Here is a 139,215-nt window from a genome sequence, read left to right as displayed (position 1 = left end):
CCCCCCGCCATTGCATGCATGACCACCTGGCAGCCTTCACATCCACCTGCTCGGTTGCAGATTGTCTCTGTCCCCCTCTAGAACATGGGATCCGGGCAGGGAGCCATGTTTGGTCTGCTGCTGTAACCCTAGTTTCTCTAATGGTGCCTGGAATGCTCCATACACATTTGTTGAATTGCATTGAATTCTCTTTGACAAACCCAGCCTGCCTGTAGGAAAGAAAGTAGAGGATCCCTGTGAGCCTCCTCCGCTCCTCCAAACACGCACACACACACACACACACACTCCGCCTACCCACAGTCTTCCATGCTGGAGGCAAAGCAGAGTGTGGTCCTGGCCTGCGGTTTGGAACAAAAAACAGTCAGAATGCTGGGGGTGTGATGCCGATCAAAGGCCTCTTCTTGTTTGTAAACCTTCACCCTCTGCCCAGGATACAGGAGGTTAGGGGATGGCCCCGAACCCAGAGTTTGTCAAAGCTCCAAGCCGGGAGGGCCTGGGCCTGCTCCCTTCCCCATAGTGAGGAGGGGCCCTGCAAGGCCAAGCTGCTGGACTCCCCGCTCCAGGGGACATGAAGGGGCTGACCAATCCCAACTCCAGTCTGAGGGCTCTCTGCTGGGACCTGCTTCAAAACCAATATTGCTCTTGGAGCTGCAGAGGCCTCGAACAAAATGTCACACTGAGCAATGCTGACAGTGGTACCGGGGTCGGGGTGGGGGAGGGGACTCAGAGTCCCTTCCGCGGAGGGATCGCTGAGATTTGCTGCCAATACTCGCTCACGCTCTCTCCCATTCCCTACTTTATTTTTCTTCATAGCACTGAGCACTTGTGACACGCTGCATATTTTACTCATTTGTCTTATCGCCGAGCTGCTAAAATAAGAGCTCTGTGAGAGCAAAACTGTTGTCTGATTTGATCACGGCTGTATCCCAGCACCCAGAATGATGCCTGGTACATAGCAGGTGCTCAATTAATCCTCGCTGAATGAACAATATTCATGATTTTGCTTGATGTTTATAACAATAAAGTGTAATGCTATAAAGCATGTTTTATCCTTCAATATTTACTGCTCCTCTACCATGTTCCAGGCACTGGGAATGTGGCAGGGGATGACTGGGACTCTCTTGTTCTCCTGGCGAACACCTTAGAGAGGTGATGCAACCTCACGAGGTGAAGTGTTTCAGTGTCAAGCATCTGCTGCTGCTTAAGAAACTACCCCCCAAACTTAGTGACCTCAAACAACAACTAGTCATATATGACAATACGTCACGACTTTGTGGGCAGAAATTGGAGTGGGGCTGGGCTGGGTGATTCTTCCGTTCTCTGTGGCATCGGGGAAGTCAGCAGATGAGTTCACCTGGAGGGTCTAAGATGGCCTCACTCACGTGTCTTGTGCCTCGGTAGTGGTGATGGCCGGAAGTCTGGGCTCAGCTGTCAACCACAGCAGCTACTCGTGTCCTCTCCAGCATGGCAGCCTCAGGGAGGTAGCCCAGGGCTCCAAGGGAGAGTGTTCTAGAAACGAGGGAGAAGCTGCATGATCTTTCTATGACCATGCCCTGGAAGCCACATATGGTCACTTCTGCTGCAAGCTGTTGGTCAAAGTAGTCAGAAGCTCACCCAGGTTCAATGGGAGGGAGCAGAGAACCCACTACTCAATGGAAAGGGTGTCACAAGATCTGTGGCTATGTTTTATAACCACCGCCGACACACATATGGGCTGGCATTTTAACTGCCCGCCCCAGTAGACTGGGTGCCACATGGGGGAAGGATGCTGCCTGCCACATCTTGTGTTGGATCCCCAGTGCCTGGTACAGATTTGCACTCAATAAATATTTGTCAAATGAATGAATCGGTGATTCCAAAATCCACATTCCTTCTGTGGCTGTGGGCTTAGTAGAACTTGGGTATTAATGATACCACTTGGGGCAGTGAGCACCAGGAATCCTGGCAGCCTGCCCTTCCAGTCAGAGGTTGCCAAATGTTGGGATTTGTACATCAATTCAATTCAACCCAATTAATATTTATTTTCCACCCACTCCGTGCCAGGCAGGGGAGAAAACAGCTGTGTCTGAGCACACATGGCCCATGCCCACAGGGAGCTCAAAGCCATGCTTCCCTTCTCTTCACTTGAGTTGACTTGAAGTCTGCTGGAAGGACCTCTGGGCAGGGAACTGGCAGTAATTCAGACCCTGACCGTGGGTGGTATTGGGCTGGACACTGTGACCCTCAGTTTATTGATCTGTTAAGTAGGACGGTGTATCAGATTGGATGATTCTGAAAAAGCTCTTCCAGCTAGTGGCAGTCATGGAAATCTGCTGCTCTGATCCCCCTTCAAACTGGGACTCACTGCCCAGCCATTAGCTCTTTTAGGGATTGCCTCTGTTTTCAAGTCAAGGTTGTGCTTTTCTCAAGGAAGCCCTCAGCCCAGAGGCTGGTTGAGCAAGATGGCGGTACAAGTGCCAACCGCCCAGTGCAGGGCTCCTCCAACAGTGGGCTTTGCTCGGAGCTCTCCATTGTGCTGGCAGAGACTTTGTGGGGTTTGCATGCTGCCTGTTGGCTCCCTCAATCCAACCTTGCTACTCCCCATTCCTTTTCCTTCTCACAGGTGTTATTCCCAATAAACCTTTGCACTCCTAACTTCCTGTTTCCTAGAGAACCCACACCGTGATATGGTTCTACATATGAACTCTGTCTTACTTAATCTTTTTTTTTCAAGTAGTACAGACATATAGTATAAAATTCCAAAGGTTAAAAAAGGCTATGTTGCAGTTCCCCAGGATTTGGAGATTAGAGTGCAGGCATTAGTGCATGTCTTTGGGATCCACATGCATGGCAGGGAAGGGAAGGAAATAAGATTGGACAGCGGGAGAAGCTGAGCTGTGATGCAGCCTCACCAAAGGCCTTGGCCAGTCGCATGGGTGCTTTTTAGGGTGATGGCCCCTCAAAGTTGTCTCATGTTGGGGTGAGCAGGCTGGGCATGCCTATCCCTGTTTCAGTCAGTTACGGGATGCAGGCCACCCTGGGAAGCAAACATGACCTTGGCTAAATTGGCATGCTTTGTTAAGGCAATTCCCAAATGGGCTGATAGCCAAGGATTGGCTGCTGGGAGCATTCCCAGCATTGGAGCCTTTCATTCCTAGGGCCAGAGCATCACAGCATCCATAACTGTGTGCTGTGGAAATAAGTCTCCCGCGGGCTCATGCCCCCAGCATAGCAACTTCAGTTGCAGATAACTGAACACGTAAACATATAGAGCTCAACAATCAGGTTTTATACTGTCTCATAAATGAAGTACAGAGGTAATTCCATGCTTTCATTAAGGATCCTAGCTCCCATCTTTCAGCTTTGCCACCCTCAGCACGTACCTTTGATTTTCAAGGTTGCCTGGTGTTCTCGTTTTCTATTACTGTATTACAAATTGCCTCACTTGAAACAACATCAATTTTGTTACTTCTCATAATTCTGTGGTTGGCTGGGCTCAGTCGGGTGGTTCTTTTGCTCCACAAGATATAGCTGAGGTCACTTAGGTGGCTACATTTAGCTGGGAACTTGGCTGGAGCTGGGATGTCCGAAATGGCTTTTCATCGTCCAGGGCCCCTCTCTGTGGAGTCTTTCATCATTCGGTAGTCTAGCCCAAGCTTCTTTATGGTATGACACTGGCTGCCAAGAGGGAGCATTTAAAGAAGACAAGCCATAACGTGCTCTTAAGCCTTTGTCTGCATTGCATTTGCTGATGTTCTGTTGGCTAAAGCAAGTCACATGGCCAAGCTCCGAGTCACTGTTGGAGGGACCACACAAGGCTGTGAGTCCCAGGAGACATGGGTCATTGGCACCACCAGTATAACAAGTCTCTCACACGTCATGATCCAACACGGCTGCTGCAGTGCAAGCCATTATGTCCACGTGCCAGGAGCCAGGAAGGAGGAAGGGAGGAAGAACAAAAGACTATGCTCCTTAAAAGACACAGTTATAAATGTCCCACACAACATTTGTTAACTTCTTATTGGCCAGATCTTAATAACATGGATACACTTACCTGCAAGAAAGCCTGAGAAAGTTTTTTAAAAGCTGGTCTTGTATACCGGGGGAGTGTTACTTAGGACCAAGGGAAGCCGCTTATGGGTAATCCTTGCTACACCCCCTCCCACTGCCCCTGCTAGGAGGCAAGCACTGTAACAAATTTATTATTTATCTTTCTGCATTGTTAAGTAAGTATGGGTGTAATTTCTTTCCTTCATTTACACACTGGCCAGGGTGAAGTTTTATGGGAATTTCTATACAGATGCTCCTCAGCTTATGATGGGGTTGCATTCTGACAAACTCCTTGGAAGTTGAAAATATTGTAAGTCCAAAATGCATTTAATGCCCTGATAAACCTGTCCTAAAGTTGAAAAATCCTAAGTCGGACCATTGTAAATTGGGAACCATCTATACAAAGTTGTTAGCACAGTGCTTGGAACACAATTTTATAAATGGTAGGCATTGTCCCTCAAGAAACGGTAGTTATTGTTTATACTAACACTAGTACAATAAAGTTATAAGGTCCTTGGGTCACAGTTCTAGTTTGCCTCAGGTGCCAATGGTCAGACCAGCCCAGCTCACGTGGCCTCTCACCAACAACTCCCATTGACCTGGGGTTTTCCTAACTCAGCCCGCAGGTGGGCATGGTGGCAGGCATAGGGCCAGCAGCACAGGCTCTGCAGTCAGAAGACGCACCTCCGAGCTTCAGTCTTTTCCTCTGTAATGAAGAGAAGTGGTTGTAAAAATGAAATGAGAGAAGCTGGGGACACGCTGAGTACAGTGCCTGGGCACGGGAAGTGTCAGTTGATGGTACCAAGGGTCCAGGTCATCTTGATGAAAGGGCCTGACCTGTCTCTCTGACCATCTTTACAAGGAAGGTAAAGGGAAGGGACCCAAGATTTCTCCTTAGCTGGCGTGTGTCATTTTGGGCCATGTGTCAGGTTCCTTCACTCAACAAACAGAATAACTGCTTGCTCTTCTAATGACTCCAACAAGGGAGAAAGCTCAGTATGCAGGTGGGGGTAGGGGAGTAAGTGGTGTGTGTCATTGGATTCCAGCTCTATCATGTACCAGCTGTGCAGCCTTGGACAAATGTCTTAATCTCTCTGAGTCTCGATCTCCCCATTTGTCCAATGGACATACCTATAGGGATGAAGATAAACATCAGTCAAACCAGCCACTGATTGTGGATGTTCTTTAAGCATTCCGTGCACGGTCTACTTCCTTCCCAGTGTAAAGGGGGAAGAAACAAAGACAGGGAATTCGTGGGTCAAGCCTTGGAGCCACTTTTCCTCCTGTAGGGTTCTAAGGTCCAAGTCATCCAGCTGAAGACCTCGTATCATGCAGACTGTCCTTATGATAAAAAGCCATAATCCAGGTAAGAAAAGTAATAGTGACAGTAATAGTTATCGATTGCTGTGTAACAAATTGCTCCAAACTTCATGGCATAAAGCCACCATTTGTTATGCTCACAGATGATGTGGGTCAGAAATTTGGGGATGGCTTCTCTGCTCCATCACATCTGAGGCCTCAGCTGGAAGACACAGAGGCTGGGGGCTGAAATCATCTGATGGTTCATGCACCCACAGGCCAGTTAGCTGCTGCTGGCTGTTGGTTGGGAGTCTTGGTTTCTCTCCATGTGGCCCTCTCCGTGTGGTCTCTCTTCCTGATTTAGTCTGAACTTCAAATATGGTGGCTGGGTTTCAAGGACAAGGATCCCAAGAGTGACCGAATCAGGCAGAAGCTGGTTCTTATGAGTTAGCCTTGGAAGACACATAGCTTTCCTTCCATCATGTCCTGTTGGTTGGAGCATCACAAACCCCCACCCACATGTGAGAGGTGGGAACACAGATCCCCAACTCTCGGTGGGAGAAAGTACAAATAATAATAATCGCTGTCAACTACTGAACCCTACTTTATGCAAGTACAGTGCTTGCTATACCCTTGCTTATTAATTCTCATAATATCCCTATAAATTATAGGCATACCTTGGACATATGTTTGGTTCTAGACCACCCCAATAAAGTGAATATTGTGATAAAGAGAGTCACACAAATTTTTTGGTTTCTCAGTGCCTTTAAAGTTATGTTTACGCTATGCTGTATTCTATTAAGTGTGCAATAGCATTATGTCTAAAACAGTACATATATTAATTAAAAAATACTTTATTGCTAAAAAATGCTAATGATCATCTGAGCCTTCAGGGACTTGTCATCTTTTTGCTGCTGGAGGTCTTGCTTCAATGTTGGTGGCTGCAGACTGATCGGGGTGGTGGTTGCTGAAGGTTGGGGTGGCTGGGGCGGTTTCTTAAAATAAGACAACAATGAAGTTGGCTGCATCGATTCACTCTTCCTTTCACTAAAGATTTCTCTATAGCATGCAATACTGTCTGATAGCATTTTACCCACATAAAAACCTCTTTCGAAATTGGAGTCAGTCCTCTCAAATTCTGCTGCTGCTTTATCAACTAAGTTGATATAACGTTAAAATCCTTTGTTATCATTTCAACAGTGTCTACAGCATCTTCACCAGGAGTAGATTCCATTTCAAGGAACCATTTTCTTTGCTCTTCCATAAGAAACAACTCGTCATCCATTAAAATTTTATCTTCAGGCTCCACTTCTAATTCTAGTTCTCTTCCTATTTCCACTCTGCAGTTACTTCCTCCAGGGAGTCTTGAACCCCTCAAACTCATCCATAAGGGTTGGAATCAACTTCTTCCAAATTCCTGTTAATGTTTCTATTTTGACCTCCTTCCATGAATTATAAATATTCTTGTTTTTTAATTGATAAAAATATATTAGAATTCTGCTTCACAACGGTAGGAAGAGCTGACATCGAAGGATCAAAAAGTGACGTCGCTATGAACTCTTGGCCGCCACAAGCCAGTGAATTATAAATATTCTTAATCCACCATCTAGAGTGGTGAATCCTTTTCTGAAGGTTTTCAATTTGCTTTGCCCAAATCCAACAGAGGAATCACTGTCTATGGCAGCCATAGCCTTCCAAAATGGTATTTCTGAAACAATAAAACTTGAAAGTTGAAATTACTCCGTGATCCATGGGCTGCAGAATGGATGTGTCGGCAGGCGTGAAAACAACATTAATCTCCTATATATCTCCATCGGAGCTCTTGGGTGACCAGGTGCCTTGTCAATAAGCAGTGATATTTTGAAAGAAATCTTTTTTTCTGAGCAGTAGGTCTCATCACTGGGCTTAAAATATTAATATTTAGAAAACCATGATGTAAATAGATATGCTGTCATCCAAACTTTGCTGTTCCATTTATAGAGAACAAGCAGAATAGATTTAGCATAATTCTTAAGGGTTCTAGGATTTTTGGAATGGTAAATGAGCATTGGCTTCAACTTAAAATTACCAGCTACATTAGCCACTATCAAGAATCAGCCTGTCCTTTGAAACCAGGCATTGACTTCTCTCTAACTATGAAAGTCCTAGATGGCATCTTCTCCCAATAGAAGGCTGTTGTGTCTACATCGAAAAGCTGTTGTTAGTGTAGCCACCTTCATCAGTGATCTTAGCTAGATTTTCTGGGTAACTTTCTGTAGCTTCTACCTCAGCACTTGTTGCTCCATCTTGCACTTTTATGTTACGGAAGCGGCTTCTTTCCTTAAACCTCATGAGCCAACCTCTACTATCTTCCAACCTTATTTCTATAGCTTCCTTACCTCTCCCAGGCTTCATGGAACTGGAGAGAGTTTAGGAGCTTGCTCTGGATTAGGCATTGGCTGAAGGAAATGTAGCCGGTTTGATCTTCCATCCAGACCATTAAAACTTTCTCTACATCAGCAATGAGGCTGTTTCACTTTCTTACCATTCATGTGTTCACTGGAGTAGCACTTTTAATTTCCTTCAAGAAATTAACTTTTCCTTTGCATTCACAACTTGGCTAACTGTTAGTGCAAGAGGCCTGGCTTTCGGCCTATCTTGGTTTTTCATAAGCCTTCCTTGCTCAGCTTAATCATTTCTAGGCTTTGATTTAAAGTGAGTGATGTGCGACTCTTCTTCTCACGTGAACACTTGGAGGCCATTGCAGAGTTATTAATTGGCCTAATTTCAATATTATCGTGTCTCAGGGAATAGGGAGGCCTGAGGAGAGGGGGAGAAATCAGGGTATAGAACACACGCAATATTCATCAACTAAGCGCCTGCTCTCATATGGGTGTAGTTTGTGATGTCCCAAAACAATTATGGTAGTAACATCAAAAGTCACAGAGCACCATAACAGATGGAATAATAATGAAAATCTGTGAATACTGTGAGAATTATCAAAATGTGACATAGAGACACGAAGCAAGCAAGTGACCATACGCTGTTGGAAAAATGGTGCCAGTAGACTTGCTTGACACAGGGTCGCCATGAACCTTCAATCTGTGACAAATGCAACGTCGGGAAAGCACAATACAGTGATGTGCACTAAAATGAAGTATGCTCGTACGGACTGTTACGATTCTGATTTCAGATGAGGAAACTCAGGCCCAGTGAAGTTAAACCTCCTGTCCAGCAAAAGCAAGGGGCCCAGTCAGAATCTGAATGTAGCTTTGTCTAATGCAGGGGTGACAGACTCGAAAAGGTAAATAAATAGATAGATATAAATCAGATAGATTGTGTAAGGAAAGGAGTTACTACACATAAAATACTGAATGCAGTGCCTGGCACATAGGAAGTGCAGTATGTGTGTTGCTATTATGATTATTATTACATTTGAGCCACCAGATTGAAACCCCTACTTCAATGCCAAATATTATACTCTTGACCTCTTAGCTGGTTCTGGAACAGGGGAGCCAACCCAGTGCCCCTGGTGAGATATGCCCTGGTCCCAACTGCCTCTACTCGAATTTTGGGGAATGCGCCAGAGTTTCTATGACATCAGCGAGTTCAATTCCCTAGAAATAGCTTTTCGTGTTTGGAGGACCCCTTCCGCCCATGCCCAGACCTTGAAGGTCCAAAGTGCTACCTAGAGGGCCTTGCCCTCCGTACAATGTTGTTCGGAGCCTTTGATGAAGCAGATGGGCTGGCTCAGGGTCAAGTCCCAACCTGAAAGGTCATGGGAGAAAGTTTCATCACAGCTCGGAATGGGTCCATTGGGAAATAACTTGCCCTTGGGATTTACAGGAACAACAACAGCAAGATCTGGATAGGGAGTGAGCACCATACCGCTTCCTGGGCCCTACTCTTGCCAGGTCTTGGCTTCCCAAATTTCAGATTTTTGCATACAATTTTTGGAATTTTGCCATTATCATGCACTCTCTGCACTCTGAGCTACTTAGCATTTTTCTTTGAGTTGCTTCATATTGTAAACATAAATAAATTGAATAGAAAAGGTGGGTTTTTTTAAAAAAATGACACAGACTTCAAGAAAAAACAAAAATTCTTCCCCTAAGTCAAAAGTAATTATAATAATGAAATAAGAATAAAACAATGTTGTTCAGTTCCAGCAAAATGCAAAGTCTCTGAACTTAAAGCCTTCTCTGTCTGTTACAAAGGAAGATTTGTAAGCCACGAGGTGCTAAAGGGATATTGACACCCAACTGAGATCCTCTCTGTGGTGTAATGAAGAGTTAAAGCAAAGGGACAGAGATAACTTTCACTTTATGCGATTCGATGTTATTATTTAGAGGCCATGTAGTACAACACAAAATGCTCTGTGTTTCCTCACTGGTATGCCTCTCACTCTTTGAGAAATATTTCACCATCTCGTTTGGTTCCAGTAACCGTTCCTTTCTTTCATACCCTCGTCAGACTTCCAGCAAGACCTGCCAGCTCTACTGGCAAAATATATCCAGAACTGCATCATTTCTTACCACCTCCGCCATGACTGCTCTGATCCAAGCCACCATCATCTCAGCCAGAGGTATCTTTTAAATAGAAAGCACACCCACTAGGATGGCTATGACGAAAAAGATAACAAGAGAGAAAAAGAAGAAAAAGAGAGATCACTAATGACCAAAGAAACACGGCAACTTGGCTCTACCAAGGGAGAGAACTCCCACCATTCCAAAATTGGGCAACTCTACTTTGAAACTGAGGCAGATCCCTAGAATCTCACCCGTGCTCAGATCTCAAGTCCTACTGAAGGAAAAGTTCTGATCATGCCCTCAAAACGTGTGGAGCCAGTGGTGAACTGAAATGAACCACAGATCAGATTGATTAAGTCTATACTCCATCAGTTTTACAGGAAAGAGGGAGTACTCCCTCTTGGAGGTAAATATTATTAACTTTACTTTACTTACTGTTCCTTCCTACAAAATGGCAACAATACATACACAGGTTAACAAAGACGCAGCAAGTAATAAAATGAGACAGTCAAGAGAGAAAAGAATCAATAGAAGCAGATACAGATTTGGCCCAGATTTTGGAATTCTCAGAGACTTTAAAAAAAAAAAACTATGACAAAAATGCTAAAAATGGAATGATCTAAAGAACAACATGCATACATGAATGCGATGTTTCATCAGAGATCTGGAAGCTATAAAAAGAACTAAAGAAAATACTAGAGTTGAAAAATGCAATATCAGAAATGCAGACTTACATCTAAAAGAGACTGGACACAACAAAGAAGGAAATCAGTAAACTTGAAGACAGGTCATATAAAATGGCCAAACTGAAACACATAGAGGGAAATAAAAGTGAAAAAAAAGATGGAACAGAGAATCTGAAGTTTGTATGATGATACCAAATGCTCTAACATAAATGTAATTGGAATTCTAGAAGGAGAGGAGAGCGAAAATGGGGCAAAAGAAGTATTTGAAGAGGTAATGGCTGTCAACATTCCAAAATTGATGGAAGATGCTGCTATGGCTTGGATACAGTTGGATTGGTCCCACCAAGTCGCATGTTGAAATCTGATCTCCAGTGTTGGAGGTGGGGCCTGGTGGGAGGTGTCTGGATCATGGGAGTAGATCTTTCCTGAATGGCTTGGTGCCATTCTTATAGGAGAGAGTGAGTTCTCACTCTTAGTTCCCATGAGAATTGGTTGTTGAGAAGAGCCTGACACCCTCCCTCTTTTGCTTTTCTCTCTCACCAAGCGATCTGCACAGGCCGGCTCCCCTCCCCCTTCCACCACGAGCAAAAGCAGACTGAGACCCTCACCAGAAGCAGATGCTGGCGCCACGCTTCTCGTACAGCCTGCAGAACTGTGAGCCAGATGAACCTTTCTTCTTCATAAATTACCCAGCCTCAGGTATTTCTTAATAGCAATGCAAAACAGACCAAGACAGACGTCAATGCATGGATCCAAGAAGCTCAGCAAACTCCAGGGAAATAAATACAAAGGAAACCTCATCTAAGCTTTTCAGTCTATGCTGAAAGGCCAAAGGTAAAGTGATCTTAGAGTAAAAAGGTACATTGCATACAGGGGAACAATGATACAAACGCTGGCTAATTTCATGCCAGAAACGATGTAAACTTGAACACAACGGAATGACGTTGTTAAAGGGCTGAAAGAAAAAGAAAAACACCTGTCAGCCTAGACTTTTATATCCGGTGAAAATAACTTCAAACACAAAGGCATCTAGAAGAGAAATGACCCTGGCTCTGAAGGAAAAAAGGAAGAGATAGAGTAAATATCTGGAAAACACAAAAGACCTCTTTTCAAGTGCTTTTATTTTTTATTTATGTAGTTTATACATGTGTTTTTTTAAAAGACAGTTTAAAGAAATTAAAACAATGTATTGTGAAATTTATACAATGTAGTTCTGGTAAATGTTTAACAACTGGCTGTCTGGGAAGAAAAGCCCTTACTTATAGCATTTTATTGTTTTCATGGTGTAAATATCCCCACTGTTGGTGATTCACGCTCCCATCAGTCCTACGGCTGGCTGACAAATTTTCTGAAAATTTAACAATCCTCTTTCATGAGTTAGCATTAGTTAGCTTCAGCACATCATAGGATTTATAGACTATCTAAATTTGAAAAGACAGTAAGAATACAAAGGGTGAGAAGAAGGTGGTAAATGAAATTATTTTCATCCTTTCCGTTATTTTAAGGCTTTTATACCATTCCTGAAATAATGTATTATTATTCGAAGGTAGACTGTGATAAAGATGCATGTCATAATCTCTAGAACAACCACTAAAATTATAACAACACAGAGGAAAAGCTAAAAAGTTAATACAGGAAATAAAATGAAATACCAAAAAATATAATCAGTTGATACAAAAGAAGGCAAGAGAGGAGGAACAGAGGAATGAAGAATAAATAAGATAAATAAAAAACAAATAGCAAAATGAGACACTTAAACCTAACCAGATAAATAATTACATTAAATATAAATGGATTGAACACTTCAATTAAAAATCAGAAGATGTCAGACTGGATAAAAAAGCAAAGTCTATCGATGTACTGTATACAAGAAACACATTGTACACATAGAAACATAGACAGGGTGACAGCGAAAAGAGTGTAAAAAATATACAATGCAAACATGAAGCATAAGAAAGCTATTATGGTTGTGTTAATATCAGACAAAATAGACTTCAAGAAAAAGAGTGTATTTAGTGATAAAGACAAAGATTTCATAATGATAGAGTCCGCCAAGAAGACATAACAATTTTAAATGTGTACATTTAATAACACAGTTTCAAAATATATGGAATAAAAACTCACATAACTAAAGTAAGAAATACACAAATCCACAATTAAATTGGAGATTTTAAGAATCTAAATCTGAAAAGCACTATCAACCAACTTGACCTCATTAATATTCTATTTTTATCACTAAATACACTCAATGAACTTTAGTTCCAGGTTTATTGAGGTATAGCTCTATCCAATAAAATCCAACCATTATAACTGTTCGGTCTGATGAAATTTGATAACTATACACAATTGTATAGCCACCATCACCATCGATAGAACACTTCTATCACCCTAAAAATATCCTCATACTGCTTTCAGTTGAACCTGTCTTTTGACCTCCATTGCCTGACAACCACTGATCTACTTTTTGTTACTAAGTTTCGCCACTTGTAACACTTCATATAATCATACAGTGTGTAGTTCTTTCATCTAGTGTAGTGTTTTTGACATTTATCTCTATTGTTGAATGTATCAATATTCCAAATTATAGGTTTGGAATTTGTTTATCCATTCACTGGTTAATGAACATTTGGATTTTTCTAGTTTGCAACTATGACAAATAATGCTACTACAAATATTTATATGGTCTTTAATGTGAGTATGTTTTCATTTCACTTGAGTGAACACCAAGGTGAGAGGGATTATTTGATTATGTATTAAGTGGTTATTCAAGATTCTCAGATCCTGATGTATTGTTTTCCAAAGTGGTTGTATTTTTTTTTATTCCTGCCAGCAATCTATAAGACTTCCAGTTGCTCTAGATCTCGCCAACATTTGATATTATCATCTTTTAAACTTTGTTATTTTAGTGGGTATATAGTGATTTCATATTGTGTTTTCAATTTGTATTTCCCCGCTCACTTGTAATGTTGAGCATTTTTATGTGCTTATTGGCCATCTGTGTGTCTCTTTTTGTGTGTGTCTTTTCAAATATTTCAATTGGTTGTTTGCCTTATTATTGAGTTGTAAGCATTTTTTAAAATATATTCTAGATACAAGTTCATTGTCAGATATGTTTTTGAGAAATATTTTCCCAGATTGTAGTAAACTTATACTTTGGAATGCATCTATTAGGAAAGAAGAAAGGTATAAAATAAACAATCCCTCACCTTAAGAAGCTAGAAAAAAAAGAGAAAAATAAACTCAAAGTAAGTAGAAGAAAGGAAATAATAAAATAAGAACAGACAAGTTCCCACTTCTAGGAAGATAGAGTAGACATAACTTTCTTTATATGTCTTGCTAAGTACAACTAAACCCCCTGGACATTACTTATAAAACAAACATAAGAAGACTCTGAAAAGTGGAGAGAAGAAAGTAGAGACTTGGGATTTTGAGACCCAAGCAACAACACAGTGGTGAGTTTACTGGGTTTTCTTTTTGCCTGCTATGCCCCAGACTTGGAGCTGAAGAAGCTGGCAACCTGGAAATGCTAACAGGAGCAGACAAACAACAACAACAACAACAACAACAACAACAACAACAACAGCAAAAAAACTCCAACACTGTCCTAACCTCCCTACTCCACCCCCCACACCATGTCAGTGACCACATGGGAAGCTTAAACTTTCACCCTATCTGGGAGCAATGAAGCACCCGCTCCCCTCCCTACTGTGGTGTTATCAGAAAAGGTCTAGTGGAGAGTCCACACTTTCGCTGTCACTACCGCCCAGCAGTAACAAGGATACCCTCTCTCCTGTAGTGTCAATGGAAGCCATGCAGGGAACAAAAACAAGACACTTCTACCCTTCCAGCCAGGCAGGTGTCACTAGAGGTCTAATGAGAAGCTGGAACTCCCACTACTTTTCAGCAGTAATGAGAACCCCCGCCTCAGATAGTAATGGAGGCTAAGGTGGGAAACCTGGACTTCTACTTCCACTGGTAGCAATGAAGCAGCATCTCAACTTCCCTTGCCAGAGTGCTGACAGAAATTAGCTAAAACAGAAGGTTTAAATAAGAGCCAAAGTCTTATACTATAATACCCAAAATGTCCATGTTCTAAACAAAATTCTCTCATCATATGAAGAACCAGGAAGGTCTCAAACCAAATTTGAAAAGACAATAGATGCCAAATACCAAGATGATGGTGATAGAGATGTTAGAATTATTTTACAAAGATTTTAAAGCAGCCATTATGAAAATGCTCCAACAAGCAATCACAAACACACTTGAAACAAATGAAAAAAGTAGAAAACCTCAACAAAGAAATAGAAGATATAAAAAAAGAACAAAAACTTTCCAAATTTGGTAAAATAAATTAATTAATTAATTAATCTGCAGACCCAAGAAGCTGAGTGAACTCCAAACAGGATAAATCAAAGGAATCCAGACCAAGACATATCATAGTCCAGCTTCTGAAAACTAAAGACAAGGAAAAAAAATCTTGAAAGCAGCAAAATAGAAATGAATCTTACTGATACAGAAAAAACAATTCAAGTGATAGCAGATTTCTCACTGAGACTATGGAGGCCAGAAAGAAGGTGCACAACATTTTTCAAGAAAAGACCAGAATTCTATATCCAGTGAAAATATCCTTCAGGAATGAAAGGCAAATCATGACCTTTTCAGCTGAAGGAAAACTAAGAGAATCTGTTGCCAGTAGATCTATCCTGAAAGAATGACTAAAGAAAGTTCTTTGACAGAAAGGATATGATGAACAAAGGAATACTGGGACATCAGGAAGGAAGAAAGAACACAATGAACAAAAATACAGGTAAATGCAATAGCCTCTCACTCCTCTTGAATTTTCTAAATTATGTTTGACAATTGAAGCAAAAATTACACCACTGTCTGATGTGGTTCTAGAGGCAAGTAAAGAAAATGTATGAAAACAATGTATGTATGAAAACAATAATATTTTAAACAGAGTAAGGTAAAGAGACATGAGATAAGTAAGGTTTCTCCACTTCACTGGGATTGATAAAATGACAATACCAGTAGACTATGACAAGTTACGCATATACAATGTAATACCTGGGGTAAGAACTAAAAAAGCCATACAAACAACAAACCACTCAATTGAAAAATGGGCAAAGGACTTGGATAGACATTTCTCCAAAGAAGATATACAGGTGGCCAATAAGCACATCAAAATATGCTATACATCGATAATCATTAGGGAAGTGCACATCAAAATCACAGTGAGATACCTCTTCACGCCTATTAGGGTAGCTATTAAAAAAAAAAAAAAAAACACCCAGAAAATAAGTGTTGATGAGGATGTGGTGAAATTGGAAGCTTTGTGCACTGTTGATGGGAATGGAAAAAGGTACAGCGTGGGTGGAAAACAGTATGGCCATTTTTCAAAAAAAAACCCTGTAGAATTACCATATTGTCCAGCAATTCCACTTCCAGGTATATGCCCCAAAGAATTGAAAGCAGGGACTTAGACATATATTTGTACAGCCCTGTTACAGCAGCACTATTCACAACTGCCAAAAGGTGGAAACAACCCAATGTCTATCAACAAATGAGTGGGTTAACAAAATACAGTATAGACATACAGTGGAATATTACTCAGTCTTAAAAAGGAAAGAAATCCTGACACAGGCTACAACATGGATGAACCTTGAAGACATTATGCTAAGTGAAACAAGCTAGTCACGAAACAACAGATACTCTATGATACCACTTATAGGAGGTACCTAGATTAATCAGATCAATAGAGACAGAAAGTAGAATGGGATTTCCAGAGGCTGCCGGAGGAGAGAGTGGGGCTATTTTGGAATGGATACAGAGTTTCAAAACTATAAAACTTATAGAAAAAAAACAAAACATAAGAAATTCTTTTGGATCTAGGGCTATGCAAATAGCTTAACCCCAAAAGCATGAGCCAAAGGAAAATTTGATAAATTTGACTTCATTGAAATTAAAAATGTCTGCTCTGTGAAAGACTGTTAAGAGGGTGAAAAGCTACAGACTGGGAGAAATATTTGCAAATAATGTATCTGACAAAGGACTAATAAAAATTTTTACAACTCGAGAGCAAAAAGCCAAATAATCCAATTAGAAAATGGGTAAACGATAGGAAGAGATATCACCAAAAAGGATATACGGATGGCAAATTAGCACATGAAAAGATGTTCAATGTCAGCAAGCATTAGGGAAATAAAAATTAATTATATTATAGATATAAATTATACAATGAGATATCACTACACCCCTCTCAGAATGGTTAAAATACAAAATAGTGACCCCACCAAATGCTGGCAAGGATGTGGAGAAACTGGATTATTTATACGTTGCTGATGGCATTGTAAAATGGTACAACCACTTTGGAAAACGGTTTGACAGTTTCTTAAAAAATTCAGCATGCAACCCCACAACTGCGCCCCGGCACGTTTGTCCAGAGGGAACGATGAGGCTCCTCCGCTCTCCAGCCTGCAGGTGACTCACGCCCCTTAGAAGTAAGAATAACCCCGTCAACAGCAATAGCAGCTCGCGCCGAGCCTCGCTCCCGTATCTCATCTAAACACCCTGAGCACCCTCGTGTCTAGCAGAGACCTCGCCGTCGCTCCGCCGTCAGGCTCAGGCTGTTGCTCAAGGCCGCGCAGATAGCACCGTGGCGGACAGAGCCAGGATTTGAACCCAGGCAGCACTAGCAAGCGCCTTAGTACTCACACTGTCATCCGTTATCGGCCTCTCGGCAGGCGGGCGAACAGCGGCCGGAGAGGTTAAGCCGGTTGCCCCGTCCCCGCATCCGGGAAGGCGCCAGGCTTGAACCCAAGGCCACGCTGTCCTTGGCGGGCTGGGGTCCCGCGTCCCTCGCTCTTGCGGCTAACTTTGCCCAGCTTCCCCGGGCCCCTCTCCGCCGCCCCAGGGGCGCGGGCACCACCCTGTCGTCGGGAGCAGCAGGGAGAGGGCGGGGTCCCGAGCGCGGTCGCCTCCCCGGACCCTCCCCCCGGCTTTAAGCGCGCGCCGGGCCGGGCGGGGCAGTACCCGGGGCCGGCTCGGCCGGGCGATCGCGCTGATGGCGGCGCTGGCGGCGGCGGCCAAGAAGGTGTGGAGCGTGCGGCGGCGGCTGGTGCTGCTGCTCACGCCGCTCGCGCTGCTGCCGGTGGTCTTCTTCCTCCCGCCCAAGGTAACGCTCCTCTGCCCGTGGGCCCCCGGCCCGCCCCGGCGGGACCCTCTTCTCGCCAGCCGCCGGGGTCCCGGTCTAGACAGGCTTCCCGGGACCCTCCTCTCCTCCGCTTGAACTTGCCTCGGGACGGCTGTGAACGCCGGACTCCTCTTTCCCCTCCCCGCTGCTCCTTGGAGCCTGAGTGTCACCCAGCCTCCTGGATCTTCTCGCTTAAGTGGGAATGATTTCTCTTCTGAGCTCTAACTAGGTGCTTGGTGCTGTGTTGCACATTTCGCTTGACAGTCGCAAGGAACACAAAACGAGTGCTAAACTGTGTGACCTGGGGCAAGTCCCTTAACCTCTCTGAACTTCAGTTTACTCATATGTAAAAATAGGGGTAATGATAGTGCCAACCCACAGGGTAGTGGTGAATATAAATGAGGCGTTATATGTAAATCTCCTAGAACTAAGCCTGGTACACAGTAAGTGCCTAATAAGCACTGGCTGGTCTTTTTCCGCACCCGGCCCTTCCATGATGGGGACAGCCGAGATTCCGTGAGTGCTTACCAGGGCAAGGCTTTTTGCCTTTTGGGCATCACCCACCTTATTTAATCCTTTCGATGCCCCCCAGAGGGGGAGAATTATTTACCCCATTTCCCACAGGAGAAAACCGATGCTCAGAGAGAGGAAGTGACTTGCTCAGAGTCACACAGCAAGTGACTGAGGGAATCCAATGCCGGTCTTTTCAGAATCCAGAGCCCGAGCTGTTTCCAGACTCCGGAAGAAGGTGACCCCTGTGAGATCAAAGGCTGCGGGGGGCTGGAGGGAGATGGCACTACAGTTCCCTGTGGGTCCCTCACCTGTCCCCAGCCCACCGGGCATGGTGAGCAAGCGCTAGGCTTGCGAGACAAGGCTATCTCCAGGAAGTTGCTTCCCCGTCCCTCACTGAGATATTCAACGTTCACCGAAGTAAAAGTGAAAAGAAGGTGTAATTTAGTGGTGTGTGACCCGGCACCCATCGGCTGAGACCAGGAGGAGCTGCCTGGAGGCAGGAGCCCTCCCTGGGCACAGGGAGTAGGGAGGTGGTATCAGATGGTTCTGAGGAGACTCAGAGCCAATACACAGCAAGTTCTTTAGTGGAATTATCTAAGTGATCAGACTTTCTTAACACGGAAGGGAAAAAGCACTAAATGATGGAATAAGAGGTAGGTCACCTTTTCAAACACCAGCCCATCCCGGCCACTTGCTGACTGCAGACCTTGGACCAACCTCCTTTCTTCTTTGGGTCTCAATTTTCTTCTCTGTAAAATGGAGCGATCACTGCGCTAGCTTCTGGGATTGGCGAGAGGGGTCGAGCAAGGCTTTGGGGAACACAGGCGGTGGAAGGACGGGTGGATCAGCCTTGACCGACGGTTGTCTCGGAGCCCCAGGCAGAGCTCCAGGGAAGAAGAAATGAAACACACAAGGTCTCTATCCGCAACAGGGGTTTGGATAGATTCTGCTGTTCTGGCATCTAGCAAGGGCGTGAACCCAGGAGCAGATCCGAGCGTTATAGGGCCTATTTGAGGGGGTCTCTTTAAGAGAAAGACACCGATTTACAAATACAAACTCCAATTCAGGGCTTGGGAGAGGCTCTGAAGTTTAAGTTTCATCAGCTTCGCAGGGAATTGTCTTCCATCTGTCCCCCAATGCGCACGACTGGGTGGACGGAGGAAGGGAGAGAGAACAGTGAGTGCCCGTGTGGTGCGCCCCCTGCGACTGTGCCAAGCTGATGAGGAAGGCATTTTGTCGCCTGCTTAGCTCTTTCTCTGGGCGAAGCACCGTGCTAAGAGCCTGTCAGGAGTTGCCCATATAATGTCCACGAAGACCAGGGCGGCAGCTGCTATTTGCATCCCTATTTGACAGGGGAGGAAATGGAAACTCAGCAAGGTTAGGTGACTTGCCCAAGGTCACACAGCAGGTACAAAGTCAGAATCCAGAGTCTACACTGCTAATGGCTGTACCCGGTATGCTCTCTTTAGTTATAATTCCGTAAAACCCACTTCTCGTTCCCTACAGTTCCCTCGTGGGGACCCTCTGTGTGGCTCTACCTGTCACTGCCTTTTTCAGTGGCTGATAAGCCAGGGCCTCCTCCCAGGAGGCAGATCTGGCTGCTTGGAGCTATTGGCATGCCCGAAGCCCCTTCCCCCATATAGCAATATTCATATAATTATCATTGTTATGTCCTCTGATATTAAGAACTGACATGTCTCTCAATCTAATGTACAATATGAATAAAATGCATCCTTAGAAAACATTGCGAGTTTTGTTGATCTGTGACATACATTTAAAGCAAACACAGTGGGTTTGCTATGCACACAGAGCTTCAAGACAATTCTTGTAATCTTAACCAGTCACTCCCTGTGACAGCCTCCCCAAACAAAGGCTGGTGGTGTAACCTAAAAACATGCTTGCTATGCAAATGTGGCTTCAAGACAGATGTCCTCAGCGTCCACCCCCATCCCCAGCATCGATTGCCACTTCTAAGCCTCTTCCATGTGAAAAATCTGGAGCCACCAATGCAGGTTGCATCGTACCTATGGGTTCCTAAAAACTTTTGTGAAGTTGCAGATATCCGATCAGGAAAGAAGTTGGAGATGCTTGGTCGTTTGCCATTTGCTGGGTGGTTGAGTGAGGGACAGCACCTCGTTGGGGCCTGGTTTTCCAGTCTGATGACATCCCCAGGCCGCTGCTGCTCTGATGTCCTGGGAGTCTGTGTGGTTGAGAGGGTTGGTCCTCATGCATCTGGTGACTGGTGAGCCGGTCTGCGGGGAGGCTGCAGTCAATCCACGAAGCGGATCTGGGAGGAACAATTCTTACATTATGTCGCCTGGCTCAGGAACGCTGTCAGCAGGGGTGAAAAGGAGTGGGCTGCCGCTCTGGAATGCAGTGGCTGCCATTCCCAGTGCCACCGGGGATCCTGGCCCGTGCTGTGAAGAGTGACGGAGGCTCAGGAAGGCAGGGTGCTGTCTGGGGGGCCACCTCAAAGTTTTCCAAGAATGGCCATCTTGGGGGCTGGAGGTTTGGGGAGTGGTCTTAGACAGCCAGTGGCTACAGATGGGGCTGTTATAACAGGCTTTGCAAAGAAGGACCAGCCCCGTATGTTTGCAGAGAAGTCTTGCCCCCTTTCCCATCTTGTACCCACCAGAGCAAATTAAGCTATACTGACAATCTGGCCAAGATGAGTTCTTAACAGTGGGTGCTCATAGGTGATTCTAAAGATGTTTGAGGAGGAAGAGTTTGGGGATATTCTAGGCAGCGTTGCTACAGAGTGTTGTGCAGGCTGTGCACTGCACAAGGGGTCTTGAGGAGGCAAGTGAGGCTGAACCAACCCGAATTCCACATGCCGAGCTGTGCACCCTGGCGCAGGATTGGATCCACTTGAGGAACGGCCTCTTTTTCTAAGTTGCACAAAGGTGTCACATGGGCTAGCCGCAGACTTGTTCTGGGGCGGTAATCTTTTAAGGGGATGGTAGGACACCTGTAAGATCAGAGACCCACTTTCTTGCCTTTGCCTAATCATGGGCAGGTGGGTGACCAGGAAAACAGTCCTTTCGCTCCCAGTTTGGAGGCTTTGGCATCAGAACTGGATTCTCATTCCACATACTTGCTCTGTGACTTTGGGCATGTCATTTTACTTCTCTGGGCCTCAGTTTCTTCACTTAGAATATGACCATAATATCACATTCCTTCCTGGTTGTGTTTGGGCTCAATGAAATAACACATTATGCCTGCACTATAAATTCGTACTTTTTTACTCAATGCCCAAGGTATATTTTAGCTCTCCCAATTTGCAGATGAGAAAACTGAGGCTCAGAGAAGCTAAATGATGGAAAGAATATGGGCCTTAGAACTGGGTACACCTAGGTTTGGGTCTTGGCTTTGAAACCATAAAAGAGGGGACCCTGGGTTGCAGACTTTGAATTTCTGAGCCTCGGTTTCCTCGTTCATGATGTGGGGAGGACTCACACCCTCCCAAAGGGCTGTTATGAAAATTAAGAGAAGATACAAAAGTCTGGCACAGCGTCCGGGATATAGTGGGAGTTTATAATAACAGCAATAGCCACACATTTTCCCCTGCGTTTGCCAAATGCTTTTTTATATGCTATTTACATTGTAGCTAATTTACTCTTCACACCGGCCTTAAGAAGTAGCAACAATGATCGTCCCCATTTTTTACAGATGTGGCAAGTGAGGCAAAGAGAAGTTAAGTAATGTTCCTGAGGTCACACAGCTACTAAATATTACTTTGATCGCTCTTCCCCTTCTCTTGGTCCTGGATTTTGGAAGAGAGTAGGCCAGCGTTCAGAAAGTCTTTCCCTAACAAAAGTCTCTCAGAAAACACCTGCGAGTCAATCCCTGTGGATTGAACTCGTTCTCTGGCTAGACACTACCCAGTGCTTTTAACATCTCATTGAGCCTCAGAGAGCAGAGACAGGGAATTTGCCCATGTGCACCCCAAACTGGGGTGGCATCTGGTTTGATTTCCATCATCCAGACACCACCCACTTAACTTTTGCAAGGTCTGCTCACCACTTGGTATTATTTACTTAATTACATTCCTATTATTTACCTAATGTTTTTACATTAATACCATACTGCCCTCTCCCCCCTTTTATTTATTTATTTATTTTTGAGACAGAATCTCACTGTGTTGCCCGGGCTAGAGTGTCATGGTGTCAACCTAGCTCACAGCAACCTCAAACTCCTGGGCTCAAGCGATCCTCCTGCCTCAGCCTCCCTAGTAGCTGGGACTACAGGCATGCGCCACCATGCCCGGCTAATTTTTTCTATGTACTTTTAGTTGTCCGATTAATTTCTTTGTATTTTTAGTAGAGACGGGGTCTCGCTCTTGCTCAGGCTGGTTTCTATATATTTTTAGTTGTCCGATTCATTTCTTTCTATTTTTAGTAGAGACGGGGTCTCGCTCTTGCTCAGGCTGGTTTCGAACTCCTGAGCTCAAACAATCCGCCCGTCTCTGAAGAGGTTTTATAACCTCTTCACTCCCAGAGTGCTAGGATTACAGGCGTGAGCCACCGCGCCCGGCCCTCCCCCTTTTTAAAAACCTTAAATACAATGACTGAAAAGGAGATTTTATGTTGGTACCATGTACGGAAAACCAGGATCATGAATGATGAATAGAAGAAAACTAGTAATAAATAAATATTTAATGGTTAATTCCGACTGCGCACGGCTACCTACTTGAAGCCCAGGGCCTGAGACCTGCCCTCTCTTTGTCGCAAAGGGAGGAAAATCATTAAGTGAGGCATTAAAGACAAGCCAGTACCAAACTGAGACTTTGTTTTGGAAAGGATGTGAAGGAAAAAAGAATTAGAAAGGCAGTAACCTCAAGTCTTCTGGAATTGAGCTTTTACGCCTCAAGAAGTATTGGACTTGTAGCTGGGGTCAGTGCCTTGTCTGGGGATCCGTGAGGTTGGCTGCCAGCCCCAGGGCCTCGGTTTCCTCCTCTGTATCCAGATGGCCTTCTTCCCGCCATGGTGCTTGGCCGGCTATTAAGCAAAGGAAGTCTCCGGCATGTGGTCAGCTGAACAGTGACGCACCAGAGATGTCCGGTGTCTTAATCTGCTGAATCTGTGCGTGTAACTTGCATGGAAAGAGGGGCTTTGTGGACGTGATCCACTGAAGGGGCTTGAGATGGGAGGAGCAGTGAGCATTATCCAGGTGGACCCAGTGTCATCGCGAGGCTCTTTCTAATCAGGATGCAGGAGGAGTCAGAGTCAGCAGGTGATTTGACGACGGGAGCGGAGGGAGAAAAAGCAATGGGATATGCGGCCACGAGCCAAGGAATGCAGGAGGCCCCCGGCAGCTGGGACAGGCAAGGAACGGATTCTCTCCTGCAGCTTCCAGGAGGAACCAGCTCTGCCATGTTGACCTTAGCCCAGTCAAAGTGATTTCAGACTTCTGACCTCCAAAACTGTAAAAGAATACATTTGTGTTGTTAAAAGCCATTGCATTTGGGGTAATTCGTTACAGCAATGATAGGAAATGAACACATGGCAGAACCACCCCACCAGGTTCTCCCAGGAGGGGTTTGGGGAGTTTAGCCTTATGTCTGCCTCTGAATTCCAATGTACCAATTGCCCGTCATTCACAGATGTCTCCCATCCTGGAGGCCTCTTGCTCCCTGGATGCAAAGCCTGGTTTGGTAAAAAAAAAAAGTCCAAGCTTTGGACTTACTTGGGTATGAGTTCATCTCTGGCCTCTGCCTGAAAGAGCTGCATGATTGAGAAAGCCTTCACCTCTCTGAACCTGTTTCCCCATCTGAGAAAATGGAGCTATCCTTTCCTCTTTCTTGGCAGAAACTAGAAAACACGATTATTGCAATCTCCCATACTTTTCTCCTTTCTCACTATGCTCCAGCCTCACAGGCCTTCTTTTGTTTCTTCAAACCTGCCAAGCTTGCTCCTGTCTCAGGGCCTTTGCACTTGCTGTTCCCCTGGAATGCTCTTGTGCCTGATCTTCCATGGCTGGGTCCATGGCTTAGGCCTTAGCGCCAATGGCGCCTCCTCCTAGGAGTCCTCCTTGATGAACCCCTTCTTAAGCACACTTGCTCTCCTCACCCCACGAATCACTCTCTAAAACAGCTCCCTGTTTTGTTTCCTTTGTGGCATTCATCCTGTTCTGAAAGTGTCATTCCTTTGTTCAGCACCTGCCTCTCCCACTAGGCTATGCGCAGCGTAAGGGCAGGGCCCATATCTGTCATTATTTCTGTGGCAGCCCTGGAACTCAGATCAGTGTCTGGCACACAGTAGGTGCTCAATAAGCAAGCATCGAATAAGTGAATTTGGATTTGAACCCAGCTTCTGACTTTAGAACACGCATACTTTTCTAAACCCCAGCTGCTTCCTGATTTGTGGAACGTTTGAGCAGCAATCAGCATTTCCAGCCTTTTCTTTTTTGAGCTGAGAAGACTGAGGCCCAGAGGGGATACGGAGGGACTGTGCCAGCCTCTCCCAGCCAGGTGGTCCCAGATCCCTCATCTGTGTCCCCTACATGCTTTCGCCACCAGGTTTGACCTGTCGCCCCATCCCCCAAGCAGCATGCAGACCCGCTGGCCTCAGAGCAGTTCCTCTGAGGCCCGGCCAACTTTCCACTTTCCCCGGAGCTCCTGCCAGGTGTGTAAATAGGCCGGCGGGATTCCTGGTGGTGCGGTGGGGAGCAAGATCATGTTTCCTGACCCAACTCAACAGGACAGTGCCCTCTGCACTGATGAGCAGGATTTTCTGACACCCCCAGACCTTGAAGACACAAAGTCAGCACCCTAGCTAGGGCCATAGCTGGCCGGGGCCTGGAACAAATCACACGTATGTGCCCAAACGGCTCTCTCCAGCCGAGAGGCACCAGGGCCTTGGGGAAGAGCCACGCAGACTCACATCGCCTCCTGGCAAGTCAGTTCCCTCCCCGAGCCTCAATTTCCCCCTCTGCAAAGTGGGCAAAATGAAACTCACCTACTGGGAAGACTTGAAAGCACCTGACACATAGTAGGTGCTCAATAAAGGATTGCTGCTGTGCCTATTATTTGCAAAATAGGGACACCAGGCTCTCTGTCTACTTGTCCCTGAAATTCATATGAGGAAGGGTGGCCAGTGGAGATGAGCCTTGGTGATGGGGGGTGGGGCCCACACACAGAACAGAGCAGCGAGCCCCAGCCAGAAAAAGACATCAGAGAAGGCCAGGGAGGCCCCCACGCCCCAACCCTGCCAGCCAGCCTGGGGGGTCCCTCCCCCCAACTTTTGCTCTAGTCCCCTTCAGGGGACCTCATCAGCAGTCTGGGCTGAGAGGGGGATTTGATGTCAACTGTATTAAGCATCCCCATGGGCAAGTGCTGGTCCCCGGGAGGTTGCAGGAAGTGAACTCAAGCTTGTTGATGTCCTGGGCCACATGCCTTCTTCATGCTGTCTTCTCTGTCCCCCAAGAGACCTCATGAGGACCACAGCCAATGCCTCTCTAGCACCTGCCAGGTGCCAGGCATGGTTCTAAGCGCTCGAGGTATGCTCGTTAGCTCATTTATACTCATCGCAGCTCGTGGGGCAGGTGTGCAGGTGAAGAAATCGAGGCACTGAGTGGTTCAGCCACCTGCCGAAGCTCCCACGGCTGGGAAGCAGCGGAGGTGAGACTCAAACCTCAGCATTCTGGCTCCAGAGTCTGTGTTCTCAGCCACGCTGTCTGACCCAGGGTGAGGACCCATTTTTCAGATGAGGAGGTCAAGACTCGGAGCTGAAGCCACTAGCCTAGCATCTCAGAGCCAACAAATGAGTAGTGGGGCTGGCGTCTGAGCCCAGGTCTGCCTTGTTGAGAACCCATACTCCTTCCTGGTTCAGTGGAGGCCAAGGGGAAGGGAGCGATTGTGTTCGATGGAGCAGAGGACATCAAGGAAGGCTTCCCAGAGGAGAGACGTGTCATTCAGACACTGGAGCAGGAGTGGGGAAGGCTCAGAGAGCTCTCTGAAGCTTGGATGTTATGGAGAGAAGAACTAACATAGTAGTTAATTAGGTCAAGTAGGGTGGGTAAGAGCTTGGGCTCAGCTGCTTGGGTTCAAATCTTGGCTTTTTAACCAACTGTGTGACCTTGGGCCAGCTTCTTAACCTCTTTGTGCCTCAGTTTCATCTGTAAAATAGGTATGATAATAACAGCTGATGCTTGTAAAGAGCTCAAGAAACTTTGACCACCTTCATGGACAGAGCACCCGCTGTGTCTCGGGCTCTAAGGAGATGCTTTACATCAGTGGTGCTCAAGCAAATTTGCTCCCAGGCGGCATTTGGCAAAGTCTGGAGGCAATTGGATTGTCACAACTGGGGTGGGGTGCTATGGCAGCTAGGGGCCAGGGATGCTGTGGGACCCCCACAACAGAGAATTCTCAGGCCCCAACTGCCAACGGTGCCAAGGCTGAGAATCCTGCCCTAAATGCATTAGTTCCTTTGATCTCCTGACAACCCTTCTCAGCAAAAGGGTCCCATTTTGATGATGAGGAAACTGAGGCCAGAGAGGGGAGTGCTTGCCTGTGGGCATGCAGCCTGGCAGGGCGCTCCAGGTGTGACAAAAGCTCTCCTGGCCCCCAGGCCCTCTCAGAGTTGGATGGCGCTGCCGGTCCCCTGGGGAAATGACAGTGGAAGCCCTTGTTCGTCCCCTCGTCCCCTCACCTTCCCATACTGCCTGCACCTCTCTCTCTTGACAAGTTGAAAGCTGGCTCTGGGGGCCTGAGGATGAGGGGCGGAGTGAAGGAAAATTCTTCTTGCTTCTTTTAACACTTTCGTGCCCACTGTAGCCCCCTCGGCCTTCTCTGGAAAGGGCTGGAACCAGTCAGCAAAAGCCCTGGTGGCCGAGTCCAGAAACAGAGGTGTAGGTGGTTTACTGGGAAGCGAGGCCTGCTCTGCCAGTGTCTGGGACCATGGGCTGTTAGGCCTGGGGGAGCCCTGCCGGAGGCCCAGCTCCCACCTCCTATTGGGGAGCTTGGGGGGGCTGAGGCGTGTTCTAAGAGGACCGTCTCACCCCACTAAACCGGACGTCACTCTGGAACACCCGACTTCGTTTCCTGCTCCTGTCATTTTTCTTCCTGTGGAGCCTGCGACCCCGGACCTTGGCTTGCCTACTCTGCAAAATGGGCCTGCCTCCGCCAGGCTGGTGTGTCCCCAGAATGACTTTCTGTGGGGTGCGGGTGGGGAGGGACAGCACCGTGAGAGCGTGAACTCTAGCACTGGCCTCCTGGTTGGCAGACTTACTCTCCCGCTCCCTGGCTGTGTGACCTTGGGCAAGTTACTTAGCCTTTCTGTGCCTCAGCTCCCTCCTCTGTAAAATGAGAACACTGACAGTACCTACCTCATAAGAATGGTGTGAAGATTGGTTCGTATACCCAAAGTACTTGGGGTACACCTAGCACGTGGCAGGCGCTGGTAGATGCTTGCGATTATCGTCATTAGCAATAGTATTGCTGTTTGCACTAAAATGAGCCATGGATCTGGGGTCTGGAAGTGCTTTATGGGGGTGAGGCTTGTTCCTGAATCCTCTTGGTGTCCTCCCTCTCTCCACTGTGTGGATTCTTGGGTCCCCTGTAAAATGGAACAAAGCATCTCCTGGGGGCTGCTGGGAGGATTAAATGAGATAATGCTTCCTCAGAGAAAACCTCAGCGAGGGTTCTCTTGTCATTCTTATTCTTGGCCAGAATCCCAGATCCCCGGGGCATGAGAAGTGAGGGATGCAGACAGCGGACGCTCCTTGTCACATGGGGCTTAGAAGTGCCACAGGCCAGGCTAGGGGCAGGGCCAGCTTCCCCAACACTCCCTGCTTCCCCAGCGGTGCGGCTCCGGGGATGCCTGGGGCAGGGTGGCCCAGGGTGGGGGTGGGATGATGGTAAGTAGTAGAGAATTGGAAATGTCAAGGGGGTCACACCCCCAGCACCCAAGAAGCAGTGGGAGCACAGGATGCGGGCTTGGATGACCCAGAACGGATCCGGGTTTGGCCGAGAACTTGCTCTATGAGAGGAAGCGAGGCACTTCCCTTGTCTGTCCCACGGCCCACCTATCTCATGGGGCCGTGGCCAGGAGCCAGGGAAACCAAGAGCTTTGCAAACAGTAAAGTACCCTGCAAATAGTAAGTGCAAGTAGGGACCTCATCCCTCTTGCTCACCAGTGTACCCCAATACCAGGCACACACTAGGTGCTTAATAAACATGTCCTGAATGGATGTGGAATCGAAACGGATATTTCCTCAGGGTTCCATGTGTGCTGGGCACTCTCCACAAGTGACTACTATAGCCAATACAAAGGTATTAACTGAGCACTTACTAGGCACCAGCTACTATCCCAGGGGAGATGGCAGTGAACCCAGCAGTTAAAAGTCCTTACACTTGTGGAGCTGACATTCTAGAGGGGGAGACATAAAACAGAAAAATAAAAAAAACCTAAAAAACAACTGGCTAAACGAGTAAAATCTATAGTCTGTCACGTGAGGATAAGTGCCATGGAGAACAAAACCAGAGCAGAGGGGCAGGGAGGAGGGGATGGGGGGTACCATTTCAGAGTCAGGAAGGTTTCATCGGAAAGAGGGCATGGGAACACATAACCAGGGGACACTTTAGCAGAGACCTGAAGGAGGTGAAAGAGCAAGCCCCAAGACATCTGTAGAGGAAGAGCATTCTAGGCAGAGAAAACAGCAAGTGCAAAGGTCCTGGGGTAGGAACGTGGCAGGTGTACAAGAAACAGTACGGGATCATCCTTGGTCCTCACAGCAGCCCTTCCCAGGAGACTGACTCCTGGTCCCCTGGCACATCCCACCCCAGTGCCTCCAGGCAGGGACAATTCCAGCAGAGAAAGGCCTCCTGTTGGCACCAGCCTGTAAAGGTGAGGGAGGGGCTGTCAGGAGAAGGGGGAGGTGAAGGAGCCTGGCGTGGGGCTTCAGAGGCTCCCCTGCCCCCATTCCGTGCTGGGAGCTGAGGGAATCCCTTGGACAGATGGAGAGACTGAGGCCCACAGAGAGGAAGGAGCTGCCCAAGGTCACACAGTGAGTCAGCTTCTTTTCCCAGAACCACGTGTCTGTCCTCCTCGGGCTGGGGGAGGCCACGGGGCTCCTGTGCCCGGTGCAGCTCCCCGCACCCCACCCACCTGCCTGGCTCATGAATGTTCCGTGAGGCCTGGGCAGCCGCACGCAGGGTGTGAGCTGCCCCAGGAACACTTTTAATGAGTGGTTCCAGGAACTTGAACTTGTCACGACATCTACTAATGAGTCCAGGAGTCTAACACTCTCCACTCCGGGAAAGGGGTGGGGAGATGAGGGTGGCTGGGCCCTGAGGGCTCCTGGGGCAGGTCCCCCCTCCCCCCTCCCCCTCTCTCCTCTGACCCCTATTGAGTGTCAGGCTCCAGGGACCACAGGTGGCCCCTAACTGCCTTCTCAGAGTGTTTTCAGGCGTGGGAGAAGGTCGGGAGGAGCCCTGGTTGGAAATAAGAGACGTGACCTCTGGGCTGCCTCAACTACATCCTTCTGCACCACCCTGGGCTAGTGTCCGGCTTAAGCCTCCATGCCTCAGTCTCTCCTTCCAGAGAGTGGGCACACTACAAGCAGCTCCGACCAGAGAGGATGTGAAAGTGCCTGCAGAGCACTTGCTCTGAGTGTCTGTCCTTTCGTGTCCTCCGGTACAAGCTACCAGAGTGTGTGAGGAGCTAAAGACACAATAACAGTAAAGGACTCAAACTGGCCCCTGCACATAGTAAGTGCTCAGTAAACGCTGGCTGTTACTGACTAGGGCCCTGGGGTCAGACCCCCACAGCTTCATCCCTTGCTAGATGTGCGCACACGGACGAGAAGAAGTTGCCAAACCTCTCTGTGCCTCAGTTTTCGTTTCCAAACAGGGTCGCTGTGATGCGCAGGTAAACCAGTGTTTACCAAAGGCATGGCGCGGTGCCTCGCACGCAGTGAGCCCTCGGTACGTGGAAGCTTTGCTCTCCTAGTCTACTGTTGGCATTGAGGCGGAGTGACCTGAGCCACCCGTAAACAGCAGCTGTCACTGCCTCCTGGGGCGGTGGGTGGACTTTAGCAAGGGCGTCTGCAGAACGGTGCCTGGCATGCAGTAAGTGCTCAATGCATGGAGCTATCTTGAGTGGCAGTGGGATGGCTCCGAGGCAGTGAGGCAGGACAGGCCCCGAGCCTGGGGAAGGAATGCCCAGCGTGGCAGGGCTGTCAAAGCACGGCCACATCCATGTGCCCTCTGGTCTCCTTCCTGGCGCTCTCTGGGGGTGGCCTCATGTGCACCCCTCACTTACAGACAGAGACAGGAAAGGCCAGCTGGGCTGGGTTTGACGCCGGGACTGCGTGGATCCTCGTGGTGTTGTTTCCCGGAGCCTCAGCCGGCCTTCGTTAGCCTCCTCTTTCCAAGTGCAGGCCTCGTGCCCAGGTGATGCTTGGCCTGGGCAGAGAAGGTTTCTCTTGGGTTTTCTCTCTTCCTGCCAGGCTGGAGGAGAGGGACCCTGGGCCAGCCAGTTGAGTGCTCCAACCTCCTTTCCCTTTGGGGTCCACGTCTGTGTGGTACCTGCAATCATTACCCTCATCCCCAAATGGCACAGATGAAGGCTTACAGATCGTTGAGATGCAACTTCTAACGTAAAAGGACAAGAAATGTGCTCAAAGTAACAGAGCCCGTGAGTAGTAGATGACATATTATAGTAGATGTTAGTGTATGTATGTATATATCTCTACACACACACACACACACACACACACACACACACACACGCGCGCGCGTGCACGCACCCCGCTTATTCAGTGTCATTCCTTGATCCCAGCACCTTACTTATGTGAACTCATTTAATCCTCCCGACAATAACTCTATGAGGTTGAAATTCTTATCATCTTTATTGTCGTCGTCCCCATTTTACAGATGAGGAAACCAAGGAACAGAGTTAAGTCCTTTGTTCTAGGAAGCGGTAGAGGCAGGATTCGAACCTGGGCGCTCTGGCCCAGGACGCCAAGCTCCAAACCCATAGTTCCTCTGCTTCCTGGCATTGGGTCCAGACCTCAGCCCCCATCTCCCAGCTCCCCGTCCACCGCTCTCCCCGCCGACCCCGACAGCCCCTGCTTCTCGGGGCTGGCTGTCTCCCTGTCCTCCAGCAGTTGCCCCCCGTGGCGATTCTGCGATGCCGTTGTTTCCGTGCTGTCCACGAGCCAAGTGCGGGTCAGAGTGGGGAGGCGACATGGCCAAGGTCACACACTCCCGTCAAGAGGGTCTGAGCTGTGATGCTCCAAACCACCGCGTGGCCCTGGAGGTTCCAGCCCCGGGCGGGGCACAGTGAGGAGACGTGGTAAGGTCCGAGGCTTGGCTTCTGCTTTGCCAGAGTTCAAAGTTCAGAGCTTCACAGGTCCAGCCCTGAACGCTCTTGGGGAGCAGGCCCCTCGCAGGCAGCGGCAGGGCACCGCTGAGGGCAGCTGGGCACAGTCCTGCTCCCCAAAGGGCTGGCCAGCAGCTCTCTGCCCGACACGGGGCGGCCAGTACCCGCCAAGAGCCTGGTCACAGCCAGTGCCCTGACGACATGCCAGCTGCAGCCCGGCAGGGAGCTGGGCGGGGCGAAGAGGACAGCGGTGGCGCAGACAGTGTCCTGAAAGCCCCCACCCCGGGCCCTGGAGAACAGACCTTTCTCTTTCTTTCCTTTCCTGAGCGAAGGGGGCAAGCTTGGGGGCAGTGGGAGAAAAGTTGCCTTGTGTCTGCCTGGAAATCATTCCCTAGCTCAAAAATTAACCACCTGACACGGCATTTTCTCCTCCTCTCCTGTCCCCTCTGCAGACTTTAATCCCTGCGGTAGTGTAGTGGCTAAGCCCAAGAAGCCGGGGTTTCAAGGCTTCCTGTAAGGAAACCGGGGCCTGGAGAGTGTGTCTGGGTTGGGGCGGCGTGAGTGGGGCTGGGTTGGGACCGTGACCGACCACCCCAACCCCACGCTGCCCTCGCTCCCAACCAAGGCGAGGACTCGGTGAGCCCAGCGAGGGGCCTGGAGAGCAGGACCGAAGGAGGGCTCACTGTCAGGTTCGCCCACGTGCCTCGCCCTTCTGCCAGCCCAGCTCCCAACTCTTGCTGCCCAAGAAAGCCCAGGGCGCAGTGGTCTTCCAGTGAGCTGAGATAAAGCCAGTCCTTTTCTTGTACAACCTACCTCTGACTTGCTGTGTGACCTCAGGCAAGCCACTTTCCTTCTCTGGGCAACCATTTCCTCCATTGTACTAGGGGTTAGATTAGGCCAGGGTTTCTCAACATTGGCATTACTGACATTGACACTATTGGGAACAAATAATTCTTGACTGTGGACATGGCAGGATGTTCAGCAGCATCCTCGAGCTGTACTCACTAGATGCCACCAGTCATGACAATCAAAAATGTCCTCTGTGGCACAAAATCACCCTCTGTTGGGAACCACTGGATTAAATGATCTCAGTTTCATTCTGGCTCTCATATTTTAAGATTTAAGAACAATATTTTTGCCAGGTGTGGCGGCTCACACCTATAATTCCAACACATTGGGAGGCTGAGGTGGGAGGATCACTGGAGGCCAGGAGTTCAAGATCAGCCTGAGCAAGATAGTGAGACCCACCCCCTGTCTCTAAAGCAAATAAAAATAAAAATGAAAAATAATTAGCCAAGCGTGGTGGCACATGCCTGTAGGCCCAGCTACTTGGGAAGTTAAGGCAGGAGAATGGCTTGAGTCTAGGGGTTCAAGGCTGCAGTGAGCTATGATTGTGCCACTGCACTCCAGCCTGGGTGACAGAGTGAGACCCTGTCTCTGAGAAACAAGAAAAAGAAAAAAAAAAAAACAACCAGTATTTTTGAAGCCTAGCTTTAAGAAATTAAACTTGTATTATAATAATGTTAATATATGATTAATCATAATAAAATATAATAGCTCATATTTATTGAATATTCCCCAAGTATCAATCACTGGGTCAGTGGTTAACTTACATATTCCATAAATCCCTCTCCAAGGCAGGTACTATTACCACGTGTCTGCAGCACGCAAGGAATCGGAGAGTGAGGAGAGTTAACTAACTGGCTCGGGACCAGCAGCTGGAATGTGGAAGAAGCAGGTCTTGAATTAGGCTTGTTTCCAAAGCCCATGTTGTTTCTATTGTGCGTGTTTGTTGCAGAAAGATTAGAAAATACAGATATGCAAAAAGGAACACAGTACTCTCTGAGGACACAGTTACTAGGTGGAAGGCACTTACGGTTTCAGCTGGCAGAATAAAGACTTTTCTGTTCCATTCACTTTCCTGAAGCAGCCTGAAAACAGCTCCAAAAGGCAACAGAAAGAGAAGAAAAGGCCACGTTTGATGAAAGAGGGAAAGACCACGATCCCACTCCCAGTGTGTGCAAAAGAGCTGACCATGGCAGTGGGACGTGGAGCAAACTGCAGCGGGAAACCCAAGGTGGCACGTGCTCCTGCAGAGCGTGGGCAGGACACCGAGTTCTCCAGGAGGATTTTCCAACTCTGGGAGCGTTTCCTCACACTGGCAAAGCCCGGGCCTCGCACGTGGAGGACGGGAGAGTCCCTGAGGCGGATGTGACAGTGCAGAGTTCAGAGGAACTGAGCGAGGAGGCTCCAAGACCCTTGGTAAGAAGCAGGATGTTGGAGTGGCAGGTGGAAGAGAGACGGTGGACAGTGATCAGCTACATGGCTGGAAACCTTCTAGTTTTCTCTCTTGGTTAGTCAAAAAGACACAAATGCTAAAATAGACACCAAAAAGACCATGACCTTCTTAGGTCTCCAGCCTGCTGAGAGGGAAGGCGTGTGCCAGGGCAGTGTTGGTAAGAGGGTTCTGAGACAGCAGTGCCAGTACTTAAACACCTGTGGTCCCAGCCCCTCTCCCCACACTTTCCTCCAACAAAGAACTGATCTTAAAAAGAGGGTCCCCAATTCGCTGTTGAGCAGCCAGCATGGGACCTGCCAAAAGGTAGTATAAGAGATAATAAAAGCAACATAAAATAAAAAGGACATAAAACCATCTGATCTTTGATGAAGCAGACAACAATGTACACTGCGGGGAAAAGCCCTATTCAATAAATGGTGCTGGGAAAATTGGATAACCACATGCAAAGAATGAAATAGGACCCCACCGCTCACCACTCACAAAAATTAATTCAAGATGGATAACAGACTTAGACCTAAGGCAGGAAACCACAAGAATTCTAGAGGAAAATGTAGGAAAAACTCTTCTAGGTATCAGCCTAGGCAAAGAATTTATGAAAAAGACCCCAATGGCAATCACAGCAACAATAAAAATAAAGAAATGGGATTTGATTAAACTAAAAGCTTTTGCACAGCTAAGGACACAGTCGAAAGAGTAAATAGACAACCTACAGAACGGGAGAAATTATTTGCAAGCTACACATCCGATAAAGGGCTAATAACCAGAATTTACAAAGAACTCAAGAAAATCAGCAACGAAAAAACATACAAGTGGGCAAAAGACATGAACAGATGCTTCTCAAAAGAATAAAGACAAAATGGCCAAGAAACATGTGAAAAAACGCTCAACGTCACTAATCCTCAGGGAAATGCAAATTAAAACCACAATGAGATATCACCTTACACCAATTACAATGGCTTTTGTTAAAAGTCCAAGAACAATAGATGCTGGTGTGGATGCAGAGAGAAAGGAATGCTGACACACTGTTGGTGGGACTGCAAATTAGTACAACCTCTATGGAGAAGAGTATGGAGATTCCTCAAAGAACTAAAAGTAGTCCTACCATTTGATCCAGCAATTCCACTACTGGCTATTTACCCAAACGAAAAGAAGTCATTTTATCAAAAAGACACCTGCAGCATATTTATTGCTGCACAATTCACAATTGCAAAGATGTGGAATCAACCCAAGTGCCCACCAATTCATGAGTGGATTAATCAAATGTGGTATGTACACCACAGAGTATTACTCAGACATGAAAAAGATGAATTAATACCTTTTGCAACAATCTGGATGGAACTGGAGACCATCCTCCTAAGTGAAGTATTACAAGAATGGAAAAACAAACACCACGTGTACTCACTATTAAATTGGAGATAACCGATGAGCACAAATGTGCACAGAGGGAAGTAAAACCGAGTGGAAAGCAATCAGGAGAAAAAGGGAAAGAGGGGCAGGGAAGAAACCAACCTAATGGATACTATGAACGCTATTTGGGCGATGGGCACACCTATAGTCAAGACCCAAGCATTACAAAAATGATCATGTAACCTAAATCATTTGTACCCCCTTAATATTCTGAAATAAAAAAAAGAACAAAGAAAATAAAAAGGAAACAAAGAATAAATACTAGAAGAGTGTGTATGAAGTAGGAGAAACTATTGAACAGATATTTCTCTGTGACATATGAAAAAAATTAAAGAAATTATGACCTTCTTAAAACAAATCTCAAAATAAGAAACAAAAAGTTCAAAGAAGAGACATTAACAAGTAGAGGGAGATAAAAAAAACCAGTGCTCAGGAAGTAAGTGGAAGAGAAAAGTAAAGCCACTGTATTATCAAAGCTATATTAGAAATAGCAAAATGAGGGAATATTAAAAACATAATCAGGGACATGACATACAGGCTAAAGAAGACTGAACAAAATGAAGTGCACAAAAAGAGTAAGAAAGGGTGAGCAAAAAAATGATCGATATGGAAGACAAAGGAAATTCAACATCTGCATAATTTGTGTTCCTGAAGAAGAAAATAAAACAATATTAGAATCTTTAACAGAAGAAAATTTCTCTGAAACAAAACTAAAACATATGTGGATTGAAAGAGCTTACTGTCTCCCATAAAAAACTTACAGACGCTCAGTAACACAGAAACATATTATGGTAATGTCAATGGACTTTAAGTTTAAACAAAACACCTTATAGATATCCAGGCAAAAAATTCAAGTGAGCTGTAAGGAAGAGGAAATCAGGCTGGCCTCAAATGTCTGCAGTACCATAATTAAATATCTACTAAAATTCTCCTAAGAATTTTACAGATATATCACTTTTATATTTAGAGACTGTCTTCCTTTTAAGAATATTTTTCTTGGTTGTTGAAGTTTGGAAAATTTTTTTATTTTTTTTATTTTTTTGGGACAGAGTCTCACTCTGTTGCCCTGGCTAGAGTGAGTGCCGTGGCATCAGCCTAGCTTACAGCAACCTCAAACTCCTGGGCTCAAGTGATCCTTCTGCCTCAGCCTCCCGAGTAGCTGGGATTACAGGCATGCGCCACCATGCCCGGCTAATTTTTTCTATGTATTTTTAGTTGTTCGATTAATTTCTTTCTATTTTTAGTAGAGACGGGGTCTCGCTCTTGCTCAGGCTGGTTTCGAACTTCTGAGCTCAAACAATCAGCCCGCCTCGGCCTCCCAGAGAGCTAGGATTACAGGCGTGAGCCACCCAAATTTGGAAAATTTAATTAAAATTTATTCATAACCTCATCCCTAAGATACTTCCCTGTCAAGTACATATTTCAAAATGCCTTTATCCTAATCTATCCTAATGGGCTCCTCTGTGACGTAGACATCCCAATATCATTATTTCCAATTTGCAAATGAACAGACTCAGGCTCAGACTGTTCCATGACTTGCCCCAAGAATTCAGGAGCAAAACCCTTGGGCCTGAATTATCTGGAGTAGCTCTGTCCCATAGAACTTTCTGGGATGATAGAAATGTTCCGTATCTGCTCTGTCCAAAATGGTAGGTGGTAGTCACAGGTGGCTGCTGAGCACTTGCACGGTGGCCAGTGTCACTGAGAAACTGGAATTTTCTATTTCATTTAATTTTGATTAATTTAAAGTTAAATGCCACCCCTGGCCTGGGGCTCCTATGTTTGGACAGCTCAGCTCTAGAGAGTTCCTTGGCATTCTTTCCCCTTCGATTGCAGCTGACCATGTCAGTCTTCTCCCCAGCCCCATCCTAGTTCTTCCACAATCTGGCCTTTGGGGGTCAGATGATATTTAGGGACCAGACTTCTTGCTTGTGGCATCTGACTTCTCTGGCTGTGGTCTCTGTTAGGCCTTGCTCTTGGCTCTCCACTTCTAGAGGTTTTAGCTAAGTTGGGCTTCCGGAGGCAGAGGGGATAGGCTGGGAGCTGAATGAGTTTCACCTGGAGCTGATACTCTACCTCCCCTGGCCCCTCTCTGCAAGCTCCCCTCTCCCGGAGCGAGCCTCTGGGCAGAACAAAGTGGTGAGGCAGCAAACTGCTCAGCCTGAGTTAACCCAGAGAATGCGTCTGCAAGATCAGACACCGCTCCCAACCTCTGAACTCCAGAAGTTAAAATTCAAAGGAATGGTGCCTTGGGGTCACGTGGTATCACGCTGTTACCTTAATCTGCCCTTGAGAGATCAAAGGAAGCCTCCATTTTGCAAACACGAAGACTGAACCTCAGCGTGGCCACGTGGCTGGTCTGAGTTCACAAAACAGGGGCCCGGAGGCAGAGGTGGAACGGCATTGCTGTCGGAGGAGTAAAATCATGGATCCACCTAGACTCCCCTCCAGGTTTCTGCTACTTCAAGGGTACCCAGGACTGGGGCCATGAGCTCTGCCTGCTCTTGTTCTCTCTGTGGTCCTGAAGAAATCCATTCTTCCTCCCCAGACCTCAGTTTTTATACCTGTAAAATGGGTATTTTAAAAGGGATTTTTTTTTTTTTAATACAGGGTCTTAGGATCCCTACTAATCTGTCAACACCTTGACATTACATTCAGTGTTATATGTGTGTAAGCACTTTTCTTTTTCATTAATTACTAAAGGCATCTGTGACTCCACCAATTAAAACCACTTAGATGAGAGGTTATAAATTGGTGACTAGGAAGACCAATACGGTTAGATACCACCTGCGGATTGTTTTATTTTGGCTCACACTTTCCCTTTAATGAGCAAATATTTTAAAACTGTGAGATTTCACATAAAAGCACAAATTCAAATGTCTCTTGAAAAACAAGGAGATCTGGCACGCCGGGGCACACATTCCCCTTCACAACAATCAGAGGAGATGAGCAGCAGTTGTTGTCCTTGCGGGGGGAGTCTGTCCTCCCCACTTTACCGCAGTCCCCACCCCTCCCTATTGCCCCCATGACACTGACACCCAATGCCAGCTGTAAGTCATCATCAAGCTGGGGCACTTTTCTCCTGCCAAAATAATGGTTTTCTGCACCCCCAGCATTGTCAAAATTGCAAATCGGACTTGAGAAAATGATGTGATTTTTTTATACCAGCCCGCTTCCCTCATTGTCTCCTGCATTTGAGTGTGTAATGCCTGATTTATATCATTTATTCATGTATTTAACAGATGTCTATTGAGGCCCTAAGATAGGGGTAAACAAAGATAGACACAGGCTCTGTTTACATGGAGCTCAGGGTCTAGGGGAGGGAGAGAGATAATTAGTGAACAAACGAAAAATAAACTGCAGCTGGTGATAAGTGACAAGAACGAAGCCGGGCAATGTGGAGCAGATACGATCAACAGCATGATCAGAGAAGGAGCCCCCCGAAGAAGGGGGCCTTTGACGTGATGCTGAACAGCAAGGGGCCAGCCGGCCAGAGAGGCGGCCGGGGGTGCACCAAGGGGGTCAGGCGGCCGGAACCCGCGAGTGCAAAGACCTGGAGGTGGGACAGGCCGGCCTGTTTGATCTGAGAGTCCACCACTTAGCGTGTTACAGGCCTCCACTCTCTGTCCCCGCCTCTGTGCACCCTGGGAGGTTTGTGCTCTCTGGAAGTCAGTTCTGTCCCTAAGGCCTGGTAGGGGAGGGGGCGGGGAAGGAGGGGCAGAAGCATCTATTAATTCCCCACCAGATGTCTGGCATCAAGCTGGCAAATCTGAATCTGTTTGCCCATAGGGAGCTCAACCGGGGCAGGGAAGCTATTTAGGGTCACCCTGGCCCCGCTCCAATCCCTAACCAGCAAGGTAATAAACCACACTCTTGATCCACTTACTGCCAAAGCCCCCTGTGAGCCAACTCCTGCCATTTCCCTCGGGTCGCCGCCCCAGCGGACACATGCTGATCTGGATGGAAAGTGGCCCCTCACAAAGGACTGATGTTGACATCCTGGTAGGAGGACCCAGAGAGGGAGGAGAGAGGGGGAAGGAGAAAAAGAGAGGGAGGAGGTGGAGAGAGAGGGAAGAGAGAACGGGAGAGAGAGAAGAGAGCAGAGAGGGAGGATGCAGGCCTGCCGCTCAGCTTTTGAAAGGCAGCTCTCGCCACCGGAATTTAACAACTCATCTCCCCTCTCATTTATTTAATGTATAGAATGCATGCATTATGCAAAAGGACGCACAGGATGTCACCCTCAAAGCAGATGCATTCAAATGTTCATCACGGCTTCATTTGTAATAGCCCCAAATTGGAAACAATCCAAATGCCCACGAGCAGGAGAGCGTACTAGGAATTTGCCGCGGAATGGAATACGACTCAGCAGCGCAAAAGCACGGACCGCGGATACACGCGGCCCCGTGGATGCGTCTCACAGACGCCGCTCTGAGCAAAACAGCCGGACGCAAAAGCACGTCCTGTTGTGTAAAGTCCCGGAACAGGCAGAAGAAATCTGTGGCGACAGAAATCACAGCAGTGTTTTAGAGAAGGACGTGGGGATCCCCTGAGAGGGGCATGAGGGAACTTTCTGGGGAGATGGAAATGTCCCGTATCTTGACTGGGGCGGTGGTTATATGGGTTTATGTATTTGTCAAAACTCCATTAACTGCACACTTACAATGGATGCCTTTTATCATATGTAAATTATAGCTCGATAAAGCCAATTTTTAAAAAGTCATGTTTATTTTTCTCTCCAGCTATTGCTCTGCAACGTTTTCGGGGGTGTCGTTCTGTTCCTTGCACAAACCCCCGGCAGACATGTGCCTTTTTCTGTCACTCTGGAGAAGTAATTAAATCCTCCAGTTACTTTGATATACAAACACGGTCTCGATTCGGATATTAGAATGGTCGGCTCCAGGTGACGATGGAAAGGAGGGACTTGGTTTGGAGTGAAATCTTCTCCTCACCTCTCTGGGGTGCTCTCCGGGCTGGAATCTGGGAAGGATGAGGGACAGAGGATCCTTGTCCCCTGTGTTCCTTCTTAAGGTTCCACCTCTTCTTCCTCATGCCTGGAGCACGGTTTCTGACACCCACTGTGAGAGAAGCTGGGACAAGGAGAGGGGAGAGCGCAGGTGAGCGTGTGACAGCCACTCCCCCCAGCTTCCCTTCACAGTGGACATTTCCCTTGTGAGCATGGTAGGGGTCGGGGGACAACCCCCTTCTGGAAACACTCCACAGCCCTTCCCTTGGGGCAGATGTTTTTCTCTGGCTGTTCGCCTGCAGTCGCCGGTTTCCCACACATGGGAACTCTTTTTGGGGTCCTGCATCCCTTGGAAGCAGACTTCTCAGGCAGGATGGAAAGTGGCCCTGAGCTGAACTTCTCTCCTCAGGACCCACATCTAGTCCTTACAAACACGTGGGCTTTTCCTCCTCACATCCTTGGAATATTGGCCCAGCTGGGGTTGCTGGATAAAATACAGATGCCCAGTTCACTTTGAATTTCAGATGAATAGAGTCCTTTTTTTTGAGACAGGGTTTCACCAGGTTTTCACCAGGTAGAGTGCAGTGGTGTCATCACAGCTCACTGAAACCTCAAACTCCTGGGTTCAAGCAATCCTCCTGCCTCAGCCTCCTCCCTCCTCGGCCTCTTGAGTAGCTGGGACTACAAGTGCATGCCACCACTCCGGGCTAATTTTTTCTATTTTTGGTAGAGATGGGGTCTCACTCTTGCTCAGGGTGGTCTCAAACTCCTGACCTCAAGCAATCCTCTTGCCTCGACCTCCCAGAATGCTAGGATTACAGGCGTGAGCCACCACACCCAGCCTAGAGTCCTTTTAAAGTATAAGTATATCCCAAATATTGCATGGGAAATACTTATGCTAAAAAATCATTCTCTGCTATTTTTCCCAATGCTGATTGGACATCTGGGAACAGCCTGCTTAGCTCCTCCCCCCACTCGTATGCAAGCATAATGCCAAGAGCAGCGTGCGTGGTTTCTACTCTCATCTCCGTGACCTCTGTGACCCTGGGGTTACTTAACCACTCTGTACTTCAGTTACCTTACCGGTTAAATGGAGATAATCTTGGAACCTACCTTCATAGGGTTGTTGTGACAATGACAATCAAACTGAGGTAACACAGGTATAGTAGCTTGAGCAGTGTCTGGCACACAGCAAATTCTCAGTGGGTGTTGATTATTGTTAGTGTTATGGTGGGAGTGGGTTTTGTTGCAAGGACTTGAGCTTCCAGGTAGATTATTTTCCGGAGAAAAGGAGCCAGAACTAGCAGTTTGAGGCTCCTGGGATGGGGCATTGGGAGGGAGTGGGGTAGTTATTGAGAGCCCTGCGGGAGAGTGTGGGACAGAGATGGGACGTGATGGAGGGACCGGGGTGGCAGGAACATGCCAGGGAGCTTGCGAGAGGATCTTTTAGCCCAGGAATGTGAGCGATTTCAGGCACGCTAGAGGATAAAAGGGAATGTGGGAATTTGACAGGAGCAGCCATGGATTGTGCAGAAATACACAGCGGTCATTGACGAATGCAAACGCTGGAGTCAGCCTGCCTGGGTTCAAATCCTGTCTCTGCCTCAGCAACCGTGGGCAAGTTACCTGGCTTACCCCCTCTGCCATAGTTCTCCGCCCAGTGAAATGGAGCTGATAATACCCGCCCCAAAGTGGTGTTGTGAGAATAGAATGAGTTAATACATGCAAATGACTTGGAAATTAATTACTTGCTAATTAATTATTGGCAATCATTATACTTGGAGTCCTTTAATTGTTTAAGAGAGAAGTGTTTAAAAATTAGAACTCCCGTTTAGACTAACTCTGCGGTTTGTGACCTGCAACACCACATTGGAACTGAATTACCTGGGTCACAGCTTTGTATACAAGACTTAAATTGATGTCTTTTTATAAATCCCCCCAGAAAAGAGGGGGAGAGGAATAGCACCTCCCAGAAAAGGTTGTTGTGGGCATTGAATGAGTTACTACATGTAAGATGCTTGGAATTTAGTAGATGCTCAGACAATGTTGGTGGTCGTGGCTGTCATTTTGACTGCAATTATTCTTTTGCATAGTGACGTGAAGTGGGAAAGAAAAGGTAACTCTCGGCAGAGCTTCTCAGGGTTGAAATGTCCCAGGTGACTCTGCACGACACTGTTCCCAACCATTCCATTCTATTTCCTTTCCTTTGGATGCTCTTGTCAGGATAACCCAGGTAACAGGGTTATCTTGGCCTCATAAAATGAATTGGGAAGTGTTCACTTTCTCTCTCTTCTCTGAAAGAGCTTGAGTAAGATGATATTATTTATGCTTTCCACGTTGGGCGGGATTACTGTTGAAGCCAGCAGGGCTTGGAGACTTTTTGTGGGACCGTTTTTAATGATTGATTCTGTTTCTTTAATAGATGCTAAAATATTTAGGTTTTCCATCTCTCTTTCTGGTAGTTGAGTAAGGTATGTTTTTCAAGAAGTTTCTCTGTTTTCCCGGAGTTATCAAAGTTATTGGTATAAAGTTGTTCAAACTATCTCTTTATTATCCCTTTGATACTGTAAGATCTGGAGTCATGCCCTTTCTTTTCCTTCTTGTCATCTATTAAGTTCTGAACTTTAGAGTGTTACTAGCAGGGAGACTATATTAGCTTCTTAAATTTGTAACTTTGGTGATATTCATGAATCTCTCTCTCTCTCTCACACACACACACACACACACACACGCACACACACACACACACACACACACACACACACACACACGTGGAGCATTTCCTGTAGAGTTAGAGAAGCAAATTTGTAAGTCTCCTACTGCTGCAGAAATTTGCCCTCAGATTTAAAAGTACAATAGGCAGATAAATGGCCAAATGGCTGCTGGACAATGGGAGACTTTGCCCTTAGGCCCCTGCAAAAGTTTTCATTCCCTAAGATTTGGTTTAAGTAGTGTTTTCCCTGCTACTCCCCTTTGTCCTCTGAGCTAAGTTAGTTCCTCTCCCCAGGCGTCCCTAACTTACTCAGAGCCACACCTGCCATTGGACATGCTGCTCCGCGCTGCAGTTACCCGAGTCTGCACCCACCTTGCTACCCCCAGGCTCCGAGCTCCTCCACTCGCTCATCTCTATATCCGGCCCCCCAGCATGTCCAGCAAAGAGTAAGGGTCACAGGCCACGTACTCATCCCCTCGTTCCACGCTCACTGATGCTGGGCCCCTACAATGTGCTGGGCGTTGTGTTGGGTGCTGGGGACACAGAAGTGAACGAGACGAGACAAACAGGGCCCCTAGGCAGGGAGACAGAGAGTAAGCAGATCATTTTGAATGGATGAGTCTTTGCGGGTTACAATTTGGCAGTGTTTCCAAGATATTTTCCACGGAACACAAGGTGTGTAGGATTTTAAGGGATATTTCCATCGGTGGTCAAATGTATTTTGGAAACTTTGGGTTAAATAAAGACAAATGTGTTTACTATATGATTTGTCAGAGGCTTCAATGTGCCAATTGTGAATTTTTAGGGGAGTGGTAGGGAGAACAGTTCTTGGAAAAACTTATATCACGAGACCTGGGATGCTGTACCAGGAAGTCTGACGCAGGCATTTCTTAAGACCTCCTGGCTCAGCCTCTAGCAGCTGACTCAGCTGCCAGTTATTCTGTCGGTCGGTGTAGAATGTACTTAATGTACTTTTCTGGGTAGGAGTCACAGCTTCTTTTATTTCAGAACCACACCAAGATACAACTTGATAAAATATATATGTCTTATCTTGGCTGATTCATTTGAAAGTAACAAATGAAGATTCTAAAGACAAAGCTAACCTCTGTGATCTTTCTATTAAAAAATACATAGATTCATCTTGTATGTTCACACTAACAAATACTGGGAAACAATCAGCTGTTCTCTTTCCCTCCATCTTTCCCTTCCTCCCTTCCTTTCTCCTTTCACCCCCTTCCTCCGGTTGACATATCATGACATTCTATGTAAGGCAATCAATAGGACATAATTGATAAGAGCACATAATCTAGAATCAGACTGCTTAAGTTTGAGCCTCACATCCACCACTTCCTAGCTGTGTGGCTTTGGGTAAATTACTTAACCTCGCTGTGCCTCATTTCTCTCATCTGTGAAATGGAAATGAAAATAATAGTAACCTTCCCTTCATACGGTTGTTTAATGAACAAATAGAAGCAAGATATTTAGAACAGTCTCCAGCATGTAGTACGCATTTTGAATTTTATAATAATAAAGAGATCATGCACAATATATTCTATTAAAATGTCAGGTGTTATTATTAGAAAGATGGAGAAGGTGAGTGTATTAGTCAGGAGTCTGAGCTGTGAGTGACAGAAACTTGAAGGGCAGAGAAGCATTTTCTCTGAGTTGTAGAAGCATGCATTAGTCATTCAACAAATGTTTTGAGTGCCTGTTACGTGCCGGGTACTGTTCTTAGCACTGGGAACACAATTCCTGCCATCCTAGAGCTTGCATTCTATAGAGGGGAAAACCAATAGAGCTACAGAATCTGCTTTCAGGGTGAGCAGCGACATGAAGAAAAATGAAGAGGGTGGGGGCATGGAGACAGGGCGTCAGCCCTCTTCCATACCAGGAGCCAAGACCCAGGAGGAGAGAGGGCTCCATCTCTCAATGCTGTGTGTCTTCAGGAAAGCCACTTCACCTCTCTGAGCAATGAGCACTGATTGTCTCCAGCTGACTTTTAGGACCCTCTGCAGAGTCACGGTTTCCTAGCCCTAAGAAGGTCGAGTTGGCGTTGGCCACGTCTGAAGCTTTGGATACACTGACTTCCCAAGTGGTTCCCGGAGCTCTGCAGGCAGAACGTTGGGGTTTTGTAAACAGGGTGTTGTTTATTGTGCTGCTATTTTGCTACATCTTTGTTTGCTGTACTAGAAATACCTGGCATGGAGCTGGCCTCTACTTGCCTCTGCGGAACCCTGGGATGACATCCTTTGGCTTCAAGTTCCGGTTGAGGCTAAGAGAGTCTTTTCCACAAATAGCCTGCTGTGGGGTCTCAGCTGCCTGGGGCGCTTTGGGGGCTCTAGAAACAGCTCTGACATCTACCTGCTGTCTCACCCTTTCCCCCCTCTGCTCCGAGTCTCCACGTCTGAAGAGCCAGGGAAATGCTAAGGAATTGGTGACGATCTGACCATTCGCCACTGAATTCCGAATTGGGGCGGTCTTGGGGGCCAGGGTGGGCAGAAGGGAGGGAGAGAACAGAGAAGCTCTGTAGAGAGCTCCTCATCCCCCTTCTCCCAGAAAAGCTCCTTTTTATCTGATATTTACATTTAAGATTTCTTCTGTTTTAAATATTGTGATTCAATATACAATTTTGCTTGAACAAAGGGCTGGGGGTTATGAATATTTATAGACTCTGGTCTCTGTGATTCTCTAAGATATCTCACCCCTGATATGTAGGGATCTGCCTGGTTTAAGAAACTGAAAGGATGATGAAAAGTCAAAACTTAAGAATTTTGCTCGTGGGATTTAATTCTGTATTATCGCTTTTGCACTCAACCTTTAACGTGTGTGTCCAATAACGTGGGTTCTTGGAATATTTATTCCAAGTTGAGTTAATTTGTTTTGTAATTGTTCTTTCCTGCCTCCAACAACTAATTTTTAGATATTCTTAAGGAAAACTCTGTATTTAGTCTGGGGACCTATTTATTTTTCTTCCAGAAAGATATATTTAAGCCAATAGGAAAATAAGACTTGCTGTACAGGAATTCTCTCTGCAGGAGACTTTTTGTGCATCTGTAAATTTCATGCATGCACGTGAGCACTGATACAAAAGCTAAGGAACTTGGGGATCTGGAAATTCTCCAATGTAAGGCATGTTAAGCAGAGTCTTGGGATGTGTTTTTCAAGGTATGGAAATTGATGTGAGCGTATCTCACCGTCTTCCCTATCTTAGTAAATGACAACCCTGTCTTTCCACTGTTGAGGCCAACGGCCTTGGAATTGCTGTGGGGTTCTCTCTTTGCCTTACACATCACAGCAGACCCAACAGTGCTCGCTGTTCCTGCACATGCCAATAGCTTTCTGCCGCGTCTGAGATGTGTGCGGGAGTGTTTTCTCTGGCTGCAGGAGCGTGTTCAGCCTGCACGTGGGGAGGTGGGGGAGGAAGCGTTGGGAATTAATGCTCCCAGGAGCAGCCATCAACCAAAGATGGTCAGAAGTTGGCAGACAAATGCCCCAGCTTCCTGGGCTCCCAGTTGAGACAACTCCGAGGCATGTCCTACGCTGCCTCCAGGGGTCCCCATCAGAATTGAGCTCCGGTGGCCCACAGTGGTGACCTTCTCATGGACCCACGCTACTGGCTTCCTCCTCTGTGCCGCTTCCCCACTGTCCTTCCAGAACTTCCTGGAATTCCCTATCAGGTAAACTACTTTCATTCTCATCCTATCTCAGGGTTTACTTTCTAAGACAACAGAGTATTTCATTTAATCTTCACACAGTCCTAGCATGTGGACAGAAATAGCTTTCCCATTTTATCATTGAGCAAAATGAGGCTCAGAAAGGTGACGCCACCTGCTCAGGGTCAAAGCCTTGGGCACTTACCTGCTCCACTGCCTCCCCGAGAACAGGCTTGACAGGCCCTGCCCCTGTGCCCCCAAGCTCGGCCGCCTGAGTCCGCCTCTCCCCTGCAGGAAGGCCGCTGCCTGTTTGTCATCCTGCTCATGGCGGTGTACTGGTGCACGGAGGCCCTGCCCATCTCGGTGACGGCCCTGCTGCCCATCGTCCTCTTCCCCTTCATGGGCATCCTGCCCTCCAGCAAGGTCTGCCCCCAGTACTTCCTCGACACCAACTTCCTCTTCCTCAGCGGTCTGATCATGGCCAGCGCCATCGAGGAGTGGAACCTGCACCGCAGAATCGCCCTCAAGATCCTGATGCTCATTGGGGTGCAGCCGGCCAGGTAAGGCCAGGGAACGGGTCCAGCCCTGCAGTGGGAGGCAGAGGGACCACAGCCCCGGAGCCCAAACCCGTTCTCTTTGGTTTAGCCAACTGGCCCAAGAAACTCGGCATTTCCCCCCCTCCATGTACTTATTCATCCCTCACCTATATAGCGAGCAGCCTCTGTGCGCCAGGCGCAGTGCTAGGCCCGTGGGCAGTTGCTCTCAAAGGTGCATGAGAATCGCCTGGGAAGAGGGTCGAAAGGCTGCTCTGGGAAATGACTCGCCTCTCTCTGCCTGTGACATGGTGATGCCGCAGCGCCTGCTCCGCAGAGTTGCGGTGAGGACTCCACGAGTGAGTGCAGAGGACTGGGTGGCCTTGAAAATGGGGGAGTGGTTTCAATCTTTTTTTTTTCCTTCCATGAACCCCTTTGGCAATTTGGTGAATCTTAAGGATCTGCCCAGAATAATAATGTGTTTAAATCCATAAAGCACAACACATAGGATTTGAAACGAGAGCAACTACAGCAAAATGCAATTATCCAAGTAATTTTTTTTTAAAAAAACACACACATTTTTGCTCCAGCATGCTTTGTGTTCCTTTATGGACACAACAAATGACAAGACCTAGGGACGGGCCTGATCACAACCATAATTTTGTGGCAGTTTTGAGTGTTGATGCTATTTCCAGACATCTGCAACTATCATAACGTGATAGGAAAATGTCTCAGGCGCTGCTCATACGACTGAACTTTGTTGCCTGTTTATCACTGAAGGAAATACTCAATTTTTGTTAGATGTTAGCAAAATGAAGATGTAAAGTTTTTTCCCCAATTCAGTCCTGAACTATGTCCATGGACCTACTTTTTATAAATCTCTGCTGTAAAAGATTCTGAGCTGGAGAGTGACATGGCCGGATGTGCATTTGTCAGAGATCCCTCTTGGCTGCCTTGCAGAGACCAGAGGGGCGGGACAGGCGTGAGAAGCTGGCACAGCCCAGTTAGGAGGCTGCTTCGGGTGTCCTGACAGGAGACGATGGTAGCTTGGACTAGGGGGTGGCGGTGGAGATGAACAGAATGGCTAGATTTGAGAGCTCTTTGGGTGATAAAATTGATGTGGGGGAGGGGGTAGGAGAAGAAGGTTCCAGCATCTACTCTGTGCCAAGCACTCTGCTGGGCTCTGTAGTTGTGTTTCCTCATGGAGGAGCTGTCAGGAGGACCTATGGGACAGGTCCCATCTATGAAACCGAGTCCAGCGCCAAGAGGAATTTGATCCCCAGGGGGCACGTCACGGTGTGGGAGCCACGTGAGAGGTAAAGGAAGGGGGAGACTTCTGGGAGGAGGTTCCATGTGAGATCCACTTTCAAGAATGGGCGGGGCCGTTCCCAAACATAAAGTTACAACAATGAAAGTGGTAAGATGCTAGCTCAGAAGCAGATTTACAAACACAGAATAAATAACCGAGAAGAAGTCCACATCAGCGGGGAAGGGAAGGATTATTTAATAAATGGTGGGAGTTGGGACGATTAGTTCATTCCAGGAAAAAAAAATCTATTTACCTCTCACTTCATACGACACATCTAAATAAATTCCAGGTGGATTAGGAGTCCAACATGAAGGGAAAGAGTCATGAAACTTAGATTCTGTCGGTGGGAACGGACCAAGCAGAGGCAGCGGGGCAGGAGACTTCAGGTGCATCGGGTGCTGGCGAGAAGTTCAGTAGAGTCTGAGCTGTGGGTGGCTGGTGGGATAGGAGGGGAGAGGGGGTGGGGGGAGTCTGGGAAGGCCATTAGGGCAAGATGGTGGAGCGTGTTGGTGCCTGGGCAACGTTATTCCGAGATGGGTGCCATCAGGGTCTGGGGGTAAGGGGAAGAAAATGTCACGCCTGGGATGTCTTTAGAACCTTGGGGACCTGTGGTCGGTTTACCCGAATGTATTGAGCCACAGTTTTCTTAGATCTAAAATAACTTGGTGAGCGGATTTGGTCCCTGCTTTGCCACTGAGTTGCCCTCTTTGAGCCGCAACTTTCCACCTGTGAAATGGATGGGTTGGATTCCTCAGGGATGGCAAACTGGGACCAGAGGAGCTCCGGGGCCCTGAGTTCTGGATCTGCCTCTAACTCCCTCTGTTCCCCAGGCTCATCCTGGGGATTATGGTGACCACCTCGTTCCTGTCCATGTGGCTGAGCAATACCGCCTCCACCGCCATGATGCTGCCCATAGCCAATGCCATCCTGAAGAGTCTCTTTGGCCAGCAGGAGATTGGAAAGGACCAGGAGAGTGAAGAGAACACAGGTGAGGCTGTGCAAAGGGACTGGGGCTGACTCCACCAGTGTGGGGGAGTGGAAGCAGAGATGCCCAGAGGATGTCAGGCAGGCCAAGAGCATGCACACTTATTGAGCACCTACCACATGCCACGTGTTTTAATAATATAATAATAGTAACTGAGAATTAGATAACTCAAATCATGGTACCTTGGTTTTAAAAAATTTACATTTATTGCTGGGCACAGTGGCTCACGCCTATAATACCAGCACTTTGGGAGCCTAAGGTGGGAGGATCGCTTGAGACCAGGAGTTTGAGACCAGCCTGGGCAACATAGTGAGACCCCATCTCTACAAAACATTTTTTAAAAATTAGCTGGGCTTGGTGGTGTGCCCCTGTAGTCCTAGTTACTTGGCAGGCTGAGGCAGGAGGAGCATTCGAACTCAGGAGTGAAGGCTGCAGTGAGCTATGATCATGCCACTGGATTCCAGCCTGGGCAACAGAGTGAGACTCTGTCTTGTAAAAAAAAATAAATTAATTAAATAAATTTTAAAAATTGCATCTATTGAGCACTGAGTGCTTACTAACCTACTGAGCAATGAGGTAAACACTTAACTCTCACAATGGCCCTGTGAAGTAGGTACTATAATTAAATCTTGTTTTAAAGCATTTGAAGAGGCGCTCAGCTTCACTCAGGGTCAGAGAATGCTCAGAGAAATGCAAATGTAAACCATGAGGTTTAAATCAATGAGACGGGCAAAAATAAGAAAGCTGGGCAATGCCCATGTTGGCAGGACTGGGGCCGTGGGAACTCTTGTGCGCTGCTAGAAAGAGGGTGTACCGGGTCAGCCTTTCTTAAGAGCATTCTGCAAGAATTTAATCAAATTAAATGTGTATATACCCTGCAACCCAGTGGTTCTGCTCCTGGATGCAAATGCTGAAGGGATTCTCACACAGGCCCGGGAGGGGACACACATGGCATTATTCCCTGCCGCTTTCCCTGTGCCGTGGGGAGTTGGTGGCCACGTGGGCTTCATCACTAGCACAGGCACAGGCAAATGTGGTGGGTGCACACCACTGAGCACTGTGCTGCTTTCAAGAGAGAAGAATTAGTGAACCATATGGTTATAGAAATGGATCTCACAAAACGGTTATGATTGGGGGAAAGAAAACCAGAATGGGATACAGAGCACAATCCCAATATGCAAACTGAGTAGCGAAACATTTTGTGAGAACATCAACAAATGAAAAGCTACACATGGAACACATCAGAGTGGTCGCTATGGGAAGGGTGGGAGTGGGAAATGGGGATGGAAGGGACTAGAAAAAAATCAATCAATCAAATAGAAGAGGGTCCTTGTGCAACACATAGTGATAACGTGCCGTGAACTGAGGGATCTGAGACCCTCGACCCCCTGAAACTGTGTTCTTAACTAGATGACTATGTAAAGCCTCAGAGAGGGGAAGTGACTTTCCCACATCACACAGCAGAGTCAGAGAAAGGCAGTTCCTGGGTCAGTTCAGAGGCACAGCGACGTCAGGGCTTTTCATTGGCAACTCCTTATTCCCCTGGTCTTTCTCTCGTAGTTGCAAAGTGGCTGCCACATCCACTTTAAAATGTCTTATTTTTTATTTACAGAAATATATCTTAAAAGGAAGCTTTAAGTCGATACATATGTGGGCAGAAGTTGCTAGTTTAACACCAGCATCCAGTCTTCCTTTGTTCTTTTAGTAATGGAACCCCACACGGGCGCATGGCTGTGCAGAGGAAAGGCTGAATTTCCCAGCTTCCCTTGCGACCAGATGTGGTCAGGTGACTAAGTCTGGCCAATGGGACACAAGTGGGAATGATGTGTGCAACTTGTGGCTTCTGCCCTTCCTGCTCTCTGCTTCCTGCTGGGTGGAGTGTGAATTTGATGGTGGCAGCAAGAGATGTCACCTGAGACTCAAAGAGGGAAGCCACATCTTGAGAGATAGATGGCAGATCTGTCCCAGTAGCTTTGGATCATTTATCCCAACTACCACAAGAAGCATTATCCATGGGACCATGAGTTTTGTGTGCTACTTATATTTTTCAAGTACGCAATTAAAAGAAATATGTAGCTGTTGAATTTAAAGGTTGATCCGTGTACCATCTAAGTTAGTCTCACTTACTGACACTGCTATGAGTATTTCCCCATCATGTACTAAGGGGTCCTGCTTATTTTATTTCCACGACAGCCTGAAAGCTGGAAATGATAATAAGTACTATATCGATGAGGTTCAGAGAGGTGGAATTATACGTCCAGAATTGCACCACTGGTAGTACAGCACAGCCAGGTCTCTGCGAGGGCAAATGCTTCCACACGGAAGGGAAGAGAGGCTGTGAGTGAGGCCCAGTTTCAGAGCAGTGTCTCTGGTGTTTTGAATCCAGGCTGGCTGACTTCAGAGCCTGTACTCTTTCTCCCACGTGAGATTTTTTTCCAAAGCGGCCAAGCAAATGTTTGAAAGCCAAGTCCCTCCTTATAAGGATAAAAAATCTGAGACCCAGGAAGGGGAAGGGACTTGCCCAAGGTCACATGCAGTGGTCATGCAGTGAAATCCAGAATCCTTTCCCCTTTGGTGTGGGACGTCAGGAGGCAGGAGACCCTGGGGGGCCGGGGCAGGCACCTACTTCCACAGGCCGTGGGATCAGAGAGCAGGAATCGGTTAATGATCAGCCTCTAAGAGCTAAAACAAGGCTAATTCCAGCGCAAATAGAAATACTCCCTTTTACCCAGTTTCTGTTTTGACCAGGAGTTAGGAGGGGAGGACAGGGGGAGAAGTGGAAATTCTGTTAGTGACCAGGAGAGGGACAAGGAGGCTCCTAGGAGCCTTACGTTCATGTGGGACATCTATAGCAGCAACAACGATGACAATGCAAGCTCTCATTTTCTGAAGAACCACCCTATGTCAGACCCTGTGCTAAATTTTTCATACCCATTAGCTCATTTAATCTTCATGACTGCACTAGGAAGTAGTGACCCCCATTTTACAGATGAGGAAACTGAGGCTCAGGGAGGCAAAATGATTTGACCAAAGTAAAATGATGAGTTAGTCGCTGAGCTCTGTTTGACTCTAGAACCTATGCCTATGAGCACTGTGCTGTGGGGCCTGGTACCAAGGGGCCAGGACCTGGGACAGGGTGGGGCTCACAGGACAAGACCCCAGGGGTCCTCGCTGCCCAGTTCCTCAACCCAGTTCTGTGCCCTGCACTGCCTGGGGGACCCTGGGGCCATGCTAGTGGCAGCTTCCTCAGTGTCCTCCTGCATGCACACTCTCAGCCCTGCAGGGGACGCTCTGTTAGCATCCCCATTTTACAGAGGAGAAAACTGATGCTCAAAGTGGTGATTTGCCCAATGTCCCTCGGCCAGTAAGGGACCCACCTGGCTTTTGAATCTAAACTCTTTCCCCTTCTTTTCTCTGCCCAAAGTAGACGAGCTGGCCATTCACGTCTTTCCCTGGGAGTGCCCAAGATAGCACCCTTCACAAAGCAGTGGCTTCTCAGGTCAGCTGGAGCATCACCCCCCCTTCAGTCTCCATTCACTGATGCTGATCCACCTCCTGAGACTTTTCCCATCTATAAAATAAGGACAAAACCTCCCATTTTGTGTATGCTGTTGTGACATGTTAGAAATGAGAGCCAGGTCCCTAGGAAGTGGTTCACGTGTGGCAGTTGTATACAAACTACTGTAAGATCTCCGGGGATCGGAGGAGCAGGCAGTAAGACCCTCCACTCTGACGCCCACTGACGTTCCTACTCCTGCCCGGGAGGGATGTCACTGTCTATTTGTGGTCTGTCTCCTCCGCAGACTGCAAGCTGCGTGAGGGGTGTGTCAGGCTTGCTTACTGCTGTGAACAATCGTCACTGGTGCGGTCTTGTTCGCCTAGGACACTGCTCGGCGCATAGTAGGTGATCAATCAGTGTGTGAAACTAATGAATAAATGAACGGATGGACCATCTAATGAACTGCTCTGAGCCTCAGTTTCCTTACACCTAAAATGGGGATGATAATCCTTACTGCTTGGGCTGTCGTGAGTGCTAAATGAATTCGTGGACGTAAACCTGCCTCACTTTGGGGCTTTTGACCTTCCCTGGGGTGCTCTTCATCTAACTTGACACAAGAGCTCCTCCTTGGCCTTCTCCAGGCCGAACTTCAAGAACATTTCAGTCACTTCAAGAACATTTCAGTCACGCTAGGGAGGCTCGATTAGTGATCAGTTCCACGTCAGGCCTGCCAAGTACCGGGGGCGGAGGGGGGTGTTGGAGATGGGGTGCGATGAAAGGGGTGGGGTTTACTAGTCCCGGGTACAAGCCTGACTCTGCCACTGACCCACTGGATCTCCTGGGTCCCAACCTTAACCGGCCTCTGCAGGCCTCAGTTTCCCCAGGTGTAAGAGGAAGGTAATAAACCTCGCCTAGCTCTCCAGGGCTGCCATAAGATTTCAAACGTGAGAATTCTCTGTCCTCACTCCTGACACAAACGGAAGGATGGGCATTATTTGAATAAAACCTTACCTAAGCACCAAGCTCCTAACTGACCGGTGATTTCTGGACCCAGAGAAGTCTCTCTGAAGACTTTGCTCCAGCGGCCTTTTCCACGTGGTTTCTTGGGCCACTGTGGTCCCAGGAAGCACAGGGTTGGATCCTGGGTAAATGGTTAAGAGCGCTCAACACCTTGGCTTTCCTATTTTTTAAAAATCTCATCATCATCGACTTAATCACCATTATCATTGTTATTAGAAAAATAATGCCCAGTATAAAATGTTTTGACATTCCTAATCTGCATAAGGAAAAAGTGAAGCTCCCTCCCTCCCTCCCTAATTAGCTAAAGCTAATTACCATTTACAGCTCTGTGTGTACAGACACCCTCCACCGTGTATTAATAGCACGTACAGCCTTACATCGGGGCTGCCCAACTCGGATGCTGGCAGTGAGTGTCCAGGTTCCACGAATGAGTGACGGGGGTCCTGTGGGGACTGTGGCAAACTGGCAAGCACATGCCCTCCCCTCCAAGGGCGTAGGCAGCCCCTGGAGCCTTCTGTTTCCCCATCTGCGACGTCAGACGAATTGCCCTCAACCCTGGCTGCATAAAGGAATCACCTGCAAAACTTTTTAAAAATACTGAGACCCCAGCCCCACTCCAGAACCCCTGAACCAGACCCTCTGGGGTGGGACCAGGGAATTCTAACGTCCAGCCAGGCTGAGGAGGACGGCGGTGGATCGTGCCTGAGATGCTGGCACGCTCGTGGACGTGTGGTGCTGCACGACAGCTGTGGTCCCGGCCCAGGTGGGAAGAGCCCAGAACGAGCTAGATGGTGGGGTTGGGTGTCACCGGATCAGAGTTCTTTCTGCCTGGCCGTCCCCTGCAGAGTAACTTTCCCCCCACCCTAGTGTGCTATTAACAGCCCTTCGATCCCTGCTTCAGCGCCCTGGGCCCCAGCCTCGTGCGTTGCTTGTGGACATGTGTTCCAGCATGCAAGCCCCAAGACCCTTGTCCTCACGGCCAGGGTGAGCTGACCTGACTTTCAGCCTTGGATCCCTGCTGGTGATCAGCAGGGCCACTCTCGGGCACAGTAGAGATGACACAGTTAGCCACCCTGGAATCCTGCTCCCTGATGGTACCAACAGAGAGGAAGCTGCCGGGTGGGGAACGGGCTTCCCCAGGTCACCGGGCCAGACAAGGAGGGAGCCAAGGCTGGACTCCAGTCCTCAGCTCGCTGTCCACAAGGCTGAAATGTGGACTGATTTCCATGTAAAGGAAAAGCCCAAGTAAAAAGAAAAAATCAAGGTATTCTTTTCCTGCTGGAGTTCCTTTAAGAGCATCAGTGGCCATCAACCAACACACTGTAGTTAAACAAGCTGATCTATTATTCTTGCAGCAGTGAGAGGCGCATGCGCCATGAGCTACCATGTGCATCTCAGCAGCGGGGTGCTAAAAAGAACCCATGAGAGGACTGGGCTTGAGGCCGGGTACCGTCAGAAACCAGAGGCGATTCTATGACTGGGTAAAGTAGTAGTTGCTCATTTAGCAAGTTTGTGGACAGCACAGTGACCTTGCCCTTAGACAAGATTATGAAATGGACAGGCTTTGTCTCATTTTGTCATAGTCTCAGAGTGAATTTGGGTCAGTGTTCTGTTAGATTGTTGATGTCCAGATGAATAACATGGCCTAGTTCTAGGTCTCAGACCAGTCCCTGGTGTCCGGGGCTGCCGTTTTATTCTTTCTCAAGAGTAACCTGCATTTATTGAATCCTTGCTCCTACTTAGCTTCCTATTAAATTCTTTATATCAGGAATGGCAAACCATGGCCTACCAAATCCAGCCTGCCGTCTGTTTTTTTCTTTCTTTCTACTTTTTTTTGGGGGGTGGGTGGGTGGTGGCAGACAGGGTTAGCTCTGTTGCCCAGGCTAGAGTGCAGTAACGTCATCATAGCTCACTGCAACCTCAAATTCCTGGACTCAAGCGATCCTCCTGCCTCAGCCTCCCCAGTAGCTGGGACTACAGGCACGCACCCCCATGCCTAGCCAATTTTTCTATTTTTTGTAGAGACAGGGTCTTGCTATGTTTTTCAGGTTAGTCTCAAACTCCTGGGCTCCAGTGATCCTCCCACTTCAGCCTCCCAAGGTGTTGGGATGACAGGCATGAGCCACCACACCTGCTTTTTGTGCAGCCTGTGAGCTAAGAATAGTTTTTTATATTTTTAAATAGTTGAAATAAATCAAAAGAAGAAGAATATTTTGTGATGTGAAAATTGTATGAAATTTAAATTTCAGTGTCCCTATGTAAAGATTTAGCCACACGCAGTCACTTATGTATTTATTGGCTATGGCTGCTTTCCTGCTACCGTGGCAGAGAAGAGTTGTCACAACAGGGACAGTATGGTCCCCAAAGCCTAAAATATTTACTCTCTGGCTTTTTACAGAAGTTTGCTGGTCTCTGCTTTAAATGGGTTGACTCTCTAATCCTCTTGACAACTCTAGGAGAATTGTTACTTCCATTTTGTAAGTTAAAGAACTGAGGTACAGGGATATTATGGGGTATCTGTAAACCAGGGCTCCTCGACTTCAGCCTTACTGCTATTTGGGTGTGATAATTCTTGGTCGGAGTGCACTGGCCTGTGTATTGGAGGATGTTTAGCAGCACTTCTGGCCTCTAACTAATAGATACCAGTAGCAGCACCACCCCCAGCCCCAGTTGTGACAACCAAAACTGCCTCCAGACATTGCCCAACATCCCTTGGAAGAAGAATTGGCTCCCGTTGGGAACCACTGACCTAAGGTCACATAGTAAGTGATGGAGCTATGATTTGAACCCAGGGCTCACGTGATTAGCCACCAGCCACAGACCCAACTCCCAGGGGTGGGTTATTTTGCCACTGACGGTGGTTCCAGCTGCAGGAACTTTTAATTCATTCTTTTATTTATTTATTTTTGGTCTCCAAAACACTGTCAAAGGCTCCTTGTGAGTCTGGTCTATCAAGCAAAAGATACTTTAAAGATGAAGTCAGATCCTTTCCTGACCCTCTTCTGCTCAGATAGTACCCTGGCTTCTGTCTGTCTCAGAGGAGAAGCCAAAGTCCTTACTGTGAGCTCGGTGACCCCTGCATAACCAGCCCCCTTCTTGCCACCCCCACCCCCTGCGCTCCTCTCACTTTGCTTCCTCTCTCTCATCTCCTCCTTCAGACCCCTCCAGGCTCCCTGGTCTCCCCTCTGCTCCCCAACACACTAGGCACACTGCCACCCCAGGGCCTTTGCACATGCTCTTCCTTGCTCCAGATATTTGCATGGCTCACCTCTTACCTTCTTCAGGTCTCTGGTCAACGTCAGACTACCCCTGAGCCTTGAAAAAGTGTCTCACCCGCAAACACCTGTTTTTATTTTTCTCCATGACACTCACTTTCATCTGACACACTGTGTATCGTACTTAACCATCTACAGTGTGTCTCCCCCACCACAAGATCAGCTCCGTGAGGACATGGACTTGCAACTTTTGTCACTCAGTGCCCGGCGCACAAGAGGCGCTCCACGGGAGTTCATTGATGGATTGATGGGCCAGGGTTCATGTGCCTGAGTTCTGGCCCTGGGTTCCAAGTTACACTGAGCTCTTATCTCAAAAGAAGAACTGAAACACTTCTACAACTTACTCACTGTCATCCATGGTCACCAGCCTGGTCTGGCCACCATCATCTTACCTGGAAAGTGCAATAGATCCTGAGCTGGGCTCCTGGTTTCCATTTCTGCCATCTCAGCCTCTGCAGCCCTTTCTCTCCGTCCAAGCCCAGGGATGTTTGCAAAATGTAAATCATATCACCCCTCTTGGGCTAGATCCTGCAGTGGATCCCCATCCCTGACATGGCTCTTGTTAACCTTCACCCACCCCGTCCCCATCCGCCATCTCCCCTTGGCCTTCCCTACTCACTACTTTCCCAGCACACTGGACTTCCTTGCTTCCTCAACTCTGCCAAGCTTCTCCCTACCACAGGGCCTTTGCACTTGCTGTTCCTATTTCCTGGAACCCTCTTCCCATTGGCTCTTCATGTGACTGGCTCCTTCTCATCCTTGAGATGTCCGATCAAATGCCATGGCACACAGTGTCTTCTCTGTCGACCTGACCACAGTGGTCCACCTGTTCCCCTCCCCGTTTTCCAGTCACTTTCCATCACATTGCCCAATTTTATTTCCTCCATACATTCATCACTATCTGAGATTGTCTTTATTCATTTATTGCCTGTCTCTCTTTCTAGAATATATGATCTCCATGGGAGCCAGGGACCTCGTTCTATATTATTCACTGAGTATGCTGAGCTCATAGTCAACAGCACATAGTAGGTGCTCAATAAATACTTTTTGGATGAATGGACTATGGAGCCACCTGAGCCACTGCTGACCCATTACCACTGATAGCTGGTCTTTCCCAAATATCTCTTTGGCAGTGGCTACTCAGGTAAACCTAGGCCTGAGTTATGGGTTGTCAAGCAGCCTTGCAGCTAATTCCCTGCCCATGGGCCTGGGGCCATCTCCAAATATGGGTGGTGGGACGGGACGATGGAATGTTGAGTGCCTTCTCTCTCTCTCTCTCTCTCTCTCTCTCTCTCTCTCTTTCTTTTTCTTTTGATTCAATGAATAGTACAGGATCCTTGGCAATGAAGAAACAGTCGTGACTGACTACACAGAAATTGCGATACTCCTGCCCCATTCGCCATGTTACACTAAAGACATCATGCTCTTTCCTCCTAGCTGCGGTGCGGAGAAACGGCCTACACACCGTGCCCACGGAGATGCAATTTCTCGCCAGTTCAGAAGAGTAAGTTCCTGGTGAATTTCATAGAAGGGCCGGTGCTTGATTCAAGATGACGAACAAGAATTCAATGCTGCCCGCAATTCCCCTCCCATCCCCAAAGTTTTCTCCAAATGACCTAATGCCCGAGTTTCCACCCCCATGGCTTAAACATGGACCTCAAGAGCTCCTTTTAAAAAATGCCAATGTGAAAACGGTAGGGAAGCACATCAAATCCCTAAAAGTCTGGTGAGGTCGAGGGTCGTAGGAGCTTTCCTGCTGAAAGGAGGGGCCCAGAAGCATGGAGAGCCAGAACGACACGGTGGTCGAGGAGGAGGGGGAGGAAGCAGGGTCCAGAGGCTCTAAAACAAAACAAAGTCTATGAACCAATAGCAGCCCTTCACACTGACATGGTTCGGAAAGCATCTTCGCATCGATGTCACATTTAGCCTTCAGTATCCTTTGCGCTATGGAAGCGTGGTTAAGATCGTGCGGTTTGGAGTCACGCAGCCTTGACTTGGAACTCTGGTTCTGCCACTTACTGGCTGCGTGACTGGGACAAGTCATTTAACCTCTCTGAGCCTCAGTTGGTCTTCACCTACCAACTAGACATGATATTGGAAGCCGCCTTATGGGGTTGCTTGAGAGTAACTGAGAGAATGTTGACGAGCACGTTGGCCGGGCCTTGCATGTACAGATGACGGCACCTGCTATTAGGCATTGTCATTTTGACTTAATGGTGATGAAATAGCAGGAAGGAGAGCGATTTGCTCAGGGCAGTGCTGGGTATCAGGTCTATTTGACTCATGGAACAGGTATTTACTGAGAGCTTACGATGAGCCAGACACTGGCCCAGGGATATAGCAAGGAACAGACGAAAATGCCAGCCTTTACGGAGCTTACATTCTAGTGGCAAGAAACAGATACGTGAATAAAATTCGCAGCGTATGGGACGGTTGGTGAGTCTATGAAGGAGAATACCGCAGGAAAGAGGGCGAGGGAGGCAGGCTGGGGGGCGGCCAGGGAAGGCCCTACCAGGAAGGTCGTGTTGGAGCAAACCCCTGCAGGAGGCGCGGGGTCCCAGGGGTATCTGTGGGGAGAGTGTTCTCAGCAGAAGCATCAGCGTGTGCCAAGCTCCTGCGAGGTCAAAGAGCAGCCAGGAAGCCAGTGAGGCTGGAGCTGAGTGAGTGAGTGAGCAGATGGTAGGAGATGGGGCCCGAGAGACTGCTTGTGGGCCCTCCTGGGCCATCGATGCAGCCTTGACCTTGAATGAGATGGGAGCCAATGGAGAGTTTAAGCGGAGGAGGGACATGACCTTATGTCTGTTTTATCCCACAGCCCATGCTCCTTCCTGGCACCCTCTCTGGGGGCTTTCAGTCCGACTTTGAGACGTGGGTCCTGTGATTGGACCAGCCACTCACCATGAGCATTCATGAATATGCTTTAAGCATCAGGCAGAACTCGTGCTGAGTTGGCTGGAAAAGACCTAGTCCTCACCCTCTGGAAGTCCACGTTCATTGAGTGCAAACCCCTTCCCCTCTCTGGGCCTCAGTTTCCCCACCTGAACAAAGAAGAGGTTGCACTAGACAAACCCTAGGGCCCTTTCTTCTCTTATTCTCTTGCTGATACTCAATACATTCAGGGCCCCCAGGTCTGACCAGGACTGTCACCCCTGAGAAGTCAGCCCCTGACACTGCTTTCCAGCCGCCTCTGGTCTTTGCCTTCCTGTCACACTAGAAACCAGCTACTCAGACCCCAGGCCATGTCCCCATTGCTTCTGGGGAGGGAGTCCCTATGTAGTAATTAAGGCCAGAATGTATTTGAATTATATTTCATTCTTTAAAACGGAAATTTTAAATTTTCATTAAAAAAAATAAAATTTTTAAAAAAATTAAAAATTTTGATTTGTTATGTAGGGACAGTTCTGTTTTTAATCTTAATTTCTTTTTCCCTGGCTTTATTGAGCTATAACTGAAAAATAAAAATTGTATGTATTTAAGGCACACAAGGTGATGTTTTTATATACGTATGCAGTGTGAAATGATCACCACCATCAAGCTAGTCAACGTATCCACCACCTCACGTAGTGACCGCATCACGGCAGTTCTTAATTTCATTCACTTATAAACATTTTCTATTAACACATGCAAAAAAAAATCTCAAAAAGAAAACTGTATTCATCCTCTCACTCCCAGAGGTAGAATATAACAGTTCAGTGAGTATCATTCTAGACTATTTCTTGATGTCTCTGTATAGACATAAATGTGTTTTTTAAATTAAAAATTGACAATGCTATATATGCTGTTTTGTAACTTGCTATTTCACTTAATGGAGTATAGTGGACGTCTTTTCACTTCAGTAAATTTATGTCAATATCATGATCTTCTAATTATATAATTAATAATTCTCAATTCTATACTTTCCCAAATCTCTGTAACTGTCCGAGGAAAATAACCCAGAAAACACTAATAAAGAATAAAAAAAATCTGTAATTCCACCCCCAAGAAAGGCACCAAAGCAACTTTGTATATATCGTTCTAGACTTTTTAAATACTCGTATATTCATGAGTATTTCTAAAAGAAAAAACTAAATAATACTGTTACCTGCCTTTTCATTTCAGTTCGTATCGCAGCTAGCTATTATCTTAATAAACGCCATCTAATCATCACAGCTGCGTTAGTGCTCCCTGCAGAAAGAGGATCATCTTTATTATCAATCCCCTTTTGATGAACATTTAGGTTGTTTTTAATTTAAATTATATTTAATGCCACAGTGAACTCCCTTGTATGTATGCTTGAGGCATTTATCTATTTCTTTGGGGCAAATTCTTAGAGTAGACGATCTGAGCTGAAGGGAGGCACATTTTTGAAGGTTTCTGATACCTGTGCCAAATTGCCTTCCAGAAAAACCACTTAGCTCTCCCAAGCCCTGGGCAGTGTGTGGCGGCTTCTCCCTGTGTTCTGAATGGCTTCTCTTTGGGTTTGTTTAAGCAAAGGCCACCCTGAGGAGGTGGAGGCTCCGCTGGACCTGCTGGCTGACTCCAAGAAAGAGGAGGAATATCGCAGGAACATCTGGAAGGGCTTCCTCATCTCCATCCCCTACTCGGCCAGCATTGGGGGCACGGCCACCCTCACGGGCACGGCCCCCAACCTCATCCTGCTTGGCCAGCTCAAGAGGTAAAAACAAGTGCCCCCGCCGCACCCGGGCTGCTGCTCCCTGTCCCCTTCCTCCCTCATTCACTCAACATCCAGGGAATGTGTCCTGAGGGCCTTCCATGGGCCAGGTTCCTGTGACACAGCGATGCACGAGACCCCGCAAAATGCCTGCCCTCAGGGTGTTTCCATTCTGGCGAGGGGGACAGGCCGTAAGTGAAAAAGCAGATGCGTGGATCACATATCTGTGCGATACGTCAGGAAAGTTTAAAGAGCAGGGTGAAAGGGTGGAAGAGATGAGAGTGGGGTGCTAGTTTATATGGGTCGCTCAGGTAAGTCCGTCCTCTCTAACCAGGTGCCATGCGTAGACCCGGAAGGGAGGGAGGGAGCTATGTGGACACAGGGGGAAGAATGTTCCAGACAGAGGCAATGCTCCTGCAAAGGCTTTGAGGTACGACTGTTCCCGGGGAGGTTTAGGGAACAGCAAGAAGACCAGGGAGGCTGGGGTGCACAGGCAAAAGGGGGTGAGAGGAGATAAGGTTACAGCAGCAAGCAGCATCGAAGGACTCCAGCTTTTCCTCCTGGTAAGCTGGGGCCTCATTGCAGAGGTGAGAGCAGAGTTGTACTCGAGCCGGAGGCGGCAGTCTGTGGCTGTCCTGTCCTGGGAGAAGCAGAGTGAGCTCCGCCGGGAGGTGGTGTCCCCACCACTGACGGTGCTCAGCAGTGACGGGGTGGTTGGCAGTCAGGGCGTAAGCATGAAAGAGAAGGATTCTATGGCTGCACGACTTGTCGATTCCATGATTCCAAGCCTCTGCTTTCTAAGATTTTAAATACTCGGTATTTCGAGATTCTGTCTCTTCAGATTTTCAGATTCCAGGATCTAAGGGCTAGGTCTCTAAGATTCCTTTATGGTGCAGAATGCATCATATGTTCATTCAATTTACATAAATGCAAATATAGGCCATGTGCAGTGGCTCATGCCTGGAATCCCAGTACCTTGGGAGGCCATGGCGGGAGGATCGCTTGATATCAGGAATTCATGACCAGCCTGGACAAAATAGCGAGATCTCGTCTCTACAAAAAAAAAAAATAAATTAATTGAAAATAAATAAACAGACCTCATCTCTACAAAAAAAAAATAATAATAATTAAAAATAAATAAATAAATGTAAATGTAAGCATTTGGCAAACAAATAAAGGGCAACAAAAAGTATTTAGTATTCAGCATGGCTCCAAAGCTGGCCAACTTCTTTACCTGGTGCTCGGCCAAAGAATCAAAGCCTGTAAGGATGATGAGGGAAAGCCGGCTCTGGTGGCCTTCCTGGGAGAGGTTCGTGTGTACACGATCATCAGCACTATGCTTGTGAGTGAGCCAAGTTATCAATAACCCTCACGAGAAATTTTCAGTATACCCATCTTTGGCTTTGTGTGCTCATTTTAAAACCTTAAGCCCTGGGTCAGATGAACTGCCACTACAGTCTTAGATTCTAAAATTCTTTGATTTTAGGATCTGATGATAGAAACCAGTGATTCTCAGCTGTGCGTGCGTGTTAGAATCACTGGGGGAGGTGAAAAAAGTCTGGTCTCATTTACGGAGATTCAGGGGTGTTGTTCCTGCTTTAGGTGTGGGAGGATTGAGGCTTGGCCTTTTAGTTTTCTTAGTTTTCTGCTGGGGGGGAAAGCTGGGCATTTGGTCTTAGGGTTTGCTGGGGCCCATCCCCGGGGACTGGACAGGAAGACATGGGTTCTGGGGGTGAGGGGCAGTGCCTGGTTGGGGAATGGGGAGCACGGGAAGGGGCAGTTGCTGTGAGTGGGTTTTCAGGCTGCCTGCCTACCCTGATGTGAGCAGGACTGTTCCAACCTGTAAAGAAATTAGGGGGAAAAAACGTTGGAACTGTAAGTAAATATATCAAACACAAAGGCTTTCTAGTAACATTATGTGCAAATCATATGCAACATTGAATGGCATAAACTTGAACCCTCTGATATGAAAGGAGGGGATTTAAAAGGAATTCCAAGTAATATGGGTTTTGGTTCTTCAGCTGAGAACCAAAAGGAGCCTGGGAGACAGAAGAAATGGTTGTCCTAAGCAGTCCCTTGGCCTTTGTTCCCCAAATACATTTTATTGGTTTATTCTGATTACACTTGGAAAACACAGAAAAAAATTAAAAGTTTAAAATACATTTAATCCATTGTTAATATTTTAGCTGATTTTTTTCTAGTCTTTTCTATGTCCATGTATTAAATATATGTATTTAACATTATTGTCATCATACCGTTTATATAGTTTTATAGTCTGACTTTATCATTGAAATTTTTTAGAAAATATAATTTTTAATGACTATATTATCCTATTTGGGGTGTCATATTTTATTTAATCATGGACATTTAAATCATTTTCATTTTATAATTATTATTATTATGTTGCCATTATGAATTATGTGACTGACCACATATCTGCTGATATTTTTATATTTTTTAGATAATATTTTTATTTTGTCTCATTACAAATGTGTACTTATTGATGGTGGAAAAATACAGATAAAGAAAAAGAAAAGAATAAAAATCTCCCAGAATCCCACTATATAGAGTTTATTAATATTTTCATTTGTTTGTTTGCTTATTTATTGTGCAATAATAAAAGATGATATTATTTATTATTGCATAATAAATGCCATGTAAACAAACCAATGATATTTTGGTTTATTTATTGAGAAATGTCTGTGAACAAGTTGTGTTCCTGTACTTTTGTACACATCACTGTGTAACTTCCTTTTAACCTTTTATATCTATCACATTCATTCCTGACTACATTTCTGGGTTTTTTTTTTTTTAAATATACTTTTAGTAGTGGAATTTCTGGGTATAGGGGCAATGCACACTTTTAAGACTCTTAATGCATTTTACAAAATTCCTCTCCAGAAAAGATTATTCCAATGAACAGGCATCAGGAGTCTGCCTGTTTTCCCACATCCTCACCAGCATTGAGCGTTATTGCCCTCAATCCTTTCAGGCTTGACGGGGTCTTAACGAAACTGAGTCTGGACACTGTTTAGCAGAAAAAGAACTCATGGGCATCGGCAGTGTTTGGGACCAGCATTTAGGGTCTAGGGGGATACATGATGAGTAGAGCGGACGTTGCGGCTCTCAGATGGGCTTTGGCTCCCACATTCATAAAAACATACATTGCCAAAATTTGGATATCACATAATTTCAAGTAAAAACCCAGATCTGGGCTTACCGGGCCTGCATCATTGGGGGAGCAAATAGCGGCTGACCCTTTTAATGGGGTGCGCCCGCCTCAGTTTCCCACGGTCCAGCCCAGCCCACTTCACTCACACAGTCTGACTGCAGGCTCTGTGGTCCCACTAGGTCAGAATCCAGCAGCCCCCAAAGAAGAGAAGGAGTGCTTTCTGTTAGCGGGGCTGGAAAATGCACGTGCTAGGTTTATTAATAAAAGGGCAAAGGGAGGTTCCCATGGCCCCGGGGGACCCTCTCATTCCCTTCTTGACCCCCTGCTGTGGGTCCGCCCCCCCCCCCCCCCCCCCCCCCCCCCCCCCGCCCCCCGCCACTCCCCACATCAGCGGCTGCCCTGACTCTGTTCTCATCTCCCTCTGTCCCCTAGTTTCTTCCCACAGTGCGACGTGGTGAATTTCGGCTCCTGGTTCATTTTCGCCTTCCCTCTGATGCTGCTGTTCCTGCTGGCAGGCTGGCTGTGGATCTCCTTCCTGTACGGGGGGATGAGCTTGAGGTACCCGGCCTTTTCTTCTCGCGAGGGGGAGTGGGGAAGCAGAAACACTCGGGCTTTGCAGCGACGCTGCACCGTGCTGGATCCCGGCTTCCCGGCTCATCAGGGAGCGGCCTTCCTAGTCTCAGTCTCCACCTGCCCACGCTGTGGACGGTTATTACCACTTCATGTCATATCCTCGTGGCTTGACCTCCAGGGACATGAGGATCGGGAGTGTGAATGGCCTGCCCGCCACAATCAGGCTCTCAGTTAGTGTCCCCCATCATTAATAACTATTAATAGTATTATTGTCTTTAAGTAAGGTAAACACTCATGACCAGAGGAGAGAGGAGTGCAATGTTTCCCATTTTGTGGGGCCCCGGTAGAGAAGATAATTTGGGGTGGCACGAGAACAAGGTATTAAATAACATCAAAACATATTGTGGGAAGAATGTTTCTTTATCAACTCTCATCAACTCGATCAGCTTATGCTGAGGAGAAAGTCTCACATGAGCCGGAGAAACTTTACCAGCTCTCTAACATTTCTAAATCAGCCTTTTAAACAAAGAAAGCGCAAGCTCCAGGCCCAGAGACTTAAGCCAGTAATGGTGTCTAGCCAAAATATAATGGCGGTGCTTTGCTTTCGTTTATTTATTTACTTTTTTTTAATTTATTTACTTTTGTTTTATTTATTTACTTATTTATTTTGGTTGGGTTTTTTTTTTGCGATGGGATCTTGCTGTATTGTCCAGGCTGCTCTTGAATTCCTGGGCTCAAGTGATCTTCCCACCTCAGCCTTCCCAGTAGTTGGGACCACAGGTGTAGGCCACCATGCCCTGCTGATATATTTATTTTTATGGTTACTTTCTATGTATTACAAGTGATTCTTATTTTCTATTTATGGGACTGATGTAAAATTCTCTATTTACATACATTTTTAAAATTAAAATGGTGAGATTTTTTGGAGGAAAATGTGAAGCAAATACGAGAGCCAGGAGGTATGCAGTTATAGCGACATTTGTGAAGGTAGGTTATGAATGCCTGGAGGTTGAGAAATACCAAAAGAGGAGACGCAGCTCAGAGCTGGGGATGGCGTGGTAGGCATGTTATATAGTTGTTCTCTGACCGAGTCTCCTTCCCTCATCTCTAGGCCTTAATTTTCTTATCTGTAAAATGGGACTAGTAGAAGCAACTCTGGAGCAAAGAGGTGTGAAAACGCTTAGAACAGAAAGGCTCCGATGCGATGGTCCTTGACTCAGATGCCTTCCAGGACTCCTGATAGCAGAAACTCAGGGTCCAAAGCCCAGCTCGACCCAGAGAAGCAAGCCCAGACTTTGGGTTCAGATGGACCAGAGTTCGAATCATGGTTCTATGTGATCTTGAGCAACTCTGGAACCTCCCTGAGCTTTTAATTTCTTTAATTTCTTCACTTGCAGATTGAGGATAAAAATTAGCTAGCTACAGCAGAAGTAAAGCCTAAAGGAGAAAGAGTGTGTAAACTGAGACTGAGCCTGAAACAGAGGCCGTTTGTCTTGTCTGCATGTTCTCGTAGCACCTGTAGTACTTGGCCTCCGAGGAGGCTGTGATGGAGGAAACCCAGGGAGAGAGGTGCTTCTGAGTGGGTAACAGAGACGTTCCAGGCCAGTCCCATGACTCCATCTTCACTCAGAAAATATCAGCTGAGCACCTACTATGTGCCTGACACTGTCGTGGGTCTCGAGGAGGCAGAAGTGGCCAAGGCAGAGGTCCTCCCTGCCCTTGGGGAGCTTGCCCTCTAGATGGGGGAAACACACGATGATGACAAGTGGTGATAAATGCCACGAAGGGCAAGAAGACTGCACGATGAGGTGTGCACGGGTGGGCTCACCCAACCTGGGAGTCAGGAGGGCTTTCTGGGGAACTGACTGTTGAACTGGGATATGCATAATGGGCAGACTTGGCTCGGTAAAGGGAGGGAAGGAGATGGGAATAGAGATCAATCTAGGGAGCTAGAACAGCAAGTGCAAAGGCCCTGAGGTAGCAAGGAATGTTCTGGAACTGAGAGATTAAGTGACTGAGTTTAGGGAGCGGGGGCGGGGGGAGATCTGTGGGAGACAAGGCCAGGGAAGGAGACAGGAGTTTTCAACAGGGGATTATTTTGCCCTCCCCTTTAGGGGTCATTTGGCAACACTTGCAGATATTTTGGTTGTCCCAACTGAGGAAGTACTACTGGCACCTAGTGGGTAGAGCCCAGGGATTCTGCTTAACGTCCTACAATGCACAGGACAACAAGGAATTATCAATAGTGTTGAGGTTGAGAAACCCTAGAGTTGGTTGTTGAGGGCCTTGGGGGAGTTCGATCTTCACACAAAAGAGCCACTGTGGTGTTTGTTTGCTTTCTCAAAATTCATTTGTTTATTTAATTTGGATAGGCAACACACACATATAGTTCTCAGAAGTCAAAACACTACAAAGAGGTGTGCAGTGAGAACTCTTCCTCCCAGCCAGGCCTCCACTGGCGCATTGCCCCAGTACAGCCCCCGACAGAGAGCCGTACTCCAGTGATCTCTGTGCCCAACACATTCGCCGGCCCATCTTTTCCGCAGCAGTCTGAGATACCAACTTTATCGTAGAACAAATTTCCATTTGTGATTGAGTCTCGTTCCAGACTTTCTATTTTTTTCCCATTGATTTGTCTGTTTATCTGAGTGCCTGTTTGACCCACTAACGGATTTTAAGCCTGGGAGTCACATGATCAGATTCACATTTTTAAAAGATCAGCCAGGCTACAGTTGGGAGAGCAGGTTTAGGAAAGGAAGAGCAGAGGCAGGAAGACCAGTCATCAGACAGGTGCATCTCCAGAACAGAGGTGACGTGGCGTGGCTGGGCGGTGGCAGTGGTGGCAGGTGAGAAGTTAGTCACATCTGCGGAGACCACTCCTAATCACCCACTTTCTGTTTCAGCGGCTGGAGGAAGAAGAAATCTGAGATAAGAGCTGACGCAGAAGATAGAGCTCGAGCTGTGATTCGAGAAGAATTCCAGAACCTGGGGCCCACCAAGTGCGTGAGGGTCCTTGGGGCAGGGAGCGAGCCAGGCATTAGGCTTTCAGGAGAGCTCCCTCCTGGCCTGGACCGGGGCCCATGGGGGCTGAGTCCCAGCGGAATTTCAGGACCGATGGCTGGGCAGCCCGGAGGTGGAGGATGGGAAGTCGCTTCCACAGTCAGCCTCTTGCCTTGGTCGTAGATCCCTGAGGACCGAAAAGCCCCTCGGGGTTTCCTTGGGGATGGTTGTGCCACCTTCCCGCCTAACGCACCCTTTCCCTGCTAGTACACAGGATATCTGGCACTGTCTCAGGTGGTTTCTAAGACCTTGTTTAACTCATGTTTCCCCTGTGGCAACAGTAACTAGGCTTCAGCAGGCCTGTGTCAAGGACTGGCTCTGCCGCTAAAATCCTGTGTGGCCTTGGGCAAGGTGCTAACCCTCTCTGGGCTCTGCTCCCCAGTCTGAGAAATGGGTACGCTGGGCAGCTATTTCCTCCAACATCTGGGGAGTCTCTTTCCACCTGTGTCCTCCCGTCTCTCCATGATTGTACCCTCCCTGTGTGTCTGTCGTCTTCCTCCCACGTGTGTTTGTCTGTCTCCCGCTGTCTGACTGCCCCCTCTCTGCCTACCTCCATTTCTGTCTGTCTGTGTCCCTTTCTCTCGGCTTTTCTGACACTGTCTCTGTTTCTTTCTTTTTCTCTCTTTGATTTTCTATAGGACCCTGCCAAACTCCCAGTGATAATGATATAAACAGTTTGGGGAGAGGGATGGCTTGATGCCCAGGAAGGATCCTGGGGGAGTGTGGAAGCCCCGGGACATGAATTACTTATGCCATGGGACACTCCTCCCCGCAGCCGGGGACTTCCCGGAGAGTGGATTGTTTCTTTCAGCTTTCGCAGAGGTGGGGCCTGGGCCCAGTCACACCCTGTGGGCGCCTGCCTGAGCCCGCCCCACGCTGCCATCTGCCTGAAACCCAGGGTCACCACTGTACCTGCATGTCTGTGCCACAGGTTTGCTGAACGGGCTGTTTTCGTCCTTTTCTGCGCGTTCGCCATCCTCCTCTTCTGCCGGGACCCGAAGTTCATCCCTGGCTGGGCCAGCCTCTTCACTCCTGGGTGAGATTCTGGGGACCCCCAGGATGGAGTCCAACAGGGAGGATTCTGGGAGGGGCCACCTCGATCTGGAGAGGCAGTACAGCTGGGGAGACTCATGTCCAGGTTGTAATAGTAATTGTGTTAATATTAATACCATTATAATATATTATTATATTATAATCAATAATAATTAATCAATAATTATAATAATCAGTAATCTATAATCAATAAAATAATCAATAGTCAATATAATTAATAATGGGCTCCTATTTCACTTTCAAAAGAGTTTAGATTTGGATAACATCTGGTTTCTCATGTGTTAGGAGCTTTGGCTTGGGAATTAAACAAAATTGGGTTTGAAATCTAGCTCTGCTATTATGAGCTGTGTGATTCTGAGTAAATCATTCATTCATTCATTCAATCAACATTTACTGAGAGTCTATTATGTACTAAGCATCATGCTGGATGCTGGGGACACAGTAAAAAGCAAATAGACAACAAAATAACTGCAAATTGTAATGAGTGCTATGAAGGAAAGCGTTAGAGGGCTATATTATGAAATAATGGGATGGGAGCATTGATTTTGGATAGTTCTGGAAAGAACCAAAGATGGAGATCAAAGCAGTGGAGACGCACTGGGAGTGTCTTCTACTGAAACCTGAGCTAGGAACAAACTTAGCCGTTGGAAGAATGGAACGAAGCCCCGTGTGACGCAGGCCTGGTGAGAAGGGAGGGGGACGGGTGAGACGCGGCTGGAAGGGCCGGTGAGGGCAGGTCACAGCGTGTCTTGTCGGGCAGGTTATGTATTTTGATCTTTTTTGTCATAGTTCTATGTCAATACATAAAGATTGACATTATCTTTTATTTTTCAAAAAAAAAACAGATGCAGGGTATTTCATAATGTGGATGGGACACTATTTAAACATGTCCCGAGCAAAAATCTTCCTTTTTTTTTCTTTGCTCTTCTTGATCATGAACATCCCTATGTATAATCTGTGCACAAGAGTCCAATTCCTTCTAGAGGATAAATTCCCAGAAGTAGAATAACTAGATCAAGGAGTATTCACATGTAAAATTTTCAAATGTTTTTCAAAATATGCCCTCCAGAAGGTTAAACCCACTTATTCTCCCACTACCAGTCTGTGTTCCCAACACCCTCGCCAGGTTGAATCCCCCTTTTCAAGTTTTGACTGTTGGCAGACGAATGGGCTTCCATTAGGGTTTCGATTTGTATTTCTTTGATTATAGTGATAGTGACCATCTCTCCCAACTTCCTGGCTATTTGAATACTCTTCTTTCCAAATGTGTGAGCTGAGAGAGCTTCTATTAGCAATCGGCTCTGGGATTCCTTGAACTTGGAGCCAGGACAATCTGGGTTCAAGGCCCATCTCCACAGTCCACGGTCTGGCCTTGAACAAGTTGTTTCTGCTCTCTGACACCCTCCGATTCCCCATCTGAAATGGAAGGTGCCTGCCCGAAGTGCTTAGTGTCGACACACCTCCCCCAGAGGACACACTGTGGATGCTTCAAAGGTGATGGTTAGGTTTTAACGTGGAGTCTATCTGGGCTCTACCGGGTGAGCGGACCGCATTATCACGTGGTGAGCTGCCCACCCCAGGAAGGGTACAAGCACAAGCTGCACAAATATACACAAGGCTCTTACGGGGGTCCAGGTTAGGGTGATTTATAGGGGTTCCATGGACCCGAATATTGTGTGGTCTCAGATTCTTCCTCTTTGGTCAAGTCCTTCTTCCTAAGGTCCTGGAATCGGGAGGATAAGCGTTTGGGCTCAAGCAGCATCTCAATGCCCGGGCAGCTGTGGATAAAGGGCTTTTGCGTCTTCGTGCTGGGTGCAGTGGGACGGAATCCGGTGGCACCGCGTCCAACAATGCCCCCTCACAGCAGGCCTAATCCCCACAAATCCCCATTTGCGAATCTGCCAAACTGTGCCTGCTGAGATGCCTGGGGTCACATGCTTTGGGGCCTTCTCATTTGTAGGTTTCTTTCTGATGCTGTCACCGGCGTGTCTATTGTCATCATTTTGTTCTTCTTCCCGTCCCAAAAGCCCTCTCTCAAGTGGTGGTTTGACTTCAAAGGTAAGGTGGCCAAGGCCGGGGTCTCGGCGGGCTTGGGGAGGACTGCGGCACGACCCGCGGTGATCAGTGGCCTGGAGCAGCCCCCGGTAGTAGCCGCGTGACCCCGCCTGTTCCCCCTTTCGCTGTCTGAGCAGTGACCTTGTCTGGAAACTTGGGGCCGCCCACGGTGACAGTCCAGGACAGGGGTTAGCAACTGCAGGCTTCGAGCCAGATCCAGCTGCTGTTTTTGTACAGCCCATTGGCTAAGCATGGTTTTCACATTTTTAAATGGTCGAAAAACAACCAAAAGAAAAATATTTCACGAGTCAAGAAAGTTACATGAAATTCAAATTTCAGTGTCGCATAAATAAAGTTTTGCATTTCCTCAAGAAATTCGTGGAAATTTATTTTCTTTAGTTATATAAGTGCCTACACAATAGCCTCAATTTTGCCTCTTGGCCCACAAAACCAAAAATATTTACTCTCTGACTCTTTATGGAAAAATGTCGCCGACCCATTGGCGCAAAGCAGTGGAGTGGCACCTGGGTCGCCTACGGAGCCAGGCGTGAGAAACCCACGCTGGGTTTCCACTGAATAGGAAGTGGCAGGGCTGAGGCAAAACTGCTCGAAGTTCAAATTCAATTTTTAAAACATCACTGAGTGCCCGTAACCAAACGTCTCTAGGCTGGCCTTCTGACGCCACCCGTAGCCCCACTGGGTTTCCAGCGGATGTCTACCAGAAGGTGACGCTGACACCTGCCCCCGGGACAGAGGCCAGGGACTGGCCCGTTCTCCCTCTCCCTGGAGCAGGGGGATGCGCTCTGGACCCGGGGTCAGGAGTAGTCTAGCTATCTTCTATTGTGGAAGAAAACAGCAGAGTGGTAGGCGGGAGAGCAGGCCATGGAAGAGTCGGGGTTTGAGTTGGGGGAGCATGGTGCGAGGCTCTGTTTCCCAGCCCTCCCTAAACGGTTCTGGTAGCACAGGTGGACCTGGGTGGGGAAGGCTGGACCCGAACCCGGGGAGGCTCAGCTGTGGGCCCGCGGGCTCTGCGGTGGAGCGACTCAGCTTTTCTCCCCCTCCCTGGCCCCCGGCCCCCAGCCCTCTTCCCCCTGTCTGTCCTCACCAGTCCCTCTGCTCGCCACTTCTTGGCCGCCTCGGAGTTTCTGCGGGTCTCAGTTTTTGCATCTTGATGGCTTCTGCTTCATTTCAGTCTCGCTTTTTCATAGCTTCTGTTCCCTTACCGTGTCTCCTGCTCAGCTTCCGGAGAGCGGTGGGCAGACCCACCATTGCCTGAGTCAGTGTTCACAGGGACCCTCGAGGTCCTCGTCTTGTGCCATGTGTCGGCTGAGGACGCGGGGCTCGGAGAGGCAAGGTCACTTTCCAAGGGCACGCAGGCCTCGTCTCCAGGCCCGTGCTTCCAGCCCAGGGAGAGCACACTGCCCCCGTGGGCCACATCTGGCCCAGCGCCTGCTTTTGCAAGTAGAGTTTTATTTGCACTGTGCCCATCTGTTTATGGGTGGTCGCTGGCTGCCTTCATGCCACAGTGACGGAGTAGTTACAAGGGACTCTACGTGTGGCTGCAAAGCCTAAAATACTCACTCTGACTCTTCACATAAAACGTTTGCTGATCCGCTGCCCGTTCTAACCACCGCAGCACAGCGCCACTTCTGAGGAAATAAAAAATCATCCCATAGTTTCATGGGCCCAAGATACGCTTAGTTTCTATTTTTCGGAATTTCCTTCCTCTTTTGTTCCTCTCTGTACCCATTCAAATACAAAGAAAGCCTTTTCTTTTATAAATGGGAATAAAAATAGCACCTGTGCTGAAGGGCTGTTGGGAGATTTAAGTGATGTCCTGCGTGTGGAGTTCTAGAAAATTCTCAAGCCGTGGGAGTCGTGAAAATTACTACATTCTGAATAGAGCAGACATCCCGTCCTGATGCTTGTGAGGTTTCACTCTAAACCTCCACGTCAGATGCTGGAGCCAGACCTTGACTTCCTGGGGACCCCTGAGGCTCCCCACAAGGTGGGGCTGCGGGGCTGGCGGCCCCTTCCTCAGGCTGGGCGGCGCTGAGTGTGCGGAATCCCTCTCTCTGCGCAGCTCCCAACACGGAGACAGAACCCCTGCTGACGTGGAGGAAGGCCCAGGAGACGGTGCCCTGGCATATCATCCTCCTCCTGGGAGGGGGCTTCGCCATGGCCAAAGGCTGCGAGGTAAGGCGGGCGCAGAGCCGCGGTGGGCGGCAGTGCGGGAGGCGGGGGCAGGTCCAGGATCAGAGCAGGGCACGACACGGGCCTGCTCCTCACTCGCCAGATTTGGGGTAATCACATGGGCCCATGCTCAGTGCCTGGTGCTGCAGAGAAAGAGAGGAAAAAGGAATGATTTGGACCCTCAGGGAGCTCATGATGGGCAAAATATTAAGACTAATACTAATAATAACATGACTTACGGGCTGTGAGTAAAGAGAAATAACAGTTTTTGTGCTCGCCCCGAGCCAGGCTCCGTGAAACATCCCTAAACCTCCCAACACAGCTGCGAGGTAGATGCCGTTATTACCCACACCCTCAAGACACAGAGAGGTAAAGCAACTTGCCCGACATCACACAGCTGTGGGATCAGGATTAGATCCAGATAGTCTGGGTCTAGAATCCGTGGTTGTTGTGACTGGATGTTGAAAAGGGAAAATCAGCATCAAGGATGACAAGGAGGGTCACGGCAAGAGCAGCTCTGTGGAAATGGTGCCATTTGCTTTGTGGTGATCTGAACCCAGCCTGGCCCTGAGGCAGGGGTCTGGATGAGATGATCCTGCAGCCTAGGGGCTTCTCTGAGCTCTGGGGGTGTGGGGAGAAGAGCAGGCTCTCGGTGGGGGCTGGGCTGCAGGACCGCGGAGCATGCTGGGAGGCCAGTCTGGCTCTCAGCCCAGCCCTGGGCAGCTGGCCGGGGTTTCTGTTCAACAAGGGCTTTGTGTGGAAGCTGCCCCTTTCCCCCAACCTCTGCTGGTACCATCTTCTCCCCAGGCAGCCACAGCCTGTGCCGGGAGGGACCAGAATGCTTATGGCACATCCTGGTTCCGGGCCCCTGCCCACCTTTGCCAGGCCACAGCCAGGCCGCGTGAGGTTTCGAGGTCCCTGGATGCGGTCCAGGATGAGCCTGGATGTGTGGGCTCCCCACTGCTGGTTCCGAAGGCCGGAAGTATATTCTCATGCAATTCACTTAAGCCAACTTAGTGTCCTCACTGCAGTCTTCTCCCGCTGCAAACCATGTAGTCGTGACGCCCCATGTGCTTAAACTCGAGTCCAGAGGCTTCCCTGGGCACACAGCTGCGTGTGGCCTGGCCCCTGCGTGCCTCCCCGACACCCGCACCTCCCTCTCTCCCCTCCTGGAGTCCCCTGCTGGCCCCTGGCTCTTTCTCAGCCACCTGAGACTCACCGGCCCCTTCCCTTGTCGGGTGTGCTTCCTGCGATCCCTGAGTCCTCGCTCTTCCGGTCTCAGCTCCTCGGAGACGCCCTCCTGGGCCCCCAAGCATCCTGCAGCCCCACCCCCAGTCCCCCCTCCTGTGACTCTGCCTGTCTCCTTTATCCCACATCTGACCCCCACAGGATCCTGGGGGCGGTTTGTTCATTGGTTGTCTGTCTTGCTAGAATGGAAGCTCCGGGAGGGCAGGGACCAGATCTGTCTTATCCAGCCTGCTCTGGGCATCTAGAATAATCCTGGTACATACCAGTGCTCGACAAATACTTGTAGCTATGACCTATAAGATGGGCTGTTCTGAGGACTGACAACATAGTGTATGGATAGAGCCTAGCAGACGGCTGATACATTTCAGGTGCTCGAACCAGGAGCCGCCCCCATCCTCACTATTATTGTTCTTATTATTTTACTATCTTATGGATAAAAGATTGATCTGATTCTGTTACCTTCACATATATATGTACACGCATACACATATATAGATATCTTTAATCACCACAATAAACTTACTACAAATATATTGAGGTTATAGAAGCTCGATACTAAGTCAGAGTGGAGCACACCCTACAGGCAAAGAGAAACATGTACTCTCCCCAATCCCTCATTGTCTGCCAGAAATCTGAGACGTCTGTATTATTGTTACCATTTTATTGGATAGTCGGCCTAGTGAATTTGGGACATAACCCCATAATTAGTTAAGGAGCATCTATATTACCTACTTCATAAGGTTTTTATGAAGATTAAATACGTTAATATTAGAAAAGTACTTAGAAGAGTGCTGGGCACAGAGTAAGCACTATATTGTGATTGTTTTTTTTTTTTTTTTTTGGAGACAAAGTCTCACTGTGTTGCCCAGGCTAGAGTGCCGTGGCATCAGCCTAGCTCACAGCAACCTCAAACTCCTGGGCTCAAGCAATCCTCCTGCCTCAGCCTCCCGAGTAGCTGGGACTACAGGCATGTGCCACTATGCCCGGCTAATTTTTTCTATATATTTTTAGTTGTCCAATTAATTTCTTTCTATTTTTAGTAGAGACGGGGGTCTCGCTCTTGCTCAGGCTGGTTTCGAACTCCTAAGCTCAAACAATCCGCCCGCCTTGGCCTCCCAGAGAGCTAGGATTATAGGCGTGAGCCACCGCGCCCGGCCTTGTGATTGTTAAATATAATAAGTAACAATGAACTACATTCAGTGCTTACTGTATACAGGGACTGTTTTTATGTGGACTCATTTAATCCTTCCTGCAATCTCTTAAACAAATCAAGGACAGAGATGTTAATTAATTTGCCCAAGGTAAATGGTGCAGAGGTTTGGCTGTTCACACATGTGCGTAAAGCCTTCTCTTTTTTCCTTCCTTCAATCCGATTCACTGGTTTCTCTACCTAAGAATTATTATACAAAGTTGTATACACACAGCTGAGCCTACTGTGTGATAAGAGTCTTTTAACAAAATTTTTAGGACGTTTTTGGCCACAGGGGATTTTGACTTGAAGTGTTGAATTTACATCATAACATCCTCCTTATGAGATGTGACCCTATTATATATCGAAGGGACCAAGAAGAGCCTGGTTGAAGTAGGAAGGAGGAAGAAGAGGGGGGCGTCATCCTGCTGAGTCTCCCCCACCCCATCCTGCAAAGTGGCCTCAGGTACTTCTGGCCATCTTTGGGGACCCTAAGGAACACAGTTTGACAACCACTGCGTTGGGCGATTTCTGAGTTCCACCACTTCTGGCATCTCGTGACTTGGTGGTACTAATTACAGCTGGCATGCATCAGGCACTTAGCAAGTGCCCAGCCACTTCTCTAGGTGCTTTATAGGTTAGCTTCTGTTCTCTCAACAATGACCCCCTGGCACAAGCACGATTAGTATCCCTGGTTTACAGATAAGGGAACTGAGGCACAGAGAGGTTAAGTTACGTGCCCAGGATGGCACAGCTAGAAGGATTAAGCTGGGAAACAAACTCAGTCTGACTCCAGAGCCCTTTCTCCTGACTCTCTGACCATACCGCCTCTGACCTTGGCTCTTGCTGGCCTGTGCAGTCCCTGGGAACACTGTGGGGCTGTGTGTTTCCAAGGAAACAGCTTCCGATTCGTACAGGAATGGGAATGAGCAGGTGAAGTCCCTTGAGAGTCCCCAACAGAACCCCAGGCAACTGGGGGTGTCCCGTCTCACGAAGCTGCCCGACCTCGCTCCAGCGTGGGAGCCGAGCCACAGCCTGAGTGGCCGCCGGACGCTGGCTGGAAGCCCGTCACTCAGAGGCCCGGCTACAGGGAAGCGCTTGGCTTCTCACTCGCCCAGGGCATTAATATTCTCTCCCTCCAACCTCTCTCTGTTTAACTGCACACGCTGGGGTAGGTCCTTTGCTAGGGCTGTGGCCTATGGGAAAAACCAGTGGCCCCATTTTTCCCTCGCAGCACCCCCGGGCCAGGGGAAGGGCTGGGGCCCCCACTCTGCATCATACCGTATTTGCCAGACGTCAGACAGAGCAGTTGTATGAGAAACACCCTAATCATACAAGGACGCTTCCAGGGGAAAAAAATATATATATATATTTTTTTGAGACAGAGTCTCACTGTGTTGCCCGGGCTAGAGTGCCATGGCGTCAGCCTAGCTCACAGCAACCTCAAACTCCTGGACTCAAGCAATCCTACTGCCTCAGCCTCCCGAATAGCTGGGACTACAGGCATGCGCCACCATGCCCGGCTAATTTTTTCTATATATTTTTAGTTGTCCAATTAATTTCTTTGTATTTTTAGTAGAGACGGGGTCTCGCTCTTACTCAGGCTGGTTTCGAACTCCTGAGCTCAAACAATCCGCCCGCCTCGGCCTCCCAGAGAGCTAGGATTACAGGCGTGAGCCACCGCGCCCGGCCGGAAAAAAATATTTTTAAGCATTGATTATTTGTGCATTGAAGGTAAATTTTAAGTCAAATTTTAGGGGCAAATATATTATTTTATTTATGTAAAAACGGTACACCGTATTCTAGAATCGTTTATGAAATTTTAAGCCCTGAACAAGCAGTGAATTTTCTATTAAAGATAAAAGAAAATGTATAGAGTTTCTTTGGTATAGGGTTGACAAAAGGGCTGTGGTATAAATGCATTTGATTCTAAATGTTAGGGGACTAATCCAGCTCTGCCCTTGATCAACTCCTAATGACACCTCAGCTTTGCTGTCTGTGTTTAGCAGACAACCTATAGGACCGTGCCATTGTAGCTTCATTGCGCCATTGCTCCATGGCACCACTAGGGGGTAGCATCGAGCATAATTTGGCGTCCTCTGCTTTGCCCTTTGTGGTCACAATGAAGGTGTGTTGGCTCAGGGTTATTTAAGGATAATGTATTTGATGGTGGAAGGGCGGGGGGGGTGGGGCATATGCATATTACATACTTGCAAATAGGGTAACTTCTGGAAAAGTCAGCAGAGAGAGCAATCCAATAATTCTGCAGCATGGGCGAGAGAGTGAAGTCCTGGGGAACCTCCCTACCGTTCTCTGTCCTGGAGGACAGTGGCCAGCTCTGGGCGTTGTTATTAATTAAGAGTTGAAGTGACAGACCAGAGTGTCCAGAGGAAGGTGCTGAGTGGTAGGGAGCTGTGCAGAAGCGCATTAGCTAACGGAGGTGGATGTCTATCTCAGTGGCTACTTTTGGGGACCTTGGGCAAGTTACAAAAACTTTCCCAGGTCAGGTTCCTCCACAGTGAAACAGGGACAAATAATACCTACCTTACGGAATGGCTGGGAAGGGTCAACAAGGTAGTGCATGCAGGTGCCTGGCCCCTGCGAAGCCTCAGTAATGGTGATTCTTATGTCAACAAATAATAATACAATGTTACTATCTGCATTATCACCATTGTGTTAATCTTCCTTACTACTGACCATAAATATCTTAACTATTGATACTTACATTGTGTTGCATTTGATACATATCTGATACATATTTTATATTATATATGCCATATAGGAAATCTTATATATATATGATACATATTAATAGCGTATTATATAAGTATAACGATAATGAATATTTTATATAAGTAATCGTTGATATTTTGGTAATTAATAACCGTTGTTGGAAGGATGAGGAGATTTACCATGGAAGGTCCGATTTCCCTCTCCTGCTCAAGTTGGAACTTAGGGGTGTTAGATCCAGATGGATTATTGGGGGCCCAGGGGTTTGGGGCCCTGGCCTGTGGGGAATGGAGTGGAGAGCAGTGCAAGAGGTAGAGAGGCTGCTGGCTCTAATGTGTGACCCTGGACACGTCGCTTGCTCCCTCTGCACCTCAGTCTCCGCATCTGTGAAGGGGTACAGTTGTCGTTGTCGTGATCCATCCCAGCGCTCTCTCTGAGGCGTGGCTGGAGTGCCAGGGTGGGCTGGGGTGTGAAGGGCTGCCGTCCCCTCCGCAGGAGTCGGGGCTGTCTGTGTGGATCGGCGGGCACCTGCACCCCCTGGAGAACGTGCCCCCTGCGCTGGCCGTGCTGCTCATCACCGTCGTCATCGCCTTCTTCACCGAGTTTGCCAGCAACACGGCCACCATCATCATCTTCCTGCCGGTGCTGGCGGAGCTGGTGAGGGTCCTACTGGGGAAGGAGGGGCACCCCTCTCCCAAAACAGGTTCCGAATCTCTCCCCTGCTACCGGGAGCTTCCCTGGGGGCTACGGTTGCCATTGCTGTCTTCTAAAATGCACAAAAGTGTCAGAACCACAGTACATTTTTTTTTAAATACTAGTTTTTTTTTTTTTTTGTCAAGGCATGCATAAACAGAGTAAATATTTTCAAAGTGCCCTCAATTCTCTCTTTTGAGAAAATTAACCCATGGTGACATGGAGAGTTTTCTAGAACATATAAATCACCAAATTTGGATTAAGAAGAAGCAGAACATCTAAGTAGACAAATAACCACAGGAAAAACTCTAACAGTAGGCGAAGCTGTAGCCTCCATCTACAGGAGGAGTTTCAGCACTACTGGCATTTTGGGCTGGGTCATTCTGAATCGTAGGGGCCATCCTCTGCACTGGAGGATGTTTAGCGGCATCCTTGGCCTCTACTCACCTAAATCGTGACAATCCAAAATGTCTCCAGGCATTGCCAAGTGTCCCCTGGGGGCACAAATCACCCCCTTTCCCCGCCTGGTTGAGAACCACTGGACAAAAAATCACCAGCCACAGGGGAGAGCTAACAAATCTTCAAGGCACAGATGGTTCCCAACTCACCCAAACTGTTCATGAGCACAGAGAAATAAACAAAGCCATTCAATCCATGTGTAAGGTTAGCAAAACCCTGACACCCAAACCAGAGAAGGAGAGCAAAGGAGGAGAAAACTATAGTTCGATCTCATATATAAACAGAGACTCAAACAGCAAGATGAATCCAGGATTGTATGAAAATCATAATCAGGTAGAGTTTATACTAGAAATTTTAAAAAGGAAACCATCGATATGGTTTTATATTTAAGCAGATTAAAGAACACCAAACCATGTGATTATCTTAATATAATCCCAAACTGATCAAATTAGATCAATGTTGCAAGTAAATGCTTTGTATGCAAATGACACACTTATCTGCACCACCTTGTGTTTAGTTTTTGTTTGCTTAGTTTTTGCATCAATTTGTAATGGAGGTCACACCATATTAGCACACAGATATACATTATAATATTTTTCAATGACTGGAGAATATTCCATTACAAATGGATAGTCGTCAGTATATTTAATCAATCACCTACTAATGGACATATAGGTGTTTCCAGACTTTGCTATTATCTACAATGCTGCCTTGACTTTGCCTGTTCTGTGCCTCTTTGATGACATCTAGAGAAATTTCTCTAACTGAGATTGCTGGATCAAAGAGCATGTGCATTAAAAATTTTGCTAGATATGAGCAAATTGCCCTCCAAAGTGGCTCACCATTTTACACTCCGGCCAGCAGTGTGGGGTGGGAGTCGCCATGCTCTTGCTGGGTGGGATTGGATTTAATTAGACCCTTTCCCAGGATCTGAGGGACCTGGAAATTGAGAGAAATGGGGGTATTATGCGTGGTATGGGGGAGGGAAGGAAGCAGAGGACCCAACAAGGTTTATAAGGGGCAGCTTTTGCTGGAAAAGGCACTCACAAAGGTCGCATTCTTGTAAATTGTGTTTACTATCAAAATCAAAACATTTTACGCACAAGGAAGTGATTTTTAGAACTTTTTGAGTAAAAGTATATGCTTTGGGCTGCAAAAATTCCCTACAGGGACCAAAGCATCCTATCTTAAGTAAATTGACAGAGACTTAGAGGGGAGAGAGGTGACAAATGGTGGCCTGCTGATTGAGGCCAGCTCATAGACACTTTTGATCCACGATCTTAGAAATTTGGAGAAGCTTGCCAACAGATGCCATCCTGAGCTCACTTTATCTCTGAAAGTCAGTGAGACCCCCAAGCAAAGGCAACCAGAGGCCAGTTGTTGGGGTTGTTTGGCTGAGCGAGGGACCAGGCAGGGGGCTGGTGATTTCAGAGCCCTGGTTCTCAGCCTGCAGCCCCAGCGTCACCAAGGGAGCTTGTTAGCTTGTTAGAAATGCAAATTCTTGCGTCCAGCCAGACCTGCCCAATCGGCCACTCTGGGCAGGGTGGGGCAACCCTCTGGGTTTTAACAAGCTCTCCAGGTGGTCCTGATGCCCGTTCACATTTGAGAAGGAGTGTTCTACATAGATCGCCCCAGCCCATCGCTGATGAAACAGCACTTGGAATGTCACTAACCCTGGGAATGTTCTCTCCCTCTCTCTGTCTGGTTCCCTTCTTGTCTGCCTCTGCCTGTGCGTCTGTCTTTCGGACTGCATTTCTCTCTCCGACTCTCTCTTCTCTCCATTGTTCTTCACGCTGCCCCTCCCTGTGTGTCTTTGTCTTTCTGCCTCTACGTCTTTGCGTCACTCTCTTTCCAACTATCTCCATCGCTTGTTCTGGTCTCTCTGTACCTGTCTCTACCCTGCTCTCTCCCGCCTCTTCCTGGCCCAGGCCATCCGCCTGAGGGTGCACCCGCTGTATCTGATGATCCCCGGCACGGTGGGCTGCTCCTATGCCTTCATGCTCCCGGTCTCAACGCCCCCCAACTCAATCGCCTTTGCCTCTGGACACTTGCTGGCCAAAGACATGGTGAGTCTGGGCACCGTCTAGCAGAGGCCTGAGAGGTGGGTGGGTGGTGGGGGAGGGCTCCTGGGCCCCTCACCCCATGCCCCATCTCTGAATAGCTCCTTCTGTGTGGGACCAGGAGTGTACTTTTTAGCAGACACTCTGGGGTGATTCTCATGCTTAGACAATTTCAGGAAACACTGCTTTAAGTGACTACTTTCCACTGTTTGCTTCAGGGACAAAGGACTTCCCCCTCTCTCTGGGCACAGCTCTCTTCCTGCTTGTTTGGCCACCTGCTCTGTGCCTTTACGAGAGAAGAGGATCTTTAGGAGAGAGAGCAGTAGACGCGCCCTGGGACTCAAGGGTGGGCCTCAGTGCCCGGGAGAGAGAGAGAAGCCGAGGGCTGCGGCAGTAGGGGGCACCCACCGGCTTTCAGCAGGGCCCAGCCATTGGCAAAGTGTTCCCTGTCCCCGAAGCTCCCTGCTGAACCAGCTCCTGCCTCCACTCTTCCGCCTCCTGCAGCCTCTTCCTTCTCCACTGGCTGCCTGGGGCGTTTGTGCGGTGGGCATCGGGATGCAAACAATCCTTTCTGAGCTGGTGCAGCCGAGAAGGACGGTCTGCTTGATCCACTCACGGCGCAGGCTCCAGGCACGGGATCCCAGCAGAACAAATGGAGAGAGAGCAAGAGTGAGAGAGAAGCAGGAGGAGACACACAGAGCAAACAGGGAAGAGAGGAGGCAAAGGGAGACAGCGACTTGTTTGTTAACTCATCGCCCAAGTATTTGCAGGGTGCATTCTATGTTCCAGCCACTGGGGGCGCAGCAGTGTGGGTGAGACAGATCTGCCTCCAAGGAGGGGGCTTTCTGTTGATGGAGACAGAAGAAAATTCTACTCAATAGACAAGTATAGCCTCGACCTATAGAGACCTATGTAGAGAGAGTGTGTATGTGTGCACGCGCACACATGTCTGCATGCATGTGCACACGTATGTGTGTGTGGGTGTATGCATGTGCATACGTGTATGTGTATATGTTTAGGGTTGGGGTGTTTAATGATCAGACAAGATTATTCTTAAGTTGCATGACCTCAGGCAAGCTAACTTCTCTGAGCCTCATTTTCCTCTTCTGTAAAATTGGGATTAATAATAATAACCTTTGTAAGGTTGCTTTCAGGGTTAAATGACATAACCCTCTGACGATGGCATAGCGCACGATGCCTGGAACCTAGAGACCACTGAATGGATGGGGACATTTGCAGCTCTTTGAGTGACAGCACAGGGTAGTGTAAAGGTGGAAGGGTCTTGGGCATTGACCAACCTGGGTTTGTGTCCTGGCTCCATCACGTCCCAGCTGTGGGATCTTGGGTGAATGCCTCTGCGTCTCTGAGCCTGGGTGTTCCCATTCGTATGACGTGGCTCCCTTGCAGGTGCGGACAGGCCTCCTGATGAACCTGATGGGCGTCCTGCTGCTCAGTTTGGCCATGAACACCTGGGCACAGAGCATCTTCCAGCTGGGCACCTTCCCGGATTGGGCTGCTGTCCATCCCGCCAATGTCACGGCACTGCCACCCACCTTGGCCAACGACACACTTCAGACCTTCTGAATTCCCCTGGGGGACTCCCTTTAGGTTGGGCCCTCCCAGTGGGCTGTCGCCACCACCTGCTGCTAGGACCCTACAGGACAAACAATTCTTTTCTGTAATCCAGTATGCAGCAAGCAAAGAGTGTAACCTCCAGTGGTCCACTCAGGTCCACAGGCTCATTATCTAGGACACTTTCTCTTTCTCATGCACTTCAATGCCCAGATATCTCCCAGATCTGCTGCCTGAGAAACAAGCTCCTTTATCTGTGAGCTGTTATATGGTTAGGATGCAAGAGAGCCCAATTTCAGCAACAATCAGCAAATCTGGAATGGCGTTTTTCTTATACAGTTGGGACAGGAGGCCATCTGTCCCCATGGGCACAGCTTATATTATCTCCCACTGACTACTTTAAGTTACACTCTAGAAAGACCTTCTTAAGGATCACTTTCCTGGGAGAGGCTTTGGGGGCTGCAATGTTTCGGTCCAGTTGCTCCAGCTGTTCACAACCAGTGTGCGTTCTGCTCGGCTGGTTTCCATCCTTCAGCAGTTGTTTGAATGGTATAATACTTCTGTTAATACACAGCAGCCAGAGACTTTTTTTTTCCAATCCCTGGAGACAGGGGGAGGGACAGGTGATGGGAATTTCCAAGGCCACAGAGACTGTGAAAAGCCTTCTTGCTGTTTCTCTGGGCTCCCAAGCACCCCAGGGGAGTTCTAGAAACCACAGCTGACATCTCTACCCAAGAGGTTTAGGATTCTCCTGTTTAATCTGATTGAGTTCAGCCATAATTCTGGGATAAGGCCAGGCCTGGGCTCCACCTTCTCATAGGTGACCCATGGCCCCTCCAGCCAGGACCCTCAGGGACCTCTGTGGCTGCAGGGTAGCAGCTGCTTCTTGTCCCGGCAGCTGATCTTTATCTTCCTACCCCCACTCCAAGTGATAGGCATGTTTAATTAGCAAAGGCCACATTTTTCAGGGGTGAGAGAAAAGTCAAAAGATAAATTGGGGCCTTGTAAAAGGCCAGGGTAAAATGTCTCAGGCAGGCAAAATATTGTCCCCTTGTACAGATGGGGAAAACTGAGGTATTCCCATGAGCCTGGGGCTGGAGAGGGATGTCCTAGAGGATTTTCTCCCTCCTTGTTTCAAGCAGAACCATCTCGGTGCCCCCAATGAATAGCACATTATTCGGCAGGGCAGGCACTCAGGAAGTGTCTGCTGAATGGAAAGGCGCAGTGTTAGCCCAGCATCCAAAAAGGCACCAGAAGAGAGACCCTGAACCCTCACACTCCCCCGTCCTGTGCCTTGGAGGGCTGAGATTCCCCCAAGGAGCAGTTCGGCTGCGGCCAGGAAGGCAGCACCCGGGGACTGAACTCATTTAGTCCTTGACACAGCAAAAGTGAGTCATGGTGTTTCCCAGGGAGCAGGGGGAGAGGCCCTGAGTTGGAGGTTGAGCTCCACCTCCTTTCCAAGTGAGCCCGTCAGTATTTAATCAGTTACAGCCCCCTGGGGTTGGTGCGTGGTGCCCTTGTGTGGGGCACGAAGGTTCATTCATAGAGAAACCCACAGGATTTGTAACCAGATGAATCATGATTCCAAATACTCTGATCAAAAATGCTGTAAAATAAAGAATGTTAATCAACGTTAGACCCGGAGATTATTTGCCTTTCTGAACATAACAGAGCTTCAGAGCCCCAGATTCCTGGCCTGGAGATTCCACAGCTTTGCCCTCTCTGACTTCACTTGCAACTACTCTCCCCTGTCCTCTCTACTCCAGCCACATACGCAACCCTCCTGCCTTAGGGCCTTTGCATGTGCGGTTCCCTCTGCTAGAACACTCCGCTCCCAAATATATGCTTGGCTCCCTCCCTCACTTTCCACAAGGCCCTACTCAGATATCACCTCCCAGAGAGGCTTCCCTGTCCATCCTGTCTGGGATATCATCCTTGTTACTCCCCACCCCCATACTCTGCCATATTTTTCTTTTTAGTACTTAGGATACTGTATTATTTATTTTTTTGTTTATTATCTTTCTCTTCCTCTAGAATATAAACTTATGAAAATATAAACGTTATTTTGTTTACTGCTACAACTCTGGCACTAGAACAATTTCTGGCACATTGCAAGTGTTCAGTAAATACATGAGTCTACACCAGAATTTGTGAGAAAGCCATTTACCGTCTGATCTGGGGTCTCTTTGATTCATTTCTTCGCTCACTCATTCTTCCATTTATTCATTCAACAAACATCTATTTAGAACCTGTTATGTGCCCGCATGGAACTTACATCCTAGCAGAGGAGACAGCAGCAGGAAATCAAATGACTCTGGGTCTAGACAGAGATCATGAAGAAAACGAAACTGACCAGTGTGATAAACTGACTTGGAGGCTACTTCAACCAGGGTGGTCAGGGAGGGCTTCTCCGAGGAGGTGGCGTTGGACTCAGACCTGAAGAAATCAGTCAGATGCTCATGGCAACGTGGGAGGAAGAGAGATGCTAGGGGGGTGTGGGGAGAACATTCCAGGCAGGGGACTGCAGGTGCAGAGGTTGGAGGCGCGGAGAAGCAAAGATGGCCTCATTTAGCTGGACGCTCTGAACCAGAACTTTGCCGGGTTTTGGAAGTCCGATTCTGCCTCTTCTGGCTGGTCACAAGCTCACTCTCTCTGCAGCTCTCCTTAGAAAGTGTCACACTCCTGCCCACCCTCCCCAGGACTGCCCGACAGGATGTTACTCAGTTCTTGACGCCTGAAGGGCTTTGCCATGCTCAGGAAGAGAAGATCTGTGGGCAGAAGGCCGGGTGCCGTGACCGGCACGGCCGCGGGAGCGAGGGAGATGCCGGCGGCTAGTGCAGAGTCGCCAGAGATATACAAAGGGCTCCCGGCCAGGAGACAAAAGGAGCACCTGCAAGGCAGAAAGGACAAAACCAAGCAAAGCAAAACACCTGTTTTTCTTACCTGTGGCTGCATAACAAACCACCCCAACACTTAGAGCCTTGAAACTCAGCGATTCCTTGGCTCAGGTTTCTGCTTTGGGACAGAGCTCAGCGGGACGGCGCTGTCTCTGGCCTGTGCGGTGTCGCCAGGGCCTCTGAGCTGGGGGTTTACCTGGGGCTGGAATGTCCGCAATGGCCACTGACCCTCCAGGTCACGCTTCATGTGGCTTCTCCAGGAGTAGCCTGGACCTCTTCACGTGACAGCGGCCTTCGAGGAGGACAGAAGCTAAAGTGATAAGACCTCCCAAGGCCTGGACGTGGACATTCAAGATGCCAGTTCTGCCGCATTCTACTGGTGAAAGCAGGCCCCAGGACTGGCCTGGATCCGGGGAGGGAAACAGACTCCACCCCTTGATGGGGGGTAGCATCCCACAGGGAGGGGAGGAAGGGTGGGCCCCCTTTTTGGAAGCACCTACCACAGCCCACAAGAGAAAAACTGAGCGAAAGGTATGAAATGCCATCCTGAAAAGGGATCTCTCAAAGGCCCACAGGGTTATGAAGAGGTGCCCAAACCCACTTGTTCATAATCAGGGAAATGAAAATTATGATAAGATTTTTGCCAATTAGATTGGCAAACACCAGAAACATGGACACTAAGTGACGGTGGGATGCCAGGAAACAGACACCCTCAAGTTCCGCTGGTGACACTGAACTGTCACAGCGCGGCCAGCAGCTTGGGGAATTCCTAGGGCCCGGCCGTCCTGCTCCAGGGCGCATGTCCCAGTGGACTACCCCACGGGTCCCCAGGGAGACAGTGCAGGAGGATATTGTTTGAGGCCCCTGGTGGCCATCGTTGGGGCAGCGTTTAAATAAAACACAGGGGAGCACACTAAGGAAAACACAATGACACGCAGACATGAGGAACCACCGGTGCACGGCGTGACGGGCTCCAGGCGTGGGACCCTGCCGCCTGGGGCCACATGTGGCCTCTGGATCCTTGAGTGTGGCGTTTTAATAAAGGGATTTGTTCTGTGAAGTTTGGATTCGGTCTAGGGGCCACACTCAGGGATCTGGGGGACCACGTGTGGCCTTGAGGCCGCAGGTCCCAGCAGACATGTCCTAGTAGATGTGTCAAACTGACAGACACAGCGGAGTGGGCAGATGAATGAAGCGGTGATGGTAGGTGCAAAAAAAAGAGAGGAAATAAAAGTCACTAAATGAGTTCAGAAAGCCACGCCGGACTCCTGGCTCCACCCGTAACACTTGGTGTGACCTGGGGCAGGTCTCTTTACTCTGTGGGACTTTGGGTTCCGAAACGAGCCCACACGGGTGGCGTCTCAGCAGGAGGCAGAAAGCTCACAGACTAGCTCATGTGAGGAGAGCTTAGTCAAGGGTCTAGGTACAAGGTGAGTGGAGAGTAGCGGGTCACAGGCAAAGGGCAGGACCCGGCCCCGGGAGAGGGAGCGAGGACTGGAGGAGAATCCCCACCGCCTGCCAGGCCTCCAGGGAGTGAGCCCCTGGCAAGAGCTGGGTCCAGGGAACTGCAGGGAGTGAGCTGCCTGGGATCGCCTTCCCTCCCTCCCTCCCTGGCTCAGGGTTCCCAGAGAACAGCCCAACAGGGTGTGTGTGCGTCGCATTGAGAGAGACAGAGCCAGAGAGAGGCTCATTTTAGGAAATGGCTCGCGCAGTCGTGGAGGCTTGGAGAGTCCAGGATCTGAGGGGAGGGTGGCAGGCTGGAGACAGAGTCGCAGTTGGAATCTGCAGGTTGCCTGTGCGAGATGCCCCCTTACCCGGGGAAGGTCAGTCTTTCGTTCTCTTCAGCCCTTCCACGGGTGGATGCGACCCACCCCACCCACATTCTGCAGGGCAATCTGCTCTACTCTAAGGCCACTGATGTAAAGGTTCATCTCACCCAAAAACACCTTCACAGAAACATCCGGAATAATGTTTGACTAACTATCTGGGCACTATGGCCCAGCCAAGTTGACACACAAAATGTCACGTGTTGCACCAACAGAAGCCAGAATACAAGGGAATCTTTGACACAGCCCATGGGGGTCCCCCTGCCCGGTGCAGGAGAGTGGGGAGGGGTCTGGAGAAGCGAAGCCACAGGAACGTGACACACAGAGTTTACACCAAAACAGAGCTTGCGATCCGGTGGTCCCCAGCTCCGCCGCTGGCCTTCAGTCAGGTTTTTGTTTGCCCTCTCCCCAGTGAGTTTTAAATTATTCATTGGTTGCTAATCTTTAAAATTCAGGAAACTTCACATAAAAATCTGAATTTCTGCTCCTCTTGGAAAAGACCGGAAGATCTAGCAATATGAGACCCTCATCGCCACCAGACGACGGTTGTTTGGAGCAGCGTAGTTTGTGAGGGAAGCTTAAGTGGGAGTGTGAACGCTTTCACTGGCCTCAGTCCCCACCACTCCTTAGTGTCTCACGCTGGCTCTCTTCTTTCCGCTCTCACCTTCCCGGCCTGTGAAGGCGTTTGGATGTATGACTCCTGCACCACGTGATCCGGAAGGTCTATTCCAGCGTTGGTGGTCACTGGTTCCAATGGCCTAGAGCAGCACTGCTCAACAGAACTTTTTGTAATGATGGAAGTGATCTATTATCACACCAGATTTTAAAAGCATAGTATAAGAAAGTGAATGTAAACTATCCCATTAATAATTTATTATATTGTTTACATGTTGAAAGGATATCTTGGATATATTACGTTGAATGAAATGTTTTCTTACAGTTAATTTCCGTTTTTTATGTGGCTGCTAGAAAGGTTTAAATTACACGTACGGCTCCTATTGGTGGCTCGTATTGTTTCTGTTGGGTAGCGCCGGCCATATGCTAAGATTTCAGCTACCTCTTTGCACCCTCAAACCATCTGGACGGTGGCAACATCCTATCCCCGCAGGCTGAAGAATTCGATGACTGTTAACACCCTATGGACCTCTGATTCTGTTCCCAGACCGAGCTCCCCGGGCGGATCTGGAGGCTCCCCGCTTCCTCTTCCTCTTCTGTCTTATGGCTCTGAGTCCTCCGCCCACAAATTCCCCTCAACACAGTGGTTCTATTTTTGATGATTCAGAAGCCCCCTCCGGATGTTGTGGGCTTTGAGGTCAGGCCAGCCTTATATAGACAGAGGTGGCTGCCTACGTGTACCCAGGAAAGCCAAAAATATCTTTCACCTTTTCCCCCCATTCCCCCAGGCTCCCAAGTCTTGCGTATCCACCAGAGGAACTTCTGGAAACGACCTACAGGGTCCTTTCCCAATCAGCTCCCTGGTGCCCATGCAGAAACTGGGCAAATGCTGGTGGTTGTCTTCCATCTTTCCCTTCTGATCTGCTCAATGCCCTGAAGGTTTCCATGTGATGGGACCCAGGCCGGCGTGGCTCGGTGGGCATCACAGAGGCCTGAACAGCCAAGTCTGAGCAGGCGGGGGCTCACGCAGGCAGAGCTGCCACTCAGCTCAGGCAGGAGGGAGCAGGGCGTTTGTCTACTGCTTCCGGAACACTCCACATGCCTGGTCTCGTTCAACCCTCAGACAACCTTAAGAAGCAGACACTGCATTCCCCTCTTTATAGCAAAGGATGCACAGCTTAAGAGAGGAACAGCGTCGTGCCCAAGGACACACAGCACAGTAAGTGACAAAGCTGGCACTTGAGTTCAGGTCGCTGCCTTCAGCCCAGGGCCCCTGCAGTTTTCAGCAGAACAGCTAGACAGCTGGCCTGGCCGAGCCCTCCTGTAGAAGTTACAGATTTGCGGCCCAAGACCTGTCAAGATTGGTCTGCACAGTAGTCTTCATTTTTTTTTTAATGCCGGATATTTACATAAAAAGGGGAATGACTGACATCTGTGGAAAAATTAGAAAATCTGATAATGTTGGACCTCATTCCAGGGTCTTGGACCGTCAACGGCAGCTGCCCGTTTCGAAGGGGTCTGCACTTTGCAATCCTCTCTGTGTGCACAGACCTGCTTTGTCGGTCACCTTAGCTGGCCAGCCCCTGTGGGCACGTGAGCTTGCTGCCCCAATCTACTGTGCGGGCTTAGTTCTTGCAGACCTGGTTGCCGGCCCGGCTTCCTGGAGGGGCTCAGGTTCTGGGAAGGGTATTAGGTGCTCTGAGGGTTCTGGCCACAGGTGTCTCATTCAATCGTTGTGACTATGAGAGAGAATGTCACTTCCCTTATCCAGGCCTGAGCAAGTGGCCCAGGCAACATGTCCTTATAAGGGAAAATGACAGGCGGTCCCGAATACCACCTAGCTGTGTCCCCTACTGGTCCGTCCCACAAGGTGGGAGGCTGGGGGCTTCAGGAGAGGCCTCCTGGGGCAGGAAGTCCTGCTAGCAACCCGTTGGGGCACAGAGATGCAGGGGAGAAATGTTCTAGGTAGGAACTGGCTTTCAGAACAGCCTAGAAGCAGACCTGCAGGGTGATGACTACAGAGGGTGCCTCCAGGGAATTTACATTTATTGAGTGCCTACTGTTTGTAGATGCACTACGAGGTAATTACGAAGTCTGTGAACTACCCCCTCCGCAGGAGGAGAGCCTGGTGGTCAACTGGTGAACTCTGGAGCCGGCTTGCTGGACAGAAATCATGGCTGTGCCAGTCACAGCGGAGTGGCGTGGTTGGTGACTTAGTTCCCTGGGTCTCAGTTTTCTGAGATGAAGAATGCAAATAACATCCCCACTGCAAAGGGACATTGAAAGTAGTGATTCGGTGAATTTGGCAGAAATCGTTTAGAAGAGCTCCCGATGCATAGTAAGTGCTCGATACATGTTAACTGTTATCATCAATCATTTTTTTTAAAAAGGAGGAAACTGCCACAGAGAAGAGGTCCCCTGCCTGAGGTCACACAGCTAGGGAGGGGCAGAGCTGTGATGTGAAGCCAGGTTCAAGGCAGGGTAGAGGCAGGAAGGGAGCTGGAGCAGGAGACCCAGAGCCACCGCTCCCTGTCTTAGCCACAGGTCTGATCATCACCTCTGGGTTCCCGCTCCCCTAAGAGTCAGGGGTCAGGCTCCCTTTGAGGCAGAAAACTATGCAGGGGGAGGGGAAGAGGGAGCAGAGGGGAGTGGTTGTCCGTCACTACTGCTAATAAGTAGAAACTGTATGGTTTTGCTGAACCTCAGTTTCCTCCTCTGTAAAATGGAACCGATTCTACCTTCTTGCTATCAGAATTAGAGGTGTTTGGGAAAGGCTTTCTTTCTCTCCTCGCACACTTGCCACACACTCCTCCCTGCGGGAGAGAATAAGGCAGGTCGCCCAGCCCTCTGGGAGGTGGGTCACCAGCAGGGCGGGACAAGGCAGCCAGGAGGGCTGGATAAAAGCAGGGGAAAGCAGAAGCCACAGGGTTTCCCAAGGCCCAGCGATTCCCCTACTTCCTCTCCACCTGCCACAGCAGCCAGACTGCCCGCCCGACACCGCTGCTGTTCTGGGAGCATGCAGGGCCTCCACGGAGCAGCTGAGCCCCTCTTCAGGACCTGGTAAGTCTGGGGATTTAGGTGACTGAGGCCACAGGCAGGAAAACAGTCAGCAGTCAGGTGTGATTGGTACGGTGCATGTCTCAAGCTCTGCCATTCCCTGGCTGTGTGACCTTGGGGAAATCCTCACCTCTCTGAGTCTCAGTTTCCTCATCTGTGAAATGGGAGTAATAATAATGTCTGTTACTATATCATAACGACCAGGCTATTGCCAGAATTGAAGGAGAAAATGCTTAGGACTTGGCATATGCTCGGCTCGGAATAAGCCCTCTGTAAACGGCCACTGGTTTCGTTGTCATTTACAAAACCCAGCACAGGACTTGTCACCCAATATGATTTAGTACTTGGCTTTCAATTCTTAAAATCATTTTTATTATTAGTTATTACTCCAAAAGCCACTGTGTTCCACATGCTAATTATAGAGTAGGAGGGGGTGTTTAGACTCAGATTCAAATGCACCTGTGTGAGGCCTCAGGTGCACATGCACCCCCATATGTCAATAAGTGGGGGGCACAGTGCAGGGGGTGCCCCCTTGTCAAAGAGGGCAGTGGACACTCAGCTCCAGCCGCCTACTGCAAAGGCAGGACCACTAACCCAGATCCTCTCATTTCTCAAGAAAAGCTGGAAATCTGGATTTCAGCATGAAACTTTCTTGTTTCCAAATGGGGGCAGCTAACACACACACACACACACACACACACACACACACACACGCACACACACACACACACACACGCACACACACGCTGTGGGCCAAGATAAAGCACACTTGCACGCTGCACACTGGATCCAGCCCCTGGGGCCACAGGATTGCAACCTCCACCCCGGCCCCAGAGGCCTCGCTGCATCCCAGCTTCCCACTGTGTCCTCACCCTCCCAGCTCCCCATCTCCTGACAGAGCACAGGACCTTTGCACACGCTGTTCCTTCTGTCAGGGACGCCCAAGCCCTCTTCTCCACCTAAGAATGGATACTTGTCCTTCCACCCCCAGCTAGAATGTCACCTCTTCCAGGAAACTCTCCTGACTCACCCAGGTAAAATGTAGTCCCTCCAATAAATCTCCCCTTCGTCAATGTCTCCCATTGCGATATGTGCTCCCAACTGCAAACGTGCTACATATTGCACCTTAAGTGAACTCTCTTGGTCCCATTTTTCCCTACCAGCTACTGCTCCATATTTCTGCTCCTTTACTGTGGGAATTACTCTGAGGAGTTGTCTGTATTTGTATCTCTCATTCTTTTCCTTCCAGTCTCTCCTGGACCCTACCTAGTTAAGGTTTTGGCCCAAAACAAGCCACCAAGCTGCCCATTCCAAGTGACCTCCAAGTGGCTAAATCCAATAGGCATTTCTCACTCCCCATCTTTCCTGACCCTTCAACAGCATTTGACATATGCAATCACTCCCTTCTTCTCGAAACATCTTGTTTACTTGGTTTCCCAAGCACCATATTGGTTTCTCAGTGTCCTTTGCTGGCTCCTCTTCATCAAAAAACCCCTAACCCTGGAATGGCCTGGGGCTCAGTCCTCGGATCTCTCTCCTCCCCAGCAACACTCTCTCCTGGGGAATCTCATCCTGCTCCATGGCTTTAAATACTGTCTATAAACCAGTGACTCCCAACTTTCTATCTCCAGCCTGATCTCTCTGAATTCCAGACTTATCTTTCCAACCACATTCTCACAAGCTTCACTGATTGACTAAATCGGATCTCAAACTTAAGAGTTCTAACCTGAATTCCTCCTCTCCCCTCCACTCCAACCTGATTTGACCCCAGAGTTCCCATCCCAGGAAGCAACACCTGGGTGCTTCCAGTCGCTCAGGCACGAAAGCTCATTGCCATCATTCTTGACTCCCCTCTCTCTCTCACAGCCCACAGCCAATTGGTCTGCAAATCTTGTGGACTCCGCCAATAAAATGCATCCAGAATCCAACCTCTTCTTACTGTTCCTCCGCTGTCATTCTTTAGTGTAAGCCCTATGAAGGCAGGGAGTTTGTCTGTGTTATTTATTCCTGTTTCTCCAGTGGCTAACACATAGTAGTTGCTTAATAAATATTTGTCGAATGAATAAATATAAGGACAATAGCATAGAAAATTTCCTCAGAGGCCAGCTGGTCCACCCTCCTCACCCCTAGATTATAGAGGAGACCCCAAAGTCAATAAAGAAGGCAATGTCCAGGAGCATATGGTGAGCCACCAAGATTGTGAATTCAAGTGAAATAGTCTCCCTCCCCTCCCCCATCGTTTCTCCCTCTCCCTCCTGCCATTTCCTCTTCCTCCCCCTTCCCCTCTCCCTCATTCTCTCTCTCTCTCATCTGTGCTTCTTGCTCCATGATTCTTTCATCCTCTTGGACCAGTTGCCCTCACAAGACTGTAATTTTGAATTCTAGCAGCTCAGACTCACATCCACCCTCACATCCTCAGGAACCGCATGGAAACTGGGCTCCTCCTTGACAGCTCCAGTGAGAATAATTCTGGGGAAGGCTCTGATTGGTTCAGCCTATCGTGTGACTATGGGGTGGGTAACTGATTGGTCCACCTGGGAAGTGTGCCTGCTCCTGTGGCTAACAGTGTGGAGTCTGTTAGCAGGCAGGGCGATGGGTTTGTGGGGCAGGGGCAGTGGGCAGACACCCACCTGCCCCCACCCTCCTGATAGAGGGCCCCCCAATTTCCTTGTGTGCAGGTGGAGGTTCTGGCACTTGGGGCTCTGCAGGGCCCTTGCCCCACTGCAAGCTGCCTGGGATGACTTCTCCCAGCCTGTCCCCGCCAGCTGTGGCCAGCTGCTGACCCAGCTCCTCCTGTGTGCTTCTCTGGCTGCTGCTGCCACGGGTCTGACCCATCACTGGCTGATGTCCTCGCTGCTTTTTCCTCCGGGACCTTCAGCCATGGTGGCCACTGTCTGTGGCCTCCTGGTCTTCCTGGGCCTGGGCCTGGTGCCCCCAGTCCGCTGCCTGTTTGTGCTCAGCGTGCCCACCCTGGGCACAGAGCAGGGCCGCCGGCTGCTCCTGTCCTATAGTGCTGCCACCCTGGCCATTGCTGTGGTGCCAAACATCCTGGCCAACGTGGGTGCAGCTGGGCAGGTGCTGAGGTGCGTCACAGAGGGATCCCTGGAGAGTCTGCTCAATACCACTCACCAACTGCATGCGGCGTCCGAGGCTCTGGGCCCCACAGGCCAAGCGGGCAGCCGGCGCCTGACCTTCGAGACCCTGGGCAATGGCTCTGCCTTCCGGCTGCACATGCTTGGGGTCACTCAGCAGATCCTGGAGGATTTCTCTGGCCTGGAGTCTCTGGCCCGGGCAGCAGCACTGGGGATGCAGCGGGTGGTCACAGGGCTCTTTATGCTGGGCCTCCTGGCGGAGTCGGCCTGGTACCTCCATCGCTACCTGACTGACCTGGGGTTTGACAACATCTACGCTACACAGCAGCTGGCACAGCGGCTGGCACAGGCCCAGGCCACACACCTGGTGGCTTGTCCGCCTGCGTGGCTGCTCCAGGCGGCCCGGTTGAGGCTGTCACAGGAGGAGCTGCTGAGCTGTCTCCTAAGGCTGGGGCTGCTCACCCTGCTCCTGGTAGCAATGGCTGTGACGGTGGCCACAGACCACGTGGCCTTCCTCCTGGCACAGGCGGCTGTCGACTGGGCTCAGAAGTTGCCCACTGTGCCCATCACGCTCACGGTCAAGTATGATGTAAGTGCAAGGCTGGGACGATGAGCACAGGGTCATTTCCTTGAGGGAATGTGGGGGATTGTTAACTCCTTGACTTGCAATTAAATTTCACTTGCCTCCAAGTCGTAGCCCTTGAACAAGCCGTGGGGTCCTGGGCTGTGGGTAGATGAAGTCTTTTGATTCCCGCAACAGTGGGAGCAATGAAGTGGGTTCTATAATATTTTCACCCCTATTGCAGGTGAGGATGCCGGTACTCAGGGACCTTAGAATAACTTGCCCTCAAGTCACTCCTTTCATAAGCAGCAGCAAGTCCTAGCCTCATTTTCCTTATTTGTACAAATTGGATCGATCCTCCCCACACTACGAGGCTATTGTGAGTCTTACAGTGTGGTGATGTCTCTAAAAGTACCTGGTAAGCTCCATGCACATAGGAGACATTTAATAAACAGTGGCTGTTCTCCGTAACTCACATTCGTATCTATCAGACTAGAGGAGGTCTTTGGAATGATCTAGATTTGGAGTCAGCCAACTATGGCCCTCAGGGCAAATCAGGCAGCTTCCCAGTTTTGTAAATAAAGTTTTATTGGAACATAGCCATGCCACTTGCTTGTGTATTATCCGTGGCTGTTCTAAAAGGCAAAGTTGAGCAGTGTGATAGGGGACCGTATGGCCCGCAAAGCCTGACATATTTACCTTTTTAATAGAAATATATAAAATGTTTACTATCGACTTACTATTGGGTATATTTACTATAGGGTCAAGATTTGTGTTTTTTAATCTTGTCTTTTGCCAAAATCTTTTTATTTTTTATTTTTAATGGTGAGATCTCATACAAAACTTCATTGTGTAAAATATACCAAAGTGTCAGATCCTGAGCTAATGATATTAATAGCTTATTTTTATCAAGTACGTATATACTAGAAAAGTGTTTTTCAAGCGGGCATGGTGGCGCATGCCTGCAGTCCTACGTACTCTGGAGGCTGAAGTGGGAGGATTGTTTAAGGCCAGAAGTTCGAGGCTGCAGTAAGCTACAATTGCTCCACTGCTCCAGCCTGGGAGACAGGGTGACATGGCTATCTGAAAAAAAGAAAAATAAAAATAAATTTTGTTTAAAAAGTGTTTTTTTTAATTTCAAAATATTAAGGGGGCACAAATGTTTTTGTTACATGGATACCTTTTATAATGCTTAAGTCGGGGCTAATAGCGTGCCCATCACCCAAATAGCGTTCATTGTACCTGATAGGTAGGTTTTTACCCATCGCCCCCTGAAGAAAGGTGTTTTACAAACTGCATGAAATCAATCTAATCAATTTAAGAGGGGCCAGCTTTTTTTTAAAATGAAATAGAATAGACTAGAAAATTATTAGAGTATATTGTAGGTGATAAGGGTATGTATTGTTTTGTGAAATTTTTCTTCGATTACCGTACAATCTGTGCTTAGAAGGTGCTATAAAATGCATTTCTTAACTGTAGGTCACAGGAAAGCAATGTGTTGAGTTCCTTGATTTACTGTATTTCATGCAATCTAACATGCCATCAATTATAAGTCACTCCACTATTTTATGTATCATTAGGACAGAAAATACTGCCTATTAAACTTTGACACAATGATTTCTTATCACTGGAAATTTTAATTGTATGTGTATAAGGTGGTTCACTTACAATTTAACACAGATTTATTTTATCATCTCTCTCTCCTGTAGACATAAAAAGAAAGACAGAGAAATAGTTTGGTGGTTTTCCTAAAACATGCTCCCATTAGAGCCCAGTTCTTCTCAATGACCCCATCCTGGGAGTCAGTGTCTGAGATTTTCCACCCAGTATGGTTCTCTGTGCCGTCAAGAGGGCTGGTGATACCTCACTTGTTGTTGCCAGCATTTTCTTGCAAGCTACAGACACCCACTCTGCAAGTTTTGATGCTGGCACTCTCTGGTCCTCTGGGAAAGCAGGAATTGGCTACGCCTTGTCCTCATTGCTTTGAAATTCTTTCATCTTTTCCAAGGGCTTTGGAAGTTTCCCCTACTTTCAGTTGAACCATTTGGAGTGTGACAGGCTATTCTTTCACACGTGGGTTAGTGACTGAACGTAACTCAGCTCTATCTATTTGCATGAACCTTCTTTCACAGGTTGCTGCTTGGCCAAAAACTATGGGACAAGAGTCATCTGTCCAAAGTGAATACTTGCTTCACTAATACCACATTCATGCCCTGCTACTCTGTCCTGGACACAGTAACCATTCACTGCTAAGCTAAATCAAAGCAGGATTTTTTTTTTTTTGAGGAGATTTTGAAATGGCAATCAAACTTCAAATACATGCCAACAATGCACCTAATTGAAGTGACCATAGGAGACATCAGACCAAGTTGATGCCTGCAAACACAGCCCACCTGCCTGGGCTGCTGAAAGTGGTTACAAGTCATATTGATTTTAAGTCACATCCCGATTTCAAAGGTGTTAAAATGTGAAAAAGTATGCATCTCAGAACTGATGAGCTAGGGTAGCTCATTTAATCACCACCATGATCCTATGAGATAGGAATTATTATCATCCCCATTTTACAGATGAAGATATTAAGGCTTAGAGAAGTTGGGGAACTTGTCCAAATTCATCTAACCTATAAGTGGCAGAACCAGGGCTGCACTGTGACTTTTTGTGGGCCCTTGGCATTTACCTTCATGGGCTCCTTCTTCCATAATAAATATCAATGACTGCATTGGTATAAAAACAAACAGATTAATATTATTATATAGTGAGACACATTCTTCCACTTAAAAGTTCATTTTGTTCTTCTGATTGTAAACAAAATTAAAACATTTTCATGGGCCTCTAAGAATACTATGGACCCCCAGCTCGTGCCCACTGTGCCACATGGAGAGGTTGGTGTTGGCAGAACCAGGATCCAACCCAAGCAGTCTGACCCAAAGCTCAGATGGTTAACCTCTCACTTCCCTGCCCTCTAGACAACATTCTTCCTGGCTATGACAGATCAGGGGAAGTAGAGTGCCCTAATGCTCACCAGCAGGGTACTGGGACCCACCTTGCCTGGGACCAATCCTTGGGGTTGGTCACATGTAATCTATTGTGTGGCTTTGGGTATTTTATTTTCTTATTTTTTTTTATCTTGTCTTATTTATTTAGAGAGAGGGTCTCTGTCGCCCAGGCTGGAGTGTGGCAGTGGCTGGATCCTGGCCCCATCTTTTAAATGAGGCTCCTGCTGGCCTCGATCTCAAAGAATTGTGCATATTTGATGGAATAGTTGATAGCACATCTTAAGTATTCACTAAGAGCTCAGCAAGGAGTAAATGCTCACAATCATTCATTTTCTCCAGAATATTCTGCTCAGAGACAATGATAACGAAAATAACATTTGCATGGTGCTTTTTATTTGCCCAAAGAGCCCGTTGCAGACTCCCTGCCTCATTCAGTCCTCCTCAAACCCTGGAAGCAAGGTTATTTCTGTGCCCATTTTGCACATGAAAGCAGGGAAAGTTGGGCGAGCCTTTGCGAGTGGCAGTGGCCCCGGGCGGCCGTCTGTTGACCCAGCCTTTTTCTCCTTTTTGAAGGCTGCATACACCGTCCTGGGCTTCATCCCCTTCCTCTTCAACCAGCCGCCCCCGCAGAGCCCCTTCCTGTCCGCCCAGCGCTCCTTCCAGTGGGAGCTGCGGCTCACCGCGGCCGGCTGCCGGCTGCTGCCCGCCCGGCGCCCCGGCGCCGCCGCGCCCCTGACCGCCGGGGCCCTGCAGCTCCTGGCGTGCGCCACGGTGCTACTGGACACCTACGCCCGCCGCCTGCGACACGCCATCGCCGCCTCCTTCTTCGCCGCCCAGGAGGCAAGGAGGGTCCGCCACCTGCACGCCCGGCTCCAGAGAAGCTACGACAGGCACTGAGGCCAGCAGCTGCCGCTGGGGGCTCCTTCCCGCTCCTTACACCCGCGACCCGCGTCGGCCCCAGGCCCCCGCCACTGCCCCGGGCCCGGGAGGGGTAGACAGGCCAACTGCACGCTGGACGCCTGGCAGGACCCGGAGCAGCGGGGAGGAGGGGAAAGAGCTTTGGAGTTGCACAGACCCGAGTTGTAACCTTGGCCCTTTTGCTGCCTCCCTGTGTGACCTTGGGTAGGTCACTTCACCTCTCTGAGCCTGTTTCTACATCTGCTTAATGACTAATTACAATTGATGTGACCTAATTTCCACATGGGGATGTGGTAAGGATGGAATGAGTTATTGGGCACGATAGGGCCGGGGGAGCAGTAAAGGTCTATGCAAAGGTGGACCCAGGAAACGCAGAGGCAGCCCGGGTTCCCCCAGGCCAGGTGGAGGTCGGTCAAGGTTATCATCTGCATGGACTGCTTTACCCATTAGATGGGGACTTTGCACCATGAGTATATCTAAATGCTCCTGGACTTATTTATGTGCCTCTGAATCCTCTGAACCTATTTATAGTAATCTAAAATTTTGATTTTGTAAATAAATGTACTTATTAAATCTTAGATCATGTTACTCCTGTGCTTCAAATTCCTTGAGGGGCTTGCCTCTTAGGATTGCCAGGCTTAGCAACGAAAAGGCTGGACACCTCGTTCAATTTGAATTTCACGTAAACAACAAATACTTGTTTAGTATTTGACTAACAATGACACTTTATTCTCTTACTGTTGTGGAGGCTAGAAGTCCTAAATCAAGCTGTCGGCAGAGCCATGTTGCCTCTGAAGGTTCTAGGGCAGAATCCTTCCTTGCCTTTTCCTAATTTCTGGTGGTTGCTGGAAATCCTTGGTGTTCCTTGGCTTGCAGCTGTATCGCTCCAATCTCTGCATCTGTTTTTACATGGTCATCTTCCCTGTGAACGTCTGCTCTGTGTCTCTGTGTCTGACTCTCTCTCCTTCCTTGTATAAAGACACCAGTCATTGGATTTAGGCACACTCTAATCCAATATGGCCTCATCTTAACTAATTATATTTGCAAAGGTCCTATTTCCAAAGAAGGTCACATTCTGAGGTTCTGCATGGACATGGAGGTTGGGGGGGCCCTAGTAACCCAGTATACCATATAAGGAGACTAGACATATGGAGGCTGCATTTGAAGCATCATGCACAAGAGGGAGAGTCAGGGAGAAGTCATCTTGCAGGGCACGGTGGGACTTGTGGAAAGCATTTGGGTTCAAGTACAGCAGGATGCCATCGAAGGGTTTAAGCAGGGAGAGGCTTATGTTTTTAAGAGATCACTTGGTATTGCATGGAGAATGAACCTAGAGTGAGGAACAAGAATGCATCAAAGAGACCCACTGGGAAGGAATTTCGGTTATCCGAAGAAGAGGTTACAGATGGACTAAAGTGTTGGTAGAGAATGTGGTGGTTAAAATGGATTAATTTGAGGTGTGTTTTGGATGTAGAATTGCAGAAATTCTTAAGTACTGGATTTCAGTGGAGAAAGAGAGAAATAATTTCTGAGTGGGCAGTGCTGCCTTTACTAAGACGGGGGAAGACTAGAGATGAACGAGGTAAGGTATGAGAAAATAAACAGCTCCACTTTAGACGTACATAGTTCAAGGCCAAATACTGCCCTTTGCTTCTGGCAACCAAACAGCTTAATTAGTGGGAGAAAGAGCTGGCAGGCTTAGAGTGAGAGAAACCTGAGGAGCCAATTGCAATTAATATGGGTAAAAGGATTGTTCTGGACCACACTCAGGGAGGACTGCCACACCCTGGAGTGGGGAGGGGCCATTCTGGGTATCACTGGCATCTGCCACCTGGGAAAGAGCTGAGTAAGGGGTGGGGACAGGGAGCATACAGTTGGGAGTTTGGGGTTCTGCTTCCTGCTTGGACCTTGACTCTGTGTCATTGGAATCACTCCTCTAGGGACCTCAGGATCCTCATCCAGAGGCTAGCGTGGTGGCTCACACCTGTAATCCCAACTTTGGGAGGCCCAGATGGGGAGAGAATCCCCTGAAGCCGATGAGTTCAAGACCATCCTGGACAATATAGGGAGGCTCTACAAAAAAATAAAAAAGATATACTCTTATCTATAAAATGGGAATAATAGTAAGTGCTTAGCTAGCACTGTAGGAAATGAAGATGACAAATGTAAAGCACTTAGCATGGTGTCTGGGCCAGGGGAGGGTGCTTTGCTGTTGTTATTGCTAAAGATCCCAGAGAACATCTAGTGCAGGGAGGCAGTACAGTGTGGTGGGCAAGACCACGGACTCCACAGCCAGGCTACTGGGTTCAAATCCTAGCACACTCCCCCCCCAACTTCCTAACCTATGTGTCCTTAAGCAAGTTCCTTAACCGCTCTGGGCCTCAGTTTCCTTGTCTGTAAAATGAAGATACTGATAATACCTTCCCCATAGAGTGTTGGGGAATTCATAAAATGAATTAACTCATGTAAAGCACATAGACCATCACCAGGTAATAAAACATTCTTCATACACGGTAGCTGTCATTTGCTATGACATTGGAGGGTATCCCAGATCCCCGTTGGTGCCCCTCTAATATTCCCTTGCTAAGTCCCTCTCATTCATTTCCTGTCCATTTACAAGATGTGTAGGCCAAGAGTTTGGGGTTCAGACCGTGCTCACACATTAAGGAGTGGGGAGAAAGGAATGTATATCACAATAACTGTAAGCACTAACATGCCACAGGCAAGCACAGGGCTAAGCATTTTACATGGATTCTATTAACCACATCACTCATGTAAGCTCCCCAAGGACACTCTGGGGTGAGTGCTATTATCATAATTCGCATTTCGAAGACAAAGAAATCATTGATGGATGGTCAGCAGCGTCTGCGATGTGCAATGGGGAGCTAGGCTCTGTGGAAACCACCCTCTATGCCTTTGTGAGGCTTAGCGTGGTCCCACCTTCAGGAAGCTTCCTGGAGCGAAGAAACACGTTCATCCATTCATTCATCCAACTGCCAGTAAGCACTTTTTGTGTGTGCTATCACGGAATTAAAGATTCCTAGCTGGTTCGTGTGAGTGGCACCGGCTTAGAGACGGGAGGAGATCCCTGTGGGGATGTAGGACACAGCTTCAAGCAAGAGTTTACAAATCCTCTTCAGGAGAAAGAAAACAAAACTGGGAAACGTAAGCAGGAGAAAGTCAAGGGTGACAAGGGGACAGGACCAACCCAAGTCCAGATGGGCAAATCCCTTTTCCGCAGCTCTGGACCTGGGTTTCTCATTTGTCAACGGCGGGGCTGAGGTTTCTGCCAGAGAGAACACGCCAGAATTCAGGATTCGATGGGGAACCAGCGGGTCGCCGACTCCTCCCCCTTGCCCAGTGGAGCTGTCCCCTGTAGAAGAGAGAAAGAAGGGAGGGAGGAAAGCCCAGGGCAAAGAAAGGCGCGCGAGCTGGGCGCCAGGTACCACTGCTCCCTTTAGCAGTGGCCACTCCTCACCGCACCCCAGGTGCGCAAGATGCGGTTGCTGGTGGAGCAACCAGGAGCTGGTGGGGAAGAACTGTGCTGGCGGAGGCCACCAGGGTTAGTGATATCAGTGGAGAAAACATGCTCACTCCGGCACAGGAGCAGCCAGAAGTGGCAGCGGAAAGAGGAGCGAAGAGAAAGGCTCTGGGAGGCAGAGATCCGACTCCACGCAGCCGCTTTCTTTACCCGCCACCCCAGTCCCGGAGTCCTCGGAGCTCCGGGCACGTGCGGAGCGGAGGTAAGACCCGCGGGCGGGCCCGGCTCCCTGCTCCCTGCTAGAGCGCAAGCCGACTGTGCAAAGGACCCCCTGCAGTAAAACCCACCCGGAGCGATCGCGCCGGCTCCGGCTAAAAGCTGTTTTGGAAGCTGAGCAGCACGCGCCTATTTGCTCCAGCTCCTGGTTCTTCTGAGTCTCCAGAGTCGCACGGGGCGGGGGCAAGATCCTGCACCGACTGGAGAAACCGGCTCAGCCCGAGACAGGTGCGGGCCCCCCAGCTCCAGGCACGGAGAGCGTCCCACAGGCCCCGAGCACACATTTGCCGCCCAGAGCAATTCGCCAACTCGTCGCTGCCTGAAGGTGCAGCGCTGGCAGGGACGCACGGAAAACCTCACCGGGTCCCCTGAGCGCGCGAACGCGTCTGGCTTGGGCACCGTGCCTCAGCCTCCGGGGCTGTGCAGGGGGTGACTCTGACGCTGGTGCCCCTCGTGTGCGCCGTGGGCGTGGTGGGCAACGCCATGGTGGTCCTGATGGTGGTCCGGGTCCGCCACGTGGTCACAACCACCAACTGTTACCTGGTGAGCCTGGCCGCTGCGGACCTGCTGGTGCTCCTAGCAGCCGGGAACCCACTGTGGCTGAGGCGGCGTCCGCCCGAGTTTGGGTCTTTGGTCACGCAGGCTGCCTGGGCATCACCACTTGCAGTAGTACATGGGCATCGACCGCTCTGCGGGCTCCACCACGGCGTTCACGGTGGAGCGCTGGCTCGCCATCTGCCACCCGCTGCCCGCCCAGGCGCTGTGCACAGTGGCGCGGGCCAAGCGCATGGCGGCGTTGGTGTGGCTGGGCACCCGCGCCTACTGCGTGCTCTGGCTCTTCCAGTGGACACTCGCGATGCCGTGTATGCCGCCGGCGTACAGGTGCAGTGCGGCTACCGCGTGTCGCCCTCTCTCTACCTGCCTGTCTACTTCCTGGACTTCGCGCACTTCTGTGAGCTGCCCCTGGTCCTGGGCACCGTGCTCGACGCACTCACAGTGCGCGTCCTCTTCGTCTGGCTGCTGCCTCTTGGCTATTCCCGGCGCCCACGCTCTGCGCACGAGGGCGGCTCTGCCTGCCAAGAAATCTCCTGCAAAGGCAGGAAGGGCACCCTCAATTCTCAGAGGACCTCCGTCCTCGGCCGGACCCAGAGCCAGCAGAATGGTGGGTGGAAGCTTGGGCCCTTCCACAGTCAGACTCCTCAAGTTCAAATCCCTGTTGCGCCTCTTACTAGGCTTGTGTTTTGGGGGACATTTCTTCTGCCTCTCTGACCCACAGTTTCCTCTTCTGTTATATGGGGTACTGTCAGTGCCTAGGACAATGGAGTGTCCAGAGCATTGAAGTGGGCCACTCTTCCTGCCCAGTGCACAGAGGGCAAAGCCAGAAACCAAGCTGGGCTGCGAAACGCATTCTTCAAAAGTGGCACCTTAAAAAATTTTTAAAGCTGATATGTAGACATGACTTGTTCGACTATGATGGAAAGTTCTCTGTGTTAGACAGGATGGGCTAGGTTTTGGTGCAGTAACAAATGACCCCCCAAACATTAGCAAATTAGCATACAAAAGTTTATTTTTCGCTCACACAATGTTGCCTTTTGAGGGCAGCTCTCTTTCATGTTGTGACCAAAGGATCCAGGCTACTTCAGTCTTGAGTTACCAGCTTCTCAATATCTGCTTCCATGATTCCCACAGCAGAGAAAGAGAGTCTGAACAAGTCCCAAACTGGCAATCGAATGCTTCAGCCAATAAGTGGCACATGTCACTTCAGCTTGGAATGAATAAACACAGCTGGCCCTGCCCCCAAGGCCACTTCCCCAATGTTAGCATCTAGCCATAATCCTAGGTAAACAACTCCAAGTAGGGGTTTGTCCCTTTCTTGAAGCTGCAAGACTCCTTAGAAACCGCCCACATTTCAAAGGATGTTGAGACTCACCCAAGGGTGGTGGGAGCTGTCCAGCTGAGCTGAGTGCTGAATCCCTTGCCACCCAGGAGTGAGATGCTGGGGGGTGGGGGTGGGGGGAGCTGAGTTTGAGAGCATTGGGCTTGGGAAGCTGTGTCAGCTGCCACCTCCTCCCCATCCCTGTGGGTCCCCAGACACTTCAGGAGAAGGCTTGATGCCTAGAGATAGTCAAGATTGAGAAAGATCCAGAGGCAAGCTGGTAGGATAGGCAGCATGGGATCATAAAAAATGAATGACTAGGGGGTCTGGAGCCCCAGATCTGAGTCCCAGCTCTGCCACTACCCACTGTGTGGTCGTGGATATGTCAGCCAAGCTCTCTGAGCCTCAGGTTCCTCATCTGGAGATTGAGAGGTAGCAGAAGTCTTTCTAGCCCTGATGTTCTATGACTCAAAATTATTCTTCCTGGGGAAGCTGCCACCCCCTTGTAAACTTCAAAGACCCAAGTGCTTACCCCCTGTTGAGAGGCTTCCCAGACGGAATTTCCTAGGGCTGTCACTGAGCCTTCATCTTCACCTCTGCCTATGGCCAGCTCTGTCTTCCCACTGGCTCTGGCACCATCACATTGCCATGGTGGTGGGAGACAGCGCCAGCCTTTTAAAGGTCCCTCTCTCTGGTCTTGAGAGAAACGATTCATCCAGAGATCCTGTTCGTAGCCTTCCGTATGTGTTCATCCTCCCATGAACACTCAGTCTAAATTGGCTTTGAGAGCAAGGAGCCTCTTAATAACCTCACTGCAGTGCCTAGTGCCCAGCAGAAGCAGGGCCTCAGTAAAGACACGGTGATGGCAGCGATGCTGGATACCAGGAACATGGCAAAGAGGTACCATGTTGGAAATGTCCACAATCAGTGGGGGTGCAGACAGGAAGCCATCAGACCAAGAACTCACCAGGAAGTTCCCCCTGGTCTTGGTTCTTATCAATAAAAAGGGTGAATAAAGTCTGGGGAAGACTTGTGGCCACACAGAGGACCAAACAGGTGCTGGGCAGGTAATGAAGGGAAGCGGGGCCTGGAGAGGGGGTGGGGCAGAAGCCAGATGGAGGGGGTGCTGCCGTCTCTCTCACCTCCCTGCCTCCAGCCTCTCCCACACTCCTCCATTTCCCCGTAGACGGGCCACAGCATCTGAGGGCACCTGCCAGGTCATCACTGTGTGCCTGAGCTTCGGGATTAAGCCAGATCTGAAGTCAATACTCACCCACCACTCCCTAATGGTGTGACTGTAGCCAAGTTATTTATTAAAGTGACAACTTGTCACTCAGGACTGCCGCAGGGCTGCCCCAGTTGTAGCATTGACAGACCCATGTCCTGGGAAAACTCTATCTATATTTATATTATATTTATAAATTATCAAGTGTAAATTTATATGTAATGTAAGCTTGGTTTTCACATGTGTGAAGTAGGCTCCACAGTAGTACTCAACCTGTAGCATTGCTCTGAGGACTGACTACAAGGGATAGAAAGCCCTCGCTCATAGCAAGCCTAAAATGAATGCTACCTATGTGTAAGTATCTTCCACTAGCATCCCTGTGTTCTCCTTCACCATACTCCTCCCCATCTGGAATCCTGCAGCCCTCCGCGATCATCTGTATACTGTGGCTTCCCCCCCACACTCTAGAGTAGGCGGATTCCATGAAGGAAGTGATCATGAACGTCTGGCTTCTTCCATGCTGTGTCCTAGAGTCTAGAACAGTGCCTGGCACATAGTGGGTGCCCCCAAATGTTTGTTGGATGAGTAAATGAATGGATAAATAGTAAAGAGTAGCCTTATCTTAATAGTCAAGTCCTTTTGCTGAGATCTGGCTCCTGGTTTGAGGAAGGTTTGAGGTGTAGATTGTGACGCATTGTTGTTCTTTGGTTGCTAGCAACAGAGAGTATCTCGGGCTAACTAAATCAAAAAGGAATTTATTGGAGTTGGAAAGAACCAGAACCAAGATAACCCTGGAGGTCCATGTAGCTGGAACTAATGGGCAGTCACATTAGTTCACAGCATCCTTGTCGGAATGAATCAGCTCCACATTCTGCTTGGGGTTCAAATCCAAATCTATGACATGCTTGGTTTAGATCATGTGCCTGCAGCTAGGCCAGGAATATAATGGGCAACTTGGACCTTCATTCAATGGTTGCTGTGGACAGTTGTACAGGTTGGGTACTGCTCAATTTCAGTGGGCACCACTCAGCACAGTCTCAATGGATGGATCCTCTCACAGCCTACGAGAGTGTATATGCAGACCTGAGTGGTGGCGGTGTATTTTCCCAAAGGAAAATTGAAGTGTTTGTTATCAGAAAAAGGAGGTATGAGTGTCAGGAGGACCAGAAAAAACAACAGATGTCCACCACAAATGAATTAACCCAGGTTAACAGCAGTGGGAGATTGACGTTATTTGGTATATCAGCAAGATCTAGGCCTTCCTGGCCCTTCCTCAGCACTTGCTGGCAGCCAGGCCTTCTTTACTTTGCAGCCAGACCCTGAGCCTTCAACAGTGAGGCCTCCTGGCAAAGCAACAAGGCTCACTCAGCCTGGGAGCCTGACTGCCGCCGGCCTGTGCCAATGCTGCCACCTCGTGGGCATCATGGAAGCTGCAGTACCCCATGTCTTCTTGCCTGTCTGTTTTGTTACTTACCTTCTTTCTCCTCCCCAGCCTCTGTCTGTCTCTTTCCATGCTCCCTCCTCTCTCCTTCCCCTGGTGTCTGGACTCCTCATTATTTTGGTCTGGTATCAAACCCCGCCCAAACCTTCCTCTAGTCTGGAAGTCCTATCCTTGATCATTATTTGACTGTCTGTATTAGTTATCTATTGCAGTGTAATGAACCACTCCGAACTTAGTGGTGTAAAACATCGTGTATCATTCTCTCTCATGGTTCCAAAGGTTGCCTTATAGGTCGTCTGTGCTCAGGGTCTTTCATGCAGGTGAAGGCAGATAGATGGTGGCTGGGGCTGGAGCCTCTCAAAGGCTTTCTTAGATGTCTGTTTGCTAGGACATAGAGACAGACACTTACAGAGGGAAGATGATGTTAAGACATGGGGAGAACATCACTTACAAGCCAGGGCATGCCTGAGGCTACCAGGAGCCAGGAGAGAGAGGCACGGACCAGATCTCCCTCACTGCCCTTGGAAGGGACCAATTCTGCCGACATCTTGGTTTCAGACTTCTGGCCTCCAGAACTGTGGAACTATAAATTTCTGTTGTTTAGGCCACCAATCTGTGGTACCTTGTTACGGCAACCCTAGCAAACTAATCCAGATGGCAAGAAGGAAGAAGGAATGAGTTGAAGATGGACACAAGTTGCTGAAACGCTAAGGAAATTTTTAAAAAGGAAAACACTCAACATCAGAAATAAACTTTCTCTGTAAAATTATACCTATAAGTGGTAAATATTTAATATTTTTATTCCAGCCTTTTCTTCAGTGCTTATCTCAATGAGGATCTGTACGTGTATTCTATTCCTTCTCTCTTTTCTCTCTCTCACACACATTTGAAATTCAAATTCAATAGGTTAAGAATGTCTTCGTATTCCTCTTTCATTTTGTTTATCTTTCATCCACAAAATGGAAAAAAACATCCATTTTGGTTCTTCATAGGCAAATGATATAGGCCCGCAGTGAAAGTCACTCTTCTTCCTAAGCAATCTTATATCCCAGGATTACTGTTGTTACATTTTAGAGCATATCTTTTCTCAATTTTATATAAATGTATACCGTCATAGCTATACCTATTTAAACCTGCATATCTTTCAACATATATTTGTAAAAGATAGAATTATGCTTTATATATTTGTTTGCCACTTGTTTTATTTCATTTAGGAATATATCATAGGAATTTTTTTTTTGAATTACAGCATATAGATAACTGTATTCATTCTTAGCATCCATCGTGTTCATGCACCATAATTTATCTGGCCATTCTCCACTAATGTACAGTTCTGCTATTTCCTTTTTTTCTATTATAAACAATGCTGCAGTGACTATCCTTATAAAGCATACACACACACACACACACACACACACGCACACACACGCGCGCGCACACACACGCACACACACGTGCGCGCGCACACACACGTGTGCGCACACACACACATGCGCACACACACACACGCACACACATACACGTGCGCGCGCGCATACCCTTATAAAGATCCTTACAAAGGATCTTTGCGATGTATCTATTATGGTGCAAAAACACATCTTGAGAAATAATTTTTAAGAAGCAAATTTTAGTCTTCCGCTGCTCAAACTTTTTTTGAGGAAGCTCCTACTGGATAAAAGCCCCACAGGATCCATGATTTTTGTGCTTCCTTTGAGGTGACAGGCAGACCTACAGTCACTTGCCATAAACATAGTATCTATTTAGTAATTAGACTGTCAAGACCCAGATATTAACTCTGTAATCTTCATCCCAAGCGAATGAATAAAGATAACTTCAACTCTATAATCTTCAATTCAAATCTTCATTTGCTTCCTCCCCTGGCTTAAAAAGAAACGCTAGGAAGAGAGAGGGCAGGGCACAGTACACAATGTCAGCCACATGTCTTATTTTCTGGAACTGGCACAATGTCACTTCTGATGCAATCTTTTGGTTAAAGAGAGTCACAGTGTCAGCCTAATTCAATGTGGGAGGTAATATTGGGAAGCCTCCAATACTGGGAAGTTTGGTCCATTGGACGCCGTCTTTGGAGACCAGCTACCACAGTTGCTAACTGATCTTTTCTGGAGTTGGATAATAATATGTCATAATTTTGTCAGAAACTTTCAGGCCTTCTAATGAGTACAGTGTTATATAGCTCTATTCATTCAATATGTATGCGATGTATATACAGCCATGTGCCACATAACCACATTCTGATCAACGAGGTACTGATTACATACGGTGGTGGTCCCAAAGATTATAATACTGTATTTTCACTGTACCTTTTCTATGTTTAGGTGCATAAATACCTATCATTGTGTTACAGTTGCCTACAGTATTTACAGTGACATGCTGTACAGGTGTGTAGCCTAGGAGCAAGAGGCTATACCATATAGCCTAGGTATGTAGGAGCCTCTACCATCTGGGTTTGTGTAAGTACACTCTATGATCTTCGCACAATGATGACATTGCAGTTCTCAGGACATAGCCCTTCTCTTAAGCAACGCATGACAGTATATATTTGTCCTCGTAGATGAAAAGCTATTTTCTATTTTATTTGCATTATATATGAGACAGTTGGTGGTATTGAAGTGTATTAACTTTATATTGCTGATTAAAATAAGTAACAAATTACCAGATCCATATCATTTTCCCTTAGTAAAATTGCCAGAAGGGTATGCACCTAATGTTAAATATCTGAGAATTAGGGTTACTATGGCTAATAGGTTATTTTCTTTTAGACATATTCTGACTTATCTTCAACCTTCAATAAAAGATTATTTTTTTATCCTGTCTGGGAGAAATCCCGCAGGTCGTTATTATCGTTCCCTTAACACACGGCTGGAATTTCTTTCCCCGTCTGCAATTTTCCTTTCTCATCTATAGTCTTCGATGAAACTAATGAGAAACTTTTCTGTTCCTATTGATGATTCGCAGCAGTCAACCAAGTTCCATAATTTTTTCTTTTCTGAGACAGGGTCTCGCTCTGTTACCCGGGCTAGAGAGCAGTGGCGTCACCTTAGCTCACCGCAACCTCAAACTCCTGAAGCTCCGTAACCAGAGGGTAAACTCTTCCAAGGGTTCCTCCGCGGAAGACCGGGGCCGCGGCGCCTTCTGGGGAATGTGGTCCGGGAAGGCGGCGAGGACCCTTTGGAGCGCCCTGGGAAGCGCACCCCGGGGGCCTCTTCTGCGCGAGAGCTGCTTCCGGTTCTCTACCTGGACGCTCTTCCGGTGCGCAGGGCTCTTCCGGGCGAGAGTCCCACAGCCTTTGGATGCCCTCGTCCCATCGTGACCGGGACCTGGTGCGAACTGGAAGCGAAGCGGGTGCGCCCACAAGTTAGAGGAAGGGCCGGCGCCGAGCTCCGAGCTCTCGAGCGGTGGGGTGGGCGGAGCTGGCCTCGGGGACGCGGAGGGGCCCGCGCGCTCTCCCCACGCCTCTCTCGGGGGAAGCCACGCCGCGGGTTTCCAGCGGTCGGGAAATGAGGCAGCGAGTGCAGGGCCGGGCTCCTGACTTGCAGGCCACAGGGCCGGCTCTCTCTGGGGCCCATTTTTGCCTGAAGAAGGTGCTCTGTGAAAGTTTTGCGCATCCAAGTGGCTAGAATCTGATTACAGAAGTTCTGCTGATGCGCTTAGACCTGCAGCCATTGATTCCTGTGGCTCAGCAAAGCTTTAGTTCACCTTTCAGAAGAAGGATGTGAGCTGCATTTGAAGGGAATGGACGGGGTCCTGATTTGACAGGAAAAGAGACTTCATTGGAGGATCTGCCAGGGGGTTGGTTGGCTCTAAGGGGTACCAGCCATAACCAAGGAAGTGATTCTTTCATCACTTCCTAAACTAGCATTACTTGTCATTCCCTACAATCTCCACTTTGTTTATTATGAGCTGCTCAAACCATGTTCATCAGCACACTGGGATTTATTGAATTTCCGCTTTATAGAATCACACAATAGGTAAAGGAAAGGTTTTAAAACTATGTAATTTTGCCTAATTTTGAAATTACGACTTAGAAGGTAAATATTTTATCCAGTTATGCAGTTTGCTAGTGACGGAGCCAAGAATTGAATTCCAGTCTCTTGATTCCCAGGTCAGCGCTCTGTTATCTGCCACACTGAAGTTAAAACGAATTTCTTAGCAAAAAGTCCTCTTGTGAAATTGCAACTGAGGAAACCAAACAGTCAAAAAGACAAACATCTCAAAGTACTTGCATTCCTTCTTACTGGATTCTCTAATCTCAAGTGGCTAAACATACTAGGAGGAAAATAAGTGACATAGTATCAACATTTTCCTATGACAGTAAATATTTTAATCTTAGAATCAATTTTAATGCCGAAACAGTGTTCCAAGCTTTGTATATACTAACTTTTGTTGACCCAGTCTCCTATCATTGGACTCATAGATTATATTTAATTTTATCAAAGGAGGCATAAATTGACAAGTAATTCAATAGGAAAAATTTATTTCTGTTTACTCAGTAAGAAAAGCTCTATGTGATCATTTTAGAACTATAAATGGACAATGACTACTCCCTCACCCTGCTGCTTCCTGAACCAGATTGGTCAAAGGGCCATTTGTGGCTGTCTTGGTAGGTAGTTGTGAGAGATGCCATGTTAACCAGATCTCTCATGATTCCGTTCCCCATTCTTCCTTATGCAGCTCTGCTTTCTCCACTCTTGGCCCTTTCTCAAGAGCACCCGAAAATGAACAAATTCCAGGTAAGTTGTTTAGGGATTTACTTCCCACATTTTACAGTGGATTTCGAGAGGTTTACAGTAGTCTGTACATTCAGATGAAATAGTAGAAATATATAAAATTCAGCATCAGAGTATCAGATCAGTAATAGAAAAGTTAACATACATAAGGTTACAGAAATATATTCTCACAGACTTGTTGAAGTTGTTCCAGAAAGGCCCAGACAATATGCGATAGGCCTTACACTGGCTATTAATATGGTTTTCCTGTCATTTATATGCAAACATTTTCTTAGATGATCTTTGAGTAAGTGATCCAAGAGACAGCTTTGCCAAAAAGCGCTGTGAAAGAAATGCAGTGGGTGTCCTGTGACTTTTATACCCAGGCAAAGCACGGTAATTACAGGGGGACCAATTCATTATCCAAGTAGGCAGCTTTCTGATGACTCTCTATGATCCAGCAGTAAAACCTAGAAGAATCGATGTTTCTCAAATAATGCCCTGTAACTCTTCCTTTCAGCTATACTTTTAAAACAGGTTGTACAGAAAACAGTTCAATATTCTGTAGGTAAAACTTGCTTACTTGCTTGTCTCATTTCAACTCACTTCATGCAGTCTTGTGTCTGCCCCCACCACTCCCATGGATCTGTTCTGGTAAAAGTTAGCAGTAACCTAAATATTTTCAAACCCAGTGTGTATTTTTCAGTTTGTACTTTACCAGACTGTTTGTTGCATTTAACAGTATGACTACCCGCTCCCTGAAATGCACTTCTGATAATTTCTGTGGTAACACTCATAAGATTCTCTTTTTAGCTCTATAATCATTTCTTCTTTATATCTTTTATACAATCTTCTTCCCTTTTGTTCCACAGACATTGCTATTCCATTGTTATCCCATTACTCTTTGTTATTTTTTTCACCTTTGTAGCTTTAATTTGCAACTCTTTGTGCTCTGAAGCTTATAGCTTCTTTGGAGAAAGTAATTGATGGAGGAAACAATATGAGTGATGTGACTACTTCTATTTATGTGTAGGATGTAGTGAAATGATGGTAGAAGGAAAGGCCTGATTGAATTACCTAATAAAGTGTTTCACTATAAAGATGCCAGGATAGTCATGTGAATGGGGTAAAACATAGAGCAGGCCTAAAGGTGGAAGAGGTACTCCTATTTTGCACTGCTTTATTTGAAATAATCTTAGACTTACAAAAGAATTAGAAAAATCATGCACAAAGTACCTGTATACTGTTCTGTTCACCTATCCTCCTCTGATCTTTCAGAATCATAGTACAGTGATAAAAACCAGGAAATTAACATGAGTACAGTCCTACTATCTATTAAAATCTTATTCAGATTTTGCCAGTTGTCCCACAAATATCCTTTTCCAGTTCAGGGATGCATTCTGGGATCCCCGGTTGCATTTAGCTGTCCTGTCTCCTTATTCCTTGCGACCTAGGCAGTCCTTTGTTGCTCGTGACCTTGACACCTTGCTGGCCAGGTATTTTGCAGGGTTCATTCTAGCTTTCCCCTTTCCTTATTTGTAATGCCTTTGTCTGACAGGCAGAGCCCTGGCTCTCATTACCTTATATTTGTTTATTTGCCCATCCAAGTATACACATGAGGTACTTTTAAAAATTGCTAATCCACACCCCAAGTGAAAAACAGATTGCCTAAGTAGAATCTAATTGCGTAGAGTTCTTTTTATCTTGAGCCTTACAGAATGTAGTTGAAATGTTCTCTGAAGTTACTCTGGTTAGTTCTTTTCTTCATCCAACTTCACTTTGATTATGTTATTTATTTTTACTGTTAGGTTCATATGTTACTATTAATATTCGTTTGGGGTTGCCGTTCCATGTTCTGGCTGATTTTAGTTATTTATTTGGGGGGTAGGTGGCATTACCATAGTTCTAAGAATCAGAACTGTATAGAAAGATAATATTTAGAGAAGTGCCACTCGCCCTCATCCCTTCTACCCTATTCCCATCTTCCGATTGTTCCATCTGTCCCCACCTCTCCTCTGAAGGTAGCCAGTTCATGAGTTTCTGGTTTATACTTTTGGTTTTTTGTTTGTTTGTTTTGCACACAGTTGTTACATATGTGTTTTTTTTATATCTTCTTCTTTCTTACATAAGAGGTAGCATATTGTAGGTATTCTTTTGTACTTAGCTCCTTTCACTTAACAATATAGCCTGGAAATCATGCCTTATTGGTCAATAGAGACCATCCTCGTTATTTATGCTTTCAAATATTGTTTCTGATCACCATCCTCTCTCTGCTCTGAGCTCCAAACAAAATTACTGCTCCTCCACCTCTCCCCTCCAGATCTCACACCAGAATATCCTCTGTGGCCCACCCTCACTGGAAACACAGGGAAGGGAATTCTGGGGAACATAGAATCGGTCGAGCCAAGGTGACACATTACAAGGTCAGCGTATTCCTGTTTTCCCTTTAAGGCTAGAGATGGTAAAATCCCTTGTTGGTTTCCCATAACCATTCCCACACTTTTGTAAAAAGTCTCTTTTTTCAATTTTATTTTATTCCTTTTGAATGAGCTGTTTCTTAATAGTACTGATTCTGTAATTGGTACCAGAACTGGCTCCAGGAAACAGATCCTCAGAATGGAAACAGGGTCCTGGAGTGGTAGATGCCAGGCACCACATCTAACCTTTGGAGACAAAGTAGACACAGTTATCATAACATGCCTTAGGTCAGAGTGGTAATCAGGTTTTGGCCTTCCAGTAGCAGATAATTGATCATGGAGACCCTAGAATGAAATTAGATGGGTAGTCTTCTAGGTGTAGTTTGATAGGTAAGTGGAAAACTTCTGGATCTCCTAGACAGAAACCTGATGAGTGGTTATAGTGGGAATTCACAGCACCTTACTCAGTTCCCAGACCTAAGCCGATTCCAAGACCCAAAGTGGCTTCAGAAAAGACCTTTGAAGAAGGTCCCTGCAATGTAGCTGTAGGAACATAGTGTAAGTCTTCCTCCAAGCCTTCCCAGGGCACCTGTGGTCATTTATCAGCATGACTGTGTACTGGATAAAAGGAAATACCCAGACTTCCATGGAAATTAGGATATTGGCTCTGACATAATGCTAATTCTTACATTTCCCAAATACCACCATGGCCCATAATAATCAGAATGGAGACCTATCAAGGTCAGGAGATAGATGGAGTTTGGGCCTGAATCCATCTCACAGAAGGTTTGCTTCTGTCCATGGAACCACAGGCCCATCCTGTGGTTATTTCCTCAGACTCAGAATGTATAGGGACACACTTAGCAATTGGCAGAATCCCCATACTGCCTGTGAAGGGAATACTCTTGCACCCTGTGATAATATAATCCAGTCTCGATAATTTTTAACTGTGTTTTAGACCAAAAAAAAAAAATAGGATGAGATAGATATTTGCATGAAATCATTGGCTAACACTGTTTATGTAGCATACAGGGATTAACATATGCTATGCATTTACACCAATTATTCATTGTATGGAAGTTGAATTGTCTTCAGAGATAATCTTTAAGGTTAAAGCATTCATCCAATAGCTAATTATCATGTCTCCTCTTATGAGGACACCAGTGATTGGACTTGGGACCCAACCTAACCTCGTTTGATTTCATTTTACATCTGCAAAAAGATCCTATTATTAAATAAGGTCACATTCATAGGTGCCAAGGGTTAAAACTTCAACATATCTTTTGTGGGGGAAGCATTTAACCCACATACACCCTATTAGATTATATCTCCTCAAATATGTGGCAATGAAAATACAAATAAAGATTTAATGAGTAAAAGCAAAAGATGCATCACATACATGTTTTCCTTTATCCCATTTCCATTTTCATAAAGTGTTGATAATGTTTCCTTTGTACTCATTAACTTATTTCAGTTGCGTTTTCAGCTTATATATAACTCGAAATCTATAAAACAAAATGTATCTGCTGCAAAAAATGAGCCGTATATACACACCTTTTCTTACTGATACAGACATACTGACACTTAAACACCCAAGTAGTGAAGCAAATGAAGAGGAGCCACATCTGGGGATTATACAATAGTTTCATTCTGTGGCAGCCACTGTAAAGTCTAGGCAGAAAGATAAGAAAATGATACCCCCCCCCCCCCAAATCTGGAATTCTTGTGTCTACCCTGCTTTCTTTACCCTTTAGTTCTTTGACTTATGGTCAACTTTTTGTTTTTCACTGTCTGCTGCCAAAGTTTCTTCTTCTTTAATAGTTCTAACTCCAAAGAGATGGCATTTGTTTTCCTTACTTATGCTTAGCTTATGGTCACACCATCTAAAGTTTACATCTTTAGGTAGCTACCTTTGTTAAAAATGATTTATTCATCCAGTGAAAGTAGGTTATGAACAAACAACAAAATGAATATTTTTTTCACCGCAGCCTTCTAACTGCCTTTTAGCTCAGTGCTGCTCACCATAGGAACTACCTTATCTAATTTCAAATTTTGATTGAACACATGTAGCAATTTTTGTTCAGAGTCTTAAGTCAGTACAATATAGAAAGATTTCTGATCATATCTGTTTGTTCAACATAAATGTATTTATATTTCCAAGATATTCCATACAGCATGAATTCGTGCAGAAGAAATAGGCCTTTACTAAAGATCTTTCTATATTGATCTCTTGGGCTTAAATTTCCAATTCTAGTAAAGGGTAAATGGTTTCTAAATGCCTTTCTGCATCTTCCCTTTTTTAGGGTTTCTTTTCATCGTGAGTTATCTGATGTCAAGAAAGACTTGAATTTAAGCTAAAAGCTTTTCCACATTGATTACATATAAAGGGCCTCTCTACAGAATGAGTTTTCTGATGTTTACTAACGTTTGACTGATGTTTAAAGGTTTTTTTGGAAATAGTACATTGGTAGCGTCTGTCTCCAGTATGAGTTCTTTGGTGTCAAGATAGATCTGAGGAATGGACAAAAGTCTTGTCACAATTATTACAAGTGAAAGGTCTCTTTCCAGTATGGATTTGTTGATGGCGAGCAAGATCTGTATGCTGGGTAAAGGATTTTTCACAACCATCACATTTGTAAGGTCTCTCTCCAGTATGAATTCTTTGATGTAGGACAAATTGTGAGTATGGACCAAATTCCCTTCTGCAATAATTACATACGTAACATCTCATTTCAGTACAAATTAATTGATGTTGAGTTTTTTTCTGAGAAATGGAGACAGCTTTTTCCATAAAATTTATAGGAAAAGGGCTTCCTTTGAACATGAGTTTTATGATGCTGAGTCTGGTTTAGTTTCTTGCCAACGTGAAACCTCTATGTATGGAGAGAGATGAGAGAAACTGAAAGGCCTTTTGACATACATCACATTTGTATGGTTTCAATGTACTGTGTATGCTCTGAGGTTGAATAACCTTTGAAGCTCTGTTAAAGGTTCTGCCACACTGGTTACATTCAAAGTGTTTATCTGGTATGCAGATTCTTTGCAGTGTTGTGAATGATGAGCGATGCCTAAAGCCTTTAGTATTTTCACCATATTTGTGGTCTTCCTCTAGCTTGTGGATTTTCTGGTGTGCGGTAAGTTGTGAGATATGCCTAAAAGCCATGCCACAGACATCACATTCATTATGCTGGACAAAAGTACAAGGGTTTCGGTATTCTGCATGGTGAAAGCTTTGTCTGAAGGCATTCCCAGATATATTGAGGGCATGAAAAGGCACCCATGATGGTTGACATGCTACGAGGAAAACAATGAGAAAAAAATGAAATCAAAACCAGGTACTGCAACATACATGAAGGTAATAGTAAAGCGAAAGAAAGAAGAATTCCATGACTGGAGACTTTAGAAAGGCAGGATGAAAAGTAGGAATTTGTGGACATGGAGAATCAAAGAATTTCTTCTTCCTTCAAGTACAAGAATAATTTATCGACGGTGGCCATTAAAATTTTTTCTGTTTCTTTGAACTTGAAGAAATGCTTATATTTGTGATATAAAAATGACTCGCTGAAATTTTAATAACTGAAACAGAAAACCCTAAAGAACCTAAAAAGAATCACATGTAATCCTAAATTGGAGGAAAGTTTTGTTTTCATTAAGGACCTTAAAAATATCTATGGATAACAATTTGTGAAAGTGATTATACTTTAACACATTAACCGCCATGTGAGTTGTATTTAACTCACGCTAGTTTTGAGCCTAGGGCCTTGTGAAACAAAACCTGGGCAAAACCCTGCAGTTGGTTTGTGAAACTCTTACTTGTTGATGTTCTTATTGCTACAATTAATATTGACAATTTAATTCTAAAAATGTGAATTAAATGAAGTCAATAACAAATTTTTCATTAAATTAGAAAGGATCGTTTTGTTTTTGAAGTTTTTATTCTCTTTTTGTAATAAAACACCGTGACCCCAAGGGAAAAAAATTTTTTTTCTAGTGTGGCAGTCAGTGTGTTAAATATTTTCCTTTGAACAACAAAATTGGGGATATTTGTGAGTAAATAAATCTGGCTTATCAATTTTACTGTTTAATATTTTTCTGTATGACAGATCCATTATTGATTGGCCTAGTGCTCTATTTGGATATTTGAGTTGTATTTATTTTTGTTGCTGCTAAGAACATTGAGAGCAATCTTATATATACATCTTTGTTAATTTGTTGAAATATATTTGAGTATAGATTCTTAGAAATGAAAGGGAGTACCAATTTTTGGCATATACATGAACTGCACTGTTATATTGCATGAGCACATCACTATTTTCCAGTATCTTGATAACCCTAGACTCTATCAAACTTAGGTTTATATCAAACTATGGTATCATGAGTTCTAACACTTATTTTTTTAATAAAGGAATCTAAAACTGGTTAACTGCTAGAAAAAATTCCGAGCATTTCTACATACAAAATGTTAATAAAGACAAAATTTCTACCATGGTTAAGATGAAGAACCAGCATGGATTTCTGTTATCTTCATTCTAGTGTTTGAGATGCTATTGAAGTGATTAAAAAATGTATGGATACAGTGGAATATTTTAAAATGTGAGTAATATTTTCAAAAGGATAAGACATTACGACATGAGACAGAGTCAATGGTGATAAGAAAGGGCAAGAATTGGCTTAAAGATAAAATGTTTAAATGAACTTAATTGACATTTATAGCAAAATTATAATATACAGCCAAAGACAAAACAGTGACATGGAAAACCTGGTTGGTGATTAAAAGTGCATGCTCATGACTCAGAAATTTTAAGTCTTAGATGGCTTTCTTAAACTTCAAGAATATGCAGAGACTTCGTTGCAGTATTGTTCCTACCACGGAAACACTGCAGACCGAGAGGTCCATAAACAGGAAAAAGTTCCAAGTTTAAGACAATTCACATCCTAGAACACCTTGCAAGTGTTGAAAATAAGGGCCATCTGTATGTGCTGCTATGGAAAGATCTCAAATGTTATAAAATAAAAAGGCAAATTACAGGATATACGCATGTTTATATAAATCCAAAGAAAATCTGTTGTTACAATGGTGAGTAGGGTTAGGGATGAATGAGAATTTTTTAATGCTCATCTGCCTTGTTAATTAAAAAGAAGATATATTGATAGATTTCTTAATAATTTGAAAAACTTAAAAAGGTGCAGAAGCTAAATTTAACTTTGGTCTGCCTGACTCAGAGATAAAAAGTCTTCACAGACTTCATTTTTAAAAATATCTTGATAAGGCCGGGCGCGGTGGCTCACGCCTGTAATCCTAGCTCTCTGGGAGGCCGAGGCGGGCGGATTGTTTGAGCTCAGGAGTTCGAAACCAGCCTGAGCAAGAGTGAGACCCCGTCTCTACTAAAAATAGAAGAAATTAATTGGAAAACTAAAAATATATAGAAAAAATTAGCCGGGCATGGTGGCGCATGCCTGTAGTCCCAGCTACTCGGGAGGCTGAGGCAGGAGGATCGCTTGACCCCAGGAGTCTGAGGTTGCTGTGAGCTAGGCTGACGCCACAGCACTCACTCTAGCCCAGGCAAAAGAGTGAGACTCTGTCTCAAAAAAAAAAAAAAAATCTTGATAAGAATGTATGATTAAATGAAATGCTCGCTCCTATATTTGGACATTTTGTCTTCCCTCCCTTCCCTCCCTCCAGTTATTTAGTGCCATGATTGATTACATCAGCCTCTGACCTCTCATGTAAAATGTGATGTGCATCATTCTACTCAGTTCTTCTAAATATGTGGATCTGTGTATTAGTTTCCTATTGCTGCTGTAACAAATTATCACCCTTAGTGGCATAAAACAACACAAATGTGTCTTCTTACAGTTCTGGAGGTCAGAAGTACAATTTGGCAGGGCTATGTGCCTTCTGCAGGCTCTAGGGGAGAATCTGGTTCCTCATCTTTTCGAGCTTCCCAGAGGCCACCTGCATCAGGCCTGGATGCTCACTTGTGCCCAAAGGCCAAGGGTGACGAAAGGACACCAACAGTGGATGCAGCAGGACAGAAGCCAAAACCAAAGACCAAGCAGGGTGAGATGCCCTGCAGAGGCCAGAGGTTCTGCAGGTGTTAACCTGAGACTGCACATAAGAAAGACTTTCTATTAAGTCTTTTGTTTTTTATAATTGAAATTTTTATTGAGTTAGTTGTAGATTTACATGCAGTTGTAAGAAAAAATAGAGATCTCCTATTCCCTTTACCTAGGTTTCTCTAATGATAATATTTTGCAAAATTATAGTATAATATCAAAACCAGGATACGAGTGTTGATAAAATTCTCCAATCTTACTCAGATTTTCCGTTCTACTTCATTTGTGTGGGTGTTGGTTCTGTACAATTTTATGACACATATAGTTTCACAGATTCACCACCACAGTCATGTTACAGAACACCTTCATCACCACCAGGATCTCTGGTGTTGCTGTTAAAACCACACCGACTTCCTTCCCACGCCCTCTCCCATCCCAAGCAACTGTTAATACTAATCTCGTCTCCATTTCTAAAAATTTGTCACTTCAAGAATGTTATATAAATATTATTATATACTACATAACCTTTGGGATTGGTTTTTAACACAGTGCAATTTCTTGGAGATTCATCCAAATTGTTATGTGTATCAATGATTTGCTGCTTTTTGTTGCTGTGTATTATTCCACGGTATGAGGTACACAATTGGGTTAATGATTGACCCATTGAAGGACATGTGGGCTGTTTCCTATTTGGGGCTATTACAAATAAAGCTACTGTAAAAATTAGTGTATAAATTCTCATGTGAACGTGTTTTTATTTTCTGTGATCGATACCCAATAGTAAATTGCTGAGTTATACAGTAATTGCATAGAAGAAACTGCCAAATTATTTTCCAAAATGGTTGTATTAATACCATTTTACATCCCTGCCAGCAATGTACAAGTGATCCAGTCTCACCACATCCTTGCCGGCATTTAGTGGTGTTACTGTTTTTTATTTTAGCCATTCTGATAGGTGTATAGTGACATCACATTGTGGTTTTAATTTGCATTTCCTTAATGGCTAATGATGTTGAGCACTCTTCCTGTGCTTATTTTCCATCTGTACACCCTTTTTAGTGAAATGTTCATTTGTGCCTTTTTCCCACTTTCTAAGTGGATTTTTTTTACTGTTGAGTTTTGAGAGGTCTTTATGTATTTTAGACACCAACCTTTTGTCTACTTTGCAAATATTTTCTCCCACTCTGTAGCTTGTCGTTACTCTCTTCACGTTGTCTTTTGCAGAGCAAAAGGTTTTAATTTCGATGAGGTCCAATTTATAATTTTTTCCTTTTATAGATCATGCTTTTGGTGTCAAGTCTAAGAATTCTTTGCCCAGTCCTCAATCTTGAAGATTTTTAATTTTTTCCTGAAAGTTTTATAGTTTTACATTTTAGTCCATGAGTCATTTTGAATTAACTTTTATATAAGATGTGAGGTTTAAGTCAGTATTTTTTTTTTGCTTTGTGTTTTTGTTTTTTTGTCTATGGATGTCTGATTGCTCCAGCACCATTTGCTGAAAAGGTTGGTTTTTATTTTAAAAATGAATGATTATATTGTGACTGCCTCCACATTTATATTTTTAAAGAATAATAATGGCTTATAGTACGTGACTTTAAACTCCTACAGCTGTGGACTTGAGCCAGCACAATCTAATTATTCCAGCTATTGACTCCTTCCCTTCAACCTACATGTGGCCATAAACTCTGGATATAGGTGAATATATACATATATGTCATGGTTTATTGATGTTATAAGACATGTCATATTCAATGGCTTATGTGATATATTCAGATTCTTATCCCTGACTGGCAATGTGAGGTTCAATGTGCTTTGCAAAATTGCATCGAACGTGGAACATTAACGTAGTATTTTCATCAGTCTCTCCACTTGCATCTGGAATGCATGCCCCAGAGGACATATGCCTCTGATTTTCACAAGATTAACCTGTGCCTTTAGCACCCCCCTCAGGAGAAGTAATCAATAAGCTTCAGATCTGGAGAATGTACAGCCAATTCCACATGACCATATCATCCAATGCAGCTTTAAAAATTAATCATCCATCCAGTCCCTCTCCATTCCAGCATAACAGGTAGCATACCATCCTGTTAGACTCACTTTGGGCGACCTGCTCCTACTCTGTCAAGTGTAGCCATTAATTGATTATAAAACATGGTCACATAAGTGAAATATTTACTCCTGTTTCCCAATTTTATGGCCACCCTTTAGATTTGTAATTGGTTTGTCTTCCTTACTAGAATGTACACTCCAGGAGGGAATAGAATTGTCTTGTCCATTTATGGATGTATCCTCAGCAGCTAGGAGCATATATTTCCTGTTAAAAATGTGCCCTCAATTTTTAAACGCACATTTAAAATCTGGGGAAGTGAGGAAGGAAGGGGATGAAGAAGAAATAATCCTGAATGTAGCTGTTATCAGACAAGGGGCCGAGCAAGCATTCACTGAATTAGACGAAATTGTCCTGAGAGTGAGCAAATGGTATTCTGTTACACTAAGTACAATGAGAGCTCAGTGTCAGGAATTTATAGGAAATAAATCCATGTTCCTTATCTGTCTAGGGAAGTATGAGATTTTTACATACTCCAGTAGAAAATAATAGAAAAGGCCTTCTTCTGTTGGAGGAGTTAAAGACACATTGGAGATGAAGTTGGAAGTGGAGAGTTGAAGGTCAATTTGTGAGGCGCTGCCTGGGCTTAGGATCTGTGAATCTCTGTGGAAGAAGAGAAAACACAGGGTGAAAGTAGCTCGTGAAGTATGGTAAAGATTATAACAGTTTCTAAAGAGAAGGGAAAAAGGAACTGATTAAAGTTTGAGGTCTGGGATTCTTACCAACATCCCAGCCATAGATAAGAGGGTAGGGACTAGGGCAGAGGCAGCAGGAATAGATGACCAAGCAGATATTGTGAACTCTCATATTAGGTATAAATTTCAACAGATATTAAGTCTTCCAAAGTTCTCCAAAATTGTAAAGAACCACATAACTTATAAGCAGTTAAAGAACACTAATTGTGAACTTTATGTTTTGACATTTGGCTGTATCACTTTAGCATATAAACAAAAATACACTCACTTAATAATCAAGCCTGTGGTTGTTAGTGTCCTGTGAGTGAACCCATTTTTACTAATGCTGTTATCATTTTTAATGATTTTGTAACTGGAATGGTTATTTTAACATTCACTTTTATTAAAATTTAAAAAATTTTAATTACTACTACACCAGTTTCATCTAAATATTCATTAAATGATGGTGCTTTTAGGGGATTTAAAAAAATTCATGATGACCAATTGCTCTGAAGTGAAAATTAGATATTATACGACAAAGACACTTAAACGCTGCAATGCATTGTGCAGTGAATTTAGCAGAGAACGCTCAGTACAACATCAGAGATAATGCTATGAAAATTAAAAAGGCAGCATTAAAGTAAATACATTCCACAATGGATGTGAATTTATGCTCCTGAGATTGCATCCTTCTTATTCAGTGTCTGTTCCTATGGGGATATTAGTGTTGAATGATGCCGGTTTCTAGGCCTTTACAAACAAAACCCTTGCACAGACTGTTCTTCTGTTACGTGTGGGAGTGAAGTGGATTTTTAATTTTTCTTTTGGTTAATTTTGTTCCTGTATTTGGTATTTACATTTGTTTTTAAACCTTTAGGAGAGATGTATGATTTTTACAAGAAAATAGATCAATTCCTTTTCTTGTATGTAAAGCACATTTTATTTAAAAATATTGTGAACTCTACCCATGTCAGTTAGTATATCCCTGCTTTATAATTTTTAATGGTTACCTAACATCCACTTTATGGATTCATAAACGTATTCATATAAACATAAAAAAGTTGCTTTATCTTTTTTTTTTACATTTGGATTTTTCACAATGTATTGCTGTTAACACAGTGAGAAACGTACCTGTACATATACGTTTGGGTAATTATTTCCTTCAGTCATATTCCTAGAAATAGAATTGCTACATTAAGGCCGGGCATGGTGGCTCACGCCTGTAATCCTAGTACTCTGGGAGGGCAAGGTGGGTGGATCGCTCAAGGTCAGGAGTTCGAGACCAGCCTGAGCAAGAGCAAGACCCTGTCTCTACTAAAAATAGAAAGAAATTATCTGGACAACTAAAAATATATATATAGAAAAAATTAGCCGGACATGGTGGCACATGCCTGTAGTCCCAGCTACTTGGGAGGCTGAGGCAGAAGGATCGCTTGAGCCCAGGAGTTTGAGATTGCTGTGAGCTAGGCTGACGCCACAGCACTCTAGCCCGGGCAACAGAGTGAGACTCTGTCTCAAAAAAAAAAAAAAAAAAGAATTGCTACATTAAAGTGCATGCTCCTTTTAAATCTTGGTATGGGGTGGTTGACAAATTGTTTTATAAATTATATTCCAAAGAGAAATTTATGAGAATGAACATTTCCCTAAACTTATGCCTACCCTGATTATCATTTTTCTTTATAATCTTTGCCAGCTGTGAAAGCCAAAAAGTGTATTTAAATGTTTGTACTTTTAATTTGTAGTTTATGAAATTTTTTTTCTTTCACACAGTTGGTTGTCGGTGTGCATGTTTTATGGACTCTTTTCACATATTTATTCATCATTTGCATTTTCCCTTTTATTACTTGCCCTTCATATCCATAGATCATTTTTATGGTAATGTAATCTTCTTATAAATGTGTACCAGATAATTAAATGAAGTCAATAAACCATTTCTTTCATATACTTAACAAATACATTTTCCAAGTGTGTTTTTACTTGATTTTTTCTGAAAGTAAAGTTTTAAATTTTTCTAGAGTAAAATTAGGCAGGCATTCCTTTTGTGCTGCTGTGTTTGACAGCTTGCCATTCTTACCTACAGAATAAATGAGAAACTTCTTTTCTATTTTCTCTAGGTACCTACTGGTTTATTCTTAAAATATTAAATCAAGAATCCATATGAAATTTATGTGTTATAGCACATACATGCTAGAGATATAATCTTCTTCTTCCACACTCCCCAGCTTCCTAAAGTGATTTTTTTGGCTATCTCATTTGTCCCCTCCCCGTATCCAGTCCCCTACTTGGAAATTCTGCCATTATCATACTCTAAATTCTTATGAAGTCTTGGGTTTATACCTGTTCTTCTAAAGAATAGTGGCAACCTTTTGAATATTATATTAATATTATACACATTCACATCTGACAGGAAATACTCTGATTTTTCAGCTTAAAAAAAAGAGTCCTGGCTGCTATCCTAGGGTTTTTTGTTCTTCCAGATGAAATGTACATGTGTTTTGTTAAGTAAAATAAAATAAAAAATAAAGGAGAAAACATCACTCGGCTTATTGAGATTTTGGTTGGAATTTTGTTAAAGGATATTGAGTCTCCCCATCTAGGAAAGCAGTAGCTGTCTCTATTTACAGCTTTAATGTCACACAGTAGAGTGTAATAGTTTCTTTTGTGTAAGTTCCGCCCAATTCTTATTAACTTAGTCCTAGATAATGAACGCTACTGTGAATGGAACTTATTATTAATAAGTTATCTTGTTATTACTGGCAGAGGAAAATAATTGATAAAAGTAGATTGACCTGCACATGATCAAAGTTAATATTACCAAAAATCGGATGAACTGACTTGTGTGTGAAACTGACCTGGTGTGATTTACTGGAAGAACATAACATCTCTTGTGTGGGATCCCTACCAAGAAATGTGTAACCTGAATCTGATTATGAAGAAACAAGCAGACAAACTCAAATGACGGAACATTCTTCAAAACAACTGGCGTGTCATCTTCAAAATTAATGACATCATAAAAGATAAAGGCCGAGGAAGTAGATTAAAGGAGTCTAAATGATATGACAACTGGATGTAATAAACGATGCTGAGTTGGTTCCTGTATCAGAAAAAAAGTATTACAAAGGATATTATTGGGACGATGGGTAAAATTTAAATATGGTCTAGATAATATTATATCTGTTTAATTTCTTAGATTTGATAATTATGTGGTGATTGTTTTTAAAAATGCTCTTGTTCTTAGAAGGTATTTGCTACAGTTTTAGGGATGATCGTTCATGTTGGTAACTTACTCTCAAATGGTGAAGAGGATGGCGGGGAGAGAGAGAGAAAGAGAGAGAAAGGGGAACAAATGTGAAAAACATTGGTGAATCTAAGTAAATGGTTTGTAGATGTTTATTCGGAATGAATCATTCCTGCAACTTTTCTGTAAATTCGAAATTTTTCAAAATAAAAAGGTGAAAAGGGTAACATGCTTAATGAAAAGACCAAAATAACACATTGAGCAATAAAAATATCACCTAACATTGACTGTGGTCATCCCTGGGAGGGGAGACTGTGAGTGCGCTCCTTAGATCAAATTATTCTCTGATTTATGTGTATTTGCCCTTTTATCTACAGTTTTAGCGTATTGCTTTTGAAATCCAGTTTTGGGTAGAGGGGGCATTTGCATTCTGGGGAGGGAACTTGCTGGTTGTGGGTATTAATCTTTTACTATATTGCTTGACTTTATTTTCTATAAATATTTTACTATATTGCTTGGCTTTAGTTAAATTTTTATTTGTTTTCACATGTGCAGTTGACTTCCATGCATCCTTTTCAAGGTAGCTCTGCGTCGAAAGTGACACTGGTTGTAGGTGGAGCCCAGTTCAAATCTCTTACCCGGAGTGGGGGGTTATGGAGAACCAGGGCTCCAAACAAAAGTAGAGATGATTTTGGACCGCAAATCACACAAGTCGCTAAATAAGGCAGGACCTCTTCAGACATTCCCTAAGGGAGGGGACGCGGAGATTTATGGGAAACAGTCTGGACTTTGATGGATTAGCCCACGAGCCCGGGGAACAGGCCTTCGCAGCCCCTTCTGCGCATGTGCAGCTCTTCCTCATTGTTCCTCCGTCTCTTGTCTCCAGCTTGGCGCAGCAGGTAATCTTGGAGCCTCCCGGTCAACGCTCAATGATCAGGTCCTGCACGAAGGTGAGACCCCGGTTTGGGGGGTTGCCTTGCCGTGTTTGGGGTTGGTTTGTGTCCTCAGCTTGTGGAAGCAAAAACTTGCACGAGTCCCACGCGGGTCGAGACCCTACAGCACTCGTTCCTGAATCTGCTATGCATTTGCCGCGCTAGAAAGCAAGCGACAGAGGATTCGCTGCGGATCTGCAGGTTCCACAGAGAGGATGAGGGAGGGGGCACGGGTTTCCTGGTCAGAATAAAGGGCGTTGGGAAAAGGCATTCAAATGTTAAAGGGCTGTTTCCAGAAGCTCTTAGAATTTACGTGTGCCCTGGGCAACCATTCACCAGCCAGTCAAATCCACCACGGCACTAGAGGGGACAAGAATGCATTCTTATAACATTTGTCTTTTGCTTACGGGCTAAGGGCGGGTGGCGGGTCTGTAGTATAGCCGGCTGATTTCAGAGCTGGAGTTTGAAAGTAAGACAAGTTCAAATTCTAGCTCTGCCACAGTCCCCATGAGCAAAATGATTACTCGCTAAGACTCAGTTTCCTCAAGTGTACAACGAAGTTATTTCCAAAACCAGCCTCAGGGTTGTTCTGAGCATTGAATGAGAGAACACCTGGAAAGCTCTCAGCACAGGTCCTCGCAGGTGCTATGCCAGATGTTACCTGCTGTTCTCGGTGTTCTTTTCATTAAGTTTATCACTTGATTCTTAAACATCCCCTGTAAAGTCGGCGTTACCAATCCCGTTTTAACTGAGTAGAGAACCAAGACTCCGGAGGTAGAGTCACATGGCTAGCAAGTGAAGGAGCTGGCATGCAAGCCCCAAACAGTTTTAGTTTCAAAACTCATGCTTCATAGTACTTAGCAGAATGGGGTGGGGGGGACCCACAAAGAAGCACCGGAGTGGTGTGAGAACTGAGTCTGTCCTTAAGGTTCTTGAGGATTTCTTGGTATCTGTTCAGAACCCTCGGGTTACCGCGTAACTGAGGCCTCTAGGCTCCTAGTTCAGGGTCCATCTGTCTGTGCCCTCAGCAGTGTAGACTCCCAAGCGTGATTTTCTGGCAGTAGTTCGCAAACTAGCATGCATCAGAATCACCCGCAGGGCTTGTAAAACCCAACAGGTGGTTGGGCCTCACCCTCAGAGTTTCTGATTCAGCAGGTCTGGGGAAGGGCCCAAGAATTGGCCTTTGTACCTAGTTTCCAGGTGATGCTGATGCTGCTGGTCTGCGGACCACACTGAGAACCGCCGTTGTAGAAGATGGTGAATTCCATGAGAGAGTTGGGACCCAGCTGAAGGTTCCAGTCATTTGAATTTATCCCCTCCAGCCAGGTCCAGATTTCCCTGGGTCACACTGCTCTTGTGAGGAAAGAAGGAGAGGACCCTGGAAGCAAAATCCCACCTGGGAGATCCTCAACCTCCCAGATACAGCACACCACGTCTGCAAGGCAGGGGGCTGGGAAGCAGGCAGGTTCTGTGTTTGCTTGCTCTGAATAACATACCACCCCAGTGGTTGCCAAGAAGCATGTCAGCGAAGGTGCCGGCCAACTTTCAAAGGAGAGAGGTGAGCCAGGCTGAGAGTGGAGGGCAGGAGGCAGGCGGTGCAGCAAAAGGAACTCCTTGGTGGGGGGCGGTTGGTGAGGACATGGTCCGGAGTAAGTCAGGGAGATAGTCCTCCCGGAGACTCCTCCCAGCCCTTATTTCTCCAGCCCCTCTTCCCAGACTCCGCAGAGCCCCCAAAGCAAGCCCTTCCCACTCCCCACTCCTGCCTTTACAGGAGTGCAGGAAGGGTTTCAGGGCTGAGGGTTATGCATTTCTACCTCATTTGAAAAGTGAAAAATATCATGCTTGAGAGAGTTATTCGCACAGGGCTTAAGCGCATGGTTTCCAGAGCCAAACTGCCAGGGTTCCAAGCCCAGCTCCACCACATTGCTTTAACTTCTCCTCGATTTCTTCTTCTGTAAAATGGGAGTCATAATACTACTTACATCTTGCTTTATTTTAAGGATTAAATGAGGAAAGACACGTAAAGTACTTAGAACAAGGCCTGTTAGATAGTAAGCACTGTACAAGTATTCTCGATATCTTAACATTATCATAACTAGATTATTATACTGTAGGTTTGCATTATTCGTTAGTGGCAGAACCAAAAGGTACACCAAGGCCTCCTGACTCCCGGGCCATTGTCCACCGTGGCTCAGTTAAGTCAAAACAAGGTTCTTAACAAAGAGTCCTTTTGAGACACTGAAACCAAAGGAGAATAAACCTTTAAAATATATATACATATATATATTCCCTTAAAGCATACCTCTTTCTGTTGTCAGAATTTCTTGTTAATTCTTTAACCTCAAAGAGTTAAAAACATTAAGTAGACAAGTAAATAGCAGATCTTTATAAGGTTTTGGTTGCATCTTTTTTACACGTTTTATTATGGAAATACTTAAAACACACAAAAGTAAAAAAAAAAAAAAAAAATGATATAATGACTCCCGGGTACTTGTCACAGCTTCAGCATATGGATGGACAATTTTATTTCATCTGTACACCCCCCAGTATACACACACACACATATATATATACTTCCTACCTTCCTCTATGGGATTATTTTAAAGTAAATCCCAGACATCAAACAATTCGTGATGTAACATGTTCAGTGATGGACCAATGGCATGGCACCTCATCCTTTGTCGTAATGTGATTTGTTTAACCAGGTCTTTCTTAATTGTACTTTGTGTTGTTTATATTTGTCCACTATTAAATCAAAAGAAGTTATAAATTGTCAGAAATCAGTAAGAAACAAAGATTTACTTTCCCCAATGAAAAGCCTGCTTCTCTTAGTGCCACGTGGTTATGCCAGGGTTCCAAGAGTCCCTTGGCGTACTTCTCCCTGCCCCTTCTGAAGGGTCAAGAAACATTGTCTCATGGTATAGGCTCTTGTCAGCAGATGCGTGTGGATTTCTAGGCAGGTGCTGTGGGGACCTTCAAGGTATTAATAGACCGTATTTCTCATGATTTATTTGCTCCTTCCCTCTTCCATCTTTGCCTTCACGGTTCTCTAAACTTTTCCAGGAGGTGAAGAAAATGAACACATCCCAGGTGAATTATTTACTTATTATTCAGTTTTTCCAGTGACATTTGTAAGAGTTATAACTTTGCATTTTTAGTAACTGTGCTTTCCTGTCTATTGTTTTTCTTCATTTTTTCATTTCCTGACTTTTTTCCTGCATTATTATTTTACTTTCTTTTTTTCTTTTCCAGTGGTTTTGAAGGTCTGCATTTTATTTTTATTCCATTATTGACTACCATTGATGTATTGAACACATATATAACATTTTTTCTATCAAATCAGGAATTTTTTTCATCTATGTAATATTACCTAAGCAAGATACACTCACCCCTATCTCAGGTTTTATAAAAATAATCTAAATACTTTTCTTCTTTCATTTTCATTTTTCCTTTTACATGATAAATATTATTTTTGGAATCCTTTGCTAACAATTGTATCACACCTTCTAGACACTGGAACAATAATAATTTGTATTTGAATATATACTTTCTGGTCATTTTTGTTGTCCCAAGTTTGAATATAGAGTGGCAAAAGCTATACTATTATCTGCAATTTAGGTGTGCATATTATGTTCCAGCACTGTTAAATTCCTTAGCTAGATTAGCTCATGTAATTTTGACAACATTGTGAGGTAGGTCCTTTTCTTACATCCTTTTAAGTGAGTGCTACAAAGGTTTAAGTAACTTTTCGAGAGCTTAGAGCTGAAAGAGTTCGCAGGATGTATCATTAAATGTTTGGCCAAGTGGACATCTCACCGAGTCCAAGTCAGCTGCAAGTTTTCTGCCCACTTTTGAGAGTAAGTTATCATCATCTTGAACTTGAAGATGTCTTAGGTATAGGGTTGCCAGGTAAGACGCAGGGCATACAAAAACAGGGAGGTACTTACACTAAAACTTATTCATTGTTTATCTGAAGTTCACATTTAACTGAGTGCCTTATATTTTTATTGACTCAATCTGGCAACCCTACTTAGGCAGAAAGGGGGTTTAAGGTGCCCTCTGCTGACTAGTAGGGCTGTCCGTCCCCACTCATCCAGAGGACCAGGCGTTCTTCGTCTTCAGCGGCTGGTTTTATTACCTCATTCCACATGGCTTATTGGGGAGCAGGCGTGGCCTGCTCCGGTGTCACCATCCGTCACTGTGGCAGCTCCCTTCCCAAGTTTCAGGAATTCTCAGGCTTGGCACCCACAATACGTAGCTTTGTTTAAAAAATGTCAAAACTTTGCCTACATACCCTTATCAGCCACAGTGCTTGCTGGTGTCTTCTGTCTGTCCCCCGTGATTTCTGCACGTCACGTTTCCTTCTTTCACTGATTCTGCTGAGTTTCGCTGGAGGCCCTGGGGTGTTCCACAGAATGACTGTGGTTAGTATGCCTCCTGACTCTGGCTATCTGAAAACGCCTTTCTTCTGCTCTGTTCCATGAATGATTTACTGGTTAAAGGACTCTGGTTCGAAATGCTTTTCCTTCAAAATACTACGAGAAAAGACAATCTCCGTGATCCCCTAGCATTTGGAAAGACTGAAGAGAAGTTGCGTGGCAGTTTGATCCCAGTTCCTTTGTAGGTAGCCTGCTTCCCTCCCCCGCTGCTTCTTCTGTCCTTGGATTTCAGATATTTCACCAGACAGTGTCTGGTTATTTATTCTTTTTTCTATGTCTGCTTGGAAACTGGATGCCCCCTGTCAACATGAAGACTTGTGTGCTCAGAGACATTTTCAATTATTTCTGTGATTTCTTTCCTTCCATCCTTTGTTCTCTACACCCAGAAATCTGGTAGACTGTTAATGCCTCTCATTGGTCCCCTGTCTGTGTTCCTCGACTTTCATTTCATCATTTCCCCTTTTCTGTGTGCGTGTTCTGCATGCTCACACGTTGAGTGATCTGTTCATTGCCGTCCCATCGTGTGTATTTCAAGCCTTGAGGGTTTGGGGTTTTGTTTTCACAAATCAATTACAAAGTATTTCATATCTATGAAATCTTTTCATATCTATGAATCTTTTCTTTTTTTCATAGCATACTTTTCTCCTTTTATGAAAGTCAGACTCCTACTTGAATTTTTAAAAATTATTCTCTTCAACATCTTAATTAAATTTGTTTTCATAGTTTCTAATCTATTCATCTTGGTGTTTATCTTTTAGGCTGTTTTTTTAAATTTATGTTTGTTTAGCAATCTTTGAGTCTGTTCCTCTTGATGCTTATGTTTGAGGCTGTTTTTCTGAGCTCTTTTTTTTTATTTTCTAGGTGAAGCAAAAGGTAAAAACCTCGTTAGATGAGTAGCGGTGGCCGATGTGTGTTGACGCATTAGCACGAAGGTCTGTTTCCTTGGCAAGCTTTGCCCTGGAGTGGAAGGGCTGACTCGGGGCCTTTTATGTGAGTTGTTGGGAGAGTTACACAAGCACTCTCCTTGGGCTGCACAGAGAAGGCGAAGGAGGGCAAGACCAAGGCGCCCCCGCCTTGGCCAAAGAGAGAAGTACTTTACCTAGTGGCAGAGCACATTGGTCTTTTTCCCCAGAGTTGCCCTAAAAGGAAAGCTGTGCCCATATGCACAGTTCTCCGTGTCTCTGTTTGGTTGCAAAGTTCTCACAAACTCCTCGGCCAGTGCCCTGCTTTTTATAGGGAACATTCTCCTGAGCATTAACCTTCAGCCCACCCTCCGAGGGGTAAGAAACCACCAAGGAGTCCGGTAGTCCCTCTGTCAATCACAATCCCTGTTCAACTCCCAGCTGCTTCTGAGCTTGGAGGTCTTGCTGGGCTCCGAAGAGGGACCTGAGACTCCTGCGCATTCTGTGCTTGTATTGAGAGGTGAGCACGGCGCCTCCGCTATCTGCCTCCTACTCTAGATCTTCTGGAAACTAGTGGAAATGCCCCTCCCTGTGCTCCTACGCTGTGATAAATGTAGGGTTGTGTTCATGCTTCTCCCTCCTGTTGTTCTGGAGGACCATTACAGGGATCAGTGTTGTTCGAGGATGTGTCTGTGGATTTCACCCAGAAAGAGTGGCAGCTGCTGGACCCTGCTCAGAGGCTCCTGTACAGGGATGTGATGCTGGAGAACTACGGGCACCTGGTGTCACTGGGTAAGCCAGCACCGTGCATTTCCCATCCTAGGAAGCAAATCACTGTAGAGAGTAATGAGGTTTATGCTTGAGATTTTTGATTCTAGGACTCTTTTCTTTTTTAGAGATGGGCTCACTGTGTCGCTCAGGCTGCAGTGCAATGGCCCAATCATAGCTCACTGCAGCCTCGAACTCCTAGGCTCAAGCCATCCTCCTGTCTCAGCTTCCTGAATAGCTGGGACTACAGGTGCATGCCACCATTCCCAGCTAACTTTTTTAGGGCACTTGAAAGAACATTGTCTTCTTACTTCCCTGGTGAATGGGCCTACTTGGATGAAAGACGATTGGGAACCACATCATTCTGTAGCTTCTAAAGCTTCTCCCTTCTTGTCCTTCATAAGGCCTGAACCCTAAGCAATTTTGCCAAGTCTCATTGTCATTTCCCATAACAGGACACTGTATTACCAAACCTGAGCTGATATTCAAGTTAGAGCAAGGAGAAGAACCAGAATGTTAGAGAGAGAACCGCCAAGTCAGAGACACTCAGGTGAGTTGAGATCAGATTAGAAAGAGATGTGGGAAATTAGATCCCAGGTGGTCAGTATTTTAGAAATCTCTTTCAGAGGCTCCAGACTTTTAGAAGTGACTAAAGAGAGATGACCACCATACCTTAGAATATCATACCTCCAAACATCACCTATATAAATGTTCTTTGTTTTCTGTTTGACTTTTAGAGAGATTTGCTTGGTTTTTATAGAATGCTATTGCTACCTTCTTCATCCTAGACCTTTATGTCTGTTTTTCTCTCTGTTCAATGTCAAACACTCTGTAAACATGCATTTATTCATGCATGCCTTTATTCAACAATATTTATTAAGGACCTGCTATGCACCAGTCACATTCTAAGCACAGGGATATAGAAGCAAAATCTCTGCTCATATCAATAGATCCAATTAGCAAATAAATACATAACAGTCCAGATAGTAGTCAGCACTATGAAAAATTTAAGTCAGATGAAAGAGAGAGAGCCTGATAGGGAGTGCTGTTTTAGGAAGGGAGGTCTAGGGGTGCCTCTTTTAGGAGGTGGACATATGAACAGGAACAGTGGAATGGAGTTTTGAATGAAGGGATGGAGTGAGCCATGCATTATCTGAGAGATTTCCAGACCAAGGGAATAGCAGGTGCCTGTGAGACAAGAATGTGCTCGATGTAATCAGAGAACAGCAAGGAAGTCAGTCACACCACAGGGGGTCAAGTGAGGAGAAAGAAGCAGGTGGTGTCAGAGAGGTCTCTGTGGGGAAAGGTTTATAGGCCTGGTGAAGACTCAGTTTTACTGAGCGAGATAATAGGTAAGAGAATAGGTCAAGTTCTGCTCCTTTAAGCATTACATTTGGAGATCAGGAAGACACAGGACTATAGCAAGGCAGGTGGAAAAGGACCATCCAGCATGGTAGGGGAAGAACCAGGAGAGATGGTGTCTCAGAAGCCATGAGAACAAAGTGTTTTAAGAAGGAAGGCGTGAGTTCCAATATGCAGATAGAAGTGTAAAGTCAGCATTGCCCCTTCTTTTCCTGCAGATTTTCCAAAAGCCACAAGGAAAATAAAAAACAAAATATCAGCTCCATTATCCCTGGAGGTTGGAGGCAGCTGAAATCCCAAAGCTAAAAAAAAGTTAAAGAATGGGAGGCGAGGAGGGAGCAAGGGCAACATACGTAACCTAAACATCTGTACCCCCATAATATGCTGGAAAAAAAAAAAGTTAAAGGTGGAAAAGCTGCCAGAAAGCAATGAAAATCAGGCTTGCTCATGGAAGAAGTAGAGAAAAAACATCATACAAACCAGTACTATGGAAAATAGTGTTAGAATATGTTGTACACACAGTATTAACCTGCAATTTTTTTCCACAAATGAAACTTAAAGTGGCAAGGAGATTATTTTTTAAACAATGGAACAGTAATATTGTCCTGAAGGACATCTAGGTTCTGAGTGGAGCTAAGGATGGAATGTGTATTAAGTGAAAAACATGAGGGGAGGTTTGTGATTAAAAATGAACAATTTATGAAACTAAATTGCCTGATCTGATAGGGGCTGACAACATTGTAGACTTGTGGAATGGTCACTTGATCAAATATTGTGGATTTAGGTATACAAATCTAGTATAAAATCTAAACATAAAAATCTAGTATCAAGGCGGGGGACAAGGGAAATATATGTAACCTAAACATTTGTACCCCCATAATATGCTGAAATTTAAAAAAATCTATTATCAAATTTTCTTTGTTTAGCATATTGACTTTTATGTTTTATCTACTAAAGAAAAGTCAAAATAGGCAGAGCACAGAGGATTGTTAGGGCAGTGAAACTACTCCAAATTATATATAATGGTGAATATGTGTGTCATTGTACATCTGTCCAAACCCATAGAATGCACAGCACCAGCAGTGAACCCTAATGTAAACTGTGGATTTTGAGTGATGATGACGTGTCAATGTAGGTTCGTCAATTGTAACAAATGTACCACTTCTGTGGAGGATGTTGATAGTTGGGGAGGTTGTGCATATGTGGGGTCATGGGGCATGTGGGAAATCTGTACTTTTCACTCAATTTTGCCATGAGCCTAAAACTTCTCTAAAAATAGAATCTATTAAAAATTAGCACTGCGACAGGGCACAACCACTTGGTAAAGTAAATCAGCAGACCGAAAGAGGGAAAAGTAGGATTGTCAATCAGGACACATTACTCCTGGTTAACTCTGATAGAATCAAACACTAGCACCAACAATCAGGGTATGGAGGGGAATGGGATCCTGTTGTAAGCATGGCTTGTCCTCTATTGCTTCTTTAACGTGCTCTCTGCACATTGTTTTTTCCATAGCAAAGCTATGTGGAGAGATAGGGCCTGAACCATAGGACTGACCTTTGGACCTGAGGAAATGAATGATTTCATAACTGTAATTGGGAGTCAGTGTGCAGAATGTAAAAGAGGAGAAAGATTGGAAGCATGTAGAGTAGAGTAAGGAGGCTACTGCAGTAATTCAGGTAATGGGGGGGGAGATAGATAAGAACCTAGTCTCTGATCTGCCTCCAAACTAATCCTTGCTCTGACATTTCCCTTGATCACCCTTTGGTCTTCCTTGTCTCCCTACTCAATGTCCCCTATCTTTACTACATTTTTGTCTTAATACATCCCGTATTAATCATTTTCATGCCATCCTTTGTTTTCATTTGACCATTCCTTGTGTTTTATTCCAAGCTGTCTACCATTTGGAGGTCCTATTTGTAACAAAACAAAGCTACTTGTATTTTCAGCTTTCTCTCCCTTTTTTTACTACCATGTGTGTTTTTGTCTTTGTTTTCACATTACCCAACCAAAAGACTAGACTAAATATTTGCTTAGGATTTCTATTGTCCCAAGAGATTGTGCCTAAAACCTAAGAATCAACTCAGCATAGAGCACTATGTACAATCCCCTTCCTTAAGAAATGTGTTAAGATTTATAATGTACGGTTAATTTTTCATATTTCTAGAAGTCCAGAAAGCCAATAATGTGAAAGAGAGAAGCCAAGAAAATAAAGACAGATATTTGAGGCAAGCTCTGTTCCTAAAGAACAAAACACTGATTAATGAGAAAAGCAAGACCATAAGGGAAGTACTTAATATGGCCACAAACCCAGTGCCCTCAAGAAAAGTGTCCCATAAATATGACTCATTTGGAACAAGCTTGGAAAATGTTTCAGAATTAATTGTTAGTAATATAAACCATGTAAGAAAGAAGTCTGTTGATTTCAATGGATGTGGGTTCCTTGATATTAAGCCTAAGAAAACTCATACAGGGAACAAACCCTGTGAAAATGATCAAAAGAAGAAATCCCACAGTCATAATGAGGACTTTATTCAACATCAGAAGAATTCATCTTTGGAGCAACTTCTTGGATATAATAACTGTGGGAAAGGCTTTCACAGAAAGACAGCCTTTGTTTCACGTAAGAGAGCTCACACAGTAGAGAAGCCCTCTGCAGGTAACAAATACAGACAAGCCTTTATCCAAAAGTTAAAGCTCAATTCTTGTCCAAAGAACCCTTAGGGAGAGAAAACCAGACGAGCCCAGTAAAAATGGGAACTCCTCATGCATGAAGGCAAAACGTGAAGGAACTCACACAGGGGAGAAACACTATAAATGTAATAAATTTAGGAAATCCTTTAGCAAGAAGTCAAACCTCACCCCAAATCAGAGACTCCATACAGGAGAAAAACCTGAAGAGTTTAATGAAAGTGCAAAAGCCTTGAGGAAGTCATACCACACTCAGAATGAGTGGACTCGTGCACGTGCCGGAGGGAAAATCTATGACTGTAAAAGGTGTGGAAAATCCTTTCGTAAAAAATCATGCCTTACTCAACATCAGAGAACTCACACAACAGGAAAACCCAGCGAGCGTGATGACAGTAAAAGAGCCTCAAAGAAGGAATCACACCTCCCCCTCAGTCAGAGAATTAACACAGAAGAGAAAAACCGTAAAGGTGATAAATGTGAGAAATCTTTCTTTGAGAAGTCAAAATGTGCTCGACAGCAGAGAACACACTCAGAGAGAAAACCTGGTGAGTATAATGAAAATGGGAGTGCCTTAAGGAGGAAGCCACACCTCACCCCAAATCAGAGAGCTCACAAAAAAGAGAAAACCTATGACTATAATAAGTTTGAGGAAAGCTTCCGTAAGAAAATGGACCTTACACAACACCAGAGCACACACACAGGGAAAAAACGCTATGCATGTAGCGA

The 139,215-nt window shown here is 46.4% G+C and overlaps 2 protein-coding genes across 3 annotated transcripts; both read left to right on the top strand.

Moving 5' to 3' along the window:
- The first annotated feature begins 17,560 nt into the window (after positions 1 to 17,560).
- Positions 17,561 to 84,784, top strand: SLC13A3 (solute carrier family 13 (sodium-dependent dicarboxylate transporter), member 3). Of its 2 annotated transcripts, XM_012640482.1 has the most exons (13): positions 17,561 to 17,696; positions 46,879 to 47,144; positions 49,257 to 49,414; positions 58,643 to 58,709; positions 61,674 to 61,859; positions 65,461 to 65,586; positions 68,505 to 68,600; positions 69,593 to 69,697; positions 71,675 to 71,772; positions 73,853 to 73,965; positions 79,625 to 79,786; positions 82,210 to 82,347; positions 83,749 to 84,784. In XM_012640482.1, exons 1-13 carry the CDS (start codon positions 17,586 to 17,588, stop codon positions 83,923 to 83,925), a joined length of 1,803 nt encoding a protein of 600 aa, XP_012495936.1. In that variant the 5' UTR covers positions 17,561 to 17,585; the 3' UTR covers positions 83,926 to 84,784. The 2 variants fall into 2 exon arrangements, with proteins under 2 accessions (XP_012495936.1, XP_012495937.1); XM_012640483.1 differs by lacking the exon at positions 58,643 to 58,709 and having other exon boundaries at positions 65,544 to 65,586.
- A 7,483-nt stretch (positions 84,785 to 92,267) lies between these two features.
- On the top strand, positions 92,268 to 99,908 carry OCSTAMP (osteoclast stimulatory transmembrane protein). Its single transcript, XM_012640431.1, has 3 exons — positions 92,268 to 92,311; positions 94,987 to 95,989; positions 99,532 to 99,908. Exons 1-3 carry the CDS (start codon positions 92,268 to 92,270, stop codon positions 99,853 to 99,855), a joined length of 1,371 nt encoding a protein of 456 aa, XP_012495885.1. The 3' UTR covers positions 99,856 to 99,908.
- The last annotated feature ends 39,307 nt before the right edge of the window (positions 99,909 to 139,215 follow it).

Source organism: Propithecus coquereli, unplaced genomic scaffold (genome assembly GCF_000956105.1).
Source record: "Propithecus coquereli isolate 6110/MARCELLA unplaced genomic scaffold, Pcoq_1.0 Scaffold153, whole genome shotgun sequence".
NCBI classification, from domain to species: domain Eukaryota; kingdom Metazoa; phylum Chordata; class Mammalia; order Primates; family Indriidae; genus Propithecus; species Propithecus coquereli.
This window is presented reverse-complemented; position numbering and strand designations above follow the sequence as displayed.

Excerpts from the sequence above, each read along its gene's own strand:
- SLC13A3 (XM_012640482.1), top strand. The coding sequence starts at position 17,586 with ATGGCGGCGCTGGCGGCGGCGGCCAAGAAGGTGTGGAGCGTGCGGCGG. Across the intron at positions 68,601-69,592 it reads CAGAACCTGGGGCCCACCAA|GTTTGCTGAACGGGCTGTTT; the intron begins GTGCGTGAGGGT and ends TCTGTGCCACAG. Across the intron at positions 71,773-73,852 it reads GTGGTGGTTTGACTTCAAAG|CTCCCAACACGGAGACAGAA; the intron begins GTAAGGTGGCCA and ends CTCTCTGCGCAG.
- OCSTAMP (XM_012640431.1), top strand. The coding sequence starts at position 92,268 with ATGCAGGGCCTCCACGGAGCAGCTGAGCCCCTCTTCAGGACCTG. Across the intron at positions 92,312-94,986 it reads GAGCCCCTCTTCAGGACCTG|GTGGAGGTTCTGGCACTTGG; the intron begins GTAAGTCTGGGG and ends CCTTGTGTGCAG. Across the intron at positions 95,990-99,531 it reads CGCTCACGGTCAAGTATGAT|GCTGCATACACCGTCCTGGG; the intron begins GTAAGTGCAAGG and ends TCCTTTTTGAAG.